Below are 120,230 nucleotides of genomic sequence, written 5' to 3'. Positions count from 1 at the left end.
ACTTTCTCTTCACAAATAACCCTTTTGCATGAATTAGCATGGCGGGAACTGTATTAAAGATGAAGTTGAGTTCTGGTCGATCATGCGATTGCATTGTGAAAGAAACGGTGTGAAATCGACCATCTAGCATATAAGAATTTGTGTGTATTGCAAGGTTCTGGAATCATCAAAATGATAAGAAATTTGGCCAAGTCTTGGTCAAGTTACAAACACTGTACACAGAAAGATGTATATGGGACTACACGAACACGTGGAGTAAAAACCTACCCCCGAGTTTTACGAGTTACATGACATATTTAGAATATAAAGGCATTTGAAGAGCCATGCTTTTCAGGGAACATGTCTTATCTGATGTTCTTCCACACTTGCATAATAAGAATGATAACGCTCACAAATTATTTTTAACCTCAAGTTCCCAGAACTCAACCTTCTTTTTAAGTTGTCACAGGCGTACAGCAAAGTGTGTCGCTGAATGTCATTTTAATTGGTTTCTAATGAGAAATGCCGCCTCCATAAGTGTATCAGATTTCTTTGCCAAGTCAAATGACTTCTGGGAAAAAAGCTTGAGCTGAGCGTTTTGGGCATGCGCAGTTACGTAATGCTGAGCTGATGACGACGAATCCGTTAACATCATAAAAATCGCTTTGTAAATCGTGTGCATTTGAGATTCATTGCATAATGTATAACATCCACTGTTACAAAGAATGGACAAACAATCGCCAGAGATTATGTGACAAATAATTTTGGAAAACCTAGTTCTTTTTGTTATAGCTGTCTGCAGATATAGTGATGGCTTTGTTTGCCTTGTGCACGGAGATGATCTTGCATATTACCCAAAACAGCTCCTATTTCTGCCAAAATTAAACCACCATTATGTGCCTTAAAGACTGAAATTTGGCAGTGGTCTTGACAGCATATCGTGAAATAAATCATCTGTTAAAGACCATTGTCGCCAGTGAAAAAAAATGGAATAGTTGAATTACCATCATCAACGGAAAACTTATAATTTAGTGTCTGTCAGGGGAGTAACAGTTCTCCTTAGTTAGCCTGAACATGCAGTGACATTATTTTTGTTGATTTTCATGTAATCCATTTCATTTCAAATTTAACGTCACATAGGAGTATCAATTATCATCATATATAATCATCATGAAACAAAAACTTTGACGTGAAAAGAACACAAGTCATGTCTAACATATATTGAAGAAAAAAACCCAACCATACGACCACTCGTTTATTACTAATCATAACAGCTTACATAGGATTACAAGAGACAAGCAGATATATGGCATAAAAAAAATATGAGCGTTTCCTCTTTCTTGCAGTGACGTTGGGATGACGACCAGTTATTACACATCATGATAGTTTGTGTAACGTGTACAGTGTATAGTCCGCATACGAGTACAGTCAGCGAGTACACTTGTTGTAAATGCATTGAGACGAGAAGTCTCGATGGTCATAGTAGAAAGGGGGTAGGAGGGGGCAATGTTGTAATAAGTAACGGAAGTGATTGTCTCCAAGGTTTCCCCCAGCAGCGGCGTAGCTACAGGGATTGCATGGGGCACGCGCAATCCACGCCCCCCCCCCCAACACAAACACCCACGACATTAATGTCACTTCATCTTTTTATAGGAAAAGAGTAGTCATGTAAAGGGAAAGTGTGATCCAATCGTCATAAATCCTCATGCACTCTTTGGCTTTATTCGTGTATGCGAAAGAGTTCTATATCCGCACCCGAGTCGAGGCTGTATGCATCTATCATACTCCTACGAAGCTGTCAGGTAGAGTACGATATGCCTAGTTGCATAAACAGACTCGATGAGCTGGAGAGATCGCTTAAAACATTGTTATTTGATGTAAACGAAACGCATTTCAAGATTGTTTCATATCAATATCGCTGATTAGTTTGATAGGCTTTCTTTTAGTCGGGTCAATTAATGGAAAAAAGGGCACCCCAACCTCCAAAAAATTGCAACAAAAGGTTTTGGAACGGTTTAAGGTAATATTTGACATCAGGAACAACATAATCAAAATATATTTAAAAATCGGATCACGATAACGCAGATAGCCACCGGAACCTGAAATTAGCCATAAATCGTGATATATCTATCTTAAAGATGTAATTCTAGTGTCTCACTTAGGTTTCCGGGGAGACGAATCCATTTAGTGCCACCAGGAAACCAGGAAATCAAAAATGGAGTAGAAATTGGCAGCCAGCATCCCAACATAACCAGATTTTGGTTATTATTTACATTAAAGAGTGTTGAAGTGTAAAAGCGTAAAAGTACATTTCAAGGGGAAGAATATTCATTGATGAACGAAACAGTTTCAAGAAAAAGCACAAGGTTAGCGTGGCCTTCTATGGAACATTGTATCCAAGATGGCTGCCATTGTGCCATTCAAATTAGCTACCAACACCTAATATTGGCCATGAATTATTAGGTATCCCTCCTATGGACTTAGTGTCTTTACCTTGGTTCGAGATTTTAAAAATATTCGAACTAGATCTAGTTAAGATGTCTTTTGGTGGGCAGGAAACCTGAACAGATTTAACCAAGTTGGTATTAAAAAATGGCCGCTAAATTTAAATCAGTAATAGAAGCGAGCTATATTTTTCTTACAATGAGGATATCATTATTTGTTAGATGTATTAAGTGTATTGTATTGGTAAAGGTATAAACTTGTAAGTGTTATTAAGAGATTTGGTAACAATGCGGCATTGGTGCCATTTAATATCCTATCATAAGCCATAATTGCTTGGTCTGTATATTGACCTGGATTGAAGGTTTTGCATATATATATATATATATATATAATAAAGAGCATACAAAATCTGAAACGATCTCAAACCAATGCTTGCTACGTAACCCTTTTTTTTCTAGTATCATTTGGCTATCTAGATAAAAAAAAATTGTTAGATAACTTTATTTTGCACTTTCCATATACCTGAAATTATCTCAAAGATATTCCTATACTGTAAATTTCTTACATTTTCGGGTAACAAGACAGGATTTTTTTTTATCCCAAAGTCTCCATTTCTTCACCAATGTTCTGTGGAAAATTTCGTGGTAGGTAATTTTGAATACGTCTATTAAAGTGAATAATGATAATACACTGTATCAAGTTATTACGTACACTTAGACTATAAAAATAACACTATATGCTTACATGCTGATAATGTTTGTTATGTCTCTACTTTCAGGTCACACAGCACCAGAATTCAGCAAATGTAAATCTGTGCAGCATTTGTATCAAGGGGAGTCAATATCATCATAACATAATACAAGCAGAGTATGTTTAGGTGCACAAGGTTTTAGTTTTCTAAACGTTTGCTTTTTAGCATGGATATCATCAGTTTGATAATGGCTACTAACTACTATATATATATCATCTTTTAAATGATCCAAAGAAGTAGTAATGCGACTTTGGCTATCCTATCAATAATTCCTTATAAAATCATTATTAAGGAAGTTGTATACCAGCATTATATTGACATGCTTCTCGAGAATGCATTGAAATATGAAATTCAATATCGTGTAATCTGAGACATACTTGAGTTCGGCGCCACTCAAGTATTGTTTTATTTAATAACTTTAACCACGTCTTCTCTGCATACGTGGTATGGGTAAGCCATAAGGTTAAATTCCTTATCACATTCATTGTCATAACACTTCTCCAATATGAAAAGAGTAATAGCATCAATATCATCAATAACATAATACTAGCAGAGTAGTTTTAGGTGCACAAGGATTTAGTTTTCTAAACGTTTGCTTTTTAGCATGGATATCATCAGTTTGATAATGGCTACTAACTACTATATACATCATCATTTAAATGGTCCTAAGAAGTAGTAATGCGACTTCGGCTAACCTATCAATATTTCCTTATAAAATCATAATTAAGGAAGTTGTATACCAGCATATATTGACATGCTTCTCGAGAATGCATTGAAATATTAAATTCAATATCGTGTAATCCGAGACATACTTGAGTTCGGCGCCACTCGAGTATTTGTTTTATTTAATAACTTTAACCATGGCTTCTCTGCATAATATTGTGTTGTATGGGTAAGCCATAAGGTTAAATTCCTCAACACATTGTCATAACACTTCTCCAATATGAAAAGAGTAACAACATCAATATTATCAATAACATAATACTAGCAGAGTAGTTTTAGGTGCACAAGGATTTAGTTTTCTAAACGTTTGCTTTTTAGCATGGATATCATCAGTCTAATTATGGCTACTAACGTATTAAACAAGCAGAGTACAAAACATTGTCAAATAATTATGTTATTCAGTACCTTTAAGCAATCAGAATCTGCTCATTTTTAAATAAAGTTGATAGTGCATGCATAGAGTAATGTGAATGGAAAATAAAATGCAACAAATGAGCAAGGGGGATAAGAGGACGTTTTTTTTTTTTTGTTGTCCCAAAATAAAACAATTTGGCCGATCGCCTTTGGGGGGGGGGGGGGTAGGTTTTTTTTTCGGGGGGGGGGGGGTCACCCATTACCACTTTGTTTTTTTATTTTTTTTACAAAAAAGGAAAAAAGAGGGGGGGGTGTGTTTTCCTCCAAAACATACATATAAAAAAAGTTTCCCCCCCCCCTGCGTACGCGCCTGGTTGGGAACATAATTAATGCTGTTCAAGTTTTAGATGTATACAAAGTCAAACTAATAACCGTACAAATGATCAACTTAGCCAACTCCTCTATTGCTATAGCGCCCCCTTTAGAACAATGTGTTGCCTTCAATATAATTCCCCCCTATACAAATTCAAAAAGTATTTATCACCGCTTACCGATAAATTTGCTTTCTGTTCATATTTTGGATATGACTCGAAGCAATTTAAAAAGATCGCTTAGTGAAATTGATGTATCTATGATTTGTTTGGAATGAAAATAAAGGAAGAAAAATTGGCTACATCTTGCTGAAAATTCCATGAACAGCACGCAGCAATGGGGTCAATGGACTGCATAACAGTTTCTTCCAATTTTTGTATTTGTTTCATTCATTTATTTTCATTTGAGCAGCTAATTTGAACAGCTGAAGACAACAAGTTATGGAGAACCTGTATCTTAATTCAAGGTCCATTTCATTGCCCCCCCCCCCCCAAAAAAAAAGGCGCCCAAGCTATGGGACATAGACATATTCGTTGTATCTATGAAACACGAATGTCGGTATTGAATGTTCACATGAAGTCAAAATAAATAAATCGAACTTTATAATTCAATCATGTCGACAACAGTAGGGGAAAACAAGGACTCATATTTTTGTTTTAAATGATATTTTATTTCCTTCCTCATAATTTCACATAACAAGAAATTCACATAACAAGAAATTATCAAATTAAGCATATAAAACAAGATCTTTGATACAAGACATTTCATGAGTTACATCAATCAATGAACATAGAAAAAAAAGGGGAAAAAAATTCTTGCATGTAACAGTGTATAATCAAAATAACCGTAGAGGAAGGTTTAAAGTGTAGATTTTTTTGTTTTAAATGATATTTTATTTCCTTCCTCATAATTTCACATAGCAAGAAATTCACATAACAAGAAATTATCAAGATAAGCAATATAAAACAAGTTCTTTGATACAAGACATATCATAAGTTACATTACTCAATGAACATAAGGGAAAAAAAAGAAAAAAAAAAGTCTTGCATGTATCAGTGTATAATCAAAATAACAGTAGAGGAAGGTTTAAAGTTACATATTACCATCCTATCACAACACTCTCATATTGTTTCGTTTAGTCTCATTTGACAACGCCCCCTATCGTCAGAGTCAGCAGCCTAACATGTTAGCCTATGGAATTTTACCCAACAAAAATAGTTAAAAATTTATTTTTTGTTTAAACGAAAAGCACATCCACCCCGACGTACGCTATCACTAGCTCTTTCATTGGAACCCTCATGTCCCATTGACTTTTGAAAGTTCCCCCACCGTAATTTGATCAAAAAAGGTTGCAAGCTCGCCATTGCCTACATAACACATGTGAAACAAGTCGAACTTTGGACTCAGTTTGCCAAGCGATTTTAAGATTTTAGGTCAAGCACACGAACGATAAGAAGCATGAATTTTAATAGATCAGTTCTGATCGGTTCATTATGTCCATTTCATCCACCCCCCCCCCCCCACCGTAATTTTTCCATTGAAGATAAGCAAACATTTTGCAGAGGTAAGCAAAAACATGAATATTCATGATCGCCATGGACTGTTCGATTATGTACAGAGGGGTGCAATTGTGCACCACCCCGTGCACCACATCAAACTCCCCTACTTTAAGTCAGTATTTCATTGTATTATGTAGTTGGTAGCCAGGTTTATTTTAATAACTGTTTAATTATCAGATATCAATGATAGTTTAAAGATATGGAAAATGTTCTTGTATTTTATATTTAGCAAAGCAATCTCACATACAAATTCACTACAAAGTGTCGTCTAATCCGCCGATTGTCGTCTGCTATAAACGTCCAGCGAGCGAAATTGAGACAACCGGAGCAATATGTACCTTCCACACCGGGCACTAATCCTGACGTGATCTCAGGCCGAACCAGCTCCGTTTTCGAGTCAGACGATCAATGGCATAGCGGGTCAATGATTTTCGCGCGCTGCGATTGACCGCTAAAGAAGCTTGAACTTCTTGCGACACCTTCTCAAATGATTTCCAGGCGTAGCCCAGCGGGGGAGGGGGGGGGGGGGCTCATGCATCCTTTATAGAATTTATAAATGAATTCATTTCATTTCATCAGGACAATGGAAAGTGGCCAAGAGCGAAAGCTATATAATGTGAACATGACCACATTTACTTTTCTAAAAATCAACCTAAGACATTTCCAATAACAAACTGAAATGTACGAACATGACCATGAGGTATTACATAATCATAACATGATTTTTAAGTTCATTGGGCTGACAACTTCACATTACAAAAAACTAGAGATACAAGTAGATGAACAGCCCTGACCACCAATGCCTGGAAGATACAATGCAGCGCAGGCATCTAGCAAGAAAGCAAATACATGTATATGGAAAAATATACAAGTATAGGTTTATAATTTATTGCCCATATCAGGAAATTCGATTTCTACTGGTTGGTACGGTCATACAGTATATAAATACACATACTGAGACAAAATACATACATAACATAAAATACCTGTGTTATCATAATCATTCTTACAATTGAATTAACCAAGAATTAAACAAAATTATTATTTATACCATGTATATCACATTATTATATTATATCCATGATTGGTTTTAATGTCTTTTTATCGGTAATGCAAATACAATGTAATTAATTGAGCCTCTCTAGTAACGTGATAATTTTTTCCACGCTTGGATACGTACACATTGGACCAATATACGAATGAATTGAATTGAATCATGAGCGTTGAGACATGGACAAGTTATAAATTACCCTTTCTGCGTTTGAATGATTGCGGTCAATCTTAACAAATTGGAATAGAAAGTAAAAATTTTTTCCTGATCACAAGTCCACAGTAAAAGGATTTTTTTATCTTGATTTGCATTTTCTATTTTTCATTTCATAACTTTCGTTCATCTTAATTTTTTATCGAAAGAATCAAGAATATTGATATCATAGTAATATTGCTATACATTTTTATTATATATACATATATATATATATATATATATACATGAATATGTAAATTTAAAAGTGATTAGAGGAACAATGTCTATATTAATTAACAACGTTACATGGATTACACAAGCAGCATGGTTTCGATTTATTCGCATCATGTGAAGTAAGCGTTTAATGGTTTCGCATGAATATAACTTATATAGACAAGTACATGGTTACACAGGTGTATTCAAATGAGGGCGAGGGGGTGTTTCACAAAGACCCTACGTTGAACTTAACTCTAAGTTGGACTTAAACATTATGTAGAGCCATTTGAAGCCACAAAATAAATTATATTCAAAAGCAAAAATTCAAGTATTTTAGACTTTTCATAAATTCCACATCAAGAACATGAAATTTCTTTGATGAAAGAAAATATGAATGATTCGAATCAACATTTTCTGCCTTTTAAAATAACTTTTAAAAAATATTTTCACAGATGCTAACGGCTTTCCATAAGTGTTAAGTCCAACTTACAGATATAAGTTCAACTTAGGATCTTTGTGAAACACCCCCTGGATTATTACGCTGTCCTTTGGATTAGCATTTCATTTTACGAAGTTAATCGTCCCGGGTTTTCCTCTTTTCTCCTAATGATTAAGTGTTACGGCGCAAGAGTACGGGGGTGTTTCATAAAACAATTAGTTGGTGGCTTTCACTGACTAATATCATTTCCATCAACAATTCTAGTGTCACCGACTATTTTCCAGGCCTCTGATTGGTCAAATTTAGTCAGCGCTGACAGTTGCCGGCGGACATATGCTAATGAAACGCCCCCCCCCACCCCTGGTAGTTACTTGTTACCTGTAGAGATAATCCCGATGGCAGCTATCATCCAGCTAAACTGGGATGTCCAAGCGCTTACGCAGGGGGGGGGGGGGGGGGGGGGGGGGGGGGGGGGGGGGGGGGGGGGGGGGGGGGGGGGTTGAACACCCCTTCTTCAGTATTTTTTTATGTGTGTATTTTTGAGCACCCCCCAAAAAAATTTCGCCCCGATTTAAAAATGTTAACCCCCCCCCCCCCTCCCCCTTGAAAAAAAATTCCGTACGCGCCTGGGGATTTCCGTGCAACGTGCTGGCATAGTGACAGTGCATGAAGTAATATTCAAAACAATGAATGATGTATATTATTCACAATAAAACGGTGGACGCAGGGGCGTACGCAGAGGGGGGAGGGGGGTTTGGGGGTTTGGGGGTTAAACCCCCTTCCCCCTTTGGTATTTTTATGTGTGTAAACCCCCCCCCCAAAAAAAAAAAAAAAAAAAAAAAAAAAAAAAAAACCTAAACCCCCCCCCCCTTTGGTTTTTTAGTTTTGATTTTTTTGTTATTATTAAAAAAAAAAAAAAAATTATGCCCACGGCTAACCTAAAAAGGTGACCTGAAATTTTCAAATTTCGAGACCAAAAAAAAAAAATGTCTGCTTACCCCCCCCCCCCCCCCCCCCCACTGAGCGACTTTTCGGCTGGCTGAGTCATTGCGATTTTTTTTCAACTCCCCCCCTCCTGAAAAAAGTGTCCGCTTACCCCCCCCCCCCCCCCCCCCCCCCCCGCTGAGCGACTTTTCGGCTGGCTGAGTCGTTGCGATTTTTTTTAACTCCCCCCCCCCCCTCCTGAAAAAAAAAGTGTCCGCTTACCCCCCCCCCCCCCCCCCCCCCCCCCCCCCCCCCCCCACTGAGCAAATTTTCGGCTGGCTGAGTCGTTGCGATGTTTTTTGGACTCCAAAAAAGTGTCCGCTTACACCCCCCCCCCCCCCCCCCCAACTGAGCTACTTTTCAGCTGGCGCGATTTTTAAATTTTCGGGAGCAAAATATTTTGGGCCCGATTTTAAACCCCCCCCCCCCCCTTGAAAAAAATCCTGCGTACGCCACTAGGTGGACGTGCAAGTTGCGATTTTTTTTGGACTCCAAAAAAAAAAAAAAAAAAGTGTCCGCTTACCCCGCTTATCGAAGTATCTTATATTACTTTTTATTTCAAATAACATTTTAATAATGAAATAAATTTATTTATTAACCTCTTTGGATTGGTTGGTACTTCCTAAAGTTCCGCTTTACGTAGTCTTTGTATATATCCAGTTCAGCATAATTTATCAAAAAATTTAAAAAAAATCTATTTCATATCCAATCAATAACATTTTCATATCAATTTCAATTTCTATTTTAAAAATACTTTAGAAATATATAATTCTTGAGATAATTTTTCGGAAAACTCTTAATTTCTTGCAACGAAATATAAAATGTTCAATAGTTTCTTTTTCACGTCAAATTTCACATTCGTTAGACTGTACGATTTTCCATATAAAGAGTTTGTCTTTAGATGGCAATATTCTATGAATTAATTTGAAATTATATTGTTTGATATTATTGTCTCTTATGTTATTAAATTTGAACTGAAATACATCTTGCCAAACAAATGTTTCTGGTAGGCCTAAAATATTTTGCCAGAAATGGAAACCAATTTTCTCTTTTTACCTTTCTAGCATTAAAGTATAATAACTTTTCGCTGTAGTAAATTCAACGTTTATAACATCTAAAGTTGTCTCAATGTACTAAGGCAGGCCCCTGAATGCTTATCTGACCGTAATCCATTGCCTTAAACCCTAGAGCCTCAGAGGGCTCCGCCCCGGACCCCACACTAATTCGTGACCTGCCAATGTCAAAAATAAGGTATAAAAATATGCTCATATGATGGTAACTTAATGAATAAAACCCCTGAACTTCTGGGGGCTCCGCCCTCTGGATCCCACACCAATTAGTGTCCTGCCAGTGTCACAAATAAGGTATCAAAATTATGTTCATCTGATCGTAATTATAACCCCTGGGCTTCCGGGGCTCCGCCCCCTCGACGCCACCAGGGGCCCTAAGGCCGGCCCCTGCATGCTAATCTGACTGTTATAAAATGCCTAACACCCCAGAGCTTCTGGGGGCTCCGACCCGTGGAGCCCACGCCAATTAGTGACCTGCAGTGTCACAAATAAGGTATCATTATGCTCATCTGGCTGAAATGTAATGTCTTAACCCTTGAACCCAACTAATTGCCTTAAGACAGGGCCCTGGATGCTCATCTGACTGTAATTCTTTTGCCTGAAACCCTAGAGCCTCAGAGGGCTCCGCCCCCGGACCCCACACCAATTCGTGACCTGCCAGTGTCAAAAATAAGGTATAAAAATATGCTCATCTAACGGTAATTTAATGTATAAAACCCTAGAGCCTCAGAGGGCTCCGCCCCCGGACCCCACACCAATTCGTGACCTGCCAGTGTCAAAAATAAGGTATAAAAATATGCTCATCTAACGGTAATTTAATGTATAAAACCCTTGAGCTTCTGGGGGCTCTGCCCCCTGGACCCCGCACAAATTTGTGTCCTGCCAGTGTCACAAATAAGGTATCAAAATATGCTCATCTGACCGTTATTAAATGCCTTTACCCTCTGAGCTTTTGGGGGCTCCATCCCTTGACCCCCGCAGGGGCTTCGCCCCTAGACCCCACGCCAATTTACGCAACGCTCTACCCGATCGTAAATACCCCCCCCCCCCCACCTACTTAGAGAACGTTCAGTGGGGCCTGCATGTAAGAGTAGGGTGGTGCGGATTTTTTTATCCACACCCCCCCCCCCCTGTCCCCAAATGTTTTTGCTCATTTCGCAACTGCCGGTGTCACCATTACGTACCAATATTTGGCTCGCATAATTTCAAATTTGCCCCCCCCCCTAAGAAATCCTTGATCCGGGCCTGCTTTGGGATATTGAACCCATTCAGCCTACGTATTCGTACTACCATTGATCTGTTATCTGTATAACATGTCTATCACGTTTGCATGCTTAAAATGTTTTTTTTACGGAGAATGAAATATACTAAATGAAAAATGTATGCGTGCTTGTACATCTATTGTGAAGAATATTTATTTTCATGATATTGTTCTTTTGTGTTACAGTTCCCAGATTACAAGCAGAAGTCTGCTTTTTAGGGAACCAAACGCTTAACCTTTATATTGTATGTTGTCATTGTAAATTGTTTTATAAAGATTGAATACACATTTTAATTGAAATTATTAACTATATATTATTATTATTAATATTATCATCATAAATATTGTTATTATTTTTATTTCTTGTAATCATTATTAATTTAATCAGTACTATCATTTGTATTATCATTATTTTTTTTTTATCATCTTCAAAAATATTATTGCGTGGCACATAATATTCCTATTTCTCGATTCCTTTTTTACATTTTGTTTTACCTATAAATAGAGTGTGAACGTAAAATGCCTGGATGCTTGAAGAGGAGGACTACTGTTGTTATAGCAACGACACCACAGACATACCCTGCTAGATATGGTCGCATTTTCCCCGCTATCTTCCTTTTGAGTCTTTGCTAATGTCGTCTGTCAAACTGCATAGATAGTAATAATAATAGTAATAATAGTAATTTAGTATTTTAGTAGTAATGGTAATAGAGGCGCAATAGCTCAGTCAGTAGAGCAGTGGTCTCGTAATCCGGTGACCCGGGTTCGAAACCAAGTCGATGCGCTTTCTTAGAAGTCAGGTAAAAAACCACCACCACCATTACGTAATAGTAGTAATATAATATTAGTAGTAATAGTAATGCAATTAGTAATTAGTAGTAATGATAATATTGATAGCAATAGAATTGTAATAATTGTATCAATGATAATTATAAATATAATGATAACAATAGAAATCCAGACTCTTTAGTTCAACAGTGTTAATATGATAATTTTACATTTACGTGAGAAAATAATATTTATTCCCAATGTTTGTTTCACCATGACTATATGGTGGTAAATAATATCCAATTGACGCATTAAGGCCAAACACGGATGGGGGATGCCCCTGGGCGGCACACAAAGAGGGTACAATAGAGGAGGAAGAGAGAGAGAGAGAGAGAGAGAGTGTGTGTGTGTGTGTATGTGCGCGCGTGTGTGAGAGAGTAAGAGAGAGAGAGAGAGGGATGGAGAGGGGGGGGGGGGTGGAGTAACCAAAGACCGCTGTCAGTTTTCGTTTTCAAAATATGTTTTAATTAGAAACGACAGAACAACCAGGGAACCGACGCGTCTATAAGTCCTCCCCTGAGGAATTTAGGAGTAATACCTTGCGAAATGGCACTGGCTATCCCTTTAAACTTTGTTGACTTTAAAGCACATTAGATACCATTATGGCGAGAAGCTCTCTGGAAATGTTTGCATTCCATTGGAGTGGACAAGCAGTGACGTAATGAGGACAAACGTTTAGGGGGTTAGAAAAAATCCCTATCACCACCAAGTAGCATAATGGAAGGTGCGGCAGAGCGTCTTCTAAAATACGAAGGGGGGCACCAACAAAAAGAGCACTTTCTGGAGAAAAAATGGGGCACCGACAAAGGGAAACATCAACAAAACCTACACCATTTTTAGACATTGGTAGCCTATAGTACATCGTCATGATTGTGATGACACTACCAGGGATGATATCAATGTTTGTTTCTTTTTTACGTGGTACAAGATACTGCTTAATTAAGCAACATACTTTGCAGATGAGTGTGATGATCCGAATATTAATTTCGAGGGAACGAAGCAGGCGAGTAAATTCATAAGATTTGCGAGGTCCCAGTGAGAACAAAAAAAAACGTATAACGCACATTTTAATGAAGAAAGATTGACAATTTCTTTAATAAGTAACATAATTATAACATCTATAATGCGAGCGAGCTCTAGGGAAAATTAAAGAAAACGTCCCTGTTTTCACGAAGTGACGGTAGAGCGCGCAACTAAAAGAAAGTTAGTTTTGAATAAATCGCTTTCAAAGGTTCGAGCCATAATCTCAACCTCTTTAATTTATCAAAGGCAAATAAATTTTATATCCTGGGATTGAAAATATCTCAATGTTTAGTTCTATCTTTAAATATTTCCATAATTTCTTATATTTTTTGAGGAAATGAGCTGTAAACATTACCGTCACTTCGTGAAAACACGAAATTCAAGGACGCGCTGTGATTTTGTTTTCACGAAGTGACGGTACGTAGCCGCGCGCGTAAAACATATGGGATTTTTCTCTCGTGGATGGAATTCTCGAAATGGACACTAAATACGGCAAAACGTTTTGTTTAATTGATGTACAGATAAAATAATTCGAACTGTGAGAAAGAGTACATTTTCCTCTTTCTGTAGCTGCTTTTTCATTTCTCTGTGTGGACTGTTAACACATCCGTCATTTCGTGAAAACACAAATTGCATAGAACGCTTTGATTTTGTTTTCACGAAGTGACGGTACGTAGCCGCGCGCGTAAAACGTATTGGACTTTTCCCTTGTGGATGGAATTCTCGAAATGGACACTAAAAACGGCATTATGTTTTGTTTAATTAATGTACAGATAAAATAATGCGAACTGAGAGATAGAGTACATTTTCCTCGTTTGGTAGCTGTTTTTTTTATTGATAAGAATAAACTGAATGTCTCTGTATGAACTTTTAACTTAACCGTCATTTCGTGAAAACACAAATCACATAGAACGCTTGTATTTTGTTTTCACGAAGTGACGGCTCGTAGCCGAGCGCGTATAAAACATATGGGATTTTTATTGTGTGAAGCAATTTCATGAGATAGACACTGAAATACGGTAAAATTACTTGTTTAATAGATGTATGGATAAAATAAGAGCACCTTTTCTTCTTTGTATAATTATGATGTTAGATGTATGATGTCAGTGTTTGTTCACGAAGCTACGGCTCACAATAAATTATCAATAGCATAGATGGATATTGGCACAAAGTGCTTTTAAAATGATTAATAAGCTATTCTCTTTAATCTTAAGCTAAAAATGGATATGTATTTAATATTCTTTGAGGTTTAATTATCAGGTATATTGTATGTAGTAGGAACTAAAGATTTCACTAAAGTTACTATATACTTTCCACTTAAGAACACGTTCAAGTAGTCTCCCTCTCTCTCTCTCTCTCTCTCCCTCTTTCTCTTTACCCCCTCCATCTCCTCTTAATATCACACAAATTCTGCCATTTCTTGATGAAATTCATGCGGGTGATATTAGGGCTTTTGCTACTCTATTACTATGAGGAATTTCTAAAATTTTAGAGAGGGGCCTAGCTCATTATATTTTTTCCCATAGGAAATAAAGCAAATATGTTAAGAAATATTTTTGAATGAAGGAAAAAGATTCAGTATTGATCATTGACCATAATCTGTAGTTAACTACTCAACTCTGCAATATAAACACAGAAAATGAATTTCGACTGAGCAGTTTTAATTCAAACATTTGGAACCAGAACAGCAAGTGGCAAATGGAGAATAAATTAAAAATATTAAATAATTCATACCAAACATATCATCATCAATTATCATCAATACTATATTGCATTTTGAAATGTACATTTAGGGATTTGTGGAAAAGACTCATCAGGTATACAGCCACGGAATACAAAGGTTATATAGCACATTATACAGTACTAAATATGCTAAAATGTCTTTAACTTATTCTTCATACATGTCCTGGTTATCATGTTTATTCAGCAATCATAGCAAATAAATGCCACATGTGACATACAAAATGCTTGACATACATGTACTACATGTATGATGAAGTCAACAAAGAAATAAATCTATATTCAAAATACCATTCCAAAACAAAATGAATAAGAAATTTTACATCATTAGCATGCTGAAATATACTGGTTGCTAAATAAACTCTTTTTTTTAAAGGGTCATCTGCACAGATTTTTTTTACCTGAAGACAAAAGAGGTATTCAAAACAGTACTGTGTGGTATAGTCTCTTTCTTGCTCGCCATGGTTATCCTGTTCTGGCTGAAAGGTTTACATGTTGATCATAACAAAACGAGGCAGTTCTTGAAAAAAAAGATGGCACAGTTTTTTCAATGGGAAATATGACTAATATAATCATCATCATTACTTTTTTGTTCATTACTGTTTTTCATTAATATCTTGCGAGTAGAGTTTCAGAAGCAAGTCAGTTTACACAATCTCTTTCTAGGGTATTTCAATAAAATTTAGTAAACAGTCTCAAACGCTACAAAGTTTACCCATGCTAAAAGGTTGTCTTCACCCAGGCAAACACGTAATCTTTGACTAAACAATTATCAGCTGAACAATGCATGATAAACATGGAAATATCAATTTGACTAAACAATTTCATTCCTCATCAAACAGATAAAATTCAAAACAGCAACATTATATTGTATGATTATAAGATAGTTTGAAGTACCAAATACAATTATGATGAGAATGACTATAGAAGTAAAAAATAAAAACATTAAATGTGAACTAGTAACATTGTGTTTTGAAAGAAAAATCAATTGTGGAAATGTAACTTATATTCATGTTCTAATGAAGGCATCAACCCCTGCGAATACAAAAATTTAAAGAAAATAGATAAACAAATTCTTCAATACAAAGATACGATATGAGGATTCATGGAACCGAAAACTCTAATATGCATTACTGATTGAGGTAGGTATACCTGATAAATAGCTGTTCTGAGCTATACATTTGAATAATAAAGATTTATGTGTGCAGGAGTTCATTGCAATACTGTAACAGAAAACTGACACCTGTACAACTATTCAGTTCATTGTTTCAGAAATCATGGACAATGTTACCAGTTTGCTTTAAATCAATTCATTGATTTTTATAATCAATCCATTTCATTGCGATTACAACACACAATTACAATTATGAGTGGAGTTTGCTTTGTTTATGATATTTAAAATGTTTAAAATAAAACAGTATAAAAGAGAGATTGAGGTATTGAAACATTGAAGCATTGTCAAAACGATCATGTAATTGATTCTAGTTTCTCAAGCATGCTCTTCAACAACAGTTCTTCAAATTTCTTCACACGTATGTCACCCAAGCAATAGTGGTTGAAGCAGCGAAGATCCTTTATCTAGACTGCGTGAAAGGAAAAGGAAATAAGAAAAAGAACAATCAATAGAAAACCATTATCAGAATTTCAATTATGAAAGGGAAACTTTACAGTGCATTATGATTGGGCGAAATTATTTTGTGTAGTTTTGGTACCAACTTTTAGAGAGGCTCTTAATGAATTAAATACTTAATTTGGTATCACCTTAGTATTGGCAATTTTTGTTAAGGATTAAAAAAAAAATTAGATGCTGACCTCGATAGGACCACTCATTCCCTTAACTAAGGGACCTAAGCATTAAAAGCAATTAAGAATATCTAAAATTTTAACTATTGGGAAACAATCAAGAAGGAGAGAAGATACCTTTTGACTCGCTCAGAAGCATAGACAATGGGTCATCATCAGAATCGCAATCGGAGCCATCAGGAGACTTTAAGGGTCACCATGCCAAGTCACACATGCAGCTCTGACTGTACGTGTTCGGTGAATTGCTTCAACGGTTCCATGCCGCTCCCACTCTTAGGTCACTATGCCAAGTCACATTCTGCAGCTCTGTGTTCAGTGAATTATCAAGGACCCATCTTACCAGCATGTCGGTCCCCGTATCCAATCTAATTTTGTAGAACGAAAGAAATAATTACAAGTTATTTTCTTTCATTTATTTGCAAGCAGAGGTAAGGAAATGAATCCAATATTATCTTTTGTACATCAAATTAATTACTAGGCATAACTGACCCCAAACAGAAGTTTTCAATTGCCCCTATTACCCCAAAATAGAATTTTCCAATTGTCCCTACCAAACACAACCACCCCAATGCACATACGCAGTGAGTGTGCTTAGTACTTTGCTGCTAAAGTGTGATTTTCTTGAACAGATCATGACACTATTCTCACCTGGATTTTTTTCTGGCCTGTGGCATTCTTGAAAAGTAGATGTACTTTCCCAGTGCTTCCTTCATACAAGTGAAAATTGTATCTACTGCATCTGAAACTAAGTGAAAGCAAAAACGTCATCATAATTTCATTACCACTGAAGTGTAGGTAGTGAGACATGTACACTATCTGGTATGGTATGGTGCTTGCTTGGAAAATTCTTTAAAATATGAAGTGGAGTTGGGCAACATTTGCTGGTATCAAGAACAATTGTTTGAACAAATTTTTGTATAGGGTGAGGGACCAAGGGTACTAAAGTGCTGCCTTTGAATATAACAGACACAGAGTACAGATAATGAGAGAAACTAAGCTAAACATGTGGACATTGTTCCCCAAAAGGTAGACCAGGGAGGAGTTTTTAACTCACATACCCTGGGTAGACTACTCATGATTACTTCAGTCTCAAAACAAAAGTATTCCTTTTTCGGATGGTGCCATTTATTCATTTTCAGGGCAGGACCGTATCTAATTTTCAATTTTTAATTAAATGTTCATTCATGTCCTTCTTTGCATGAAAGGCAAATCATTGAATTCCCTTACAGTTAACCAGGAGGGGCTACATCCCAGGTCATCTCAGCTCAGCATGATGATAATTTTCGAAACTCCCTTTGCCCTTGGCAATGTTGATGTTGGCCTTGGGCTTGGAGCCCTGAAGTTTCTTAAACCCCAGGCACGCCTTACAAGAAAGGTCTCAGTCTGGTCTAGATCCTGATCTACTCATCTCTAGACTCTAGATTCTAGATTGATGAGTAGTGGCTGACATAAACTGATAATTATAAAATGATGATCTAGAGTAACTAGACTTCTAGACTCTAAATCAAATTTATAATTAGCTAAATAGTAAATTACTGAAAAAATAAAAGTAAAACTCTGGTCTCTAGATTCTACTTTCTAACTTTCTGTAAAACTTTGTTCAAATTTATAACTTAAGCAGATATAAAAAGAACCTTAGACTCTTAGAGATCTCCAGAGAGATCTATAGCATTAATATTTGGTGTGGAGCTAAATAAGAAAGACTCTCCACCTAATTTATTTAGTCTAGATGTATATTTGTTAAGACATAAGTTGATCTTTTTAGTTTTGGATCACATGATACTTCACTCCCTTATTCACTTACATGAAAACAAGTATATGGGGCGATATGTGGAACGGCGGTGTATTTTTCACACATTTCTGTGCTCATGGACATATTTTTATGGCTTACAAAGAATCAGAATGAATCAAAAGAGTGTACCATATTAATTTACCTAAAAAAATATTTAAAAACTCACCTTTTCATGGTCTGTGACTGTTCCAAACTGCGAAATTTTCACTACCGTCACTTCGTGAAAACATTAAAAGCAGGAAAAGAGCAAACGGCTGTTAAGCGCGTACTTGGCCGTCACTTCGTGAAAACAGAAAATCCTTTTGCTAGGTATTTTCTTGTTTACGTCATCGTCATAGTGACATAATTAGACATTATTATGATCTGAAATTTTGTGAGGTTCAAGGTATTAGTGAATGATGTCCAAAAATGCAAAAAAATCAAAAGTGAAAATATGTGCAATTTTCCTCACTACCGTCACTTCGTGAAAACAGGGACGAAAAAGGGGCTCTATTAAAGTCGCCTTGAATTAGGGGTGCATGTTATTGAGAAGGGACTCGAGGCACTTATCAGAGGGAACAGAACAGTTACTAGCAATGGGAAAGTGCTCGTGTCAAAATAAAAGGAGCAGTTTTCAGAGGTGAAAAGTGGCATTTAAGAGAAGCTGAAGGGGGGTACTTAAGAAAGACAAAGTACACTTATTAAAAAGGAAAAGGGGCGCGAGTCAAAGGGGAAAAACGCAAAAATATCAGAGGAGATAAGGGGAATTTCTCGCACCTGAAAAGATACTCACCAGAGATGAAAAGAGAGGAAAACGGCAGTTATTAAAAAAAGAAAAGGGGCACTTGTCTTATGTAAAAAGGGGCTTTTTGTGGGTACCTGAAAGAGTGGATGGCACATTGCCCCCCCCCCCCCCCCCCGTGGCATAATGGGCAAAAATGAAAGAAAAAAACCCGGAAATTCATGTCATTTCAGCAACATTTGTAAATCACTGGTATCGAATTAGAAATAAATAACGTTTGAATTCATTTTGGGGATCAACTGCCCAAGCCTCCCCCAATCAGTACGCCAGTGTTAAAGTAGATAACGTAATCATGACAATAGACAATATGTCGTACTTGTTTGTCTGTTGAGTTTACCCTTCTTTCAATCTGGCTCAAGTTTTGCTTGATTATTTGGTACTGGAGGATTAACTTGTTTACATGATCACATTTTTTTCTTATTTATTCTAGTTGTTATGTATATTTTGGGCAAGAGTTTTAGCATGGATGCCATGTTTTACTCAAAATACTGTCCAAAATAAACAAATTACGTCTTGGCTGGTCTACTATTGGTTACTCAGTTCGAGTTAGCGATTTCTAGTTTTGCGCTTTGTGAATTAAAAGACACATGATCTCAAAAAGTGGTAAGACCAAATTAAACATAATATAAGTACCCATAGGATGTTTTAATTTGCCGGCAGTGCATGCATGGCATGAGACCAAAACTTGAATAGGATGGCATTGAAAAAAAATAATACAAATCTTCACTTTATCGTATTTAACACCTGTTAACTCTATTCACATAGGAGAACAGTTATGACACTGTGATGATGAATTAAACTTTCTGACAAGTAGTGAGCATTAATTTTTAAAATTCACAATTTGTATTTAAAAAAAAAAGAATTAAGAATAAATACAAATTATTAAATTAAGATTTGGAGAAGAAAAAAACCTCCCAAATAGTACTTTGTCAGAGCAACCTTTAAATAGTTGGAATGTTTCTGGTCACGTCGTGACGAGCTCTCAACCAACCAAAAGCCAATATATTGTTGATGCTGGATATAATAATAATTATTATTATTAATCTATTGCTATACTACTACTAAGGAGAAGAATTAGGTTCAAGGTTCAAGGTTCATTTTATTTCTTTCTTTCACAACATTTTTACATATAATAATAGAACAAAAAACAGCATAAGAAAAAACAATTTAAGTGCAATTTTAAGTCGATATATAATCCAAATGAAAGAAAGTGGAGACCTTAGAAAAGCTGGGCTTGTAAGAGCAAGGTCCCCATATAACATAATTAGAACAGGAAGAAGGAAAACAAATAATTTCAGTGATATTAGTGATCGAGGTATACACATGCCCATTATAATCCTTATTATCTCTCTCTCTTTTAAAAAAAAAATAATTGTGGAAAAGAAAATAAATAATTGGAAATTTTTCAAATATATATGCATGCTGAACGAGGAAATTCTAAAAACTTTATGTGCGATTTGTTAAAATGTGAAAATATAATTTTGTTTATGTGAATATTTTTCTTCTTTGTTGTAAGAAGGTTGAAGGATTTTATAATTAAATAGAAGAAGAGACATATAATTGGCCAACGTGCATGATTTATTACCTTCTACTTCAAAGTTTAATTATAATGCTTAAAAATATCCCATCACAAGTCTTGAGGATAAATACATCGCTCCTGTAAAAATAAAAATGGGCGTGGTTTAGATCGTACCATGTGCAGCATGTGCATTTATGTGTGCATTTACGTGCGCAGCTAACGCTATCATAATCGTCGGGCGATTGTACTTTTTCGTCAGGAACCCTCGGCTAGATGATTCTGAGGAGAGTTCGGTCTTTTCTTCCGGCATTTCAGCAATTTCATTGTATATTGTCATCAAAGAGTCGACAATTGTCGAGGTGAGTTCAACCTGCACTGTGCAGTATCTTGGCTTACGTAAAGTATCTGCCATTCTAACTCAGTCTTATCTAAGTTAGACTCTAGGCCTATAGATCTACTCTACCTAGTCCGCCGACATGCATGTAGCTCTGCTGCCGCCCCCACCGGCGCCGCTGCCTCTGCCTCTGCCTCTGCCTCTGGAGTCGCCTCTGAGCTGAGCTGAGCTCTGCAGCTCAGCTCTTCAAAACTTAAAGTTCAACTCTTGGTGGGGGTGGATCTCCTCATTCTCCTGTTCTTAGAATAATCTGTTTTCAACATCCTTTGACTATTGATGCCTCGATGAAACCAGTTAGTCTCAGCCATGTCGGTGGAACTATCTCCAGGACCAAGAGTCCAAATGATTTTTTTTATTTTTCTATCTAGGCCTAATCTAGATCTAGATCTAGACTATAATATAGCCCTAGACCGAATTTTTCGTCTCTTTCGTTCGTTAGCCTCTTCAAATGCAAAATACATGTAAACTATTGGAATCTGCTACTGTTAGTAGTACTAGATCTACTAGATTGAAGGCGCTAGTGTAGTTCCGTATCCATTTTTTTAGCAGTTTCATATCCATTCTTAGCAACGGAATTTTAGCCCAATTTTTTACTAATTTTAATCATAATCATATATTGCATTTTCCCCCTGAATTTGGATCACATCCGACATCGGGAAGCCTCCGTTTAGGGCTTCGATGTCGACGTCGTCGCTCTGTACCGTCTCAGCGCTATAGCTTTGCAACTCAAACTGAAGCTATCAGTCTAAAATTATGCAAGCTTCTCGTATAGTTTATGGTATCGTGCATGTGCGTAATACCTTAAAGCATACGCGAAGTTAGACCGAAAGCTTCAGTCTCTATAATCGTCGGTTGTTCCACTGAGACTACGTCTGGCTCCACTAGACCTCCGGTTATAGAGACTGAACGACTGCCTATGCCAGCCTGTGTTGAACTTATTCCGCTAGATTTTAGCCGCTAGGCCCCTCCCACAAACTTGCCACGGCCGTATTGTTATGCCCCCAAAATCCCCCAAAATGTCATTTTACCTCGTTCATTTCCAATTTTAAATTAGGCCTAGGCTATAATACATCGGTTCCACTTACTAACTTGATTGATATAATCCGTTTAATGGTCCCTTTTAAGGAAATTATCGGTCAAAATCGACATCCATGTTGAAAATCTTGCAAGCCGTGTTAAACTCTCGCTGCCGTCAATCTCATCCCTTCTAGTCTACGCCGAAGGCAAAATGATTATGAAGGAAAAACTGTGATAACGCCATTACGAACGTGTAGATGGCGCACAGTTTTTCCTTCATAATCATTTTGCCTTCGGCGTAGACTAGAAGGGATGAGATTGACGGCAGCGAGAGTTTAACACGGCTTGCAAGATTTTCAACATGGATGTCGATTTTGACCGATAATTTCCTTAAAAGGGACCATTAAACGGATTATATCAATCAAGTTAGTAAGTGGAACCGATGTATTATAGCCTAGGCCTAATCTAAAATTGGAAATGAACGAGGTAAAATGACATTTTGGGGGATTTTGGGGGCATAACAATACGGCCGTGGCAAGTTTGTGGGAGGGGCCTAGCGGCTAAAATCTAGCGGAATAAGTTCAACACAGGCTGGCATAGGCAGTCGTTCAGTCTCTATAACCGGAGGTCTAGTGGAGCCAGACGTAGTCTCAGTGGAACAACCGACGATTATAGAGACTGAAGCTTTCGGTCTAACGCGAAGTTTGCATAATTTTAGACTGACGACGTCGACATTGAAGCCCTAAACGGAGGGTTCCCGATGTAGGATGTGATCTAAATTTAGGTGGAAAATGCGATATATGATTATGATTAGAATTAGTAAAAAAATTGGGCTAAAATTTCTTTGCTAAGAGTGGATATGAAACTGCTTAAAAAAATGGATCCGAAAGTACACTAGCGCCATCTTTTTTAACATACATATTTCATCTAAGCTAGATCTAACTTAGAATTATGAAAATTAATTCTTTCTATGGAACATATTGCCCTATTTTTTTTCTTCTTCCTCTTTGTTTTTCCATTTTTCTTGTTCTCAATCCATGCTCGTTCAGATTGATGATGAGCAGTGCAACGACAGATAATTTGGACGACACCCAAGTGCAGCTCCTTGCCGAGCAGTGCATCGTGGTAGACCGAGATGACAATGTTATTGGAGCAGCTAGCAAGAAAGAATGCCACTTGTATGAAAACATCCAAAAAGGTTAGACTATCTGGTTAGCATTTTCTTTCTCTTCAGTCTTCATCACCATCATCTTCATCATGGTACAAGAAGAGGTAGATCCTGGAATCCTCAGTCACTCCTTCAGTGTTAACTAGGTTTAGCAGTCTCATTCTAATCATAGTAATAATAATAGTGGGTAATTGTATAGCGCTACTGATGACTGTCAAATTTGACACTCCGGGCACTTCACAATTATTACACCGGCTTTAGCATGGGTACCGGTACTCTTTTACCTTACCTGGGTCGAGTGTAGCAAATGTAGATTAATGTCTTGCCAAAGCATGTTAGTCTTCTTTCTAAAGATATTATCTCTTTTGTTTTTCAAGCATAACCATAAAAATACAAATGTTTCTCATTGACATTGTGTATGCGTGTAGCTGAGTATAGTAGGAGCATGTTGAGTGAAAGTTGTTAAATTGATAAGTACTTTGATATTTTTTTCTGTCATGTTTAGGTTTGCTTCATAGAGCCTTCAGTGTGTTCCTATTTAACAACAAAGGAGAACTTCTCCTACAGCAGAGGTCAGATGCCAAAATTACATTCCCAGGTAAGGCATGATCGAAGGGTAGCAATCACCAAATGATACGACTATGCAAGTATGTTAGAAATGCCATGTCGCTATACTATAGAGAGTCAAACTATGAGTTTCAAGCAGGGGCGTAGACAACGGGGGGGATGAGGGGGATGCATCCCCCCCACCTCACAAGGTGGGGGGGATGGCATGTACAATCATCCCCCCCAGGTTTTGGGGAATGATATTTGCTTACTTAATAAGTTATAATGATGATAATAATAGTAATAATAATAATGATAACAATTATAATATTAATAATAATAATAATTATGATGATGATAATAATAATCCTCATCATTATTGTAATTGTGTTTATTGTTATTAGCCGCATTCACAAGGTGAAAGCCAATTCAGACGGTAAGAAAAAGAAAATCTTACAAGTATTTTGTGGTTATCTTGTGGTTTGGAAACCACAAGATAACCACAAGATTAAACAGGCGCGGATCTACGGGGGAGGTTTAGGGGGTTTAAACCCCCCCTTGGGCGGCCCAAAAAACAAACAACAAAAAAAAGGGAAAAAAAAGAAGAAAAAAAAAAAAGAAAAAAAGAAAAAAGAACGCACGCTGGAGAGAAACCCTTTCAAGTGCAAATATTGTGAGAAGATATTCAACTCATCTGGTAACTTAACCAAACACATGATAACTCTGGATATAACTGTGTATTTAACTGTTACTTGATTTAAAAAGACGTTATCATGCACTGCTTTTTATGGTCTCCATTGTGTTAATAGATGCCAGGAAAACATCACTTACGGGGTTCAAATAAACACCCCCCAAAAAAATCGGCTCGCCGCTTTGCGGCTCGTGGACGATGCTCCGCATCGTCATTATTTTGGTCACCCCCCCCCCCCTTAGCAAAAAGCTAGATCCGTCCCTGAGTCATCCCCCCCAGGTGTACAAACCTGTCTACGCCACTGGTTTCAAGTAATAATTATATCAAGATATATTGCAGTTTAAATAAACTCTCAAGAAAAAAAAGCATTTTTGAGTAGAAACATGAATGCACCAGCATGCACTGCTTTAGAATAGCGTGTGAAGTATTAAAGGTAAAGATCAGTTTTGGAAACGCCCCCCTCTCAAAAAATGAAATGGAAGCTCTTATTAAATTACAATCCTGTGATAGAATATGTTTTGACTAATATGTGATCATACAAATTTTGCCGAGAAACTGCCCACTAATTGATATATTGGGTAAATTATTGTATCTCTTTGGACCTGATAGATATAACGCACGTGTCGCGCACGTGTGGGGGTAGTCCCATATACATCTTTCTGTGTACAGTGCTTGTCACTTTATCAAGATCTGGGCCAAATTTCTTTTCATTTTGATGATTCCAGAACCTTGCAGTACACACCAATACTTATATGCTAGATGATCGACCTTTTCTGACCGATTCCACAACGTTTCTTTCACAATGCAGTCACATGACCATAACTGGTCTTTATCTTTAAAGGTACTATGTCCCTTTTGCAGCCAACATCAAATTCTGTAGAACTTTGCAGGAATTAAGAATATGTCACGTATGTCCTATCTGTGAAACTTAAATGTTAGCAGTGTCCTATTCAAATTATGCAAGGAAACCCATTTACCTTGTACAATGTAGACTTCCCTGTCAAATACTACGGAGTGACTGACTGACATCTTTTTTTCTTTGGTAATAACATACATAAAATGAGCTGTAACAGGTACATGAGCATTTGTCTACATCAATAACCCACTACTTGTAATGGCCGACATTAAACTAATTGAATCTTTGTGCAGCACAAAACGTACGACCATTTGGTACAAGGATCTTAAAAATCAGACTATTACTTAGGTAATACCAATCCCTTATGTCGATTCGACAACTAATGGTTGTTATTTTCCCACAAAAATCCATTTTCAAACCCTTTCGTTTTGAGGGAATTTCTAAATCAAATGCTGTTGGAATTTAACCTTTTCATTTTTTGACCTGCAAATGGGCTAGTACATGTACCTTTTACCAATAGAATGTCTCAAAAGGGTTTCTTAAGTGTATTTCTTTTAACTTTTCGACTGTGTACAGAAATTATTTATAATGAAAGTGATTACTGAAATGAGTTGGTCTGAATTACTCTGCTCTTTTCTTTCTTTGTTATTCATAAAGAAATTAGTTGATGGTTGATATATTTACAGCCTCTCGACTGTAGTGATTGTGAAATTTGGATTGAAAGCCAAAATTGAACAATATAAATGGAAACTAAAGGAACAAACTGATTTTGACTTTATGTTTATTTTTGCTGTTTACTCTAATTAGTGCAAGATGAAAAGCTACAGTATGTCTCTCCTTAAAGCCCCACTGTATTACTTGTAGCTATACTTGCTCCCTCTATACAGAAAGCATTGGTCCCCCATGATCCTCTTTTTCTTATGTTAATTGAGAGCTGAGTTGATGAGATAACCAACCACCTGTCAGTGACCATCCTGGGTGGTCTAATCCGTCCTAGCCAAACTTTTACAATATCATTCCATTGACTCATGTTGTATTTTCTGTAGGATTCTGGGCCAATACATGCTGCAGTCATCCCCTTCATTTTGATGAAGAGATGGAGCTTAAAGATGCCCTTGGAGTGAAGAGAGCTGCCAGGAGGAAACTCAAGCATGAATTAGGAATTGAACCTGAGCAGGTAAGCGGATTTCTTCATTGTGCTCGTTCCAGAAGATTTGTTCCAATATCCAACCATTTATAGGCAAATAAAGAGTTAAGTAGGAGAATTAAAGGTAATACAAAGTTTTAGTAAATTTTAAAAATTGACTGGATATGGTGATTCTTTACAATTTTGATATATTTGGATGCCCTTTGGGATGTATTATAAGCAATAGAAAATTTAGCCCCTAAAACAGTGCTTTCGGGAAAAAATTAATATCAAAATTTACCGGTGCTTCCGGTAAAAATCATGCGACCATGAAAATCTTAGAATATGCAGTTGTGATATATAATTTCCAAACGGGGATAGCCAAATGGTTGATTTTAGTCAAGAAACATTGATTTATAGCTAAATTACTATCTTGACCTTGAGAGGGAGCTATACACATAAAGGGTCTATTATTTACAATTCCATCACTTTAGACTCGATTTCAACCGCGACAACGATCGCTGAATATTGTAAGATTGCATCTTCCAATATGTTCATTTGAACCAAATTCATGACCCTATACCAAAACTTTGTATTACCTTTAAAGTGATGGTTGAGTTCAGTTTAGATGCTAAATGACTGGTGAGCTATCTCATTTTGTGCATGCCAGCTTTTAAGAATATCATAGTAGAAATATATCATGAGAAGGATCGCTCTTCAAATGACATGTACTCAAACAGTGGTCCTCTACGAGGCAGAAACTAACAAAGATGTCTTGATCTTCTTCTTAGGTACCCATTGAAGGCTTGACATACCTGACAAGGGTCCAACACCAGACAGCATCTGCTGAAAGTTTCTCTGTCTTTGGTTTTACATTTCAGGCAGTTCAGGTACCAATGGAAGGCTTCCCACACCTTGCAAGGGTCCACTACCAACCAGGATATAATGAATTTCTTTCCAGTTTTTTAATCTTCTTTTCAGGTTCCCTCTGAAGGCACGGTGGACTTGACAACAGGCAGCATGAAACAAATGTGTCTCTGTCTTTGATTTTTTTAAATATTCAGGTACCTTTGGAAGGCTTCACATAATTTACAAGGGTCCACTGAGAGACATCATCTAACATGAGGTCCACTAGGAGGCAGCATCTAACCTTGATGTTGTATTTTTGTATAATTCCGTTCAGGTACCCATTGAAGGCTTCACGTACCTTACAAGGGTCCACTCAGAGACATCATCTAACATGGGGTCCACTAGGAGGCAGCATCTAACCTTGGTGTTGTATTTTTGTATAATTCCGTTCAGGTACCCATTGAAGGCTTCACGTACTTTACAAGGGTCCACTGAGAGACATCATCTAACATGGGGTCCACTAGGAGGCAGCATCTAACCTTGGTGTTGTATTTTTGTATAATTCCGTTCAGGTACCCATTGAAGGCTTCACGTACCTAACTCGGGTCCACTACCAGGCAGCGTCTAATGAAGGTATATGGGGCGAGCATGAAATTGACCATGTCCTCATCTTCCAAGGGGAGGTAGATTTGAACCCTGAACCCAACGAGGTCCAGGAGGTGCGCTATGTTAACCCCACCCAGCTCGAGGAGCTATTATGTGCCGGAGACAGGGAGGACGCGAGGGTCAGTCCGTGGTTCGCTAAGATCTCCCGCCATCTCCTCATTCCAAAATGGTGGACAAAACTAGAAGATGTCAGCAGCTTCCAAGACCATGAAACAATACACAGGTTATAGTGTCATACTGTATATTATGTTATAGGAAGTGCTCCTTTATGTAATTTATAAAAGTGATTGCATCTTCAGGCTGAAGAGGGTGCTACCAGGGGGATGTTTCACAAAGATCCTAAGTTGGACTTTACAATAATGGAAAGCTGTTAGCATCTTTGAAAATATTTTGTAAAAGTTATTTTTAAAGCATAAATTGTTGATTCAAATCATTCATATTTTCTATTATCAAGGAGATTTCATGTTCTTGAATTTATGAAAAGTCTAAAATGCTTAAATTTTTTCTTTTGAATATATTTTATTTTAAGGTTACAAATGGCTCTCCATAATGTTTAAGTCCAACTTAGAGTTAAGTTTGACTTAGGATCTTTGTGAAACACCCCCAGGCTTGTTTGTGCGCAGTGCTCATGCAGTATTGTGTTAAAGTAATCTTGAACTTCACATGGTTCATTGTGTCAGCACTTAACAAGATTTTCAGAGGTACCTCCTGGCAGCCTGATGATGCCATCGCTCAAAAGGCTAGCATACCAATTTTTATTGAATGTTTACCAAATTTTAAACGTCTTATTTGAATAAAAGACTGATTTTTACTCCTAAATTTCTAGTCCCAGAAAACCTTGGCTCATCCTCATTGTGAATCAAATTTCTCAAGTTACAGGATGAAATGCTTGAGGTCTTGGTCAAAATTTAATTGCAGTATGACCGTTCATGACAACACAAAAAAAAAATCTTAACTATGGGAGCAATTCTTGTTTGTTGCTACAGACCATACCTTATAGAGTGGTGAAGTGTGACGTCATAAAAATCTATTTTTAGAATTTCTCAATTTTTTCTTCATTTTCCGAAAGAGCATAAAAAATAATGTTCAAATGTCGAAAACCAATTGAATATGTTAAGTATTGGCTGCGATATGACCACCTGAATAAATTTATGTCCTATGGGAACTCAGTGTTATATGCTCTGGCTCCTAATGGTTAGGAGTCAGATTTCATTTGGTTTTCGACATTTGGACATTATTTTTTATGCTCTTTCGGAAAATGAAGAAGGAAAAAAAATTGAAAAATTCTAAAAATATATTTTTAAGACGTCACAGCTTCGGTACTCTATACAAAATCTAGTATCCTCTCTTGACTGCATTCTTAACATCCGTAATCTGAAAGGTATTACAAATCTTTTGTATGGGGTCATGAATTTGGTTCAAATGAACATATTAGAAGCATATGCGATTTTACAATATTCAATGATCGTTGTCGCGGTTGAAATCGAGTATAAAGTGTGAAATTGTAGATAATAAACTCTTTATGATGTATAATTGCAACTTCGAGCTGATGAAGACGCAAATTAAGTGGATAATTTGCGATTGGATAGTTCAAATAGCTGGATATTTGGCAATCTCGAGCTGATGAAGACAGGCCTATTGTCACCTGTCATCGCCCCAGTAAACTTGAGGCAGCAGACAGCAAGAAATTGTGTGAATAATCAAAAGTCTGCTGGAGTGGACGAAAGCTTGTCTACTCAATTTCAAGGTTGCTGGTAGAAACTGTTTTTTTTCTTCTAAATAATCAGAAGGGTTAATTTCAAGATTGACAATTTTGATTAAAATTTTCAGGTCATGTGTGTTGTTTTTTTTAAATTTTTTAAATGAGTGGGACAATGATTTGATTTTTCAGCCTCTTCCTCACTTTATCAAGCCAGATTTTTAATTCACTCAGGTCCGAGGTCAGAGATAATTCCTCTAATCAAGTCATGTATTAAGTTAACTTGAAAATATATGTGTAAAATACTTTTTATGCTGCAAGCTGTTGTATGATTATATCATTTGTTTGGTTTCTGTTTAGTAAATGTACCCAGTTTTAAACATTGTTGAATCTCTGTAAGATGGGTAACTTAACAAATGTCTTGAAAAGACCTTACACAAACCTAAGCACTGAATATAATTCTTGGATAATAGCTTCTACATTTTGCTGGCACAGCCTTAGCTTGAACTAAGGATTGAGTTTGGTTCTGGCCATGCAATTGCATCGGGAAAGAAACTGTCTGGGATCAAATTGGGAAGAAAGTTTTTTAATGTATTTAAAGTGACTCGGTAACATTGTTGAAGGTTGATGAAAAAAAATTGCTTAATTTTTGTATAAAATGTTACTTACTATATTCCTTCTACTATACTAACACTCTGACATGCAAACAATCCTGAACAAATTCTCAAACCACAAAGATATCTATGGTTTTCTTTGAAGGCGTCGATGTGAGGCACTCTCTAACAGTGATTAACAGTAAATTCTCCCAACCATTTTTGAATTTTCCCAACCGTTTTTCCATGAGAAAAATACATAAAACAGGCTATAAAAAACAGAGCCATTTTATTGCTTTGTGACGATTTACATTCACCTAAAATGTAATTAAATTGTCCTTGTCTTGATGCTGAACAGGCTTTGACAAGTAGCAGAATAGAAGTAGAATAATATAGTTGGGAGAATTAAGGAATCGATCAGATCAGTTTTTCTCAATTTGTACCATGAATAATGATCCGTTTTCACTCAAATTTTCAGATTATCTTTAATTGTACATCTAGCATTGAAGTCACTACTTTAGCACCACTATCTCTCATCTGAACAATGTTACAAAGTCCCTTTAATGATCGGTGTACATTTAAGAATCAGATACAAAACTGTTACAATTATGATGTACCCAATAAACACAGGAACTCCTGTTTTTTTATTATAATGTGCCATTATCAGGTATTCTTTTTCAATTCAATTAAATCAAAGGTTTATTGTCCGTCATTTCAAAGAATGATATTGGGATAGCTCTCCCAGTTAATTGTTGGTTTATTGGAATTTTTATTAAAATCATAAATATTGATTGAAATTTATGCTGTCAAACTGGACAAGTCATTATTTTGATAATTAACAATCATTGATGTAGGTATATTTTGTTACATATGTAATCTAGTGTGTATGGGAGTGCATGCATGGAGTAGACGTGAAGGTCAAGGATCTAGAGAGGGAGGGGGGGGGGGGGGTGTGAAGAGGGAGAGAGAGAGAGAGAGAGCATAGTCAATGGAGGGGGAGAGAGAGAGAGAGGGGGGGGGGGGTGGTGAGGAGAGATTGAGAGCATAGTGAATGGAGAGAGAAAGAGAGAGGGGGGGGGTGTGGTGAGGAGAGATTGAGAGCATGCATAGTCAATGGAGAGAGAGGGGGGTGAGGAGAGACAGAGCATAGTCAACGGAGAGACAGAGATGAGGGGGGGGGGGGGGGTGTGGTGAGGAGAGATTGAGAGCATGCATAGTCAATGGAGAGAGAGAGAAGGGGGGGGGGGTGAGGAGGGACTGAGAGCATAGTCATTGCAATGGAGAGAGAGATTGAGAGCATAGTCAATGGAGAGGGAGAAAGCCGGAGGGGGAGAGAGAGAGAGAGATGAATGGAGCTGGTGGGCAAAATGTGTGTCTAATAAGCTAGCCTATATTACACACAAATTAATTTATTAAAAAATAAAGAATTTCCTGAAAACTAATGTTTGTAGGTCAAATGGAAGATATTTGTGATTTTCTAGTGGACATCTTCCTGGTATATTGTGTAATAACCCAAGTATTCACGTGCCAAATCTTTGTACGCCCTTACAAAAAAGTACCATGGTAACCACCATGCATTAAAGTCACTGAAGTGAGACTAGGCGTGTCAACAGTTTCTGCCAAGAATCACATGACATATAATGCAATGACATAGTACACACGTCACTCAGGAAGGCCTATGTACATGCACAGCTGATCAAAGGAGAAGGATCGTTCAAGAACCAAGAAGAAACACCAGCAAAGGCATTTTTTCAATGATGTCACTTCATGGAGGAGACTGTTTCATCTTGTTGTGTCTCGTGGTTGTCGTTTGGATTCAAGATGTAGAAAGCCAGCAGTGCACATCTTTAATTGGAGCAACAAACAAGTGCGCCTGCCAGTATTCGGACGGGAGCACCGGCACAACGAAATCCTTTGATTTTACCCCCCTGGGGAATGCTAACGGACAGGCAGCGTAAGTGCCTCAACTGTCTCAACTTCTCAAAGATATTACATTTTCGGAAGGGATATTTGATTTGATTTGATTTGATTTATTGGTTTCTGCATCTTTTTTCTTTTTTTCATCTTACATTTTCATGAACATAATATGGCTTGATACAATATTTCAAGTGTATATAATTTTTATACAGATAATAAACGATATTAAACACATAGACCCTATATTGAATTTAAACAAATATATTGAATGGAAATTAACATACATTAGATGCAGGAGGGCAACAGTAATAAGCAAAGTAGCTTGACGTGCCGGCAGCCCTCAACTTAGATACAACAATACAAATAAAAATAAAAAAGAGTGACTTGCAGAGAAGAAAAGGAAAGGGGAGAGAAGAAGGAGGAGGAGGAGCGTTGGTAATAATACAATAAATCTCATACAGCTGCTGATTGAATACAGGTTCATTCATGAATGGAAAAAAACGATGCTAGGTCATGGACGATTACACATCATTGTTGAATATATAGTCAATGTACACACGAACATGAATACAGTAGAATTAAACATGACATGATCAATACTTAGACAATAACATAGTTTTAACTGCCTTCTTAAAAGAATACAATGTCCTAAGGTTTCTTATTACAATGGGCAGAGAGTTCCAGATGTCTGGGCCGGCGTGTCTAATGGATTTGAGAGCCAATGCGGTTTTGGGATTTCTTAAATGGAATTTTTCAGTTTGTCTTGTGGGGTAAGAGTGGATGGTTTTATTCAAATTAAACAATGGGGGAAAGTATGAAGGTAGTAGACCATTTTGTAAGCGAAACATGAAAAGTGCTATTTGTAGAAAATTTATATCATCAGCTTTTAGAGTCTTTAGTTTTGAAAACAAGGGATTGGTGTGGTCGCGATAGGAAGAATCAGTACATATACGCATGGCTTTCTTTTGTAACAGTAAAATGGCGTCAACGTTGCTTTTCGAATTTGCCCATATAATGTTACAATATGAAATATAAGGCAGTATCAATGAATTATATAACATAAACAAGATATTTGAAGGGACATAATATTTCAATTTACAGAGAATACCAATATTACGTGAAATAGTATTAGAAATATATTGCACATGATTATTCCATCTCAGATTTTCATTAATCAAAACACCAAGGAATTTCGTGCTATCCTTTTTTTCCAATAATTCACCATCCAAAGTAATTTCAATGTCAGGAATATCGTATTTTTTTCTGTTCTGAAAGTATATATAGTTTGTTTTCTTTAAATTAAGAGACAGTTTATTACTTCTAAACCATTTTGATAATTTTGGTAATTCAGCGTTAATATTTCTTAAAAGGATCTGAAAATCTGAATTGGAACAAAATGCATTGGTGTCATCAGCGAATGAAATATACTGTAGTGCATTTGATGAATTATAAATATCATTTACATATATCAGAAATAACAAAGGGCCGAGGATTGACCCTTGTGGCACTCCACACGTTATAGATACTAATTCTGATTCATTTGAATCATAACATACATATTGTTTTCTATTTGTTAAATAATTTTTAAACCATTGTATAGCAACACCCCTCAATCCATAGTATTCCAATTTACGTATTTATGGTCAAGAGTGTCAAATGCCTTGCTCAGATCCATGAATACTCCAATAACATGCTTATGATCAGCTAAGGCATTTGACACTCTATCAAATAATTGTAACAAAGCTACATGTAACTCCGTTGAATGAAATTTTCTAAAACCATATTGATTTTCATACAACAGTTCATTTTTTGTTAGAAAATCATACAGTCTATTATAAGTCAGTCTTTCTAAGACTTTAGAAATACTTGGTCAGATAGAAACAGGTCGGTAACTTGAAACTAGAGAAGAGTTGTCTTTTTTGTATATTGGAATTACTTTTGCTATTTTCAGAGAGTCCGGAAATACTCCCGTTGTAAGTGATAAATTACAAATGTGTACTAGAGGCGTTACAATACTTCCTACTATTTGTTTTAAAAAGTGCGTACTCATCTCATCATGACTACAAGAATAACTAATTTTCAATGAATTGACAATATTCAAAATTTCAACACAGTTTGTACATTGTAGGCATAAAGAAAAACGATTTATCACATGGATTTGAAAGGAATTGTAAATAATCTGAACCATTGGAATTTATTTTCGATGCCTGAATAGGGCCTGCATTTACGAAATACTTATTAAAACAATCTGCTATATCTTTAGAGTCTGAAATTATCTGACCATCATTGTTAATATTAATTTTTGACATGGTCTTTTGCTTTCGAAGAGTTTCTTTTATGACTTTCCAGGTAGATGCCATATTGCCGTTAGCATTTTCAAATTCTTTTACATAGTACATTTTACGTGATACTTTAATTATTGTTGTTAATTTATTCCTATAACATTTATATTCGTATTTATTCTCGTTACTTGGATCACGGAGACTACGTTTGTACAATATATTTCGTTTCTTAATTGAACGAAAAATTCCCTTCGTTATCCATGGATTTTGTGGTTTTCTTTTATTTTTATTTTGTTTAGTCTTTGGAATACATCTATCAAAGTGGGCTGAAAATATATTCCAAAATAGTCCATATGCAGTATCAGTTTCATTACAAGATAGTACATCATTCCATGTTTCCATCATTAAATCGTTATTTAAACATAATATATTTTCTGCTTTAAATTTACGAGACATTGATATTTCCTTTTGTTTTGTACGAGACATGAGATCATTATTACAAATAAGAAATATAGGAATGTGATCAGATATTTCACTGTAAACTAGACCAGCATTAATATGTTCAGTAACAACATTCGTAAAAATATTATCTATTAAAGTTGATGTGTTCTGCGTAATTCTTGTAGGTTTATCAATGTAGTAATGCTGCTGGCTGTCCTTCCGTCCGTAACAAATCTAGTTTCTGTTCGATAACTTTAGTAATAATTTCTAATTTTGACGGATTTCTATGAAATTTTGGCGCTAGAGTAGGTCTAGACCGAATTTTCCGTCTCTTTCGTTCGTTAGCCTCTTATTGGGGTAGGGTCGGCTCTCTCTTTAGAGACGGAAACCGTCTATACACATTCCCTTGATAACGCCACGGCCATTTCAGGTCGTAGCGTTTTGCCCCCAAAATCCCCCAAAATGTCATTTTACCTCATGCATTGATTATTTAAAATTAGGAGAAGGTTATACTACATTGGTTCTACTTACCAACTTGACTGAAATAATCCGTTTAATGGTCCCTTTTAAGGAAATTATGGGTCAAAATCGACATCCATGTTGAAATCTTGCAAGCCATGTTAAACTCTCGCTGCGCACGGAGTCATCTAAATCAATCTCATCCCTTTTAGTCTACGCCGAAGGCAAAACGGTTATGAAGGAAAAACTGTGATAACGCCATTACGAACGTGTAGATGGCGCACAGTTTTTTGCACAATGCATTGACAATCAGTGCTTTATTGCGCAATTGTGTGAAAATATTGCGCAAATACGCTTTGCTCCTTGGCAACAGAGATACCACGCACAAATCTTGTGACAGAATTCTAATCGGCGCGACAGAATTCCGGGCAGAAAAATGCTCCGTCTTCTTTCGGAAATATTTTTCTTATCATCATTCTTTATTTTAAGTGACTATAAAATCCTGTTAGAGGAATAATTTTCTTTTCTTTTGATGGGTAGATTGCAAAATAAAAGAAGTAAAAATTCAAAATATTAGTGATTTCCCCTTAAGTGACCGAATACGGGGCACTCTACCCCCTACGAGGATCCGGATAATAATAATTCAGTCTGTAATTTCCGGCTGATTCACAAAACTAAATATAATGTCCCTGATTTTCCTTCGTTGTGTCTTGTTTCGCTATTGTTTAATAAATCGTCTAGTTTCAACTCGTGATCCATCAAAACAAAGATGGTACCAGTAACATAATCCTGTATCTTACCTTTCAGATTTGCATACAAGCGAGCAACTGATGGTTACGATTATGCATACAACCCATGCTTTCCCTTCTCTGATGCCTCTTGTCAGAACACTGCAGTAAGTTGTTGTTGTTGTTGTTTGATATGATCGGCATTTCATTCTTTTTTTAGAACATTTACGCCTTTCACTTTTTTTTCTTTTTTTCTTTTTTTTGGTACTATTTGTAAATTCATACTCTTCTCTTTTTTTTGGATAATATAATCCATCTACTGGTCCATGAAAACCCCTCACCGCAATTGGCACCTTCCTGCCAGACCGGCGCAGTACATTGCACAATCTTCTCGGCCATCATTGGCGTAGGCAACTTTGGTGCCGGTGAGAGGATTCTGGGGTAGATCTCCAGAGTCTCTTGTTTGGGGTTTACAATCAGCCGTAGACGAGAGTCTTCATGCATGGGTGATTGTCAACGAAACAGAGTTAAGTCTTTTGTCAAATCTGCTTTTTGCTACGGCAGGCACCCAGTGAAAACGAATTCGTTTGTTAAAATTATGAAAATGGAAGGGCTACTTTAAAGAAACAGAACTTTGTTATTCCTCGCTCATTTTTCCTGATTGAGGTGTCATATGAAAGGGCAGAAACTCAACTTTCTAGAAATGTGAATTTTTCTTCGAAATTCAGATACCGCCCGCCAAATGTCTTTTTGGTTTCCTTCCTTCAAATTGCTTTCAATCACTCATGCGTGAAATAAGCATCATCTGAGTAGCACCAACTGAAAGAGGAGACTCTAAGCTTTCCAAATATGTATCATTTATTAATTATGGTTGTGATTAAGTTATGATAAAACATCGAAACTTCTCGGTTTCGTTTTTTCTGGGACGCACTGTATATGAAGGCTGTTATTCCATTTTGATTTTACGAGTTCTATGCTTTTTAGTCTCATTTCACTCGGGTTATCATTTTTTCTTATTGATTCAGTCAGTTTATTTGGGGAGTGTAGTTGTGCCAGGGGGGGGGGGGATAGGAAGTGGTATTACTTTTTCCGTGATTGACTCTTATTATTTTTTCATTTTTTATTCTCAATCCAAAAGGTTGTCTCACTTTTTTATTCTTTAGCTTTTCAAATTGCCAACAATGACTCATGTGAACATGATATATGTATCTACATGTATAAAGCTGTATGGCCTTTGAGTATGGTGTCAGTTTCTCTGATAAAGGGCTTAACAAAAGCCATGGTTCTGGATTAAACAAAGAGATTCTAGAGGGATTTGAGAAGCTCAACCCCCCCCTCCCCATTGTTATCTACAAGTTTCCATGCCTCCCCTCCTTATTTATAACTCGTGAAGCACACATAGAAAATGAATGCAAGATCCCTTAACCCCACCCCTCTCCCGACTCCCATACCCCAAAGTTATATTAAAGTTATTCTAATAGAAATGCTCTTGTAAACAAGGGGGAGGGACTACCATGAGTTACAGTCATATTTTATTACTATATTGATAACAACTCTGAAAAGAATATGGTTATGTTGAGGATCCTAAATCGTCAACAGGTTCCTTTGCTTTTTAAGCAAGATGTACTATTAAACCAAAATCCAATATAAGCAATGTACAGGTTTTAACTATTTCTTTTACCCTGTTAAATTGAACAAAGTATCAATAATCATGGCCCACCATGTGGGTTCTTAATGTGCAGAGGTGGGGACTCCCCTATACATGTACATGGGGCTTCCATTTAATGTCCTATCCGAGGGATGGACTTTTTTAAAACTGTAACTTGGTATGATTCTATGAGAAGGGAGCGGCATGTTTACACACAACAAAAGTTTGAGTCATCTGCCTAGGTATGACAACCAATTTCAATACATTAGAAATTACCAAACCTATCTCTTTGGATATATTTCTGTTTTCTAGGCATGTCAAGTGTCTGCTGATGGAAAGTACACGTTCCCGATCGGTGATCCAATTACTGTAGCATATTCAGTGGAAAATTCAGACATTGTCCTTACATATGGTCCAGCTGATACTGGTGGCAGGTATGTTACTTCAGGGGGGAGTTTCACAAAGAACATAAGTTGAACTTATATCTAAGTTGGATTTATCTCTAAGTTGGAATTAACAATTATGGAAAGCCGTTAGCATATTTGGAAATATTTTGTAGAAGTTTTTTAAAGGCATATAATGTTGATTCAAATCTTTCATATTTTTTTGTATTCTCAAGGAGATTTCATGTTTTTAATGTGAAATTTATGAAAAGTCTAAAATGCTTGAATTTTTGCTTTTGAATAGGTTTTTATTTTAAGACTACAAATGGCTCTCCATAATGTTCAAGTCCAACTCAGAGTTAAGTTCGACTTAGGATCTTTGTGAAACACCCCCCAGACATGTTACTTGTACACAGGAGCATGCAGCTCCAGTTGCGATTGAGCCGTATCAATCGCAGGTCCTCCAATCGCTCGCAAGTTTGCAGTCTCCTATCTCTAATAAATAGGTCCTCGAAAAATACCCCTAAACGATATACCAGCGCGTACAGCAGGATTTTGAGCCATTTTGAAAAAGTACCCTTTTTATGCCTCCGCTACAGAGTAGCCGGAGGCATTATGTTTTTGGGTTGTCCATCCGTACGTCCCGTTCTCGTGATTGCGTTATCTCAAGAACCGATTGATGGATTCCCCCCAAACTTGGGTCATGTACATGTATGTATCTTGCAGAGCCAATGAATTGATTAGATTTTGAGGTCACAAGGTCAAAGGTCACAGGGCTCATGTATGCAAAAATCATTAGAACCGATGGACTGGTTACCATTAAACTCAGGGCATGTGTGTATTGCAGAGCCAATGAACTGATTAGATTTTGAGGTCACAAGGTCAAAGATCAACTTGGGGTCAAACATGTATATAAAAAATAGCCTGTAATCATGATATTCTGAGAACCTTCTCATGGATTACAATCAAACGTGAATTCTAAAAATTGCTTCCGTTTTGGTTTATAAAATTGCTCCATGGCGGAGGCATCATTTTCGACTGCGCACAGTCGAAGGTCCATCTAGTTCTTGAAAATGGGCCAAAATGGATGTTTCTGAATCCCTTTAAACACGTTTTCTTGGTCACGTATGCTTACAGTATTTATATTTGACCAAGACTCCCGAGCATGTACAGTTGTATTGTAAACACATGACAAATGAATGGTGTGATTCACCCAAGAGAAATGCGCTGAAATATAATATACATGTAATGAGGACTTAATGTAAGAGTTTGCAAATAAATCTCATCAAAAGTCCTCCGGTTTGCAAAGAGGGATTAAAGCCTCACTGCACTGATTATAGCTACTTGCGCCCTCTTTATAGCAAACAATGCATAATCGGTGCCTGTTGGTCCCCCATGATCCTCTTTTTCTTATGTTAACTGAGAGCTGATTTGATGAGATAACCACCTGTCAGTGACCTTGCAGGGAGTTCTAATCCCCCCTGGCCAAACCAGTACAGACGGGCTTTAAGAAAATAGATTTCCATGTCAGTAAAAGACCCAAATATAACCAGATATAACATTTTCAACGGTATATTTTGGGTCAAGTTTCGAGAAGGCAGTTCATGAGAAGAGAAATGTAAATTCATTAAAAAGGTTGCAGAGATGCCAACCAGTACGATTAAATTATCATTTAGTGGTAGTGTCGAGTTTTCGTGCAAATCTGAATTTTTTTTTCCTCTCCAAAATTTTTTTAGGATACTTGGTCTGTTTTTTTGTGTCAAGAGGTTGGCATCTCTGGGTTGCACTTGAAAATTATGTACTAGTGTCACCTATTACAGTATTGAATCATAGGAGAGTAACTGTTGTATTATTTGATTTTTGTTTGTTCCACCAGGATAGCTGTTGTTAATTTTCACTGTGATGCAAGCGCATTGACAGAGGCGACATATACCCCCCTGGGTGATAAACCTGTTGTAAACACATATGTAAGTACTCCTTGCAGATGACCTTTGCCTCCTGCCCCTTCCTATCCCTGTGTCCACACACAACATTTTCCGTGATTAGTTATACCGTTTCGGGATAGTTATACGATGAAATTGTGTGTGTGGACACTTACTAACAATACGTCTTATAACAAAACGTTGTATAACGAAACGCGGGTTTGGGCATCGTTTCGAACTAGAAATCACGCCTAATCACGGAATGTGTTGTGTGTGGACGTAACTAGTATAACTAGTCAAACTAGAACGGTATAACTGGGCAGGGCTTAATGTGACCTCGCGCGAAAGGAGACCTGACCTCTCATCTCCGCTTCCATTTCATGACCGCAGTAGCAAACTGAGCACCTATACAACATTTTGCTGTAGAGTTTCGGGATTACTTTCTTGTGTGTGTGGACAACCTGGATTTATACGATGATTCTTTATACGACGTTTCGTTACAGAGTTTCGGGATAAATTGTTTTGTGTGTGGACACGCTGTATAATAGACCATTGTCATAATAAACCTTCGATACAAATTTTTTAATTCAAGACTGTTACAGATAATTTGCACAAATATCAAATGCTTAATAATGACATCATCACACGCCGAATCCTAAGCTAATAGATACCGGTACATGTACATGTAGGTGCAATTCATAACGTCACAATGCAGTACAGGTACACAGTTTTTATGTATAATGTCAGATGTTAGCCTTTTTGCTTATTTTCCAAGAGGCTCGTGTGAAATGGATTTCATCACATGACACGCAATGGGCCAATCTATTGTGCTGATTTGTTTTATGACAAATATAATGTAAACTATTTCTAGTCACATCAATTTTTTTTTTTAAGGGAGGATTTCAAGAACATTATTCTGTATTCTTTTGAATTGTTCTTTGTTTGATTGTAGAAGTTCACTATTCATTTCATTTCATTTCATTTCATTTCATTTATTTAACCAGTATAAAAACAATTTACAATGAAAATACAATATACAATATACAATATAATGGTTAGGACCCCTAAGAAGCAGAAATCTGCTTGTAATCGGGGCCCTGCAAACAAACAATAACAAGATAATGCACATAAATTAACAATACAAAGTAAAGGACTTAAATAATACAAGTACGCACCCGTACATCAACACACACGCACGTTCATAAAGGTTACAGAGAAAGAATAAAAGGAAGCGAAAATAGGGCAGAAAGAGATAAAAGTAGAAAAAAGATGGGAAAGAGAAGTACTTACTCAAGCATGGATTGAAAAATACTTTTTTTATACATTGATTTAAATCTGGTAATTGTAGAACTGGATCTTAGGTCATAATTCAAGGAATTCCACTCCCGTACCCCAACAAATGATATAGAATTATACATTAAAGTTGAACGACAGAGTGGGTGATGTAAATTTAGACGTTGACGAGTGGGGTAATTGTGAACAGAAGAATTTGTTTGGAACATATTATTAAAAACAGATGGTAACAGGTTTTTATGAAATTTAAACATAAATATACATGTATTAAGTTTGATCAAATCATATACAGGAATAATTTTCAGTTTAATAAATAATGGTAAACTTGGAGACATATAATGACTATTTGTTATTAACCGAGCTGCACGTTTCTGTAACATATAAATCTTGAACAGTTTTGTTTTGTAAGTATTACCCCAAATGATATTGCAATAATTTAAGTGGGGAAGAAGTGTTGCATTGTAAATATTCATTAATATGTTCCTTGGGAGAAAATTCTTTAGTCTAGATAAAACACCAATACTTCTAGAAATTTTAGAACAAACATAATCAATATGACATTTCAAATCTAGAGTTTCTTCAATATTAGTACCTAAAAAAATAACACTTAGTTCTCGTTCAATATTTACATTCGCTATTTTAACAGGATTGGTGACATTTGGAACTTTCTTTTTCTTTGTGTGAAAAATTACATATTTTGTTTTTTCATAATTCAAAAATAATTTATTACATTTAAACCAATCATTCAATTTTATTAACTCTTCATTTAAATTAGAAACTAAGCATGCTACATTAGAATGAGAATAATATACAACCGTATCATCAGCAAATAATGAAAACATAAGTAATTTGGATGAACTGATTATATCGTTAATATATATGATAAATAAAAGTGGTCCGAGAACCGATCCTTGCGGAACTCCAGTATTTACATCCATATAATCAGATTCGACACCATCGACCACCACATATTGTTTTCTATTAAACAAATAATCAGAAAACCACTGATGAGGTATACCGCGTATACCGTAATGGTACAGTTTTTTAAGTAAAATATGGTGGTCGATGGTGTCAAATGCCTTAGATAGATCCATAAACAATCCATAACAAAACATTCCATTATTAATTTCATGTAGAATATTTTTAGTAAAATTCACAATACTCAGATCAGTGCTATGGTTTTTACGAAAACCAAACTGTTCTGAAATAAGAACATTATATTTCAGTAAATAATCATATAACCTTTTATGCATTACTTTTTCCAACAGTTTTGCAAAAACAGAAAGCAAGGCTATGGGTCTATAATTTTCTATATTTTTAACATCATTTTTTTTGTATAAGGGTACAATTTTGGCAACTTTTAATTTATCTGGGACGATTCCACTATTTAAAGATTTATTAAATATGTCACACAATGGATTAACAAAAAAATGAATACAATTTTTAACAACTTTAGGTGAAATGCAGTCAGGTCCACTTGACTTATCTATTTTTAACAGAGAAGACAGTTTGATAATTTCATGAATACTTGTTGATTTAACATAAAATGAATTTAAATTTGGGTTAACAAGGTATTTATCATCAGAGTAATTAGGTGTTTGAATCGATTTTGATAGTTGTTTACCTATGTCAATAAAAAATGTATTAAACTCTTTTGCAATATCTTTCCTACTACTCATTTTTATATTTCCGTGATACATATTTTGAGGTAGTTTATTCTGTTTCTTTTTGCCAAGTATCATATTGATCTGCGACCATGTTTTTTTCATATCATTCTTTAAGTTATAAAACAAAGACTCGTAATATTTCCTCTTTGACGCTCTTATGATATTTGTTAATTTATTTTTATAATCTAAATATTTTCTTTTATGATTGACACTAGGTCTTTTTAAGCTATTTTCATATAATCTATGTTTACGTTTCACTGAATTCAATATTACTTGCGTAATCCAAGGTTTCCGTAAATTACCATTGAGTTGTTTGACTAATTGAATAGGAAAACAGTTATTATAATTGGAATAGAATTTTGTAAAGAAGATATCATAAGAGTCATTTGCACTTTCACAAGTATAGACCTCTGACCAGTCAATGGATGATAAACTTTCTTTAAACATTGACATTGATGAATCATTAATAATGCGTCTTTTTATGTATTTGTTACCATTCTTTACAATTCTTTCACTTGCAATTGAAAATACTGGAAAATGATCAGATAGATCACTATAAATGAGTCCTGTATATTTTTCTTCCTGTATGGTATTTGAAAATATGTTATCTATCAAGGATGCTTTATTTTCAGTAATGCGAGTTGGCTTTGTTATTAAGGGAAGTAAATTAAAAGAAAGCATCATATCTAAAAAGTCATTTGTTTTATTATGGATACCATAATTAAGCAAGTTTACGTTAAAGTCCCCTAAAATATATAAGTCTTTCTTCTCACTTTCCAGTATTTCAAGAACACTTTGTATTTTCTCATTGAAACAAGATATGTCAGAATCTGGTGGACGATAAACGCAACCAACAACTATAGGTTTAGGTTTCTTACTTATTTCAACAAATATAGTTTCATAATTGCATTCAGAATAAGTAAATTCGGGTAGTACTTTGTAATTGAGATTATTTTTCAAATATAGTGCAACTCCGCCACCAGATTTTGAGGGTCTACACTTAGAAACAAGAAAATATCCGTCTAGGTTATACATATTAATTTTTGTAGAAGAATTGAACCAGGTTTCAGTTATGGCAATGATATCAAATTCAAATTGAAGAGATGACAGAACAATCTGTAATTCATCAAAATGTTTCTTTAGGCTTCTAGCATTCAAATGGAGAAGTGACAGTTTAGAATTCAATTTACTAAATTTTAGACTAAATTCTTCACAAAATGTGTATTGACATGAATTTTTAAGTTCAAGATCTAAATCAAAAAGGCTATGCACTGTAATTAATCAAAGGGCATAGGCATAGAATATGAAAAATATCATATTTGCATGTAGTCAGTTTAATGTATATCAGTTTTCACAAATTTGCCAGTTCACTCACGGAATGTATTATCTTTCTTGTCGTCTTCCCATTGGTAGCTTTGGTCAATACAATTATCCTTCCATCTGATGACCATGCGGCATTCAGCCTATTGTTCTGTTCAACCTCCTTTTTCGCTTCCTTCAACAGAAGTCTATTTGCTGCTGTCAGGTCCTCCTCAACCCCCTTTCTTTTTCCTTTCAGCAGTTTGCGATTCCTGATCATGAGATTGCGGGCGCGATAAGAGGTGAATTTCACTATGATGGGTCTTGGTGGGAGTGACTTGCTGTCTTTCCCTCTCGTAGGTTGATGCGGAAGACCTACTCGATGCGAACGATCGATGTCCTCAGCTCTCAGATTGAGTTGGAGATCGTTGATGGCGAGGTCAAGCGTCAAGGCATCGGTATTCTCATGGGACTGCTCTGGGATTCCATAGAGTCTTACACAGTTCCTGCGTGAGTATTGCTCTGCATCATTCAGTCCTTGATGAAGTGCACGGATGTCTCCGATGATGCGCGACTGTTTCTCCTGGAGATGATCTATGATGGCTGCCTTTTCCCTGACATCGTTTTCTAGCTTGAGTATATTTCCCTCAGCCTTCTCCAGCTTGTCCCGAAGCTCCGTCATCTGCTTCATGATTGCATCAGTTAGCGATGCCTGGAACAGGTCCCGAAACTCGAGACTTCTGAAGTAGTCCTTAACTTCCTCGCCGATCTGGTCACAATGATCAGTAGGGTATACATCAGAAGAAGCAGCAGCCATGATTCTCTCAGATTTCTTCCCTTTAGGTGGCATGGCTCTTGATACTTCAGCTTATGGAATAAAGCTAGAAGTCAATGGACGGGACACTTACTTTCAATAGGGTTATTCAACCCAAGCACCTTAGCTTGAATAGAGCTCAGAGTCTTTGGTGTCTGTATAAGCTGATATCAATGGGTGATTAGTCACAAAATAAGCTCTCAAAAGGTTGTTAAAGAAGATTTTCCAGGCGCATATATTGTACTGGTTGGCATATAAGCAAACTTAACAACCATACAAGTGAATATATGGGACCAGTTGTGAAGATAGGAGTCCAATACCAAGTTGAGTCCTCCAGGAGAAACAGTTAATTTTACAGTAAAAACTACAATTACTGCATGTTTTTTGCCCTATAAATTAATCCACAAGGCTAGGTACACATGTCCATCAGCATTAAAAAGTTCATAATGCTCAAAAAGTCACAAAAACGCATCAAATTACTTGCCATACGAGATCAGGTATGTCTCCTCAAAGCTCATTCTTGATATGAAACTATTGGCACTTGTCTGGCAATTGGCATTTTTACTAAGATATTTTTTCACTATTTACGGGGGGCTCGGGGCGAATTAGCCCCCAAAATGCCAAAAAGAGCCTCCAAAAGTCGTAAAAGAGCCCCCAGACTTTGCATAGAGTTCAATGCAAAACAAATTAAAGAGTGTTATTTTCATGCAAGCAAGATTGAAAAGTAGCCCTCAAAATTTTAAAAATAATTTCCCCCCTGTTTTGATGTATTCTCTTTTCTTTTGAAATGTTCTTTGTTTGATTGTAGAAATTCACCATTGGCACTTGTCTGGCCTGTCTGACTGATGTACCAAACTGCCATGGATCAGGGGGCGGGGGAGGTGGCGGACTCACAGGCGGAGGAATTTTATGTATCATGTGAGTAACAAAAATGGAGACCCATTGAAGCTTCTTATCTTGCACTCATCGGAGTCAATCGCGAGAGAGCCCAAATCAGGCTATTTAAGCGGAAGCTAAAGGAAGAAAGCATGCAATAGATATTGCTGCTTTTGCTTCATTCTTGCGATTAAAGATAAAGGTGAGTTCTGGTCATCCGATTGCATTGTAAAAGAAAAGGTGTGGAATGGATCAGAAAAAGTTGATCATGTAGCATGTAAGTATTGGTGTGTACTGCAAAGTTCTGGAGTCATCAAAATCGTGATAAATTTGGCCCAGTCTTGGTAAAGCAACAAGCACTGTACACAGAAAGATGTATATGGGACTTCACAAATGGTGTCGGGGGCTACTAACCTTGATTTCCTAATCTTTCTACGCTCATTTCTCAGCCAGTATACATCTTCTACTAAAATTGTTTGGCAAATGACATTTATTTGTAATCTTGAACATTCAGTGTAAGCTTCTTTTGATTCTGTGAGAATTCATTTTCTTTTTTTTGAGCCAGAACTCACCTTTATCTGTAACTCTGATGAGCGCAAGAAGAAAAGCTTTAGTGTATGTCTGTATTCGTTGCTATTCTCTGATTTGTAGTACCAATCATCCCCTTAAATTAAAGGAAACTTCACCAAAGAAAAAAAGAGCTTGAGCTATTCTGAGAAAAATACTGTTGGTTGTATACATTGTTGTAGGTACCTTGTTCCAAAAATATTTGTAGGCAGTGAAAAAAATACATGGTGGCTCGGGGCGAATTAGCCCCTGAAATGCCAAAAAGAGCCCCCAAAAGTCGTAAAAGAGCCCCCCAAAATTTGCATAGAGTTCAATGTAAAACAAGTTAAAGAGTGTTATTGTCATGAATAAAGCTTGAAAAGTAGCCCCCAAAAAGTTTTAATTATTTTTTTCCCTGTTTGTAGTTGTACCACAGGGATAACAGATGGTCCAATCTTATTTTCATCTCTCTTCCTTTTCTCTTATTACAGATTCACAGTACTGTTGGTTGTGTACATTGTAGGAGGTGTCCTGTTTCAGAAGTTTGGCCGTGGTGCGACGGGTAAAGAGCTGTTTCCAAACTATGCATTCTGGTCAGACTTCCCAATATTGGTTAAGGTATGCCTTACAATTTTCTCACTAAATCTTAATGAAAGAGCAAACATTTGAATTGACCGTTCTGATCAGTAAAACATTTTTCTGAATTTTGTGTCGGCCTTTCATGAAAATCTGTTTTTAGGATATGCAGTCAGTTTTTTTGTGTCAAGAGGTTGGCATCTCTGCGAAGGAGGGAATTCCTCAACTATCTGATGTTTTGCAAAGTATTCTTTTGTCTGATGCATGCGACTTGGCAATATTGAATCCCTGACCTGAGCCCCGTTTCACAAACTTGTCATCAGTGACAAATGACCTTTTTTGTTAAAAGCTAGTGAAATCCTTGCTTCTGATTGGTTATCAGCAGATTTGTCCCTGATTTCTGTCATTTTTCATTGAAAAAAGGCTTTGTCAAACGGGTCCCAGATGTAATCTTTTGAGAACCAGTAAGGTGTTTACGCTGTGTTTGATATAAGTATACTATTATATTTTGTTAATGTTTTATATGGCTTATACACAATGAATGTAGATTTTTATATATTTTTGTCTAAAAGTGTACTTTTATCATTATTATTATATTATTTTTCAATTGTATTATATCTTTTTGATTATTTATTTTTCATCACTTTATGTCCATAAGTAGATGAGAGTATATAGAGTGAATGCATTGCAATTTTTGTCATGTTAATAGAATTTACATTTGAGGTTTTGTATGTCATAAGCGTAACAGAGGGAGACAGAGCTAATGAAAGAGAGAGAGAGAGAGCAAGAGAGGGAGGGAGAGATGGAGCGAGAGGGAAAGAGGGAGGGAGACAGAGAGAGAGACAAGAAAGAGATTAGAAATGATGTAAGATAATGTGATTTTTAAACTGATTATTTTTGATTAATTTGCAGGATGGCGTCATGCTTCTGGTAGGATTATGTAGAGGAGGCAGCAGCACTGCATCCGACTATGAGAGTATTAAATAAAGTAAGTCTAGCTATATGTTTCTGATAGCATTATGAGGCTATTAATCCTATGAGCAGGGGGAGGGGGGGGGATATACCCCCACCCCCGGTGACTTTTGCCACTATACATTTGAGGGTTAACAAATGTAGCATCATAATTAAAACATCTCCATGCCAAGTTTCAGATTTTTTTGTCACTCCATAGCAGAGATCTGGTGGTAGGATTATGAAGCTAATAAATAAATTAAGTCTATATGTTTCTGATAGGATTATGAAGCTATTAAATAAAGTAAGTCTAGCTCATATGTTTCTGATAGGATTATGAAGCTATTAAATAAAGTAAGTCTAGCTATATGTTTCTGATAGAATTATGAAGCTATTAAATAAAGTAAGTCTAGCTATATGTTTCTTATAGGATTATGAAGCTATTAAATAAAGTAAGTCTAGCTATATGTTTCTGATAGGATTATGAAGCTATTAAATAAAGTAAGTCTAGCTCATATGTTTCTGATAGGATTATGAAGCTATTAAATAAAGTAAGTCTAGCTATATGTTTCTGATAGGATTATGAAGCTATTAAATAAAGTAAGTCTAGCTATATGTTTCTGATAGGATTATGAAGCTATTAAATAAAGTAAGTCTAGCTATATGTTTCTGATAGGATTATGAAGCTATTAAATAAAGTAAGTCTAGCTATATGTTTCTGATAGGATTATGAAGCTATTAAATAAAGTAAGTCTAGCTATATGTTTCTGATAGGATTATGAATCTATTAAATCAAGTAAGTCTAGCTTTATGTTTCTGATAGGATTATGAAGCTATTAAATAAAGTAAGTCTAGCTATATGTTTCTGATAGGATTATGAAGCTATTAAATAAAGTAAGTCTAGCTATATGTTTCTGATAGGATTATGAAGCTATTAAATAAAGTAAGTCTAGCTATACGTTTCTGATAGGATTATGAAGCTAATAAATAAAGTAAGTCTATATGTTTCTAATAGGATTATGAAGCTATTAAATAGGGTAAGTCTAGCTCATATGTTTCTGATAGGATTATGAAGCTATTAAATAAAGTAAGTCTAGCTATATTTTTCTGATAGGATTAGGAAGCTATTAAATAAAGTAAGTCTAGCTATATGTTTCTGAAAGGATTAGGAAGCTATTAAATAAAGTAAGTCTAGCTATATGTTTCTGGTAGGATTATGAAGCTATTAAATAAAGTAAGTCTAGCTATATGTTTCTGATAGGATTATGAAGCTATTAAATAAAGTAAGTCTAGCTATATGTTTCTGATAGGATTATGAAGCTATTAAATAAAGTAAGTCTAGCTATATGTTTCTGATAGGATTATGAAGCTATTAAATAAAGTAAGTCTAGCTATATGTTTCTGATAGGATTATGAAGCTATTAAATAAAGTAAATCTAGCTATATGTTTCTGATAGGATTATAAAGCTATTAAATAAAGTAAGTCTAGCTATATGTTTCTGATAGGATTATGAAGCTATTAAATAAGTAAATCTAGCTATATGTTTCTGATATGATTATGAAGCTATTAGATAAAGTAAATCTAGCTACTGTAAATGCGGAAATATTCGCAGTACATTCCTTTTCATGGATTTCGCGCTAAGATCAGCAAGCACGAATTTTAGAACCTCGCGATAATAAAAGCATGATTTATGTGTATTTTGAACGGGCTGAAATGCGTGCAACGTGAATTTAAGAACCAGCAAATAAGTTATGAGGTCGCTCGGCGCCAAAAATTAACCCTGCTAAATTAACAGCCTTTACAGTATTTATCTGAAATGATTATGAAGCTATTAAATAAAGTAAATCTAGGTATATGTTTCTGATAGGAATATGACTTTATCACCTAAAGTCTTATAATGCATCTTGTAATTGACCAACAGCACAGCGTCACAAATCAGTCTAAAGACTTGGACCCTTATAGAGAGGTAACCAATAAGACAGGTTTGACATTAAATAGATACATTTAAAAAACTTAATATTAATAATACTTAAGAAATGCAAGCTTATTTTGTTCTTATCTCCCTCCCCAGATGCTGCATGATGTACTACTTTGGATATCAACAGTGCTACTTCATCTACTAATTATCTGAATTGCTATGCAACGAGGTAGGGGTAAAAGGTTACTAATAATAACAATTGCATGGCAACTGCTGTCAGTATAGATTTGTTGGGGGGGGGGTTGATTCCAGAGGCAGATATCAGCGTTGAACAGCCAGCCATCTATCCATGTCATCGTAGTTCATTTTTATACCAGGGAGACAGATTTAAGGGTCACAAGCTCAATTTTTTTTATCTACCGGTACCCAGGCGTTGATGAGGCCATAATTGCAGCGATGATGAGGATTGATGATGATGATGATGATGTTGATTGCACTTGTTTAAACGTTTATTACTATCAATGACGAATATTAATAAGGTTTAAAAGCCCAAACCCGCTTCATAATTTTTTTAAGGGTTACTTATAATAACAATGGCATGGCAACTGCTGTCATTTTTTTTTTTTTTTTAATTTCGAACAAACTTCAGCCTTTACAGAGGGGCACTTTATACCCTCATGAGTGTGTTTGGTGACTTGTCCACAAAGTAATCTTTTTTTGTGACCCCTATGTCTGTGGCCAACGCTTCATTGCATTAAAGGGTACAATGAAAGTTTGGCTCAATTGTCAGTTGAATCAAATACATAGAGGAAAAAAAAGGGTGAAAGTTTCATCCCAATCAGACGAAAAATGAGGAAGTTGTGGAATATTAAAGTTTCGCATAATTTCATAAACGGTGATATGTATGATCACATTGTATGCGAATGAGGGACTATATGATGTCATCTCCCTCGCTTTTTTTCCCCCATATATTTTGTTCATGAAATTTCAAATTGTTTTTTTTGGGACACACCTGTATAAATATATTCCTTACATTACAGCACTATGATACAGTACCGGTAATGGTGATTTTGTACATATTCCATGAGGATTCAGGCCATGTTTTACACTCTCAGAGGAGAAAAGTGATATATTTGCTAACTTTATGTACAAAAGTTGGATACAGCCTATGTGATACATATCTCTGTTTCATGAAATTGATTATTCCATAACTTTCTTAATTTTCATCTGATTTTGATGAAACTTTGACTGTTTTGATTGTTTCCTATTTCTCTATTTTTTCAAATCAACTTGCAAATTGGCCACATTTACACTTGTAAGTAGTCTGTAAGTAGTGTGATATAGTATAATTTGTTAATGTAATCTACCAGCCAACAATGAGATTGATAGTATGACATTTCCTTGCTGTTGAAATTTGATCCTTTTGTGTTTCAAAATCAGTGTCGAAGTATATATACAATGACAAGCGCAGGTGTATGTTTTGATCTGATTATGCAAAAGAGGCAAAATACTTAGAGCAGATGATACATTTCATTTGTTTCCTTTGAAAGTAACTTTTATGGAATACATAAAAGTATGGACACAAATCCATGTCCCATAGAAACAAAAAGAAGTAGGAAAGCTTGCTAGCCTTTGTTCTCTAGAACTAAGAATTAGTTATTTTGTTACGAATAGATGGTGAAGAATAACACATCACATGTAATGTAAAAAAAAAAAAAAATGTGATCGAGTCTGTGAAGAGTTTTTGAAATGGGTCACATGTAAAGCAGTTTAGCTATAAAAGTGCAATTGAAGATTGATCTAGCATAAACTGTAACATAGAGATTACTATGTGTATGATATTGAAAATAGCAGATAAAGCAAATGTATGTTATGATATTTCATCTCATTTCCGTATGTTTATAACTAAGCATTTATATCTTTGTACGAGGTCACATGATTGATAAATGTCAATGTAGTCTAATGTGTGTGAAATTCACACATTAATGTGTGTGATTCCATTCCTCAAATAACATTCCTTTGCAGTATTTGACTGTACTCCAAACAGATGTATGTTAAGGAATTTTCTGTTACTCTATAGCAGGCCTTCTCAACTAGTTTATTAGAAGCGCCAAAACAAAAATTTATTGAGGTTGAAGTGCCAACCTGTATGTTTGGTGACTGTGTTGCGAGGGAGCGTAGCGACTGAGCCGATATCGGGTGGGGTCCAGCCGTCCAGGGGCGAAGCCCCCGGAAGTTAGTGGACTTTAGGGCCTTTTTAAGGCCCAGATGTGACCTTTTTTTACACCTTTTTATTCCATAAAATATCAATCATAATTTCATATTGAAGTGAAATAATTAGTACAATTCCTGGGTAAAATTTACACTGGAAGTAAATTTATATGTAGTTATTTTGGTGCAATAAAGTAAACACGGATAATGTTAAAATCAAGTGAAAATCAAACTAACAAAATGGCTTGCCTACATTTTGGGCTCAACTTCGACTGCGACTTTTTGATTTTGCTGAGTTTTTAAAATTTTAAAATATAGTTTTTTAATTTTTTCTTTCTTTAATTTTTAACTTTTAGTTTGAATTTTTTTTTAAATTAATTTTTGGGAACAGCTGCGCGCCACTCCGACTGACCGCAAGCGCCACAAGTCTGGTCTACAGGGACAAATTCTAATTTGACACTTTACCACAGTTCATGAAGCCTTGACCAGAGCCTAGCTCTGTCTAGTGCAGCTTAAGTACAGAGCCTATGCAGCATGCCGTTGGCCTAGTCTCACAGTGCAAACGCTGTTACGCAACAACGAGGGACAATCGGCTGAATGCATGATCTGCATTTTAATGAAAAACAGAAGGAAAACAACATCTCTGAAACATCAAAAGAAAATCAATTTAACTTTCAATATCTACCTCTATCAGTACTAGTGACTGTAACTAAAGATTTTTTCTTCAGCAAGTGCAACATGTTCTGTATGACATGTGTTTAATCTTGATTTAAAGGGCCACTCTAACCCAACTAACATAGCCTTTCAAAACATGAATACACCTCTACTTATCAATATTCCAGCCTCTAAATTGACCAAAAAATGAATGTCATAGTTGCCTTTTTAAAGACATTTGACAGGCGCCTGCAGTGACGTCAAATGCGTCATCACCAAAACTGGGCTTTTTTCTTCGCGTTCTGAGTCGTAATTTTTAAAGCTAGATTCCAGAATCACTGATGATTTCTAAGAAAAATCATTGTCATGTTCGGAATTTCCGTCAAAAATTATTCTACATGTCTTTTTTGTCATTTTTTAGCCCGTTTTGGTTAAAGTGGCCCTTTAACAAATACAAATTCACCTTTAAGAGAACTGTTGGTCCTTGCAAATTCTTCTGATTTGAGGAAGCAAGTTTTTTTACTTTTTAGCAGAACCCCGCAAAGATAATACACATGCAAAGTGTAGGTGTCCTCCACATGTTCAACAGTAAAGTTAGTCTGGTAAAGCCAGATCCGTCCTCTTCTGTTTTATTTGTCTCCAGTCACCAGACCATACCTCATAAACCGAAATGTAATTTCATTACCGGTACTTTGCTTTCATGTTTGAAATAGATTTCAGCCTTGTTTCATATGTTCATATATTTTATTATCAACAATTAGATTTAGGTAGATACATGTATATTTTGTTTCATTGCTGCTTAATATATTCAGGAAATGTTCATGTAATGCATTGTTTTATAGCTTTCCATACATCACTTTATTTTATTTCCTTTTTGTTGATTATCTTGTGTTTAGTATGCTGTAACTGAAACAAACTTGATCGCAAGATTTAAACGACAGATCAAGCTACATGTACACATGTAGGGTGATTTTAATGGTCTTTTCCATCTCTCATTGAAACGTGTGAACAGAACAATGCAGTATTATGTGATCGGTACATGATTTCTATAGGATATTTAATCAATTATTGAAAAGCGCTGAAAACAAAAAGTACTAGAGCACATGGGGTATTGAAATTGCCCCCACCCCAAGTTGATTTTTTCTTCTTTTTAAGTCTTTGTGATCGCTTGAACCATCTTTGTCTGGATTTCTTTCTGTGCTGTGTGTGGAAAAAAATCAGAAGGACCATTATTACATGTACACGTAATTAGCATTTCCTACAATACTGCCTTCTTAGATCTTTCAATGTGCAGAAGATTTTACTGAGAGAAATATAAATGTTATATGCACTTAAAACGAGTCGTTTTCATTAAAAAAATAGTGCCTTATATCAGATCCTTAAAAATGTGTAGAAGATTTTACGAAGAGAAATATGAGTGTTTAAAACAAGCAGTTTTCATTCACCCAATACTGCCTTATCAGATCATTATGAGTGCAGGAGATTTTACTAAGAGAAATATAAGTGTTATATGCACTGAAAACGAGCCGTTTTCATTCACCAAATACAGCCTTATCAGATCTTTAAATGTGCAGAAGATTTACGAAAAGAAATATAAGTGTTGTATATATGCACTCATTCACCAAATACAGCCTTATCAGATCTTTAAATGTGCAGAAGATTTACGAAAAGAAATATAAGTGTTGTATATATGCACTCATTCACCAAATACAGCCTTATCAGATCTTTAAATGTGCAGAAGATTTACGAAGAGAAATATAAGTGTTGTATATATGCACTCATTCACCAAATACAGCCTTATCAGATCTTTAAATGTGCAGAAGATTTACGAAAAGAAATATAAGTGTTGTATATATGCACTCATTCACCAAATACAGCCTTATCAGATCTTTAAATGTGCAGAAGATTTACGAAAAGAAATATAAGTGTTGTATATATGCACTCATTCACCAAATACAGCCTTATCAGATCTTTAAATGTGCAGAAGATTTACGAAGAGAAATATAAGTGTTGTATATATGCACTCATTCACCAAATACAGCCTTATCAGATCTTTAAATGTGCAGAAGATTTACGAAAAGAAATATAAGTGTTGTATATATGCACTCATTCACCAAATACAGCCTTATCAGATCTTTAAATGTGCAGAAGATTTACGAAAAGAAATATAAGTGTTGTATATATGCACTCATTCACCAAATACAGCCTTATCAGATCTTTAAATGTGCAGAAGATTTACGAAGAGAAATATAAGTGTTGTATATATGCACTCATTCACCAAATACAGCCTTATCAGATCTTTAAATGTGCAGAAGATTTACGAAAAGAATATAAGTGTTGTATATATGCACTCATTCACCAAATACAGCCTTATCAGATCTTTAAATGTGCAGAAGATTTACGAAGAGAAATATAAGTGTTGTATATATGCACTCATTCACCAAATACAGCCTTATCAGATCTTTAAATGTGCAGAAGATTTACGAAAAGAAATATAAGTGTTGTATATATGCACTCATTCACCAAATACTGCCTTATCAGGTCTTTAAAAATGTGCAGAAGATTTTACGAAGAGAAATATGAGTGTTTAAAACAAGCAGTTTTCATTCACCCAATACTGTCTTATCCAATCATTGTCTTTCAACTATCAGGTTAAAATATAATTGATTAGTCTTTCTAATCATGATTTTTTTCTTTTGGCAGGTACTGTATATGTTTTTTTTTTCTGACTGAGGGTTCATATTTCTGAAAATTAAATAGGGTTAATAATTAAAAAGCCTTCATATTCCCGGAGGCTTATAATTCTGAAAGTGACATAGAACCCTGTATTGTTTTCTCGAAATTACAAAAATTTACTATAATACTTTCAGAATTGCGAACCTTTGGATAAAGAGACCTCTGAAATAATGCAACAAATGTTCGGAATCCTCAACCCTATTTCATTTTCAAAATATGACCCCCTTGAATGGACAATTTGTGTTTAGGCATTACGAATCTTTGGCATTATAAATCTTTGGCATTATAAATCTTTTGAAAAACAGTTACCTCCCATTTTTGCCTGTTACTGCCAATGAATCTCTATTATTTATCTCAATGTCTCAGGATTAAGGAAATCATGTTAGCCGAGATTTGACATTTATTTGAGAGAAAGATGAAAGTTTTGTTTGATTTTACAAGAGCACAGAAGATTTTTTTAAATCTACAAAAGCTGATTAATTCAGTGGAAATATGCATGGTAAATACTATTGCCATATGACAAATTATTCATTGAATTTAGAAATGAAAATGATTTTATTTTCATTATGAGATTAGAAGCTGGTGATGTTATTTAAGATTTGAGATGATTTTGACTGGCCTTATAGAGTGATGTGACATCTCAATTATTGTGATTGAATACTATTAATTTGTCATAGTTTCATTATTGTTTGTTGTAAGGGCCAAGGCTATAGCAATGTGTTTGTAAGATATTATATTCGGATAGAAGCTGTTTATTTTCGCTTTTTCTAATGGCTCGATTATGGATATAGGCTGTTTGTGAAGATAATGTCCATTGAAGTATATAGATAGTCGCCTTCACTTTCAGAATATATACATCGAGGGGTGTTTCACAAAGATCCTAAGTCAAACTTAATTTTAAGTTGAACTTGGAGTGCCATTTGTAGCCTTAAAATAAAATATATTCAAAAGTGACGGAAAATTCAAGTATTTTAGACTTTTTTAAAAATAAATTCCACATCGATAACATGTGATCTCCTTGATAATAGAAAAATAGAATAACGTTTACGAAATATTTTCATAGATGCTAACGGCTTTCCATAATTGTTAAGTCCAACTTGGAGATAAGTTCAACTTAGAATCTTTGTGAAACACCCCCCTGTATGATAAACACATACATGTATGCTGCCAGTCTGTTTTGAGTACTAACCTTTTATTTCAGTTTAACTGCAGTTTTCCCCACAGTGTATTAGGGTTATAGGGTTAGGATTTGGGTCAAGTGTAGGGTTTAGGATAGAGCTATAGGTTATTGTGTGGTGGAGCTTTCTTTGTTTCCAATTTCGTAGAATGTATTAAGAACTACAAATATTATTAGGATGAATGTAAACAGCAATATTGTAAGCGGAAGTGTGGAAATACAAGTTTTTTTTAAGTTTTTTTAAATAGAATGTATTTTTGTCGTTAGTACTAACGTGAAACTATTTTAGAATACTTAATTAGCTTCATGATATTTTCAATCATTTTGTAATGGTTTTATGATGGATAAGCCTTGATGATATTTCATGAAAAGTAAGTCATTACAAAAAAAATCATTTAGTGTAGTTTTATCTTAAGTGGAAAACTAAAAATACCCGGAGAGGACCTGATTTATAAAGCCGTCGGTCCTCTGGTTGCTTACTAACGTACAAGCATTTATGCTTTCTTAGCAGTCAGGTAAAATAACCACCACTAAAACCACCACTAAACTAACAATCTACTTTTGTAATGAATTTGAAAAAGAAGATCACTTTTATAAGCCTTCCTCGGCCAGATATTAGCCTTAGTATACATTTTCTTTCAATCTGCGAACAATATGTCTTCCACATAATGTGTGCGTTGGCTCAATAACCTAACATAATACATGCAATACACAACTACTGTATGAGAACGTGTACGATGCGAGTTTGGATTGGAGCTTTATTGTGTACTTAAAGTGTAATAATCAAGGTAAAAATTGTTTGTCTACAATCATGGTGTGTAATCGTGTAATTTCTTGATTAAATTTGAAATATTAATTAATTAGTTAATTTTAAAAGATTTTGATCGATTATGTTTCTGGTATTCTCTCAAAATGTTCTTGATAGTAAATGTATGTATATGTATTTGTTTCATGTGTGTGTGTGTGTGTGCGTGCGTGTGTGTGTGGGTGTGTATGTTAGTGTATAGCGTGTGGATAACGACTATTATACAAGGTGATGTACCCGCCGGAGGGAGAGAGAGAGGGGGAGGGGTGTTTGTATTGTGAAGCGTGTGTATGTGCGGGGGCGTCATTTTTTTTTCTGCGGCACAGATTGGGTTTTTTTTTTTTTTAAAGAGGTCTTGATTTAACCCTAACCCTAACCCTAAACTTTTCCATAGGCTCAACACGCACCTAACCCCAATCTGTGCCGCAGAAAAATATAATGCGTGCGGCCGGGGGGGGGGGGTCGATATTTTTCTAATTTTTGCATGTGACTGAAATTCACACACGTTCACTATCTCAAAAAGTTGCCTAAGTGAGTCTAAAACAAAATATAAATAAATACATTTGTACATAAATAATCGTGGCACCACCAATAGAGAGTGGAACCAGGGGGGGGGGGGGGGGTGTTTCACAATGATTCTAGTCGAACTTAACAATTATAGAATGCCGTTAGCATCTTTGAAAATATATTGTGAACATTATTTTAAAAGCCATAACATGTTGATTTAAATCATTTATATTTTCTATTATCAAGTTGATTTCATGTTCTTGATGTGATATTTATGAAAAGTCTGAAATACTTGAATGTCTGCTTTTGAATATATTTAATTTTAAGGCTACAAATGGCTCTCCCTAATGTTTAAGTCCAACTTAGAGATAAGTTCAACTTAGGATCTTTGTGAAACACCCCCTCACCTGGATTTATCATACTACAACATTTTCTTTGGCATTGGGCCAGAAATAAACAAAGGGCACATTAATAAAGATTTAAAATATAGGCCTATATCTTTTGTCGCTGACAAATCTGTGGTGGACCTACATGGTACTAATGAAAGTGCACATTTATTGAAGAAAAAAAAACTTCTGCATCGTATCTTTCCTCTCTTGTCAAAAGTATTTGAAAACTTACTTTCTATTAAAAAAACAGTAAGGGCACAAACTTGATTTTAAGAGCAATTTGTAATTAAAAAAAAAAAAAAACCAATTAGGGATCAAAGGGTGATACTGAGTTGTCTGAATTATAGCAGTTTATTAGGACACGTTGAAGGGACACAATTAGTATAAAAGTGTGCACAGTTTTTGACTAAAATTGTTCCGTCTAGAGAAAGATGACCATTGTTAATGGTTAAACGGGATTAAATAGCTTATTTCGCCTCTCATGCCTCCCCCTCCCCCTTGCCACACCCCTCCGCCTCGGTTGTGGTGAATGTGACAGAGGGTGGGAGTTGATAGAAGTGATTCGAAAAGTCGTTTTGATTCTAATGAGTTCGACCTTTTTAAGAGTTAGCTTCCAAACATAGAATATGAAATATGAAATCCGGCTTTACGATGAGAAAGACCGCTGCTCAGAGTAATGATGGGCGCTTATTAGAAGTGAAATTAGTGACAAATCTGCTGATAACCAATTACAAGTAAGGATTTCACTGATTATAGAAGTATGATGGGGGTTGGAACACTTAACAAGCATAAGACCTCTCTTTTGCTTTCGGAAAATTTTCAATAGCGCTAACCACCATGAATAGTCGTCCTTTATAACATTGTTCAACATATTTAGAAGATTTATGAAATATCGCTTGTAAACTTTTTCAGTTTGCTGTTTTAAATCAATTCTCCCTGTCCGGGCGCACAACGTATGGGTATAAAAGTTGACATTAAAAAAGGAGCATGTACATTTTGGGCTCTAATTAGGGGGACTCTTCCTATGGCTTTATGGCTTTATGATATAACCACTTTCCCAGCTAATTGGGTGCCGCGGTTCCACAAGTTCTTTGCGCGTATCACAAAAATGGGGGCGCGCCCATTTAAAGTTCATATAGCGCTAGCGCAACGTAAGCGCTGTAAGCCATGTTCCCTGTATTTAGCGCTCGAGCACTGCTGCTAGCGCATGCCCCTAATTTTGGGAGTAAATTACACAGGGCAGAAGAAGACATGTCATAACATGGAATTAGAGAAACGAAAGATTCTAAGATTATTTTTTTGTATCAATTCCCATGAAATTATGCCATGTAATTATCTTCAAAGATAAAGCAAGAGAGGGAAGCAGAAAGGAATCAACCACGATCTTCAATAGACAAGGCCTTTCGACATGTCAAGTTCTGTTGGATGTTCTGACACATTTTTCCTCTAGACGTATTCAATGTAATTAGCAACGCCTAAAAAATGTCAGCTTCATCTTTGGTTGGACCCGCGACGGACAACGCTAGCGTGGTCGACCAAGGACTCGATGTCGACAATACAAGAGCCGATGTTATGAAACCTGTCACATCAATAAGGTTGAACGACATCGACTTGGATTCCGACCTCGTGCTAAGCAGCGATAGCGATGGTCTTAATGGGTCCGAACTGAACGTCGCAACGACCACGGAAGATGAAGAACTTCGTCACATCCATCCCGAGATCATAGAGCTCAGTGTGTTAAGGTCTAGTAGGAGTCATACTGATAGGATTCACACAGGTAGCCGGACCGATCATCATCGTCATCATCATCATCATCATCACCAACATCAACAACATCCACCAAACCTTCAGGAGAATCATGACAGAATCGCGAAGGAAGGATCTTCTGCTGCAATTTCTGTCGAATCGGAAATCGATCTCGAGAACGAGGTGACCAATCAACAATCATCTGATCTCCCAAGTGAACGGTAAGATGAAAAACATGCAATTCACAGATCTCAAGTTCAAATTCGGGGCGTTGGGGGAGACTCGATTCCAGTTTGGTTATCCAGACAGTCAGTTGATTTCGAGCAGCATCATGAAGAACTTTACATACGATTTTTCGTAAATGTTTTAAGACTAATTATGTTAACAATTATGACGAAGGCTACCACTTAGGATGGTTGGTGGCGTTGCTATCCCCAGGCGCCTTGCCCGACCCCCCCCCCCCCCGCAAAAAAGAAAGAGAGAGATAGAGAGAGAAGGGAAAGAGGAGAGAAAGGGAAAGAAAGAAGTGGAAAAAGAAAAGAGAGAGAGATCGGGGCCGAACGGGCCTTGCCTCCCAGCTGTAACCTCCCCCCCCCCCCCCCCCCCCCACTTCAAAAAATAACAGAGAAGGAAGGGAAGGAAAAGAAAAAAGGAAAAGAGGAGTTAAAGGGAAGGAAAAAAGAGGGAAAGAAGAGAAAATTTTGCAATTTCCCCCCCCCCCCCCAACGCCCGCTACCGGTGATTTACAATTGTTGCTGAAATGCCATAATTTTCCGGGATGTTTCCTCAATGTTTAGTAAATAATACTTTTTTATGCGTTTGTTGGAAACTGGCAAATTCATAAAGAAAGAAAAAAAGAATAGTGACCTGCCTTTGTCACAAAAAATAAGGTTTCAACATTTGCTCGTCTGACCGTGATTAAATGCCTAAAACCCCTGAGCTTCCGGGGGCTCTGCAATTTCGATTCCACCTAGGGCCTTCAGTCAGGCACCGGGATGCTCATCTGACGGTAATTTAATGCTTAAAACCCCTTAGCGTCTGGGGCAGGCGCGTACGCAGGGGGGGGGGGTTTGGGGGGTTAAACCCCCCCCCTTTGGAAATTTTTTGTGTGTAAACCCCCCTAAAAAAAACCTAAAACCCCCCCCTTTTGGATTTTTTTTTTTTTTTTTTTTTTTATTAAAAAAAAAAAAAAAAAAAATTATTCCCATGGCCGACCTAAAAAGGTGACCTTACCCCCCCCCCCCAACGGAGCAAAATGTCAAATTTCCAAATTTCGAGACCAAAAAAAAAAAAAAAAGTGTCCTCTTACCCCCCCCCCCCCCCCCCCCCCCCCCCCCCCCCCCCCCCCCCCCCCCCCCCCCCCGCTTATTCAGCGGTCGGCTGAGTCGTTGCGATTTTTTTGGGACCAAAAAAAAAAAAAATGTGTCCTCTTACCCCCCCCCCCCCCCCCCCCCCCCCCCCCCCCCCCCCCCCCCCGCTTATTCAGCGGCTGGCTGAGTCGTTGCGAAATTTTCGGACCGATTTATAAATGTTAAAACCCCCCCCCCCTTGAAAAAATCCTGCGTACGCGCCAGGTCTGGGGTCTCCACCCCCGTTGGATTCCACGCCAAATAGTGACCTGCCAGTGTCACAAATAAGGTATCAAAACATGCTCATCTGACCGTAATTTACTGCCCAAAACCAGATATCAGGTGAAAAGGGATATTTTTGAAAAAGTGAAGGGGATCTTATTTAGATAATGGGGGGGGGGGGGGTTGCACTTATCACATGGAAAAGGTGGCCCTTATTACAAGGGGAAGAGGCAGTTCTTAAAAAGGAAAAGGAGTACTTCCACGCCCCCCCCCCCCCTGGAGCGCCGCCTTTGGTCATTGCACTAGAATTCAGAAATGTAGTTGAAGCAACTGAATATAATAATGAAGGAGTTACCCCTTATCTGAGATCCCCCCCCCCCCGTCCCCGATCCCCGAAAAAATAATGTGGCCTAGAGGTTGTGGTAATGCTTCTATAATTGCATCTTCTTCTTCTTCTTCTTCTTCGTCTTCTTCTTCTTCTTCTTCTTCTTCGTCTTTACCTTTTTTCTTTTTTTCTTTCTTCCTTATTCTTAATTTCTTCTTCGTTTCTTTTTCTTTCATTGCTTTTCTTATTATTATTCTTTGAAAAAATAAAGTTCCTTTTGTTCACTCAGTTCAATGCATGCCATCATTTTCATATAATTATATTTTATCGTTATATATTTTATCGTATTTTTTCTCAGAATGTTTCGCCCAAGTGATCTCTTCATGCGCTCGCATACGGCGGCTTCAACAACCATCGAAACCACGGCTGACACCGAGGATGATGTGCGCATGTCTTCGAACAAACGAACCGTCAAGACAAAAAAGAAGAAAGTCCGACGGTCGTCTGCGAGTGAAACAGACACCGTGGACACCACGCAGCACATAGCAGCCAATCAGCGTGCACATACTGGGCGACGCGCTACAAGACGCGCACTGGATGCGCGTTACAGATCTATCGACGGGGCGGAGTCGCACATCATCTTTGCACCATTTCCCTTCGCTATCATCTCGGATAACAATCGGATCGGGAAGGACAACGAACAGTTGCGAAGAGCGATTGCATTGAACAATGTGATTGTGAGTGATGAATGTGATGAAGACGAAGGGGGTGTTGATGACGATAACTGGAATGAGAAGGAAATCGACGAGGATGATGACCAGGGAGATGATGAATCAGTAGCATCAACATGTACATCGATACCAGCTACTCAGCAGGTTGGTAGGAACCTTTGTCACTCAAAGCTCCTGTAACGATAATGCTCCGCGTCAATTCCCTACACTGACCGATTTTAAATTTTCATCCCTGGACCAAACACGATACTTATAACCCGTAACGCTAAACCTAACCTAAGACTCAATCTCAACCCTAAAATCAACCCCTAAACCTTTAACCTTTCGATATTGTCGTGGAGAGAGTGGTAATCGAACGTCAGGGAGTGGGTAATGATGCATAAGAAACTCCCTCCCTCCCCTCCCCACCTGTCTCCTTCTCTTCCTCTTTCTCGATCCATCAAATATCAGTATCTTGATTCCTTGTTCTTCGGGTTATTGCTCCTATTTGACTCGTAACTTTTGTTTGTATCATTTTATACATGTTCCTCTTCATCTACATCCTTTCAAACATTCACCCTTCTTTTTCATCATCTTCATCTTCTGTTGCCATAACGACCGGTCGGCCTATCGTAAAAACCATCGAGTTTCTCAGGGGTTCGCTTCAAACTGTCCCATGTTTCTGTATGGATTCTTCCATATTTCTCTTTATCTTCATCTAGATCTCTTCAAACATCCACCCTTTATCCATCTCATCAACTTCATCCTCGTCCGTCAGCATCGTAACCTGCCGCATTTGCTTCCAGCCAGAGGAAGGGGACTCGATACTTTACCGTCTGGTTAGTCCCTGTCTTTGTGAAGGAACCATCAAGTACCTTCATCAGTTCTGTTTGAATCGTTGGATAGCCGAGAGCGGAACTCCCAGCTGTGAGCTGTGTGGGTATCAATTCCATCTTCGTACTTCGTCAATGAGAAACGTATTACACGTAAGTAAAAACGTTGGGGTTGTATACACACACGTGATAAGTGTCCGGACAGATGATTTTAAGCAGTAATTTGAAGAAGTATATACAAGCAATGTTTCATAAATCTATTAAGAACACTACAAATGACAATTTTGAACAAAATTATATCTATAATGGTTGGCTAATTCTATTTAATACATATTTTTGTTAAATCCAAGGGTATAACTTAAAAGTGATAGCCTTATTTTGATTAAGCCTCCGGACACCCCCCCCCCCCTAAAAAAAAAATCATGAATCTTGCTATAATGTATTGCTCCGCGGGTAGTCCTACACTTGACGAATAGCAAATTTCAATCCCAGACCTAACACTTACCCAACTCTATCCCTAACCCTATGACAAAAAAAAAATCCAGAGCAATTTTCGCCGGAGCAAATGTCGGATCACAAAACAGGTGACCATATTCAGTGGCGTAGTAACAGGAGGAGGGGGAGGGGAGGGGGGGGGCATTGATGGCCAAAAAAAAGGTGAGAGTGAGGGGGAAGATATAGGAAAAGGAACCCAGTACTAATCTAAATTCCACTCAAGTTCAAGCTTCCTAGGACGAGGAAACACTAGGTCAGCTCAAAATCGCAATGATGAAAGAGCAATTGCCTACAATTTAAAGCCGATTCTGCTCTTTTCCTGTCCTGGAGAAAAATTCCGATTGTTGGTATTCTTATCAATATTAGAAATCTAAATCAGGAAAATTATGTTTGCTTAGAATATTATATAATTGTCATTTCTTCGCCAATCTGATTGCAGGAGGATCATAAGTGCGGTAGGCTTCAGTCTAGATGTATATAAAATGCATAAGAAACATCTATAGAAAAGATCCTGATATGATATTTGCATACCTTTGTTTTCTCTTTTTAATATTATTCATAACGATTTGGGAAAGGTATAATAAGTGATTGACATTAATAGCTGTACATGCATCTTATTCTAATTAAGATTTCGATCATGGTATACCCATCTTCCTGTGCGGAAATATGTTCCCTTTATAATTATATAATAATAATAATAATAGTGGGTTCTTGTATAGCGCTCATGTCAGTCAGATTTGACCCTCCTGGCGCTCCCGATTATTACCCTGGCTTTAGCACGGCATTTCAAGGAATAAATTCCTACCAGGTACCCAGTTACTTCACCTGGGAGGAGTGTGGCAAATGTAGATCAATGTCTTGCCAAAGGACATTAGTGCGGCGGTGGGACTCGAACCGCGGACCTTGTGATCGACAGTCCGGCGACGTATCCACTCGACCACAGCACCTCTATCTTTCTCCTCTCTTCAAATAATTCAAAGTTTGTGCATATTATAATTTATACATTATGCAATATCATTATTTTCATTACTAAACATAATTGTAATTTATTGTTCTCTCATTGTTTTTTAGTGGCGTTTGATCGAGTTATCACAGTGGGAACGCGTTCATCTATCCCTTGGTTTCTTTTCACTTCTCTTCGTGGTTGTATCTCTCAGCTATATGGTGTGGGTGACCATCAGTTCGGACCCCCAGGCCGTCCACACTCGCCAGTCTGTGACGGCTGAGATCCTCTTCCCCATCTACGCTTGTCTCGATGCCCTAACCCTATGCGTGTGTAGCTACGAGATGAGTAGCACTGTTAAACGACTGTGGCGCCGGTGGCGTGCCACCAATAGTTGCCTCATCGTATTGGACAAACCGGTTAAAAGGAGGAGGAGAGATAACGTCGTTTCCGTTGTGCTTCCCGCGCAAGGTTCAAACCAACCAAGCAGCTCGATAGATGCCACCGCTACTGAAGAAAGCCTTGCTGAATGCACCACAGAACATGCGGAAGATAACACGGACGATGTCCATGATGGTGCAGACAGTTCTTCTACCAAGTTGCTCATCTCTAGTCACGTGAGAAGTGGCCCCCGTCAGACTGCTCCTGATGAATGTTCAGTGACATTATCGATTGCAAATCATGATCCTTTGACCTCCTGTTCAAACTTGGCAATCGCTGAGGACGATTTCATGTGCGATAAGATGTATGTAGAACATTTAAATACAGAGACAATGGTCTAAATCTAAAAAGGACACCTGACAGTGAAAACACCCGCTGAAATGATCAATACAAATCGGGACAAGTATCCCTCCTCCGGATAACTACCCCCATAAAAACGGACCTGCATCCCCAAGACAACTACCATCAATTCTCGTGCCGTACTCGATCCAGGCCGGGCCCGGGGCGGTTTGTCCGAGGCAGCTAGAGTCTCCTGGGGGATGATTGAAATAGGGGTCGTTTATCCATGAGGGCATTGGCTTATCTACTGAAGGGCAGGGGCACGTACCCTAGGCGGCAGCACTTGAAGGGGTGCAAAAACACAAAATTGAGAAAAAGAAATGGGAGAAATGGAAGGGGGGATATTATATTAAATGATTGTAAACGCCACCATTACCTATAAAATGCTTTAGAAAAGAGTTTCGGGGGTTGAATTTAATGCAATGTTTTCAAGACCGGTAGCTTTGCACCTTCGCATAATTATTATGCGATATTATGCAATAGGTTGCTTCAGAATCTCGTAATTTCGCTCCTCAAGAGAAATTATTTTATATCAAAGAAAAAATATGCTCCTCGTCAATATATGCTCCCTACTTCATTGACCCCTTTTTGTATATTACGTCCTAAAAATAGGTTAAAGCATACTTTTAACAATTTCAACGAATCGCTCTCGATTGCCTTACCAACTTCCGGGACAAGATTTCTACTGGGTTTTTGTTAATTTTACGCCTCTTTTCAAGAAGAAATGAATATGAATTAATTCACGTATCAATGCTAACAATTAAAATATTTACCGCTCAATTCCAGTGTTAACTTGGACATATTCGTGTGTAAAATGCATATAAATTTACGTTGTTTTTTAGGATTAAAAAAGTTCAATAATATAATATATCGCGGATTACTTTAATTCCTCGCTTTAGGTAGAAATGTTGGGGCGTGCATTTATGTTTGCCCCGGGCGCCATAATTCCTTGGTACGCAACTGGTCATGACGAAGGCAGGTGAAATTTTTCGAATTTCCGTCGATGATATAATTGGTTCTAGAACACCTACCCCTGGACATCTACCCCCCCCCCCTCCCGGATAAATACCCCTAGGACAACTACCCCCAGAAAACTACCCCCTACAACAACCTTCCTCTAGGACAACTACCTCCCGGACGCGTTATTTTTTTATGCGGCACAGATTGGGGCTTTTTTTAAAAAGGGGTCTTGATTTACAGACTAATACTGGTCGTGTGCGTACTAGACAGTATAGTAGTAGAGGTCTGTTTTTAATAGTGTTAAATTTAATCCACTACCGCATGGAATATCATTACATCAACAATTAAAATCAAATTGGAAATCTGAAGAGGAGGCAGCACGTCAATAAGGAGAACATCACAATAATTAGTCAATAAAACTTAACTAATTTAAACAAAGAGGAATGTCATCTAAACACAGTTCGCGATGGATATACAAACTTCTTCGCAGCGCTAATGCGCTAGCTATAAACATGACTAGTCTCACGTACGTGCAGACACTATTCAGAAGGGAAAGAACGTACTTCCCATAGGTTTAACACGCGCCATGCCCCAATCTGTGCCGCATAAAAAAATAACGCCTCCCGGACTATCCTAGGAGGTATTTTTCCGGGGGTAGTTGCCCTAGTGGGTAGTTGTCTGGGGGTAGTTGACCAGGGGGTAGTTGTCCTGGGGGATAGTCGTCCTAGAGGGTGGTTGCCCTAGGTGGTAGTTGTCCTATATAGGGGGTAGTTTTCCTAGGGGGAAGTTGACAGGGGGTGGATGTCCGGGGGGTATAGGTGTTCGGAAACGGATAAAATTATATGCATATGTTTACTAAATTGTGTACCTTATGTATTTGACGCTATATAAATGATTATCATTGTTCATCCATGTTAACTTTTGGAAGCTTTTAAAACAGGCGATTCTCGTTATGTAATTAAATTAAATTTACATGTAGTTAATTTTCATTACATTACGAAAATGGTCTATTAGAATCAGTCATTAATTCTCATTTAACAGTCAAAATAATTGTACCACCTGTGCCCTCGTGACGAGTGACCAAATTGTGTTACAAAATATAAATGAAAGATCCTAGTATTATGTATTTTGTTTTTTGTATTTTGTGTCCATTCTTTGTTTCATTACCAAATTGCATTTAACCACTGGACTCTACACTACACTATGCAGTGTTTAGTTTATAGTGATGCCAGGAATTTTAAAAAGGAATTTGGCAACACATTGAGAGGTTTAAAATCATTGGTTTTCGATCGAAATTGTCATTTAATTAATTTTTTTTTTAAATTGTTGCCAATTTCCTTTTTAAAATTCTATCTTTCCTCTGAATTTTCGACAAAATGTCTACCTCTGATTATCTTATTAAGAGTCATTGCATTTTACTTGAGCAGTATAGCATTACAAGAACAAATATATATATATATATATATATATATATATATATATAATTATAATTTCTATCATTGATGCCAACTTGAAAAAAAACATGTGATCAAATTAGTGCTACAAAATCACTGTCCTGAAAAGGTTGAAAATATGTTGTTGTATTCCAGTGCTGGTGACATGTATTATTGACTTGCTTTGTTTGATTCACTCTTTAAAAATATGATGCAACATCGCACAATCTAAATAACTGGGCGTTTTTTCAACTTAACCCTAGGACCACCGGTATAGGGACCGAATTTTCATGAAGACGAGATTTTTACTTGTCGAGTTTAACACTATTTGCACAAAAATTTGCCCCATAATACTGGCTCAGAGGAAGCCTTCTAAATTTAGTAAATGTGCCACATTAAATGGATTCAGACACAACTGCACATTTGTTAAAACTATGCCGCCGTAAAACTGACAACATGATCAATAGAGGCATTTAGATTAATCAATTAAGCTCTGATAAGATACATTTGTTATTTATTAAGAATAAAACATGATTGTCAAATAATCAATGAAAACATTATGTTGTTAATAATCCAACTTTTTGGGCAGCACTTTACAATTGAAGACATATTATTTTGTTTTCTTCATATTTTTCCCTCCACAGGGATTTTATTGATTTTCATTTGAAACAAATTAACAAATATAAATTCAAGGTAATTTACATTTATAACATGAATAAAATTGGCTTCTCAAGATACAAGTATTGTTGAACTGTTGAGTTAACGGAAAACTAACAACTCATTAATTCATTTCTGATACTCCTGGAAAGAACAAACAAAAATACAGAAACAATATCATTCCATGCAAACAAATTCCTAAATTGAAACCATTTTCTTGTGCATTTATTATTTCTACAATTCGAATTTGCAATATACTTTTTATTGTTGAAGTAATTTATAATCGAAACTCTAATATTATCAAAGTCGGGCAATTGTTTCTTTATTTTATAGTATACACCATCTGTCGTACCGCAATCAGTATACAGTTCAATGCATTATTATTTGAACCTCTTAAACCAAATAATTTATCTTGTAATGAAAATGTTAATTTATTTCCGGTTCCAGTATAAATCCAGTGCTCTAACCTATCCCAAATATGTTTAACATGCGTACAATCACATAGCAGATGTATAACTGTTTCAATCTGTTCATTACAAAATGTACATTCTTTTCTTGGGACTAAATTCATTTTTAACAGTAGATCGTTCGTATATAACATACGTTGCCAAACTTTAAACTGAAACCATCGTAAGCCCACATCAATGGTACAATGAAATCCAATAGAACAATATATTTCCCAAATCTTATCATTCAGGTCGAAAATGCATTTCCATTTAAGAAAACTTTTACAAAATCATTTTCTTCTCTTTAGAAAAATTGCATAGATATGTGAGAAAAAAATTTTAAAAAGTTCAAAGTTCAATTTATTTCTCCACAAATGCAAAACATAGGGAGCTACATAGAATAAAATACATACATACAATAAAAGAACATGTACATTATATATAAAAACGACTCCAGTTGGAGCAATGTATGTTTTGAAAAGAAGCAAATCAGCAAATGTGGAAGGGGTAGTCAAAAATCAAAAATGATTTGTCGAGGACTATCCCCAATATCTAAAAAAAAATATACAATTAAAACTTAAAAGTAAATATAAGGTAAAATTATGAGGTGGTACCAATAACGAGAAAGAAGAGGGAGAAAAATATCAAAGACAGGGGGGGGGTGCATCCTTTAATACATCCTTTTATACGTTTCATAAAAAATGCTTTTATGTCTGGGAAAAGAGGTTGTGGCACCTTGTTAAATATAGTACAATTGTTAAACCCTTGTCTAATTGCATCGCATAATCCACGATAAAAAAGAACATTTATTTGAATATTATACTTTTCTTGGAAATGTTCCAGAGAGAAAAAAAATCACCATTTGTCTCTAAAATATCATTGACAAAACGAACTCCCTTTTGACACAATTTGTTATAATATATTGAGCTATTGCCTATTTTAATGTAATCATTATTCCATAAGGGTTGGCAAGAAATGTTATCATAATGCATGGACAAGAGCGTACTATAACATTTCTTTCCGAAAAAGGTTCTTTGTTTTACCTGCCAGTTCCTAAAAATAATTGTTTCCCATATATAATTTTAAATTTTGCAGTTCAGGCAAGAAAGATTGCAAAAGACAGAGGATATTGCTATCTATTGAGCCGATTACCAACCTCTTAATCCTGGTAATTGTTAATGATTGACAATTTGTGTATATATCTATCATTTTAACGCCTCCGTCCGAATAACTTTGTGACATTTGATTTCTACTTATTTTATCAGGTTTCTCCCCCCCCCCCCTATATAAATCTATGAAAGTGAGCATTTATATCTTTCAAAAGATTTTCACCAGGATTAGGGAGGGACAAAAAAGGTAGTTTAATTTGGATACCAACAATGATGACATATTATAATGAATTATACAATGAAAGACATATTATAATTATGATATGACATTGAAACTTAAAACATAAAATGTACAAAGTAGGCCTATGTTGTAAAAAGCTATAACATAATAAAGTTATAAAAACGATGTCAAACTTGGTTGAGTATTAGACCCGACAACGCTCGACTAATCTCTGGAAGTCAGCTTTTGTTGTTAGGGTGTTCCACAAAATTAAAAAGAAATATAAAATGGCTCAGGAGGGTTTTCTCTCTCTGGAAGACCTAACAAATAAATTAGCCTTTGCTATCCATAATATATTTAAAGTATAGTGCCTAAATGGAGAATTAATGTTTTTTTGTATACGTCACAATCGACTGACCAAATTGCCAATTTGGGATTTGCATAGATTTAGTGATCTTAGACGTTCATAACTCTCTTATTATTGGTCCCATTTATTGCAATTTCTCACAACTCAATGATGGAAATTGCCCTTTAATGATGGATTACCCTTTGATAAGGCCTTGGTATTTTCTCTATAGTAATTATTTTAGAAGGAGAGTAGCAGCAGATTACAATTTCCCCTTTTCTTTTGAAATGCGAAATATTACTGTTACATAATTATTATTGAATAATACGGGGTAATATGATATGAAAATGCTCTAAATTTCAATACAACAACATTATTATGAACCGACAAAGTCATAATTCTTCCGAGTGATCTCTTATTTTGCCGAGGCCGCATGCCAAGATTGAAATAAAATTGCTCGAGGGCCGAATCTTTATGTGAATTTTGGTATATTGAACGACGCTTTGCATTCAATATTCCTTTTTATGAATTAAAGGTATTTGCAATGTCATGACTAATTTGTTTATCTTTCTTCTCTCGAGCTGACTAGACTCTTAAATATATGTCTTTTATCTTTGTGAAATCTTACATAAATATGAAGATTTAATTGTCGTAATTCCGCGAGAAAACTTGGTGAACATTATGATAAGTTGACTATACGTAACACATTTAATGGAGTTGTCATTGATTCTAAAACCCTGATGAATACGGGCCAAATTACAGGAGTTTATGAAGGACACTTCTCTTATACTGACATGGATATCAAAGATATATTTTTTAAGTAGCTTGGTGAAAAGACGCATCCAGAACGTAAAATGCATTATTGTTGAAATTTAAAAAGTCATCACAGAGACATAGAACCACATCGTTAGGATATGGAGCTGATAAAATGCATATACCATTTCGATGAGGCTTCATGTAAGCTAAACTTTCGATCAGATATGTCCAAAAAATGTTTTAGTGGACAAACATCACTAACTGTTATGCATTTTTGTGTTCCGGACTCGTCTTTTCGTGCCTTCACATGAAACTGACAAGGGGGTGTTTTACAAAGATCCTAAGTCGAACTTAACTCTAAGTTGGACTTGAAAATTATGGAGAGCCATTACTTTTGTAGCCTTTAAAAAATATATTTAAAAACGAAAATTCAAGTATTTTAGAGTTGTTTATTAATTCCACATCAAGAACATGAAATGTCCTTGTTAATAGAACATACGAAAGATTTGAATCAACATTTTTATGCCTTTTAAAATAACTAGTGCAAAATATTTTCATAGATGCTATCGGCTTTCTATAACTGTTGAGTCCAACTTGGAGATAAGTTCAACTTCGGATCTTTGTGAAACTCTCCCTGGTTATAAGGATTTTGATCATATGTTAAACTGATGATGCAAGTTTATCGTCTCCTCCTAGATATGCCCTATGTTCCACATCCATTTCATTTCGGCGGCGCTTAAGTTTGATATGAAAGTATACATATTCACTGTATGCTCTCGGCGTTCGTTTGTCTTGTATCTTAACCTGAACAACAGAAATTGCTCAATTCCTCGAATTTGAACTCCAGCCTTCTGCATGCACATCCCGAGGAAAGCATCTTCCCACTTAAAAATGGGCGTGGTCAAAGCGGTTTTGTAGACCTTCTCTATCAAGTCCGTAGACAAGAGATAGGCTGGTCCGTCCATGTAGGGTGGGAAGGTGGGAGAAGGATAGTACTCTTCGGACAAGTAGAATTTACTTTCTTTTTTCCGCACTGAATTTGTCCCCACCAAGGCCTTCCCGGCGGTGTAGTTGGTCAAAGGTGCCTTTTCGAGCACGCCGTCGCGAAAGCGGCGTTGGTTCATCATGGTGTCATCATCGATCTTCATGGCGTATTGAGCATGCCTGCAGTAATTGGTCACCCATTTCAAGCCCATCACTGTCTTGCGCGTCAGGTTCTGGTAGCTATCAACAAAGTCCTCCTGGACAATGTCTCCATAGCGAGTGGCCTCTGAATCAATTTCACGTTGCAGAGTGGCGTTTGATGTGGCCCCAAGCAGGAACACTGTTAGCATCGCTCCCTTTCGCCCCGAAGAGATCCACTGGCTCGAGTTACCGTAAGTTGCTCGAATCGCCTGCCGTCTACTAAAATGATAAGGTGCTGTTGGAGAAAAGAAAAGCACAATGACGTCCAGCTTCCTTCCATCCTTTTTAAAGCAAGTATTTGATGGGTTATGGATATAGTTGTAGTCATGTGCATCTGTCGGTTCGTTCAAATAACCAGGTTTTTCTTCATCAATTTTTCTGTTTGCATGTAATTGGGCAGTAGTGGGACGTGTGTAACGTTCCTGTCTGATAACCACTCCATCTGCTGTCTCAGGAGTCACGTAATAACTTACATTTTGCATTAATGCTGCAAAAATGGGGATGGGGTGGGTTTGACTGTTGCTCGGGACTCCGGGTATGAAGCTCTTGGTCTGAATGCGCTCCTTCATACGGACAACGTGTCCAAGCTGTGACAGAGAATAAACAAAAAGAACCCCATTCATTAGTCCCAGGGAGTAGAACTTGAACTGTGTACGCGACGTCAGCCACCGGTCAATCATCATGGAAAATGTCTCCACAGCTCAAGATCCAAATCAAATTTGATTCCCAAAATAGTATCAAAATGTGTTTATATTAAGTGTAAGCTTCGACGTTACTTCTGGTACCCGATGGGCCTTTAGGTCGAATTCCAGAACTCGAGTCCAAAAAGCACGGATCCCGGTGCATGCATGCTATATCGCATCCACTCGCCCGAATTGATGCATTGGCGCTGATTTAGTCCTCACTGAAAGGGCCGAACACAAACTTAAGACTCTGCTTAAATTAGTCACTTCTGCGCATATAAGTTAAGAGAATAACCTCATGCAGCTACGTACATTCGTTGAATCAGGGATCATGCCGAAGAAAGAAGAAGGATATTTCTCGCAATATTTCTGTGCTCAACTTGAAGAGAAAGAAGAAGAAAGAGAATCACAGCTTCACGACCTCCAGTAAAAAAAGCTCATGCAGATAACCACAATGTGAAGAAAGGTCTGAAGACTACATAAACAGTGTGTCTTCTTTGCTACCGTATTTTATTTGAAGAACATATTTGTTACGTCTTCTCTATTGTGTTCGTATTTGCAGTGCTCTCAGTCAGACTTGCAACTTCAATACAATGGGTGGTCAATACAACGGGTGACAGTATTGTGTCATAAAAACAAACGAAATAGCCATCCATCAAGAATATGAAAACTAAAAAGTTTGGATACGTATTGTTATATAATATATTTCCTTTTTAAAATGTTTATATACAGTATAGTCATATTTATTTCACTTGAAACTTAAGTCTTGTGTCGTCATGTTGTAGCTGTTTAAGTGGCACATAAAGTGTCGAAACGCGGATTCATTTCCTTAGTCTTCTTACTTTTTCATTCATATTAACACAGCCAGAATGTAAGTTAAGATAATGACTACATGTATACCGTAACGATTAACAGGCAAACATTGATCTTTATGTCTACATGCAAGAATATATTATAATTAATGCTCATGAATATAAATTCTCTTCTCATTCAAAAAGAGATGAAATATTAAAAAGGGAAATTCTGGCAGCTAGACCTGAGTGAATAATGATCACCATTTCTTCATGATAACATAGTAATGCAGAGATTGTAATAATTTAGGAAAAATAGGAATATAATGTATTCATTCAATTCTTTAAGTATAATACATTTAAGGGCATAAGAAAATATATAATGTTTGCATAAGTATGACGCAATAAAATGATAAAAAAGAGAGATTCATCCTTTGATTCCAACAGTTTTTATTAGTTCATGAGTTTTTGACGTAAATGACATCTTTACCAAGTGGTTCGACCAACAACAAAAAAATATTAGTACTTATAACGTGAATGTATACATGCATAATTTCATGAACTTCTTTAGTCCAGGCTAAAACATGGATCATGTATTCTAAGTCATTTTATTGCATTGTGTTCCATCACTTGTTTCAAAATGAAACTAATCTCTCTCATATGGGATATGTTATTTTCCACCTGCATGCATGGTATTACCAATACACTACCCTCTGTGTGTGATATTAAATGACCAGGAAATAGACTTTAAAGGATATCTTAGTGAAACATGCACATGAGCTGCCCTCAGTTCTCCTTTTCCTTTGTACAAGACCGGACTGTTTAACATCATCATCAAAATTGAATCCCTTAACACTTTTAAGTTCCAAACGCTAAAATAATATCAAATGTCATTCTAGTCGTTGCTCTAGTTGCTCTCACCCGTACCTGTCTGTTTACATAATTTTTATGGGATAGCATACATGTCTGTCGACACGAACCGAAGAAGAAGATCTGAGTTTTTTTCTTAGGAACTGTGTACTTCGCTGCCGTGAGTGGACACTTGAACAAATCCCTGCTCTTCGCACGGGGCATGTAACAATACGATGGATGCCTACGTCACATACAGTACAAATGAGGAAATTCAATCTGAAACGAATGGAGCATATAGTTTCTATAAGAAAAATATATCAATGTTACCCATCTTAGATCGTTACAAAGTTCAAGTTCATTGATTTCCACTTCGATTAAAAAAGGGATATATGATATAACACAGGCGCGTACGCAGGGGGTAATAATAATGTGCTCTTACCCCCCCCCCCCCCCCCCCCTCCCCCCTCTTATTCAGTGGCTGGCTAAGTCGTTGCCAAAAAAAAAAAAAAATATGTCCTCTTACCCCCCCCCCCCCCCCCGCTTATTCAGCGGCTGGCTGAGTGGTTGCGAACTTTTTTGGACCCCCCCCCCCCGGCTTATTCAGCGGCTGGCTGAGTCGTTGCGAAATTTTTCAAAATCGATGAACGATGTAGTTCAGAGAGAAAATAAGTAGAGGAAGATCAGAAAGTGTTTTGGGGTTGACCAATGAATGGATGAACTTGACAGCTAGAAGACCGACGAGTTGCCACAGTCGACTTACAAATAGTGCATGTGCTATCATGACCATTCACTAGACCGAAGAAGAAAAAAAATCAGTCTATTTCTTTCGCTAAAACTACGTCTGGCTTCACCGAAACAGATCGTTCTACTTCAAGAAGAGCGTCAAAAGACAAATTAATTTTTGATTAACAAGAAAATAAGAAAAAATGAACAGGGAAGGAAAAGAAACTCTAAGCGGACTCCAAAGGAAAAAAATGTGTCAGTCCATAAATTCGACCCATATATACAGCGAATAAAGATCGACAACGTTTAAAGTTCTCGGTCCAATAAACAACTAAACTGAAGAACACGTAGACGAGATAGGAAACTGTATGAAGGAAAAGTAAAAAGCGCTTTGGACGACCAATAATATTATAGACCAAATTGGGTACTCGTCGACCTACATGTATATTATATAAATATATATATATATATAAATATATATATATATATATATATATATATATATATATATATATATTATTATCATGTCACAGGTACAGTAGATCCTTGTGCTATCATACTCTAAAAATGCGTTATTCCAGGATTTCGACCGAAAGCGAATAAGTCTAGAATTCTTGATCCAATAAACAACTAAAGCTAAGAACGCGTAGACGAGATAGGAAACTGTATGAACGAAAAGTAGAAAGCGCTTTGGACGACCAATGTAGAAAAAATTGGGGACTATATATATATATATATATATATATAATATATATATATACATTTATATACAATTATATATAATAATCGTGTCACATGTACAGTAAATCCCTGCGCTAACATACTTTAAACATTCGTCATTCCAGGCTTTCGACCCATAGCGAGTAAAGATGAACTAAGTCTAGAAGTACCATAAGGGCCTATAAACAACTTAAAGAACAAGTAGAAGAGCGAGGAAAGTGTATATGGGAAAAGTAGAAAGTCAAACAATGGATTAAATAGGGGACTCGCCGACCTCGCCTCGCCGACCTCGCCGACCTCGCCTACTGCGTTACGGAAATGTAAGCTTTAAAAAGAAGATTGTGAAAGATTTCCATTGTGTTGTGATGAGTCACTGAAATAGACGCGAACACAAATTCCTTGTGCTATCATACTCCAAACAATAATAAGTATTATGTATTTGTTTTGAAAGAGTGTTCGATCCATAACGAATATAAATACGATGGACAAGCCTATACCATGTGAGTCGAAAAAAAGTTTACACTCAGAAAATTGTCATTTATTTTAAAAGTCAGCTATGAATGTAAAGAGTATTCGACCCATAGCGAATATAAATAAGATCGACAAGCCTATACCGTGTAAGTCACAACAAGTTTACACTCAGAAAATTGTCATTTATTTCAAAAGTCAGCTATGAACAGTAACTCATTATACATCTTATGAAAGAGTGTTTGATCCCAAAAAAATTGGTATCATTTGTATGTGGTATGTGTTCACGCTTGGATGAACAGGAGGCATTGTTTAAGAGAGTGCAAAAATCGACTTGCGCAAAAGTATCAAAGTGAGAGAAAGATCTTGTGTCCATGGGTGTCGATACTTACGTAATACCTATTCATCAGGGGGGGATGAATGAATAGATCATCCCCCCTGAGGTTACAGATCGACACCCATGCTTGTGTCATTATCAAATGAAATGCATTGCATTTGCTTTTTGTATAAACAAACACACATCCACACGCGCACAAATGTTCTTTGATATTTGATGTTTGATATGGGTGGTATGAATCCTTTTGTTAGGGATGTTATTTGGATCTGCAAAGACCGAATTAATATCCAAATCTCAATTGTTTGATTCAAACATCACATGTATTCCTTTGGCGCAAGTCGATTGTTGCACTCACTTAAACGATGTCTCCTGTTCATCCAAGCGTAAACACATACAAAATACAAATAAATGATATCGATTGCTTTGGGATAAAACACTTTTTCATAAGATGTATAAAAAATTACTGTTCATAGCCCCAAGGAGACCTCAAATCGCTACAAGCAACATCATAATCAGATTCTCTGACCCCGAAAACCCCCTTACTATATAAACTTTTATCATACTAGCCCATTTCCTTTCGAAACTACACATGACCTGTAACTATCAGATGGCGGCTATTTTGGATTTGACCAATATGACCAGTATGACCAGTACCAGTAGTAAGCATAATTTGTTTTCGTATTTGCCTCCGAAAATGTGAAAATCGCGCCAACCAATATTGCGCTCGGGGGGGGGGGGGGGGTACTGAGCATTTTTTTTCTTCTTTTTTGCCCCCGGAAATTTGAGAATCGCGCAGACCGTTAGTTTCGCTTAGTGGGGGATGATAATGTGAGCACCAACTAAATAAATATATTATACAACGTTGTTTTTTTTTTTTTTAGAGGGGGGGGGGGGGGGGGGGGTGTGGATCCGCGCCTGGGATCAACTAATACGAAGAAGATGTTATTGTTTAAAAGGGGCTTGTCGTTCCGTTTTTTATCCTAACGCTGATCGAATTCAGGCTCATTTAAATTAATTAAAATAGTTTGATTATTCAGTGAGATTAAGCTTGATTTGTGATTTTTACGCAATTTTGTGGAAGATACGATCATGGGAATTATAAGCTGTCATCACAGATCGTTGTCAATTTTTCCTGTTACCCGGTTGGTATATAGTCTAAAATTAATGACAGCCTTGATCACCCCCTAAAATACCAGACATTTAGATGTTTGTATAACAAAATATGCAGCCCTGCACATTACAGGAATCATATTTGGATGTCACCCGACCTTTAATACTGGACTTAAAATTCGATGAGTGGGTTCAAGGATAATTACCCCCCCCCCCCCCCCTCCATGCAGGACATACGTTACCCTCCCTCCTGAAATATACCGCGTTGGAAATCCCCCCGGAAAATTACCCCCCGAAATGTTTTGGTTTGCTTTTATTAAAACCGACTTATTAACCGGGGTGGTCTTAATTCCGCTAAATTGAACAGGGGGGGGGGGGGGGTAATTTTCCGGGGGTGATTTCCGCGGGAAAAAATAACCCAGGTATTTAAAAAAAAAAAAAAAAAAAATGGTATCGTTAATTTTACCTATTTTAAACAAGAAAATTAATGAAAATGCCCCCCGTTCTCTTGGCAACAAAAAAAAGTAATTTTTATTTTCTCATAAATTCAGGACTTCAGTTTCTGATTGCCTTTTGCAAACGAGAGTCACTTTTTCATAATGTCCTCTTCCTTGGAAATATTAACTTCTGTCCCTTTTTATATTGCATGTATATTCTTTGGACATTCTATCAAAAATTGTCTGACCGTTTCTTTTGTTGGACAGCTGTCACAGAAACCTGTGGGGTGGATTCCTTTGACGTAAGTGGTCATTATTGAGTCCAGATATACTCCCAGGCGTAGTCGCCTAAGAAGTGTTTCATTTTTCTTCCCAATTTACCGGGCCAATTTACAAGGATATTGTGCAATATGAGATAACCTTTGGCTGAAGGAGTGCCAATTGGCTATAGTTCATAGTTCATTTTATTTCTTCTTTCACAAACATTTGTACTTAGAATTTCAAATAAAGTAACTGGAACAGCAGATTATCAATATAACAAACATATTTTGAAGCGCAATAGTAACGTAAAACATACAATTCTTGTTATTAACTAAAGAAATTCTATAAAAAAATTACTTATGTAAGATCTTGTTCTGTACATTAAAGAAAGAGGAGACCTTATAGAAGCTGGGCTTGTTAGAGCACAGGCGCGTAGCCAGGGGGGCGGTGGGGGCGGTCGCCCCCCCCCCAAAAAAAAAAGAAAGAGAGAAGAAAAAAGAAAGAAGACGAAAAGGAGTCGAGAACGGTACAACGAATCGTCTTCGTTCTCTAATAATTTAATGAAACGTCAAAGCTCCCGCGCTTCGCGCGCGAAGTGGAAAACTGAGTTCAAATTAAGGATTAAGAGTCAAGAACGGTACAACGAATCGTCTTCTTTCTCTAATTTAATAAAGCGTCAAATCTTCCGCGCTTCGCGTGGGAGGGGGACTGAATACAGATAAGGATTAAGAGTCGGGAAAGGTTCAACGAATCGTCTTCTTTCTCTAATAATTTAATGAAACGTCAAAGCTTCGCGCGAGAGGGAGTGGAACAGAATTTAGACAAGGATTAAGAGTCGAGAAAGGTACAACGAATCATCTTCTTTCTCTAATAATTTAATGAAACGTCAAAGCTTCGCGCGAGAGGGAGTGGAACAGAATTCAGACAAGGATTAAGAGTCGAGAAAGGTACAACGAATCGTCTTCTTTCTCTAATAGTTTAATGAAACGTCAAAGCTTCTGCGCTTCGCACAGGAAGGGGACTTTATACAGATAAGGATTAAGAGTCGGGAAAGGAATCGTCTTCTTTGTCTAATAATACGTCAAGGCTTCCGCGCTATGCGCAGGAGGGGCGGGGGAGAGACTGAATTCAGACAAGGATTATGAGTCGAGAAAGGTACAATGAATCGTCTTCTTTCAAAGCTCCCTTCCCTGCATAATGTCCCTGCACCCACCCCCTAGGGAGCGCACTTCGCACGCTTCGCCACCCTAAAATATAATCCTAGCTACGCGCTTGTTAGAGCAAGGTCCCCAAACAGAATATATACCTGAATAATTTAATTTCTTTAAATAAAAAATACTTAACAACTAAACTACCTTAAGAGACTAAAAGCAATTACACATGGGAAATATTTACAAAAGATATAGATCGATGTAATTTGAAAAGGAGAAAATGGGAAGATATATACATAAGGATGGAGAGCGAAAGCGCAAACCATGCAGAACAAAACAACAACAGAGAAAGTTTGAGAAGGAAGAAAGTTATATGTAGGAGAAATGGTGATGGGGAAGAAAAAGAAGAGAGAGAGAGAGAGAAAACGTCCAATAGAGCAAAACAGAACAAAACGAGTTTGCTAATAAAAGAAAAAATGTTGATAAGGGAAGGGCCAGGCTTTAAAAGAGGGGGGAGGGGGAGGAGACAATAAAGCAAGAAAAAGAAAAATGACACACTACATCATGCATGTGATGATCAGTAGCGTACGCAGGATTTTTTCAAGGGGGGGGGGGGGGGAGGGGTTAACATTTTGAAATCGGGCGGGGGGGGGGGTAAGAGGGCATTTTTTTTTCGTTCTAAAAAAAATCAAGGGGAGGGCCGGGATAAGAAGACACTTTTTTTTTGGGGGGGGGGGGGGAGATCCCCCAAAATCGCAACGAAGGGGGGGGGGGAGGGGGGGGGGGGTAAGAGGACACTTTTTTTTTGGGGGGGGGGGGGTCTCGAAATTTGAAAATTTAACATTTTTCTACGTTGGGGGGGGGGGGGGGGTACGTAAGGTCACCTGTTTTAAGTCAGCCATTGGCATAATTATTATTATTTTTGTTTTTAAATTTAAAAAAAAAATACCAAAAATAAGGGGGGGGGTTCCTCCAAAATACACACATAAAAAATACCAAGGGGGGGGTTCAACCCCTAACCCCCCCCCCCCTCCCTGCGTACGCGCCTGGTGATGACATATTTTTTACATTAAATACTTCCAGCATAATTACTCAATAGATATAATTTCAGATTGCGTTTAAAAACAGAGACACTGATAGAGCGAGTTACATCAATAGGAAGTGAGTTCCAAAACTTGGGACCAGTATACTCAAAGCAAAGGCAGTTCTTATATGGAGTGCAGGGCAGTTGCCAAAGTAAATTTGAACTGTACAAAATTAATCTTGTCTTTTCAAACAACGTAAATTTGTTATGTACTTCAATTTCCCTTTTTGCGTAGAAATCTGCCTTTTCATTTCCCAAAGCGCTAAACGTACAGTAGGCCTAGTGAAAAATGAAAAAAGAATATATAGGTGTCACCTGATCTTAAACTGATCACATGACAATGATTCAGCGACGCATAGCTCCATATTGGCATAGACCTATGCTTGTACGTACGCAGTCATCTTGCATTTTGTTCCGGGCCGTGTGATCAACATTGCAGTACGTAGTATACAGAGTCACGGGATACATTCTAGCAGCCTTGATCTTGCAAATTAATGAATTTGTCTCGGTTTTACGTTCACAAAGACAAAGACAAAGATCAAAGAAGACTCAAAGTCATTACCGAATATCGCAAGTAGATAAACCTGTCACCCTTCCTTTGTTTGTGTTACAATACATGGTTGCTTCGCCTTCCTGGACGGTATTCTGAAACTTGTTTGTTATTTTAATTGATAATTAATTGATTATTTTTGAGTGTTGATGTTGTAACTGTATCTTTGCTGTTACTGGTACCAGGGATATCTCCCTTGTTTGCAAAGATTTTCATAGCAAATGTGTTTGTTGAAGTCGGATATTGATTGATGAAAGAATACAAAATTTAGGTTTTCTGCGTAGATCTAGGCCTAGACCCGGCCCTACATCATGATCTACAACTATCTAGATCTAGAGTCTAGTCTAGAATAGATCTAGATAATTCTATAGAGATATCGACTGCTTTGAGAGGCCTGGCTGTTTTATAGAGGTCTAGATGTTTTATCAATGTTTGTCTTCAAACACATTTTTGGGAGGAAATCTTTGCAGAATTGTGACTTTAAAGTTAAATGACATCCTCTTTCACATTATGATACAATTTGCTTTTGCCATCAAATTTTGGGCAAATCTGATCTGAGGCTTTAGTAGTAGAGGTAGGTCTATACTAGCGGCCTATACCAACACAATTCAGACTTAATGTAGAGTAGAGGGTCGATGGGCTCAGTTTAAGATAAAGTTGGTATTCTGAAAATTTTTGTATCTTTTATTTTATCTTATCTTAGATCTACATGGTATTTACAACAATATTTACAATAGGTAGATCTAGGGGTTTTTTTTGGTATTTTTTGCAGTGATGCAATGGCGGCAATCTTCCTTGCCTAGCTCCAACTTTGTGTCAATGGCAAATTGGCAATAGAACAGTTAAAAGAAGATTATGTGTCACTGAAGAAACCACAGAATAGAACTTTATAATAAATTACAGGCTAGGATATGATGATTTTGATGCTCTCTGTGATGTTTCTTTTTTGCTTGTTGCCATCCAACTTTACGGTGAACCTTAAAGTGAAAGCTTGACTGGTCTTCTTGATATGCCACATCTTGTTCAATATAATTTATTATGATGCGTAATAAGCTCTCAATCAACTAATATCATGCCCCAAATTAGTATGCGCAGCTCAGAGCGCATTTTTCAGATGTGGCATAAAGTACTCCTATTTTAGTATTGGTTGACCTACTTCTTGCTTACAGAATGCTCGATTGTTTAAAGACCGTCAAAACTACTGGGCCAGAAGGGATTAGACCACACAGCATGGTCACTGACAGGTGGCTATCTCATTAACTCAGCTCTCAACTAACATAAGAAAAAGAGGATCATGGGGGACCAACAGGCACCGATTGGGGAAGTTTTCTATATAGAGGGAGCAAGTAGCTACAAGTAGGACAGTGGGGCTTTAATAGGGTCCACTAAAATGGGCGCGTCATAGATAAGACAGAGGCTGTCTTTCAAGAGATATTATAGGGCTAAGATAATTTTAACAATACCAACTTAAAACAATATTAACACTCTATTATGACCGGAAGATGCAAGGAAAGATAAGACAAAAGTTACAACAATTTTCAGAATACCGCCCCATACCAGGGGGTGTTTCACAAAGATCCTAAGTTGAACTTATCTCTAAGTTGGACTTAACAATTATGGAAAGCCATTAGCATCCTTGAAAATATTTTGTAGCAGTTATTTTAAAAGGCATAAAATGTTGATTCAAATTATTCATATTTTCTATTATCATGGAAGATTTCATGTTCTTGATGTAGAATTGATGAAATGAAAAGTCTAAAATAATTGAATTTTTGCTTTTGAATATATTTCATTATAAGGCTACAAATGGCTCTCCATAATATTTAAGTCCAACTTAGAGTTAAGTTTGACTTAGAATCTTTGTGAAACACCCCCCTGGTGTTGCCTGTTGTATAAATAATATCAATTATAATTTCATTCATGCAGGCAATTCCAAACTTAGGAGTGATTTCCGATCAGAATTTTGTTGTACCAGCAGACCGGTGATTCCCCGAAAAAGCTGAGCCTGGCGACCGGAGCAGTTTCGACCTCCACGGAAGTAGCAGCACTATATTTTGATCTACTCCAACGTTCTTTCAAAATGGTTTTTCATAGATATAGTGAACATTTGATTTCAACGATCGTCATCTTGCTCACATTATGTATGTGGCGGTGTGCTGCATATTTATGCCACCAAGCCGATGCAGAGAAGGATACATGCACATGCCAATTTGATGATCCAACCAAGAAAGTGATCGATTTTTCACCAATCTCTCGCAATGATGGTCAACCAGAGTAAGTAAAATAACAATATAAAGTTACAAAACTAATTGAACCTACATAGGTGTGTTGGCTCAGTCAGTAGAGCGTCCACCTCACAACCGGGAGGTCGTGAGTTCGAACCCCGGCTGCGTCATATCAAAAGACGTTTTTTAAAAGACGGGAGTTGTTGCTACCTTGTTTGGCGTTCAACACTAAGGGATAGAGCAACGTCGATCTGGCGCTGCTCAGTGGCTGCCGGGCTCACGATCAATTGGGCAAAAGGAATTTCCATTTTCGGTTTAACTTATTAAAATTTGGAGTGGACTGTAAAAGATCATTATTATTATCATTATTATAGATTTATAAGTCTACAAGGGGGAGAATAATTGGCTCTGTCGGTAAAGCATCTGCCTGCCGAATCAAAGATAGTGGGTTCGAATCCAACCTCAGCGTATGACTGAAGCCTGGATTGTGTGTTAACGTGCCCCTCCCCTGTTTCATAGACAAAGGCTTTGTTACCAGTGGAAAACTTTCTGTCCCTCGGATAGGACGTTAAATGCAGGCCCCTTGCAGAGATGAATTACCACTTTTATTAGGGACTTTCAGATTTGCACGTCCACATAGTGGACTGCTAGTGTGACGTCCTTATAAGGCACTGGCAGTGCCTTTAAAGGACACGTAACATTGCCTTAAAAGGACGTCACACGTAGTCCACTACTGTATGTGGACGTGCAAATGTAAAAGTCCCTATTATCGGTTATAAAGGGAGAAGAGACCCAAAGGTTACAGCGACTCAGTTGGCTTTTAGCCTCCCAGGCACAGGTGACACCAATACTTAGTAATAATAATAATAATAATAAATGATAATGGATTCTAAATAACCTAAACAAGCATTCGTAAACACATTGAATAACAATCCTGTCAATAATCTGTCGGGGTTAAGGATATTTCCTTGTATTTTATTCGGCTCAAATCTTAGTAGTGAATGTGAATTTATACATTCTTATAAATCCAACGAAGAGACAATAAATAGATACTGTGACTTGTGACATGCCTATCTGTCTAAGCCTTTTTCTCCAATTGAACAGAAGGTCCATACACATTACACTCCTACATTTACATCAACCATGCAGGGGTGCAACATGTGTACCCAAGATGAAAATCCAATTGAATCCCCATCAAATCCCAATTGAATACCAATTGGCAATTTGGAGTACATGGAAAGTAAACAATGGGTACCTATTGAAACCAATTGGTCCCCATTGAAACTAATTGCCAATTGGTTCCAATGGGGACATTCAATCGGGATTCACTTGGTAAATCGATCCAGGTAGAAGAACCAGTGATAAACTGATACTTCATAAACGATATTGGCAACTGTCCACCAATTAGGTATATTCTATTCTCAATTGTATTGACTCCATCACATAGATCATTTGAAGTGTATTCAAGAGTAACATACAAAGTTACATAGGCTCGTACACATTGTTTCTTGGTTAGTAATCATATAATCAATATATCTATTGCTAAAACGTGAATGTAATTGTAACATGATCAGACAAAATAATCTATTGGTTAATAATGGCAAAAGGAAAATAGAAATCACAAAAATGATGTGCATTGTCTTAATTTGCTTAACAAATTATGATAAATGTATTTTTCTGTCACACGTGTAAAGTAATAATGAATATGCATGAGATGATTGGTTTCAATTGGTTTCAATTGGCCCTATTCGACTTTAATGGGATTTCAATTGGACCAATCGGCCCCATTAGACTTTAAAAGGTCTTCAATTGGTTTCAATTGGACCAATTGAATTCCAACTTCAGGCCAATTGGTCCAATTGAAACCAATTGGAGTCCCATTAAAGTCTAATGGGGCATAGGCCAATAGGGCCAATGGGTCCAATAGGTCCAATAGGGACAATCTGGACCAATTAATTGAAACCATCTGAAGTCCTATTAAAGTCCCATTGAAACCTGTTAAAACCTATTGAGACCAATTGAAACCAATTGGAACCAATTGAAAATTCAATTGGTGTTCAATTGGTTTCAATTGGATTTTCGTCTTGGGATATGTACAAGCATATTTTCAAATAACATTGTACAGTGTATATATATATTTGTATATATGGATGAGTGGTTTAGAAGTGTACATACAAAAGAGTGGTTAGAATTGGGTTCTAAGGGCTTCCGTTTTACCGTGCGTACATGTGTATGGATGCGGACATTTCAGGGTTTTTTTTAATATAAACACTGTACCTTTAACTAGAGAGAATTCAACTTGCAACATCTCTAATCCTGTTTCGAAAGAAGTATTGTACATTTTGAAGGTGACATTTGGATATTTGCAAAGTACATTTAATGGCATGGAACTCAAATTATCCAGAACAAAATAAGGCTCGTGAATGAACCCCCTTCAAACAATTGTGTTTTGTGAAAAATATAATTTGAAACATTGATGATATCTTAGAAACGACACTGCTTTGATATGCATTTTTACATATGTATCATTGAATTAGCCAGTTCACGGTTGCAGTCTGAGCATGAGAAGATAAAGGTCATTGCAGAACAAAATGTGAAATACACGGAGACAAAATTCTGGATATATATATGCTCGTGAAAGTTATGTAATCATTATTCATGTATGCACTCCATTATACACAGGTGGAAGTATTCTTTGAAAAGGGGAAACAAATGCTATTTATGTAGCACCTCCATCGCTGTAGGAGTGATTATTTCAAAAAGTACAAAGTGGGACCTCTTCATGTTTTGAAGATCTGTGGATATTTGGGGTCATTGCCAGTTGCGGATCCAGGGGGGTAAAAAGGGGGCACGTGCCCCCCCCCCCCCCCAGCCAAAAAAAAATGTGTTAAAATCAGCCCTAAATTCGCCCAAAATTTACTGAAAAACAGGGGCGTGCCCCCCCGGCCAATCTCTTTCCCACCGTGTGCCCCCCCGGCAAGAAATTCCTGGATCCGCCCCTGATTGCAGTAATGTACTAACCGTGAACTGGTCTATTGTCTTGTAAATTACAGATTTCCTTTTGATGAATACGGTACTACTGTGCCAGACTGGACATACGCTTTCAACCCTTGTTCCAAATTTGATGGACCAGGGGTTTGCAAAGAATCTTCTGTAAGTATCTTGGTTTGATTTTAAATTAAATTCTTTTTAGTATTTTTGCTTTGCTTTACCAATAAAAATGAGAGGCAACTATATCTGGGCCTTACTTTATTCTACATATATTCTTTTGTCATGTGTAAATTTGCAATATTTGTTTGTTATATATTTGTAAAAATGCAAAAGAAAAAGTAAATCAAACAGAAATAAATAAATCAAATCAAATCAAATTAAATCAAATCAAATATATTGCATGAACATTATCACTGATTAACTTTGCCATCAGTGTTGAATCCCATGGCAACATACATGTAACTCAACAGCCGTTCAAATCAGTTTTCCATGGAAGGTACCATTAATGGCAAAGTTAACATCAATGATAAGTTTTATGCCACGTACAGGGCCCAGTTCCAGCGTATTACATAATACCTATACCTCAGCCTGAAATAACCTGCCACAGTTTAGTAAAGAATCAGATCTGTAAACACAATAAACAAAATACCTGATCCCTTGGGCAACTGTACATTTCTGAACAAACAAAATCTTGAATGAATTCACGCAGACGGACGGTGCCTATGGTAACTTCTTACGTATAAAGTTATGCAATAAAATCAGAGGTATCCGGCCGTCAAGTCATACTTGATTGAGCAAGTCATAAAGGCGTAGTTTAACAATGTTAAATCTGAGATGCACGGCCCTACGTGTTATCAGTTTCCCTGATATGGTGTTATATTGAAGCCCTAAAAACAATTACGCTTCAGAATGATCAAGAAGTGCCTCAAAAAACTAAAAACCTTTGAGTGACCGGTTTTACCATACTCGCTTTCCCCAATAGACTGTAGTGTTATGAAAACCGTTAGGAAAACACAAAATTTGATTTCGATTTCCAATCATAAATATCTTGATAATCAGACAGGCGATCGGCTTATAAAAGTCATAGGGTTCCTGACTGACCTAAAGGTTTATAACTATCATTGAAGCATGAGCTAAATCCAGGATTTTGTTTGAGAATCTGAGACAAAGTTACCCAATCCCTTTAAAGACGAAATGACCATATTTCAAAATTGACAAGATTGTTATTTCTCTATTGCAATGAGTGACGGACAACTTCATGACTGTCGGCACTGTGTGTAGGTATTGGACTGGTTAATGAACTCCTGGTACCTTGTTAACTTTGAATCCATTATTTCATGGTTGACGGAGCACAATTTAAAGGAAAACATAACCAGTACAATATTAGTAGATGATCTTACAATAACTAAATACAATCAATAAAAGTAGGTTAAAGGTATAGACCAGTTTTGGAAACGCCCCCCTCTTAAAAAATGAAATGGAAGATTTTATTACCAATCATGTGAAAGAATATGTTTTGACTAATACGTGATGATACAAATTTTGCCAGGAAACCGCCTACCTATTGATATATTTGGTAAATTATCATATCGATCCGGCCTGGATAGATATCGCGTTGTCCCATTTACATCTCTCTGTGTACAGTGCTTGTAAATTTACCAAGACTGGGCCAACTTTCTTATCATTTTGATGATTCCAGAACCTTGCAGTACACACAAATACTTATATGCTAGATGATCAACTGTTTCTGATCGATTCCACAACGTTTCTTTCACAATGCAATCACAAGACCAGAACTGGGCCCTGTCTTTAAAGAGCTGATATCAATCGTAACTTATTTACGATTGAAAGAGATAGGAGACTGCAAACTTGCGATTGATTGGAGGACTTACGATTGATTTGGATTGATCGTAACTCTTGTAAGACGGGGCCCTGGTCTATACCTTTAATGACATGACTTCAATAACATTTAACGTTTGAATCTTGGTTATGAATCCTTATTTGGTTATGCAGGTTTGTCAGCAGTCAAAGAGCACGCCTGACACTGTTTTCAACCTGGGTAATCCTGCTCCTACCACTTGGAATCCGGAAGACGAAAACACCATCAAAGTCACCTATGCTCCGACTGACGGAAGGTACTGTAACAGTAATAATAGTTGCAATTTACGGTAAATACGCAAATAAGAATGCACTGTCACCTCCCCACCGTAAATTACTGCTGCCATCTCTTGGTAACTGTAGGTCCAATCATTCTGGGTCAAAGAACTTGTATTTCCAAATTGTCAGCCGGCTACTTTGCTGCAATATTTTGGTGAATTTTGGAGCAATTTTAGTGCATTTGTAGCTATTTTCTCATATAACTATAAGGATGTTCTTCCATGATTGAGATTCCAAGACTTGCTAGATCTTCAAAGATGGTAAGGAAAAGAGGAGAAAAGCCCTCTTGTGTCTTATATAGAGCAAAAAGTGAATAAACTATGACAATCAGGTAAAAAGCATTGTTGAAGCTGCACATAGAGGTTGTTGTTGTTGTTGTTGGGTTTATCCGCGCTATCCATCGATTCCAATGATTTCCGCCAGGCTGTGTGTGAGGGCGTCTTGCTCTCACTTCTGCTGCTCTACGTTTCTGTGAATCTGATACTTGCCCAGTGTGTGAGATAAAGATTTACCTTGACCTTTGTTATTGGCGAAGTGCAAGGTTATGGAGGATTAATGTGCTCGTTAGTCATTTAATGTTAGAGCTGGTTGGAATTAATATCATGAAGTTTTGGTGTCAATTTATAGAGTCAATTTATAGAGGGATATTAAATCCTCTTTTAAATCAGCTGGAGAAAGTTCAAGGTGATGACATGGGCTGGAAAGTGAGATGCTGGACTGTTATTGAAAATCAAAAGGAGGAGGGGGTAGTTCATAAATGGTAACTTTCCTTGTACTGCTACAATCCTGTATGTCTTTAAAAATACAATTTATAAAGTTTCATTGAAAGATATATGGAAGTTACGTGCATTTTTGTGAGGTTACATTATCAGGTAGTTCATCCTTATGTGTTCCACCCTACATAAAGCACCTTTTCCACTGGATACAAAGCACTTTGAGATGCCATCTATGAGTTATTTCTAGAATTAAAATATATGCAAGTTACCAAGCAGTGACAGTGTAAGTTCAATAAATTGCATAATATGGTTTCAGAATAGATATACAGTGCGTCCCAGAAAAAAACAAAACCGAGAATTACCTATGTTTTATCATAACTTAATCACGATTATAATTAATAAATGACACATATTTGTGAAGCTTAGTTTCTCCTCTTTCATTCGCTGCAACTCATTTGATGCATTATTCACGCATGAGTGATTAAAAACAATTTGAAGAAAGGGTACCAAAAAGTCATTTGGCGAATGGTATCGAAATTTCAAAGAAAAAAAAAAATCACATTTCTAGAAAGTTTTATATGACACCTCAATTAGGAAAAATGAGCCAGGAATAACAAAGTTCTGTTTGTTTAAAGTAATGCTTCATTTCCATTATTTTATTAAAGGAATCTGTTCCACAGGCTGTCTGTCCTTACAACAAAAAATATGAAAGACTTCATGCATGGCTGATCCTCAACGAACATAATTTGTTAAACTTATTAATGACTGCTTTGAGAGAAATAGTTGTTTTTATATGCTCAAGGGAAGGTTAGAATTGTGCTATTGCCCGAGGCATGCCGAGGGCAATAGCCCAACTGTAACCTTCCCGAGAGCGTATAAAAACAACTATTTCTCGAATATTAAAGCAGTCATTAATACTTTTATATGCTGAAAACAAAAGAGTCAACTTATGACACCACCTTGGCCTTTCTCTAGTTTATCTGCACGGTTGTTTTTATGAGTGTATCTTTGAGAGTAGACTAGATCTAGATTCTAGTCTAAGCAAGATATTTTTACAATTTTTGGGGTGGGCCGGCCCTGTGGGGAATATGGAGAATAACATGCAGTTTCATATGACACCTCACTTGTTGAGTATCACCTTCAGAATCATGAGCAATCTTAGTTTACAATGCCAATGCATATTGCAATGCAATGCCAGTGCGCAGTGCCAATGCATAGGGATGTGTGTAATCTGAATTCCGTGCAATCTCTACGGGAAGGATTTTAGCACTACGAGACCTACTTACTAGAATCTAGGTCTAGACTTTTGAAAAAAAATTATGGAGAATTTAACTTACCCTTTTTGGTGCTCTGTCTAGCATGTCCCTGCTGTCAGCAAGTTTTGCATTTGATCATCTTGGTTGAAATCTTGGGAGAGTTTCTTCAGCCATTTTTGCCTTCGGTTTGAAATTACCGACCAATTCTTTGCACACGTACGGTATCCTCGATCGCTCAAACCAGTTTTTAACATGTGAACCTATGGGTATTTCACCAAGACTGAACTATTTTCCTGGTAACCATGGTAACTGGGATTTTAGAACTATTGTTTTAGAAATATTGCATGGGTTTGGAATTTTACCGGGAATTTTACAGGAATAGTTAAAGTTTATGAATGCAATTTCGACCAATCAGATGGCTGGATTTCTTAAGTGAGGTATATAATGCTAAATATCTTACTCATTGCGGATGTAGTATCAAAAATAATATTGCTAGTGACATTCATTTGTCTTGCAATGTATGGTCAACAAGGAATCTAAAAGATCACGACATTTCATGTGCCACTGCTACGTACACTTCGTCTGGCCCACATCAAGCCAGCGGCCCGTTGATTGGTTGAGCATGCCATTGTTCTCGCCCTGCAGGCCAGCCGAGCCGACGGCCCGTTTATTGGTTGAGCACCTGTGTGCTTCGACCAATAGGCTTTGTCCGTTATTGTTCTAATTATTTGACCGCCGGTCCACCTGGTCCATTCGGTCCATCCGTAGAGACGCTTGCATACAATATATTTTATTACCTGACGAAGTGTAGCAGCAGTCGAAACATAGTTTGTTGTTTGTTGCTATGGCAGGCAGCCATTAAAAACAAATTTGTTTAATAAACTTAAAGAAATCGGTAGCCTAGCAGAGCCAGGGTAATATTGGAGCCCCTTGTATGGTGGATATGTGTGCTATGAGTTTTTGTTCTCCAATATTGTATTATTACTAAAAGTTTTATGCCTAATTTGCTAAGACCTGATAATGAATGCCATGTCCTTGCCATGAGTTTCACTAATTGGGAATGTAAAACCTCTTAGATTTAAACATCTTATTGCTTGTCTCCAGAAATATTCAAATTTAATGTTGATCATTTTTTATTTTTTATGTTTCAGGACATCAGTTGTTAGCTTCACTTGTGATAAAACAGCTGTAACAAAGCCCATTCTGAAGTTTGTTGACGAAAGTCCACCAAAAACTTATGTGAGTGCATTCATTAAAGGCATCGTTTAACCATGTTAAATCTGAGATGCATGGCCCTACATGTACGTGCTTTCAGTGTTTGTGATATAGTGTAATATTGAAGCCCAAAACAAATTGCACTTCAAAACGATCATGAAGTTCCCCAAAAAAGTAAGAATCTTTGAGTGACCGGTGTAGTGTTATGATTTCGATTTCCAATCATAAATATCTTGATAATCAGATGGCCGATCGGCTTGTAAATGTCATGGGAATCATGTATGCCCTAAAGGTTTATAATTATGATTGCAGCATGAGCTAAATCAAGGATTTTATTTTAAGGATCTGAGACATAAGTTACAGGATCCCTTTAAAGGCCAATTTAGTACAACCTCACTCCAAGAAAGAACTTTAGTTATTCTGAGAGATTTATTGTATTCTTGCCCATTATTAATCTTTGAGATTCCACATCAAAGTGTATGAGAGGTACACCGCAAGATATTCTTAGCGTAATGTACAGAATCTCTTCACCACATGGGCATTGCCATTGCCCAAGTTGTTTATTGATTAAATGTATTCAAACTTTAATGGATGTTTACTTCCCACGTGTGTATGGTGATGGAGTATTTCATTCACCTGTTATTACTTTGTACTACAGCTTTCAAACTGCATAAATAAATGGGGGTGGCTGTTTTTTGGCATAAATGAGATAGATTTGTGAAGTGCTATATTTTTTAATATTTTTAGAACAGTGGGTTAAAATTGCCCCTCCCACCTCTTACCGGTATATATTTATCAGCAGATATGTACATATTTTTTTTAAAATAATATTTCTTTTAGCAGATATCTTATTTACCTTCTCAGCTCTGATTTTCTTTCATTGAAAAGTAAAGGTTTAGTTATTGAATTAAAAAGTCTTTCCAACTATAGCTTGATGCATGATACATGTACAAGTTTGCCTGGTACGTCACATTATCAAGAAAATGGCTGGGCCCATGCCACACTAAGGATTACATCATGCCAAGAATATCTTCATTTTTATTTCTCTTGTACATTTTCGTAAGGAATATCATACATCAATAGGCAGAATTAATCTCATCTTTCTGCGTACCTTAACTTATTCTTTGGGGTTAGGTTTTTGTTAAGTTTGGAGCCAGAAGGGCATTAACTCGTATACTTTCAGAAAAGCGCAGAATTAGAGTTAAGACAAAGCTCAGGCAAGCATCAAGCTCTAAACCCAAGACCCTTTGGCATTGTGGTCTTGCCCTCATTGCCCAAGAAAACTCTGGGCTGAAACGGGACTTTACAGCCACCTCCAAACCCAAAATCCTGATTAAGCAAATGGTGAAAATGGTCATCTTTTCTTGTGAGGAGGGCAAACCAACAAATAATAATAATGATAATAATTCGGATCTATATAGCGCTTAATACGGTTTATCCTCTCTAAGCACTTCACAAATACTATTACCCCGGTCATCGGATTCATTCACGCACAATGTGCACCATCTCCACTCCCTGGGGAGTTCTCGTACCATATGGCCGTCACCGTGAGGGCATAGGCAATTACTATCACAAATGCTTTCATCGTCCTACCAGGCCCCCATTTCTCTCTTAAAGGCAGGCTTTACTACTTCAGCCAGAAGGGATTAGACTCTCATTTAACATAAGAAAAAGAGGATCATGGGGGACCAACAGGCACCGATTAGGCATTGATTTCTATATAGAGGGAGCAAGTAGCTACAAGTAGGCCAGTGTGCCTTTAACCTAAATGTATCTCTTTTCTCGCCTCAGAATTTTGTCGTGATGACGTGCCACGCTTGCCTTGAAACTGTACCAGGCTGTATCAAGAAAGGAAACAGTAACAGTCTAACCCCGGGAGGAGTGCTTTGTATCATGTGAGTTTACAAACCTTTATAACAGGTGCTTGTTAAAGACCCTGTCCGATGAAATACAATTTTATATCAATGGAAAGCTGAATGACCGTAGAATACAAATAAAAAGGAATAACAAATATTTTCCCTCTCACTATTACACAATAGCAAATTTTAAGAACTCTTATCCCACTACCCTCCTAATTACGGTTCAACAGGGGTCAAATATGCCGCAGAGTGTCGACATAACATTTAGACATAATCAGCTCGCCTTTATAGCGTCTATCAGGCGATGAGCCATGCTTAATTAATGCAAAGTTATCGTACATATATGCATACTATACATATAAGATAATATCATCAAGTCGATAAATAGTTTTTAGGTCAACTACATGTACAGTACTTCCGATTTTTATTGCTTTAGATTTCAAGTTTTCAGGGAGCTGTAACTCTATTGACAGACCCTAAAATAGCATTTAATTGATATTATTTTAGTCTACATGTATGTCCTATAAGCTTTCCGTTGTTACATAATTCATCTATTTCATTGTTTCCATTTCCGACAGGGTCTTTAAAGCTCATTGCTTCCAGGTCAGAAATACTAATCCAACTTTTCCATTTTGCTCTCTAAATCCCAACCCTGTTTGTACACAACCAATTGGAGAGTAGATGTCCATGACTACATCACAATCCACTGACCAAACTTGCTGATGTAGAGATTCGCACAAATGTAGTGATTTCATACATGTATTTCAAACATTCGTATCTTTCCTATGATTAGTCCGGTTTATTTAAAACTTTTGCCATTCTGTTTCTCTCATTAATCTGCTTACATACTACACATAAACATAAACATAAATTAAACAAAGCATGTACAGTGTAATGCGTTTTAAAAAGCTAGTTCAATATTAGTTTCATCTCTCTATCTGTTATGGCATGACAAATGTTTAACACTTCAGTACTAGTTGTATACATACATGTTTTTTGTTAAATCTTGTTTCAGAAGTTTTAGTGATGCTACAGGGCAAATTATTGTCCAATATTATTTTCATCTCTCTTCTTTTTCTCTTATTACAGATTCACAGTACTGTTGGTTGTGTACTTTGTAGGAGGTATTCTGTTCCAAAAGTTTGGTCGTGGTGCGACGGGTAAAGAGCTGATTCCAAACTATGGATTCTGGTCAGACTTCCCAATATTGATTAAGGTGAGGAGATGATTTCATCTACATAGGCCTGTCTTCATCAGCTCGAGTCTGCCAAAACGTCCGCTATTTTAACTACCGGTATCCTGATCGCAAATTAGCCAGTTAATTTGCATTTTCATCAGCCTGCAGTTGCAATTAGCGAGATATTTTGGTCTTGTTTCTAAAATATCCCGCTATTTGGGAACTGGCAGGCTTATTTGCGCCCGTCTGAGCTAGTTGTGATGAGCGTATCGGTCTGGTGGAGACGCAATTTCGAGCTTCGGGATAATATCCCGAGTCTGAAAATAGCGGGTTATTTGGCAAACTCGAGCTGATGAAAACAAGCCTATTGGCAGGGGTGTTACTGGCAAGAATCACAGACTGTGTCATGTCCCTGGATAAAAACATGAATAAACAAATGCCACAAAGTTTTGAGTGGCATAAACATATCTAAGGGTCTTTCAACATCAAAGTGTTACCAGTAGTTTGTTTTTTCTTCCACTGTTTCCTCTTGTCTTTGTTATGTTCAGAAATACAACATGAATCAATACTCCAAAAAGAAAATCTGAAGTGAGTCTGGGAAATGAGACTAGATCTGAACATGCACAAAACTCTTTGTGCGCTGCCAACCGATGCGGCCGGAGATTCTCGCGGCAGTCTTTTTATAGCATATTTCCATACGATTGCAGTGCTTGCTGAACTTAGAATAACAAATCCTACGTGCACAATATAATTTTGGATCTGTTTGGTTTCTAGAAAAGGTCATGTATGTTACAAATTTGTCTGTTGAGGTTTGTATATATTAAATTGAAGGAAAATATTGAAAAGAAATGTGTTATCGATTATTAACGATTTATCCGTGTCTTTTGCTTCGTAGGATGGCTTTCTTTTCATGATATCACCGTGTACTAAAGACGACGGATACTCATCAATTTGAAAAGTAAGTTTATCCATGAGATTTGTGCGTGTAATACATGTAGTTGTCCGATAGACATTTGACATGCATGTTACCTACAGTTAACAATTAAATTATTCATACCCTTAGTCCTAATACTAAGTTTTGTCATTGTTGAAGTATGTAAATAATTGATTTGTCCCAATTTATTCTTCTTGAGAATTTTTATTTATTTTTTATTTTTTTTAAATTATGTGTTTATTAAGAAATCAAATCATAACATATACAAACTTTCAGACCAGACCACCAACAGGTTGGAGGAGCAAAGTCAAGGAATGAGACAATCCGCTCTACCCCCCCCCCCTCACACACACCCTCAACACTCTCATACGAACACTCAAACAAACAACCGCCCCCTCCCCCCCCCCCAACGCACACAATCCACACGCAATATGCGGGTAAGACAGATCGCCTCACACCCCGACCTCGCCCACTCCAGACACCCAGTCGGCGAATTGCGCAGACAGAGCGTGGGGAAATCAACTGAAGTGATAAAAATACAATGCATTCCTGAATAGGCAAACACGCGTATACTGACCCAATTCTAATCGAGGTTATTGCTCATGTTACACAGTGGCAATTTGATTTGTAAACAAAAATTATATGTACACAAGTAATATAAAATTATTTGGCTATGGGAAATAATTAACAGCAACGTAAAAGGGGAAAAGAAAAAAAAAGAGGTTGGAGTAACAATGAATACTTGTATCTCTGTAAAGGGGCACAGGAATATGTACAGAAGTAGACATGGGAGTACAAAAGACAAAATATTACATAACAATATCACTGTAAGATCATATCAAAAACAAAGAGGAAAAAGAAAGGTCTATATATGATGACACAAAAGCTTGCTTTTTGAGAATTTGACATATTAAAGGCATCGTTTAACAATGTTAAATATGAGACGCATGGCCCTACGTGTTATCAGTGTCTTTGATATGGTGTAATATTGATGCCAAAAAAAAAATCATGCTTCAAAATGATCATGAATTGCCTCAAAAAAGTAAAAATCTTTGAGTGAACGCGGGTTTTACCATACTCGTTTTCCCCAATAGACTGTATTGTTATGAAAACCGTTAGCAAAACGCAAAATTTGATATATTTTCATATTTTGAGTCGCTGGTATTTGTTTGTTGGGTTAGTGGGGTCAATAGCACTATATAGCAACCCATGATATGTGGGGGCATGTCTGAGAGTTTGAACCCAGGACCTACTGTATTTAGACCCCTAATTAGCCCATATTCATGCCTTATCTTTATTCATACATTGTATTTCTCTTTTTTTCATTTCAGGAGAAATAACCTGTTAGCAGCTTGGCCGACCTTTGCAAATGGCAAACCTAAGATTTGTGCATCTATTGCTGATCTGACGGACAACATGAATGAAAGTAACCTGTTGTAATCAACAACAGCTTTTAATGATGTCATCCCCTTAAAGCCCATCTGCACTAGATTGACCAGGGGGATTACACCTCCCTGCAAGGTCACTGACAGGTGGTTATCTCATCAAAGCAGCTCTCAATTAACATAAGAAAAAGTGGATCATGGGGGACCAACAGTCACCTATTAGGCATTTTTTGCTATATAGATATAAGTAGTACAGTGGGGCTATAAAGAAAAAAAATGTGATTATTTTGTAAAACACTGACATCCAAGAAGATTAAACTGCACAGCTTAAGATTTTTGATTAATTCTTTAGAGCAGATGGCCTTCAGTGCGATTGGATTCTGTGACCGTGAAGATTTCATTTGTTGTAAGGGTCAGTACTTGGCACCTAGGAATGATATTAGGTAATGCATCTACCTTATATAAGGTAAAAGTATTTATTTATCTTTAACCTTAACTCCGTTACCATGTGCCTTGAAGTCAGAATGTGGCTTTAAATAAATTCAGGGTATTTCTGGAAAGCCTATGTATAGGGTGTGGTTAGCCGCCCAAAAGGTGATCCAACTTTATACTTCCACCTAGGATTGCTTCAGGCTTTCATTTTTTAAATATATAGGGTTACTATAGGGTTTCAAACTTTCGGTTGCACTGGTTTTAAAGAGAAGGTTGAGTTCTGGGGAGAGATGAAAAATAATTTGTGAGCGTTTTCATTGTTATTATGCAAGTTTGGAAGAACATCAGAGAAAAAATGTTCTCTGAAAAGCATGGCTCTTCAAATGCCTTCATATTCTGAAATTTAAATATATGACATGTAACAGCTTTAAAATGTAGGCCTCATTTTTATGCCACATGCTTTTGTGGTCCCATATATCTTTCTGTGTACAGGGCCTGTTACTTTTACTAAGACTGGGCCAAATTTCTTATCATTTCGTTGATTTTAGAACCTTGCGGTACACACTAATACTTATATGCCAGATTAACTTTTTCTGATCAATTCCACACCGTTTCTTTCACAATGCAATTGCATGACCAGAACTCAACTTCCTCTTTTAATTGTAGCTGCCGTGAGGTTATTTCACATAGAGTAGAGCATTAAGGACATGAGAAGTGAAAATAATGTTTTCTTTCCTGGTCATCAACTAACCTCTGCTTTCTTTTCCTCATTTTGTTTTGCTGATTTGTAACTCATGCCTCATTCTTGCACAGTAAATGCTGGGTGAATTGCTGTTTCGAAGTTTTCCATATCCAAAAGATGAACACGATCACTATTGATTCTCTTATCTGTTTAATACCATCACTATACATGGGCTTGAAACTTAATATTTATATTGATGCTTTCTTCTGTGTGCTTCTTTGTTCTGAAATTAAACATTTTTCTCCTGCTTGTTTTGTAGTGTGATCATGTACTTAATGATTGTACAATGTAGTGCTTGTAAGTTGTTATGATGATATTAACAACACAAAATGTGTGTTTACTTGTTGCTTTTTAAGTGATGTACTTCAAGGTTTGCTTATGTTCATTATATTTACATGCTGTATTATGAAAAGTGTCTGTCTCTTCGTAAGTTATCATTCAAATGATTCATTCAAATGATTTTTTATTTTTTATGCCAAACATAATACAATAAATAAGTATATTACAAAAAATATATACAATGAAACGACAAATATAATAGTAATGGCACGAGAAAAGAGGAACTAACTAGAAGCAGAGCTTGTTGAATTATTAGTTCCTCAGATGTGAGTTAGATAATAGGAAAAGTATATATATTTGTACATGTTAGAAGGCTGTAAATGTGAATTGTTTGTGGATTGTAAGTTGTATTTAAGAAGCAAAATTTTCGTCTCAGATCAGTAGACATTATGAAATAGATGTATGTGCCATTGTAGTTTTGCAAGTCGTCACTTTTTTCTACATTTTAATGTATTTATTCATGGCTCTGAGTAAAGTTTGAAATGCATATCATGGACATGTCAGTCCATAGAATGCATCATCAACGGCACTTGGTGATACAGTGAACCTGTCTATAAAGACCACCCAAGGGAGACAAGAAAAGTGGTCTTTATAGGCAGGTGATCTTTATGTACAGGTTCCTTCAGTACCATACATGTTTCAATGAGAACCCATTTTCAAGGGAAATAAACAAAAATGCGGTCTTTGTAGACAGGTGGTCACTAAAGCAGGTTTGACTGTATTATTTTCTGAAGCTACTTTATCAAGTACGTACATTGTATGTTATATGAATGTATGTAAGTGATCAATTGAAACATTTGACCTTTTTTCAATTTGAAAATTGGAATGTATCATAATACATTAATGTGCATGTAGTGTCATGTCAACCCTGGTAAAATCGTGTTCGGATTGTGATAAATATGTCATGAATATGGCTCATAAGAAGGAGTTGCAATAGCCATGTTAAATTGGACGACCGGAATGAGGCTAGCCTCATCCATTAAAGTGCAACTTTCTATTAGTAATGAATACCAGTAAGTGAGTTTTTTATACTCACCTGGATATGTAACATTGTAAGTAGTAGTTTTGGCTTAACTATTTAGCTGAATTGATCCATGAGCTTAAAGTGTAACTATGTATTAGTAACAATTTTTTTTAAATGTTTTGTTTCAACTCGGTGGGCAAAATTCAAAGGGGTAGTTTTAGACTGAATAGTAGAGGTAATTTATTGCACAGAAGTAATACCTTCGTCTTTGTATAGACTAGTTTGATAATAGTAGAAGCTGTAAGCTGAATAGTAAAGAATTTTCATTGCATAATAGTAAAATAAGGCTGATTAGTAAAACTAGTTTATTGCTTAATAGTAAAATAAGGCTAATTAGTAAAACTAGTCTATTGCTTAATAGTAAAATAAGGCTGAGGAGTAAAACTAGTTTATTGCTTAATAGTTAAATAAGGCTGAGGAGTAAAACTAGTTTATTGCTTAAAGGAAACTGAAACCCCAGTAATAACTTTATTTATTCTGAGAGATTTATTATATTATTGCCCATAAATCTACAAGATTCCCCACCAAAGTGTATGAGAAAGGTATAAAGCAAAAATAAAGTACAGTTTCTCAGCACGACATGGGCATCGCCATTTTCTTGATAATGTGACGTACTATGTGAAGTCGTTTATCAAGTAAATGTATTCAAATTTATGGATGCTTCTTTCCCAGACGTGTGTGGTGATGAAGCATTTCATTCACCTGCTATTATCCTTTGTACTATAATTGCCAGAACGCAAATTGCATAAATTAGTTAGTGCTCTTCTGGGTTGAAGGTTTCTCGTAAATGAATTAGATTTGTCAACCGCTATAGTGTAGTATTTATAAATGAAGTTTGTTACAATTGTGCCCCTATTATTTATTTTTCACCTAATATAATTTCTATCATCTCAGTTATTACTTTTTTTGTATTGAAAAGTATAGGTTTTGTTATTGATTTAAAAATTCTTTCCAACTAAAGCTTGGTGCATGATACATGTACAACTTCAACAGGTACGTCACATTTTCAAGAAAATGGCTGCGCCCATATCATGCTGAAAGGCATCACATCATGCCAAGAATATCTTCATTTATATATATATATATATCTTGTACATTTTCGTTAGGAATAATGTACATCAAAGGGCAGGTATACCTACACCTATTCTTTGAAGTTTAGGTTTCCTTTAATAGTAAAATAAGGCTGAGGAGTAAAACTAGTTTATTGCTTAATAGTAAAATAAGGCTGATTAGTAAAAATAGTTTATTGCTGAGCACTATCACTCTAGTTTTGTAAATATATGTGTATATGGACTCCATAGATATTTTTTTCTTCAATTTCATATATGAGAAATATTAGTGCTAGGCTGAATAGTAGAACTATTATTTTATTGCATAATATACACTTAAGCCTGATAGGATACTAGTTAATATCACCTTGTTTATATATTTTTACCTTGAATCATGAAGAAAAACAAGGTATCTGTTCTCTTTTTTGTTCATTTTTACTTGTGCATACTTGTGTATAATTTAGCAGCGTAGCATGGCAAAAATTAGTACATGTTAAAAAATAGTAGTTGCTGAAATCCTTCTAACTTAATGCCTGTATGTAAATATGGTCTCCTTTTTATACAGAATTGAGTTTATTGTATTTTTCTTTTGGGTAGTGCACACTTCTTTATATTAAATGGTTGAAATAAATTTTCAACAAATTTAAAGGAATATTGTTGACTGGTATGTGATGACTTTGATGTATTTCTGAGAAGCGTGGTGATTCCAATGTGGGAAAACTCCTACTGTACAATCGCAAAACTACAATACCGCCACCTACGGGTATAACAATGACAATAATCTACAATGTTATTCTACAAGTATAACAATAACTATAATAGGGACTTTTAGATTCGCACGAAGACAATGGGGATTGCTACGATCGACGTCTTTTTAATGCACTGCCTTGAATGGACGTCACACGTTTCAGTCCACGCAAATGTAAAAGTCCCTAATATTACTCTGTGCAACCCCCCCCCCCCCCCCCCCCTCTCCCCAAACATCCACAATAACAACAAACTTTCTGCGTTTCCTACCCCTCCTCCAACCCTACTGCCTCTCTCTCTCTCTCTCTCTCTTCCTCTCCCATTCTTTCTCTCTATTTTTCTCTCACCCTCTCTCTCCACACACTACCTGTAGTCCTACCCCCTCTCCATCTTCATTTTATTATCTACAGCTAATACACCCGTGCGTGCGTGTCCGGCATTGTAAGAAGTATGGATAGGCCCATGTGGTAGAAGCACCCCTCTAGCCCTCTACAGGGGTGCTCTTCTGCACCTGTAGTAACATCCCAGGGCTACCCTCGCCCCCCCCCCCCCTCAACGGAGGTTTCTTCCGTCTTCATTTACCAATCGATGCTTTATCATACCCATACCTTTAATGTCACTTCTTTTGCATCTTTTTCGAAATCTTTCGTTTTTCTTTTGTAATCATGAGGCGATGTCATTGTCAGTGAGCCCATCAATCGGCTTTTCCTGCCCGGTTCTGCCAAATCTTGCAATCGCCCACTTAACCCACTGCCTACTAAATATATCATATTCCCCGTATATTTATGTTACTTACAAGTACCACACGGTTCCTCCAGTGGGCAAAGGGTTAATTATTTACACGTAGAATACGATTGTTTAGAATGGATAAGCCTAATGAGCATGGACAATGACGTCACCCTGGACCCTCCCCTAAAACTTGGAATAGACTTCAGATAAGATAACAACTGAAATTTTACCGACAATAATTGTTTTTAACAAATCATTTCTAAATTTGATGGAAAGCAAGACGAAAAGTGTCAACGATATGGACCTCCTTTGAAATTTTGAGATATTAATTCAGAATTATTCGTCCAGCATAATATAATCGCTAAGTCTGTTATTATTTTCCAATACATTGGTCACTCAAACTTTGAAGGACCTTTATCATACATTTAAACAACTTAGACTAATTAATTTCTTGTTTTAACAGAACAATTTGAATTGATTTGTTCAATAATAACATTCTCTCTATATAGTGTACACTAATAAAAATTCGTTGATGTATATTGAAACAGCAGAAATCTGAAAATGTAAGTCATTTAGACCTAGAGCCAGAGTTTAGCAGAATACTTTCTCGCAGTCTGAAATCAAATCAATCGACCAAAATATCAATATATCATCAGTCAAGTAATCGTTTATTGATTTAATTTTCGTACAAATAAAATCAAAGCAAATGAACATGTATTCGTAAGACAGAACTATGAAAATAACCACTACCAGTACCACTCACCCTTAAAATAAAAAGCAATCAATATTACCAGCAATGTATTACTTTTTTTTTTACTGAGGATAACTTAATAAATATGGTGACTTCGTCATACAAAATTCCTCCTTACCACGTGTAATCAGTAATATTACTGTTAAACTTGCATTTATTTCAAGTATCTCTTTGATCAAAGTGATGTCTAAAAAGGTAACAAAAGTACTTTGTCCAGGAAAGTCAAGTTCGACCTGAGGAGAAGGATAGGTCAGGGGGTCAAAAGTCAAAGTAAATGACCAGCGGCTTACTGCTCCAATTAATTATCCACACGCCGTGACTAGCTACTTCTATGTAAACTTGACCTTTGACCCCATTCACCTGTCATCCGAGTCCATTCCACCTGCCAATCAGAGTCACGTGTCAAATTTCAGATCTCGTTTCAATCTTCTAGTTATATGAGGAGGTAAAACGCGATTTCGCAGTCATATAGGGTAATGAAGCGGTGTCATCAAGGAATGTCTGCTGAATTATTCTAGTCTTATTTACACAGAATAAACTAACACTAAACAATTTAATGTTACTATGTCCAGTTTTGAAAAGCATTTTAAAACATGCATTGTGAGTCGCTTTTACATTGAAGGAAATTGTGCAGCAAGTTGAAGACTTAGGCGAGGAGATACATTAATTGTGCCTTATTTCACAACAAAACCATAATAACCATAAAAACCATAATAGTACGGGCAAAGTGGGCAGAGCAGGCTAACATGCAGTGACCCTCCTTTATTGGATTTTTTTAATTAATTAATTTATTCTTTCATTTATTTATTCTTTTTATTCAAACACGGTAGCTCTCTCCGTATCAATTTGTTTTTTCTACGAGACCCTGTTCAAATTAAATATTACAAATAAATAGAAAATTGAACAAAATTCAAGTACATACATAACATATCAAATAAAAATTAATAAACATTCTTACAGCATGATACAAACATGAAAAATATATATTTGTCCGGCTTATCGAACTAGCAAAAATGAAATTTAAACGCACGTATTATTATGTAAGAAACTGCTGCTACTAGATGTTGATGTAGAACTCCATATGCGTGGTTAGAGGAAGCAAAATGGGACACGGTAGATAGAAAAACATTAAAGGGTTTGGAATGGTTTGCTGGCTGTATTGAGGAATGGTAGGAGGGGACAGGGAGGAGGGGAGGGGGGGGGTCACTGATTGTCAAATATGTGTGCATTAAACTGTATTTGGAAAATAAGAGATTAGAATGGGAAAACTTGGATACAAAGAACATAGCTGAACGTATCCGAATACGATGTTTCGTCTTTCGCCACCCGGCCAGGCCCGGCGTCAATCGCTTGGCCCGCTCGATGACGTACCTAGGGGTGTAAGCGATCTTGTGGTTCACCTGGTATAAGTTGTGCTTTGATATTATCATTACTGGATATTGTAGATGATCGAAGACTGAAGTGAAACGCAAATCAACGAACATGATAGATGCCAGCGCACAAACCATGATCTAAGATTGCATATAATATTCCATTATAATTCCTTTGGATCATTGAGACACGTCCGTGCTTCAACACGGTGTGCTTGAACAAATCCGTACGTATATGAAATGACCAAAGACTTTCAACAAAAATCAACCTTTAAGCCTCACTTTTAAAACCTTTTTTAAGCCTTTTCACTCAAGTTTATTTGTGTGAAAGCATATAAATCATTAGGAAAAATGGAAGGAAGAATATGAAAGAAAGTATAGAACCAATAAGAATCTCATTCATGCTCGAAAGATGTATATACATGCAGCTAAACAATATATAACATGAATTGCGCTATAATTGTTCTTCGGCTGTGCTCAAGATACAATATGGATTGCACAATTCTGTATAATGCATCGGGCACGAGAAATTATGATATTCATTGTGAAATTGTTAAAGAAGATGTGTAATAATACCAAATTGGGACCTTTGAATTCAAAATGATGAAATATTAATTTAACCCGCAACATCATTTTTAGAAGACTTACCTCACAAGGCCCTTGTGTTCTTTTGTAAGTTTCTCTTTTCTCTCTCTCATTTTCACATTATCTGAATAACTTATGAACTCTTCATAATTTTTATTGGTTTAAGCTATTATACTTGCATCATTTTGTGTAAGAACACGACGTTTCTATCTTTACGTTGTTGCACTGAAGAGGCCTATTTGTTTGTTTGTTTGTTGTTTTATACAGAAAATGGAATTAACAGAGTATGAACTAACTGAACATAAATCAATAAGGGACCCACGATTTGGTTGAAGCCAAGTCTAACGAAACTGGACTTTATTTGTTTTATTTGATTTTCTTTTCTTTTCTTTTCTTCTGCATTCATAATTATAAGTACACAGCTTTTCGATATATAGCAATAGTAATATAGAAAACAATAAGCATTTTTCTGACAGTGAATCATAAATAAGCAAGTATATATAACAATTTTATTTTCAAAAACAAGATGATAAATTGTCATAAATAAATTTCATCAAACATACAATTATTTGCGGAAGAAGAGCTGTCATTGCAAGCAGATTACTTGAACATTAAACAAAAATATGACAGCACCAGACAAAACTCTTGAAATAGATTAACATATTTATTACGCAAAATGGAAAAGTAATTGCAAATACAAACTATAAGGATGATGATATTGACAATGAAGATGAGGATGATGCTGAGGATGCAGATGATGATGGTGATGATGATTCACATGAAAGGAGAGATGATATTTTGATAAAGATTGAAGAGTTGAATAATCTGATAACATCGTTTTAAGTTTGGCCAACATTAACATGATTTAATAGATTTTATTCATTTATTTATTTCGTTTTATTTCAACAGGGTAGCCCCATCAGTAGTTAAAATACTGTTATACCTGGGGGCCCTGCATAACATAAAATACATATAAAGACATACATATACATGAAAACATCATTACTTGGTGAATAGTAAACATACCAGAAAGAATACAGATTAAATCTCAAATGTAAATTTAAACTCAGCAAGTAAACAAAAAATCCAAAAAAATCAAGACATCAAGAAAATCATACATAAACAAATTTTGAAGAAGAAAAAATATTATATTATATTCTAGGAGAGATTCCATAGGTCTGGACCTAGCTGCGCTTGGCGGTTTCTTCAGTTGGTTCTGAAAAGGAGGGTCGGTATACTGTGTCTGACATCATGGTGATAGATGTCATTCACAGATATATGATATTAGTAGAAGAGGCGAGCGAGACCGGACACCCTTAGGGGTCAAAAACCTACTAGGATCATTCCAAGAGGGACTAATGGCAAGGATCGAGAGGAGGAGAGGGGGGGGGGGGGGCTTGGTGGATCATTTCAATAGAGGGTGAAGGGTGGAGTGGAGATCCTCCCCACCCCCTCGATAGAGAAAGAGGGAGAGTAATTTTTGTGTGGGATGTGGGGCGTTTGACGACCCTCGCCTCGGCGACATCTGCTCCATGAACGATTTTTTAAACCAATCATGTTGACCGAATTTCGGACTTATATATGGAGCTAGGATGGGAGGGGGCTTGGTGGATCATTTCAATAGTGAGAGAGAGAGAGAGAGAGAGAGTAATTTTTTGTGGGGGTGGGGGCGTTTGACGACCCTCGCTTCGGCGACATCTGCTCCATGATCGATTTTTTAAACCAATCATGTTGACCGTATTTCGAACTTATATCTTTGGAGTAAATGTCACCGGAGCAAATGTTGGATCCTCCAAACTCTGATGCGAACCGGAAGAGGGGGAGGGGTCAATAACTTTCCAGGGTCCTCATAAGGAGTATAAACTCTATGGAGGTGCATGATATGAGTGGGTGCGGTCATAAGAAAACCTCTCTGACCATAGAAAAGAAGGGGTCGGTAAAAATCAACATTATATATTGTTTTACTAGCATGTTTTCTTCTTCTTTTCCCTTCATATTTGAAAAGAAAAAAGTTATATAAGGTATTACGAGTAATTCCCTGTTACAGTATAATATTTCAGAAGAGACATGCAGCAATACGTTAATTTTTTGTCATTTCTGATTATTGTAATCGTTACTTTTGTTCTCAATTATCAATTATCAATTATTACACCATTATCCAATGTTATACAAAAATTGAGAATGATTCTAATTGTTGGATTTTAATCTTTAAAATTTGAATTTGAATTAGTTAAATTTGAATAGACAAATAAATGGTATACAAAATTATAGACAAGGAACCGAATACATCATGAAAATCATAAAAAATACTCTCCGAAATGTCCAGATTTTTAAATAAATATAATGTAGGTTAAAATGTATAGACCAGTTCTGGCCATACGATTGCATTGTGAAAGAAACTTTGTGGAATCGATCAGAAAAGGTTGATCATCTAGCATATAAGACGGTATAGCACACCAAAAATAATTACAATAAACACATGTTATTTGATGATTGCAAATGATCAAGCTTTATGAAAGCTTCAAAAAGCAAAAAACAGAATTGAAATCGGTCAATGTGTTGTGATTTTATACCATTTTTTTTATATCGCAAAATTACCGAAAAACCTGCCAGAAATGGTAAAATTGTCAAAAATGGCATAATTCGACAAAGTTGACAACTTAATTCATCTCTTTCTGGAAAACAAATAATAAATTAAATTATCAGACACTAAAATATCATCTTTGTGGTAAAAAATACAAAAAAGAAAATTCATCTATCTATTACCGTTTTGAAAACAGAAGCCAACAAAATTAGTCATTTTTGCCATTTTTGCGTATCTGCAGATATAAAAAAGTTGTGAAAATAACTAAGTCCGCCTAATTAATATGCGCATATGTAATCAAATCAAAACCGAACATGATACATCAGTGAAACCTATGTATATCAGACAGGTATGGAAATATATTTCATTTGTAATAAAATGAAATCATGAATATTCATCAAATATGCAAATTAGGTCATTTCAGCTAATTATATATTCGCGCACTCATTATGCAAATTAGGAAAGTCAAACTGTTTATTTTGGGGGCATTTTTAAAATCATATATTCATAGATCATATTTACACCAAATATTTACCTTAAATTCCTAATTTTTTTGCAATGCCAATGCCAATACAATATGGCGATCAGTGGAAATTACTTGGATCACCGTCACAGCTATTTCCTCATGTGTTTCACAAATAATTCAGAAAAACCGATCTTATGATAAGAATTTGTAGACTTTCAGCTACACCACAGTATATTTGCCTTTTTCAAAAATGTCAGATTTGAGGATGTATGACGATTTTCCGAGATACTATTCAACAGGCTATAATATTCCACAAAGACTGAATTTCAAAGTGTCAAAAACTTTAGTGACCCTAGTATAGTTGTGGCTACCTTGAGTGTAAATAACAAATTAATTTAATGAGTGAAACATATGAGGATATTGCATTTTTGCAGGGGAGTTTTATACATTGAGGTGCATTTTTTTCACCACGCAGAATAGCAGCGCGAGTCAATGGGCGATCAGCGGGCCATGTCACACATGGCTGAAAAGACAATATTCTAATTTAATAATTAACATATTTCCCACATGCCTATACATGTAACTATGAAACTACACATAATTGTAGTTCAAGGTGTGCTTGAAATATATGTGAAATAAAAATTCAAAAATATTGTTTAGTTCTTTTTAAATACATTTACAAAAATTGCTATTTCACCAACTGACTGCTGTTGTGTGTGTGTGTTCGCGGGGTAGACTGTTTGCACATGCAGTGTGATCACCCTAATATAATTATTAATTTAAAGTACCTTGTCTTTTATATTGCATTATAATGATGATACATCAACCAATTTTCAGCCAAATATGCAAGCGATCTTTTACTTTTACTTTGTATAATGATTAACTTTTAGTTTTCCAAAGCCTTATAGGCCTACCTACAGTATATTATGAAAGTGTAATTTTGATTTGTATAGGTTATTTACTTTATTTCTTTCCTTTTTTACTGTTTTAATCGATGATCCTGTTTTTATGACGATGTTTACATTGTAAACATTGTGTACTTAGTTAGTCCATGGAGTACTACTTTGTATTTCTAATAAATCACAATGAATTTAAATTTGATTTTGACGTCCATTGTATTGGAAACATAATGAGGATTATAATTTTTAATTTTTTTTTTTTTTGGGGGGGGGGGGAGAGGGGGGGGGGTTTAGCTCAATTCACAATTTGTTGTTTATATATATATATATATATATATATATATATATATATATATATATATGTGTGTTTGTTTTATTTAAGTTTGTATGTAAATCATGTTAATCTATAATGTATGTTTTTTTGTAAAACTGTGATTGCTTTTTTATTTGCACGGCCATGTTGAAGAACAGCCATTGGCTCAAGTATGCCACCGTGCTAAAATAAAATAAACAAACAAACAAACAAACCTCGTCTCCAGGTATCCATAGAGATGAGACATTCATCAAGGTAGACCAGGGCAGGGTTGGACCTATCCATCTCCTGTATGTTCTCACCTGCATATCACGTTGATTTATAACTTTCGGTCCATCGACTTCCAATCACCGAGTCCAATCACAAGACTGTGGAAACAGGCATTTCCGTGCACCTGCGTTCTCCCTGGAGCCTATCACGTTTTATTGTAGTCCTCAAGCCCGAAGGTCTTCCAGAGGCATAACTCACCAACTTGGATCTAAGCTGTCAAGGGGCTCCCAAGGCTCTCGTAAGATGAAAGGCACGCCGACCGAGCCGGGTTGACGGCGGGGACCGTGTCGGTGGATAGAGGTACGATTTTGTCATCGCAACTCGATTGTCACCGAGCTATTTTCATGTCCATAAACCGCGGAAATTAAACGTCAGTCATTTGGGATGGTGGGGGGGGGGGGGGGGGAGCTGTCATGAGTTGAAATGGCGATCATATTTTATTTAGGTAAGGACATTGGTTGGATTGATCATTGAATCTAGGTGTAGACTGTGACAATGACAAATATAAGGAAATCAAGTTGAATCAGAAAATTGAAAGAGAAGAAAAGGGTCTCAGAAATTTTGAACAAAATTCATATCAAAGCGACACTGGGGGGGGGGGGGGTTGAGGGGGTTGAGGGGGGGTGGGCTTGCTAAGGGCAAAACCTCTGCCCTTAGCTCACGCCTGGTATCAGCTACATGTAATTCCGCCTTACCCACCACACCCCAGTACAAGAATACTAGACAAGGGAAGGAATATAAAGAAAACAAATAGGATATTTGACAAAATCTATTTCTGAAAACATTTTATTTCTTTTACTTTTTTGCATGAAAATCGAAAGTTTCGATCAAAGTTTTCGGAGCTCCATTAGAGCTTTCCAGAACAGCTAAAGTCCTTCAGAGTTCTTGTCATTTCCTTTCACCCCTCTCCCCTTCCAGCACCCCCCCCCCCCCCCCCTCTCCGCCGCCCTGCAAACAGCACCGGAATGTCGGGAGAGGAAAACCTACCCGAAGAAAAAACGACGTATATATTTTCATTTACGATACCAATGCGGTGTTCTCTGATTTTGATTTTTTTTTTCCTGACGGAGTTGATTATAATTGAGCGCGATTGAATGGAGATGATGGATGAATTCCACTTTGTGACAGAAAAGATAAATAACCAAATATACGCTGATCAGAGCTCATATAGAGCGTACTTTGTACTACCGCAACTCCGACAGACCACCAGATTCCAAGTTTAGGTTTTAAAGGAATTCTCCACCATCTAACTCGGTAACATCGTTGAAGGTTGATGGAAAAGTTGTTTAATTTTTGTATAAAATTTTACTTATTATATTCCTTATACTGTACTCACCCTCTGACATGCAAAAAATCCTGAAAAAAATGTCAAACCACGAAAATATCTATGGTTTTCTTTGAAGGTGTCACTTTGCAACACCTTCTAACAGTGATTAACAGCAAATTCTCCCAACCATTTTTGAATTTTACCTACCGTTTTTCCTTGAAAAAAAGTCATAAAAATCATCTTTAATTTTACATCTAGCATTGAAGTCACTACCTTAGCACCATTTTCTCTCATCTGAACAATTTTACTTAGTCCCTTTAAAGGAATTCTCCACCATCTACTTATTTACTTGTCTTTTTTTTTGTTATTATCATTTTCACACCGTTATTCGCACTTTTATCATCTCTATCTGCCATCCGTGTAGCCCTACATTTTAAAGGGACTTGGTAACATTGTTCAGATGAAAGAAAATGATGCTAAGATAGTGACTTCAATGCTAGATGTAAAATCAAAGATAATCAGAAAGTTTGAGTGACCATTGCCATTATTAACGATACAAATTGGGAAAAACTGATCTGATCGATTCCTTAATTCTCCCAACTATATTATTACAATTTAAAGCTAAACTTTAGTACTGGTAATGCGATTGCATTGTGAAAGAAAAGGTGTGGAAAGGATCAGAAACAGTTGATCATGTAGCATATAAGTATTGGTATGCACTGCAAGGTTCTGGAGTCATCAAAATCATAATAAATTTGACCGAGTCTTGGTAAAGTAACAAGCACTCACATAGAAAGCTATATATGGGACAACACACATGGTGTAGGGGCTAGTACTACCTTGATTTCCTTGTCTTTCTATGCTCATTACTCAGCCAGTATACATTTTCTTCCAAAATTGTTTGGCACATGTCATTTATTTGTAATCTTGAACATTCAGTGTAAGTTTCGTTTGATTCTGTGAGAATTTTTTTTTTTTTTTTACCAGTACTGGAGTTTATCTTTAATTACATCTTAGGTGAATGTAAATTGTAACAAAGCTATCAATTGGCTCTATATATCACTCCAGACATGTAAGTGTTGCAAGATTTTTAAATCCTGTCTTATGTCTTATTTTCATGGATAAACGATCGGCAAAATTAAAAAAATGTTGGGAGAATTTACTGTTAGAAGGTGCTGACCAGTGAAGCCTTCAAAGAAAACCATAAATATCTTTGTGATTTGAGAATTTGTTCAGGAATTTGGTTAGTACAGTAGAGGAAATATAATAAGTAACATTTTATACAAAAATTAGGCAGTTTTTCATCAACCTTCAACAATGTTACCGAGTCACTTTAAAGTTTTTGTTTGCCCCCCCCCCCTCTTCTTTTACGTTTGCTCTATTGTTCATTTTTAATTAGCATTGTGAAAATGAATACATTTGATCTAAAACGTTATTGTAATCTTGTTAATGGGGACGTTCGCAGATTGTTGCCATAGTAATAATCAATATCAGAATATTTTGGAGTTGTACGATCGAGTTGCAATCGAGTAATACATCAAAAGTTCAAGTTATTGGTAAAAATTAAAACGTTATTCCGCGACTGTTCATGGTCACAGAATCCTCATTCCTTGACCAGAATTAAATTGATAATATCATGTTTAGGAAGGTATATACGTTTATGGAAAAAGGTTTTCTCTAATATCTGAAAACTTACCTAAATATTGTAGTATCGCCCGTATCAAAGCAAATGATGGAAAACATCATAACATTACATAGTCAGGTAAAAATAAATTGCGTTATTTTTCTCTTTTTTTCAAAATTTATTTTTCTAACAGTTGTTTTAATTTCGTGTAGGCCTAATCATTTTTTTTTAAATTTCTAACTCTGATTTTGTTTCTAATTTTTTCCATTTGACCATTTTCCGCCACTTTTTTACACACATATCCAACAAGAGGATAAGATAGGATAAGAGGATACCTTTTTTTATATAAAAAAAAAAAATTGGCCGGGGGGGGGGGGGGCAAGTCCCTTGTTTTCAGTACATTTTGGGCGAATTTAGGGCTGATTTTAACATATTTTTTTTGGACGGGGGGAGGGCACGTGCCCCCTGTGCCCCCCTCCCCCTGGATCCGCCACTGCTGGTAATGGCTCTTTTACTTTTCATCTCTTGGTTTCTAATATTTGATTCATCGCCCGATGAAATTGCAGGATTTTCTAGATAATTATCCGACATTACCTTAAATTAGGTAGTATAAGGAGAGGATAAGTCATATTGCTTAAAATCAAAGTGTTACTTTGCTGTGGGATTTTGAGCTGTTGAGTATCGGAGGCTCAGCCCATTATCCCGGGGGTTTAGAGGGGTGAGCAGCGGTCAAAAACTCCTACCAGCTATTACAGGGACCAACATCTGCAACGTCACATCAGGCGTTTACATGTAGTTTAGAAATATAACCCCAACAAAACTATTTTAAATGTTATGTGAATAATGTCCGTAAATGGAATACAGCAATATAGAGGATATAGAGATCTTGTTTTGTTTTTAAATTTTTGTTGTTGTTGTTTTTTGTGTTGGGGGAGGGGGGGGGGGGTGCGGCCGGTGTTACTTTACCGAAGTTAAAATTTCAACTTGTGTGCTATATAATTATGTGCTAAAGTATTGACAAATATTTCAACATATACATACATTTAAGTACGAAATAAGGATCAAAAGTAACAAGCAAACTTTAATTCTAATTTTGGTTAAGTACTCACATTTAGGAATCTGTTTTATTAGCCCATTAGCATAGCCTGGGTGGGAGGGGAGGGGGTAAATAGTGATGGTCATGCTTTTTGGTACATTTGAAACTTTGTCAGTAGGATGAACCGACAAATGGCCTCGAACTAAAAGGTCGGAGACAAAAGTAAATTTACTTTTTTTTTGTATACAAGTATGAATTTGGTAAACCTCTATCGCTTCGCTCGCTCGATTGAAGCTATGTCAGTCTTAATTTGATGAACTATGGGTGTGAGATTTCAGGATGTGTTATCAAACTAGGCTTAAATCGGACACCGGATCTTATTGCGTTGTCGGTAAGAGCTACAACGGTGTACTACAGCCTAGCAAGACAAGTAATTTGATGTCCATACTGTGTGAGTTTTTATGCCGTGTTTCTTAGCAAGCCAAGATACCTCACATCCAAGGGAAATTCTAACGTTGTAAACACCCAAAGTTTGAAAGTGTTGTGTACATCAGCATGGTACAAGGTCTTTGACTCTGTTCGCATTCCACCCTGCCTGGTTTTAACCCGGCTTCGTCGATGACACACTGGAAATCTTCTGGTGTACAGAGTTACACCTAGCTTTTAAAACCCAACCACACCTCACTGTTGCCTCCATTCAGATTTTGAAAAATGTTAGATACCGTGTCATAAACGTATGATTAGTGTGTCAGAATTCAACGACGAATTCCCTCACAGTCAATCGATATCAATAACGTATTTCAGTACTTTATATAGTTAATGCAATTACTTGTTAGTGATAACAAGTTCAAAGAAAGGGGCCCCTGATCTACCCGTAATATATCTAAAAGTTCATCTACAGATTTCGTATTCTGAAGACTTATTTCCCTGTTTGTTTCTGACGGTTCCAAAACACTTTGAAATTGATTTTACGTCATAAAATCTATACTACATTAAAGATTGCATAGAAACATCATTTTTATTTTCGGATAGAAATTTAGATTTAAATTTAGAGTGTGAAGGATCACTGAAGAAAAACTGATACAGGGACAAAAATGGACCCTCGACGAAATTGACGGTGTTAAAATCCTTTTCATCACCACCTCAATAAGACAGGGTCAAAAAACGTTTGAACATGCCGAACGTGATAGTGATATAAAAAGAAAAGAAGATAGGGGGAGAGAGAGAGAGAGAGAGAGAGAGAGAGGAGGAGGGGCAAATAGAGAGGGAGAGAGAAAAAGAGGAAGAAGGGCCGGGGTGGAACAGACAGGACATACAGTATTGAGAAAGAGAAAAAGGAGAGTTAGAGAAAAGAGAGCGAATAACTATACGAATGGGAGAGAGTAATAGAAGAGGGAGGACGTCGACAAAGAGGGAAGGAAGAAATGTAGAAAGAGACAGAAAGAGAAAATGAGAGAGAGAGGGGGGGGGGGGGGGAGGAAGGGTATGAGTACGAGAGGAAGAGATGGACATAGAGGAAAGTGAGAGAGAGAGAGAGAGAGAGAGAGAGAGAGAGGCCGAGGGGGAGGGGAGGGGGAAGGGAGTGAGAGAGACTCGGTAAGTAGAGACAGAAAGAGAAAATGAGAGAGAGAGGGGGAGAGGAAGGGTATGAGTACGAGAGGAAGAGATGGACATAGAGGAAAGTGAGTAGAGAGAGAGAGAGAGAGAGAGAGAGAGAGAGAGGCCGAGGGGGAGGGGAGGGGGAAGGGAGTGAGAGAGACTCGGTAAGTAATAAATCTTCCACACCAAGCTGCTAATGCCACTTGAACATGACCTAGGCATATAGAAGTGATTTGAGGTCAAGAAGTGATAACTTGTTAAAAATGAGGCCAATTTATTGCATGCTAGCCTATAATCTAGGCGGAGTGCCGAGCTTTTTTCTTTGCTGCTAGACTAACCCTAAGCAGAACGTCTGATACGGCGAGACTACGAACCGTGAGTCGCGAAGCGGCTCACCGCCTATAATCACTGGTCTAGCTTTAGTCGTTGTTTTTTTATTATCGACATTGAATCCGTGGCAGTTTTCGTACGAAAAACTGCCACGGATTCAATGTCGATAATAAAAAAACAACGACTAAAGCTAGACCAGTGATTATAGGCGGTGCGCGGCTCACGGTTCGTAGTCTCGCCGTATCAGACGTTCTGCTTAAGGTTAGTCTAGCAGCAAAGGAAAAATCTCGGCACTCCGCCTAGATTATAGGCTAATTGCATGCCTGTCATGGAGCTTCTCAGGGTTTTTGAGAGCGAGCAAAGCCAAAATAAAAGCTGCAAGATCCTGTCTTTGTATTCTGCGTGCGTTGGTACATCGCAAACTCACAGACCACGTGACTTTATTAACATTGCGTATAGGAACGTAGATGTTTATTCATTTGTTTTCTTCTTGTATACACAAATTCTTAATTTGCAACTAATATTTAGAAATGATAATTGTATACATTTTGTTTAATTAAATGATTTCGACCCCTGTTACACTGCTAAACAAAAAGGTGGACCCGTAGCTGGCCCCCGCCCCCCCCCCCCCTCCACTCAGCGTTATTTAGGGTACGCATATGCTTGTTCCCTCTTTTTGAAAGCACCCCCCCCCCTATCTGAGGACTGCCAACATTTCCGAACCCCCCTTTCGCGTTCTTTTCACGGGCTTTTCCTGCCTTGGAGACCCCCCTAAATCATGAAAAATGCTCAATGTACCCCCTATATTCGGAATAATTCTCAGGAGTCCAAAGAGATGAGAAAGAAAAAAAGAATAAAAACACCACCTTTTTAAAGAAATCTCCGGATGAAAAGTTAATACACCCCTTTTTTTTTACAATTCTCGGGCCGGACTTTGTCGCACGAAAAGTACCCCTTTATCGGACATTTTGGCAACACGCATGGGGTCCGTCCGTTCTCGGAGTTGGGGGGGGGGGGGGGCTGGCCCCAAACCGCCGTATATAGGTGTAACAGGGGACTTATTAAATCAAAATGATTTATTAAAGGAACAGGGAAGTCCTTCAAACGAATTATTCTGCTGTCACGCTCTTGATCTCAAGTTCTCAACCATTGGCTCGTTGATGTCTTTTCTTTGTCGAAATAACATCACACAAAATCTAATATCCGTGCTCTCTGGCTTATTGGTAAGATATGCTCTGGCGACAAAACACGGTCAATATCTTAGGCAAATCAAACCTTTATAGAAAAACTCACTAAAAGAAAGCAGAAAAATCAGAGAAGCAGCCAGGTGAAAGTTTGAAAGAAATCGCACAAAAAATGAGAAAGTTATAATTTTTTTAAAAGTTGTGATAACTATACGTATGGGCACTTAAAATGGGCTGAAACGGTAATCACTGTGACGTAGTGCCGGACAACTTTCCCATTAGTTACAGCAACAAAAAACTATGATAATATATGACGATTCATGAAGGTTTTTTCCTTTTAGAGGACCTGTAATGATGTTGCTATATATCATATATTCTGAGAAGTGTAGTAGGCAATTACAACAAAATACATAAATTAATGACACTTTTGTTCACTAAAAACGAGAGAGTTGTTCATGACTAAGTCACACTGATCAAATTGCCAATTATAGATTTGTAACATTTAGTGATCTCATATCCTAAACTTTCATTAGTCATTTATAACCGTGCCGATTTACTTCAAACTTTCTTTTCATTATTTGTTTTATTTTTTATTTTTCTGCTTTCATACAAATGAACTTATTAGAAACAGTTATAGGTTGACCTTTAATCTGTTAACCAATTCATAAGGTAATACCTGGACAAAGCATTATACCTAACCCTAACCTAACCCCAAAGATAACCGAAAATGCAATTGCAACCCCATAACCTAAACCTACTGTATAAAGCCTGGAAAATTTGTCGCTGGATAATAATTATGTCGAAGCACTGGCTTAGCCTTTCTTGTTTTAATGCAATGATAGAATTTGACCATAACACTGGTACGAGTTTGTAATTGCATGGAACCGGAAGCAACTCGAATAATTACACCATGTGAAATAAAAATCAAGAACAGGTTTACAATCGGTGGCAAACAAGATTGTTCAAATGTCTGAAATTCTATATCTAAAGATATAGTAGCGTTTATCTGACGCTTTGTGTGAAATTCAGACCAGATTTGGGCTAATTTTAATTGGAGAAAACATAGCGAAGTTAACGCGTCGACGCCCCGTAGACCAGTCCCGTCCGTGTATACTGTCGCCCTTTACAAATTCGTTTATCGTTCCCGATTAGAGGATTTAAGTGAAACCTTGTTGAACATCTCTCCAAAATATATTTACCAACAGAGCCACTGGTTCTCGCTTTCACATGTTTGATGAATTGAACACAGTAGCATCCATTTGCAAACAAAGGGAGGTAAAAGAAGAGTAAAATTAATGAAATCGCCGGAGCCATCAATATTAGAAGAATGTTTGAATTTCTTTTAAAAGTCGTGTATAATAGTTAGAAGGAATTCAAATATCTACTTTTCAAATAGATGATGCTGATGTCCCGCTCTTGTAAGTTGATTTAATAGTTAATGCTTTACCCGCTAACCTAAAGCCTATAAGTGTACCAGTTGTAACTTGTGCATTCAAGCAGAATGATATCATTTTATCTCTTTTAAATACTACATTTATATTTAAAAATGATCCAGCTTAATCATAAGGGGAAGGGGACAGTTCTTTGGTGACAGTTATTTTCTTCCCGGGAACATGATTTAGGACATATCATCATCGCTCCTCGGGCTTTTTGATTAAGGTAAAGGGGCGGGGTTAGCAAGGGCGTGGGGATAATAAGAAAACACTGGTTTCAGAATTCCACTGGCACTCCCCATGCTTCCTCAACGTGTGGAGGGATCAACGGGGGGGGGGGGGGGGCAATTTTCCCCAACATTTCAGTTTTTCAGCGAGGATAAGGCCAAATGATTATACAAAATTTCTCGTCCCACCCTTCTTCCTTTTTCTTTCTACTGGTCATTTTATATTTTACTCTGAAATGGAAATAAAGGACATTTTAAGGACATCTACACATCTAGACAGTCAGCCCCTGAAGTGCATGTACAAAATGGGTTGCACTTAATGAAGTTTGGGTTAAAATTGACCCCATAGTATTTGTATGTATTGGACAAATAACCCCTCCTTCTTATTTTAGAAAAAAAAACCCGGACGAGAAATAAGGAATCAACATTACTTAGTCTAACCTTCCGACCAATTACAATGATTTTACAAATTATTATCCGTAAAAAAGGCATCAATGCACATAATAAAAGACTGACTCTAAATGATCATTCCAATTTTTTCTAAATTATTATAAATCATTGTCAGAGTGATCTCCATAGCCTTTAACGATTTGAACAGATCTCTATGATTCGATAATCAGGATAAACGGTTTTAAGGCATTGGTGTCGGAAGTGGAGATAAATACTATAATTTCATCAAGGACTGCAAACTTGTTGATGATTAGCATCAGCTAATGGTCTATAGGCAAATTCTGACATCTGTTAGCATCTCTCACAACCTAAGTCGTCATCCTATAGGAGATGATCTAAACATATCACGGCCACACATGGAGTTTCCTCCTACTATGACGTAATCAATCAAACAAAATAATTATCATAATGCTGATATCAGTGACAATACCGATACTTTTTCGAAATGTCATGTTTATAATACAATCCTCTATTTCCTAATGATACATTCTGT

General features: G+C 36.7%; 5 protein-coding genes and 1 long non-coding RNA gene across 10 annotated transcripts; 4 read left to right on the top strand and 2 right to left on the bottom strand.

Annotated features, from left to right (window-relative positions):
• Positions 1-14,890: 14,890 nt before the first annotated feature.
• On the bottom strand, positions 14,891-18,838 carry LOC115926033. The gene is made up of 4 exons (XR_004064933.1): positions 18,752-18,838; positions 17,442-17,538; positions 16,911-17,158; positions 14,891-16,573 (listed from the first exon to the last, which is right to left on the bottom strand). It is a non-coding gene; the product is annotated as an uncharacterized LOC115926033 (long non-coding RNA).
• Positions 18,839-21,105: 2,267 nt separating this feature from the next.
• Positions 21,106-28,574, top strand: LOC586184 (isopentenyl-diphosphate Delta-isomerase 1). 3 transcript variants are annotated; one of them, XM_030990305.1, is made up of 5 exons: positions 21,106-21,244; positions 23,346-23,494; positions 23,970-24,062; positions 26,604-26,734; positions 27,867-28,097. In XM_030990305.1, exons 1-5 carry the CDS (start codon positions 21,159-21,161, stop codon positions 28,068-28,070), a joined length of 663 nt encoding a protein of 220 aa, XP_030846165.1. In that variant the 5' UTR covers positions 21,106-21,158; the 3' UTR covers positions 28,071-28,097. The 3 variants fall into 3 exon arrangements, with proteins under 3 accessions (XP_030846165.1, XP_011664798.2, XP_791068.4); XM_011666496.2 differs by lacking the exon at positions 27,867-28,097 and adding an exon at positions 27,475-27,698; XM_785975.5 differs by lacking the exon at positions 27,867-28,097 and adding an exon at positions 28,105-28,574 and having other exon boundaries at positions 21,109-21,244.
• A 3,537-nt stretch (positions 28,575-32,111) lies between these two features.
• Positions 32,112-51,915, top strand: LOC105438545 (cation-dependent mannose-6-phosphate receptor-like). Its single transcript, XM_011666507.2, has 8 exons — positions 32,112-32,444; positions 36,397-36,484; positions 38,278-38,399; positions 40,225-40,315; positions 46,152-46,261; positions 47,257-47,383; positions 48,254-48,329; positions 50,365-51,915. Exons 1-7 carry the CDS (start codon positions 32,245-32,247, stop codon positions 48,326-48,328), a joined length of 813 nt encoding a protein of 270 aa, XP_011664809.2. The 5' UTR covers positions 32,112-32,244; the 3' UTR covers position 48,329; positions 50,365-51,915.
• An 8,238-nt stretch (positions 51,916-60,153) lies between these two features.
• LOC105438546 lies at positions 60,154-66,095 on the top strand. The gene is made up of 4 exons (XM_011666508.2): positions 60,154-60,657; positions 62,691-63,207; positions 63,765-64,028; positions 65,442-66,095. The coding sequence occupies exons 1-4, from the start codon at positions 60,173-60,175 to the stop codon at positions 66,093-66,095; spliced, it is 1,920 nt and encodes a 639-aa protein (XP_011664810.2). The 5' UTR covers positions 60,154-60,172.
• Positions 66,096-72,051: 5,956 nt separating this feature from the next.
• LOC100892680 (beta-1,3-galactosyltransferase 5) lies at positions 72,052-74,317 on the bottom strand. The gene has a single exon (XM_003724819.3). The coding sequence runs from the start codon at positions 73,886-73,888 to the stop codon at positions 72,713-72,715; it is 1,176 nt and encodes a 391-aa protein (XP_003724867.2). The 5' UTR covers positions 73,889-74,317; the 3' UTR covers positions 72,052-72,712.
• A 7,876-nt stretch (positions 74,318-82,193) lies between these two features.
• On the top strand, positions 82,194-98,472 carry LOC100892614. 3 transcript variants are annotated; one of them, XM_011666498.2, is made up of 9 exons: positions 82,194-82,260; positions 84,299-84,646; positions 87,651-87,750; positions 89,602-89,723; positions 92,869-92,956; positions 94,724-94,827; positions 95,881-96,007; positions 96,864-96,926; positions 98,234-98,472. In XM_011666498.2, exons 2-8 carry the CDS (start codon positions 84,453-84,455, stop codon positions 96,921-96,923), a joined length of 795 nt encoding a protein of 264 aa, XP_011664800.1. In that variant the 5' UTR covers positions 82,194-82,260; positions 84,299-84,452; the 3' UTR covers positions 96,924-96,926; positions 98,234-98,472. The 3 variants fall into 3 exon arrangements, with proteins under 3 accessions (XP_011664800.1, XP_030846163.1, XP_003724866.1); XM_030990303.1 differs by lacking the exon at positions 82,194-82,260 and adding an exon at positions 82,267-82,396; XM_003724818.3 differs by lacking the exon at positions 82,194-82,260 and adding an exon at positions 82,267-82,462.
• The last annotated feature ends 21,758 nt before the right edge of the window (positions 98,473-120,230 follow it).

This window comes from Strongylocentrotus purpuratus, unplaced genomic scaffold, assembly GCF_000002235.5.
Source record: "Strongylocentrotus purpuratus isolate Spur 01 unplaced genomic scaffold, Spur_5.0 spur5_scaffold_19, whole genome shotgun sequence".
Taxonomy (NCBI): Eukaryota; Metazoa; Echinodermata; class Echinoidea; order Camarodonta; family Strongylocentrotidae; genus Strongylocentrotus; species Strongylocentrotus purpuratus.
This window is presented reverse-complemented; position numbering and strand designations above follow the sequence as displayed.

Bases quoted from the DNA above. Each gene is read 5' to 3' on its own strand.
- LOC586184 (XM_785975.5), top strand. From the start codon at position 21,159: ATGATTCTGAGGAGAGTTCGGTCTTTTCTTCCGGCATTTCAGCAATTT. The intron at 21,245-23,345 runs GTGAGTTCAACC...ATGCTCGTTCAG, and splicing joins AAGAGTCGACAATTGTCGAG to ATTGATGATGAGCAGTGCAA. The intron at 26,735-28,104 runs GTAAGCGGATTT...AATTCCGTTCAG, and splicing joins TAGGAATTGAACCTGAGCAG to GTACCCATTGAAGGCTTCAC.
- LOC105438545 (XM_011666507.2), top strand. From the start codon at position 32,245: ATGATGTCACTTCATGGAGGAGACTGTTTCATCTTGTTGTGTCTCGTG. The intron at 40,316-46,151 runs GTAAGTACTCCT...GTTTGATTGTAG, and splicing joins AACCTGTTGTAAACACATAT to AAATTCACCATTGGCACTTG. The intron at 46,262-47,256 runs GTGAGTAACAAA...CTCTTATTACAG, and splicing joins GGAGGAATTTTATGTATCAT to ATTCACAGTACTGTTGGTTG.
- LOC105438546 (XM_011666508.2), top strand. From the start codon at position 60,173: ATGTCAGCTTCATCTTTGGTTGGACCCGCGACGGACAACGCTAGCGTG. The intron at 60,658-62,690 runs GTAAGATGAAAA...ATTTTTTCTCAG, and splicing joins TCTGATCTCCCAAGTGAACG to AATGTTTCGCCCAAGTGATC. The intron at 64,029-65,441 runs GTAAGTAAAAAC...ATTGTTTTTTAG, and splicing joins CAATGAGAAACGTATTACAC to TGGCGTTTGATCGAGTTATC.
- LOC100892680 (XM_003724819.3), bottom strand. From the start codon at position 73,888: ATGATGATTGACCGGTGGCTGACGTCGCGTACACAGTTCAAGTTCTAC.
- LOC100892614 (XM_011666498.2), top strand. From the start codon at position 84,453: ATGGTTTTTCATAGATATAGTGAACATTTGATTTCAACGATCGTCATC. The intron at 87,751-89,601 runs GTAAGTATCTTG...TTGGTTATGCAG, and splicing joins GGGTTTGCAAAGAATCTTCT to GTTTGTCAGCAGTCAAAGAG. The intron at 89,724-92,868 runs GTACTGTAACAG...TTTATGTTTCAG, and splicing joins TATGCTCCGACTGACGGAAG to GACATCAGTTGTTAGCTTCA.